Raw genomic sequence first — 144,179 nt, 5'->3', positions numbered from 1 at the left:
GTGATTTTCACTGGGGTACTTCCAGCACTGCCACCCGGCTCCCTCACATCTTCAGATTTTCTGTAAATGAGTCGAAAATCCAAGCTGTCCCTGAGAAGAAATTGGTGGTGGCAGGTGGAAGTCTCCTCTCCTAATTCTGATAAACTAAATTAAAGGGGTGGAAAATTGGTATTTCATGCAAAATGCTGGGAAGGTGAAACCAATTCCAGATGCTGTTTCAGAAAGCCTCCCTCTGACATGATCTGCTGCAGATAAACGCATGGAAGCTGCCAGGTGGTATTGTATTACAAGCTCAGGTCCAGTCTCCTGCCTTATTGCTGTTCTATAAATGGAGCAGATGGGCTCCAAAAGACAGCAGGGCTGCCACTGGCTCGAGCAGAGTGCCTACCTTTGCAGTTCTGGAGGCTGAAGCAGCCAGTGGTAACATGGGGGTTGGGATGGCTACAAAGCTCCATCCCAAGCATCAGGCAGAGCTATACCAAGTCTCACACAGGGAAGTTTGTTGCATTAAACAGATAGGGACAGGAACCCTGTGCTTCAGGGCATAAGCCAGTCTCTAGCTGAGGAGGGTTAGAAATAGCTTATTCCATAATGCACCACTCTGGGGTTTCTTACACCTTCTCCTGCAGCTTGTGCTGTCTGCTATTGGAGAGAAGATTCCAGCCTGGACAATGGGCTGCTGCGATCAGCTTTGGCTTATAGCACTGGGCAGCATGTTGCACGAAGCAATGGGTCGCACTAATTGGCAGCATTAGGCAGTGTGTTGCGTGGAACAGTGCGTTCCATTAGGTACATATTTAGGGCTTCATCTTTCAGGATTTATTTTTAGCAATTTTTGAGTTCTGTGTAGATGTCCAAGAACCAGGGCTGTGGGTGGGCTTGGGAGGTTGGTCTTTCTCTTTGTGTGTACACGTAGTACTGTTTCAAATGGCACTACATCAAAGCATGCTAGGGAACCTTTCATGCTCACCAGCAGGGTCTACAGGGACCAATTAATGTACTACACATTAGTGTGCTTTAGAAATCGCACCACATCGTCCACATTACTTCTCCATGTAGCCCTTATACACATGCCAGGGAGCAGTGACATTGCCTGTATAAATAAGCTGGACTGGGAAAGAGTTGAAGTCAGCACAAACTGGATCACCATTTCTGGTGTTTTTCCAGTGTTTATTGGATAAACACCTATTGTATTTGTTTTGCACTGGTGTGTTTATCAGTTAAAACCTAAACTCAGACACTCTAAGTCTGCTGCATTGGACAGCATGTCATATTAGCTAGTCCCAGACTTTGCTTCATATCATAGTTAACAAGCTGTGCTCCCACTTTGATTCAGCCCCTTTAATGAAATCCATATATAACCACTATAGCCAAAATCCCACTCCCAGCTGCTGTCAAACTAGGTCCAATCTCATAGCCCTGATGTCCACAGAGAGCACTTTAGCATCTGTGCACATGTGATTTTTTCATATCTACTTAGAAAGCATTTTAACCAATGAGAGTACAGCATGCAAATATACTACTGCCAGGTGTAAAATGATAGGCTGAGTTATTTCTGACTTCATACAGTTCCACCTCCTTCCTAAGCATGAAGTGTTCATAACTGTGGAAATTAATCTGTTAATTTAAACAAAAATCTTGACAGTTTTCCTCCTATTTCCGCTTTGTTTCTTTAACAGACTCTTACCTCACAATCAAAGTGCAGGAGGGAGGGAGTATTTTGAAGATAACATTAATAAAACTAGGTTTAGAAACAGACATCCTTCAAATACATGAAACATAATCCATGGAACCCCAACACGGCTCCATGTCTCAGACCTCAGAAACCACTCTCTCGGGGATGTGATGAGACCCCTTTGTGCAGAGGTGTATTTGTCTTGTCCTGTAGCTCATGTAGGGCTTGTCTGGACAAACTCTTTGTTCATGGCAAACTGGGGTGTAAATCAACTTTTCACAGCCTGCCACACACTAAGGCTACGTGTGCACTACGAGCCGGGGCGTGACCCCAGCTCCTGTCCTGTAGACATACTCATGCTAGCCTAGCTTGCACTGAGCTAGCATGCTATAAAAGTATTGCAGCCATAGCAGCACAGGCTAACTACCCTGAGTGTGCCCCCATGGGGTCAGGCGGGTTTGGACCAGGCACGGCTAGCCCATGCAGCTGCTTGCTGCTGCCAGTGCACTGCAGCTACACTGCTGTTTTTAGTGCACTAGTTCAGTTCAGCTAGCACTAGTGTGTCTGCAAGAGCGGAGAGTGTCACCCCTAGCCCCAAGTGTAGACGTAGCCTGTGTAATCCCTGATGCTGCACGCTACAGTTCCCTAGTGAACTTTAATCTCCTCCCTTTTCAAAGTGCACCAGGCACAATTGTGTAGTGTTCCCTGTCCAACATGGAGCAGAACGCTGTACAAGGGTGCATAGTGTCACTGTCTCCATTTTAAAGATGGGGAAACTGAGGCATTGATTGGCCAAGCCACATAACAAAGACGAGACTAGAACTCAGGTCACTTACCTCCCAAACAAGGGGTGTGGTGCTGTCTTAGGATCAGACCCACATGCCATTTAAGCTGGGTTTGGAGGTGTAGCTCACTGGCCTCTTTTGCGGGCTGGCCTGGGACAGCTCAGCTTTGTCTCCCTGATTCCTGGCCCTGTGGAGTTTGCTGCCCTTGCCGCATGCTCCCCATCTGGCTGCTGTTCGGTAAACCCAGCGTGTTGCTCTGCAGGCAGCAGCACACCTGCCCTGGAGCTGGGGACATTGCTGACATTCCTGGCTGCCCGAGCCCACTTCCTGCTCCCCCTTCTTTCTTTCGGCTGCAGACTGTTCTGCTCCCACCTCCCGCCGCCTCTCACCCTGAGTTTGTTTTCTTAGAAGGTGGGTCTGGCACTTGCAAAGCTGAACAATTTCCTGCCCCGGAGAACACAGTCCTTTCCCATTTTGTCTCCTTGCCTTTCTCCACCCTGGCGTGGGATTTTCTGTCCTATATGCTACAGCCTCTCCCACCTGTGACCCCACCTGACCTCACCAGCAACTCTGCTGTGCAGTGACCTTGGGCAGATCACGCCACCCCTCTGGGCCTCATTTTCCCCAGGATAATAAAGCTTCGAAATCTCTGGATGGAAAAGGTTGAGGCTTGTGCAAAGCAGCAGTGTTTAGAAGGGTCAGGCTGGGTCACTTGTTAGAGCAGTGATTCTCACTCCACAGCCTGCGGCCCAATCAGCACACAGCTGTGGCCCATGTGACATCTTCAGGGCCATACAGGTGGTGTATATATTGTGTGGATGCAGCCCACACACAGAGAGCTGCATATGTGGACCCACAATGTCAAAGAGGATGAGAATCACTGACTTAGAGGGAATCCTCCAAGGAGCACTGTGACGCTCTGTATCTCGGGGGAACACCCTGCACTCCCATGTTCATCCTTATAATGTGATTGTGTGGTATCCAATGCAAAGTTTGTCATGTCCGGTGCCTTCGGAAGGCTCATGATGCACTGAGCATCGTTGTCATAGTAATGTTATAGTAATTGTTGTTACAGTAATGTTATAGTAATGTTATAGGTTATAATTTCATTTATATAGAAAATGTCTTTTCATAGCTTAAAATAAGCCCAGGCAAAAACTCTCCAAGAGCAGGGGGGCAGTTCACACCTCATTACGGCATGTATGGGACAAACCCAGCCCAGCTCACAGGAACAAAGGACTCTGGCCTAGGCAGCAACAAAAGGATCTGTTGGACTCTGGAGTGAGTCATCCCCCCTTCCTTTGGTCAGTTTGGGACTACGATGAGGCAATGCTCACCGGACTCTGAAGCCGGGGGAGAGGTAAAGCCAAGAAAGAAGAAAGAACATGATAAAAGGGAGAGACTTTGCCATGCTCTTCCTATCTCTTCCATCTCCATCTACAGACATCACCACCAAGCAACTGAAGTGCTGATCAAAGGGGAGAGCCTGGCTGAAGAGTAATCAGCTAGCCTGTGGTGAGAAGCATCTAAGTTTGTAAGGGCATTGGAAGTGTTGAGATCAGCTTAGAATGCGTTTTGCTTTTATTTCATTTGACCAAAACTGACTTGTTGTGCTTTGACTTGTAATCACTTACCATCTACCTTTTGTAATTAATACATTTGTTTGTTTATTCTACCTGAAGCAGTATATTTGGTTTGAAGTGTGTCAGAGACTCCCCTTGGGATAACAAGCCTGGTACATATCAATTTCTTTGTTAAACTGACAAACTCATATAAGCTTGCAGCATCCAGAAGGCATAATAGGACCCTGCAATACGGAGGTTCCTAGGGTTATGTCTGGGACCGGAGATATTGGCTAGTGTCGTCTGGTTGCACAATCCAAGGAGCAGCTTACATGCCAGACGCTGTGCGTGAACAGCCCAAAAGTAGGGGTTCTCACAGCAGAGCAGGGTAAGGCTGGCTTCCAGAGTCAGGGAGTGGAGTGCCTAGCAGATCACCGGTCCAGATAACACCAGGGGAAAGTCACGAGCACTCACTGCTGCAGGAGAGTGCTTGTACAATCCAGTAGGTCAATCCCTCTGGATCAATATTGACCCAATGGCCTCGCGTAAGACTGGAGCTTCATGCTTCTAGAAAGCCTGCCTTTCAGATGAAATGTAAAACCAAGGAGCAGAAGGGGCCCAGGTGATGGTGCTCAGGAATGGTGATGGGACTGGGCAGTGGTGGAGCTAGGAAGTGGTCGGTGGGGCTAGGGAATGGGGCAGGGGTGGATGGGGAGGAGAAATGGGGCTGGGCAATGGGGGTGACCAGTGGCAGATGGGAGGAGGATGGACATGGGCAATGGGGTTGCACAGTAGCAGATGGGGTTGCACAGTGACAGATGGGAGGGGAAGGGGCCGGGCAATGTGGGTGGCCAGTGGGTGACCACATGTCCCAATTTTATAGGGACAGTCCTGATATTTTGGGCTTTGTCTTATATAAGTACCTATTACTCCCCATCCCCTGTCTCAGTTTTTCACACTTGGTGTTTGGTCACCCTACCAGTGGCATATGGGAGGAGGAGGAGACTGGGCAATAGGGTTGGACAGTGGCAGACAGGAGGGTGAGGGGGCTGGGCAAAGGGGTTGGGGAGTGTCAGATGGGAGGGGGTGGGGGCCAGGCAATGGGGTTGCACAGTGGCAGATGGGACGGGGATGGGGACGGGCAGATGGGAGGGGCCCTGGCAATGGGGTTGGACAGTGGCAGATGGGAGGGGGATAATGGGGTTGAGTAGCGACAGATGGGAGCGAGAGGGGACCGGGCAATGGGGTTGGGCAGTGGCAGATGGGAGTGGGACGGGACCGGGCAATGGGGTTGGGAAGTGGCAGATGCGTGGAGTGGGTCCACTGAACAATCTCTCTCTTCAGATGTGACCCACACAGGAAAACCTTTGAGCTCCCAGTGCTCTACAGCTGTCTCTCCTTCCACCCATCCCTCGCCCCCTACTCTCCATGCTCCATCTGCCTGTCTCTCCCTTCTCCCCATCTCCCGTCATCTTGCCCCTTTGCTGTTTGCAGCAAGCTTTGTTGGTTTAAGGGGCAGGTTCCCAGCCTGTGAGTGCCAGGCAGGCGTGGTGCTGCTCAACCATTTCCTCTCCTGACAGGGAATGGGACAGCCTGCCTGCTTTCCAGCTGGCGGCCTGGCTTCTCCAGGGCTGGAATGCTGGGGCCGAGGCTGGGCTGTGGGGATTTTTCCTTTGCTTGTCAGTGTGACGGTAGCCACAGATATTTGGAGGTAGAAAGAAAACGCCCATACGGTAGCAGATGGGAACGCCCTGCCTGAATCACTACAGATTCTGCCTGCCGGGAGAGGAGTGGAGCATGGAGCTGGCCAAGCGACACCCCTCCCTGAGCAAGGCAGCCCTCCTCCGTTTGGGGGCCCATGTGCAATGAGCCGTTGGTGGGGCTCAACCCCTGGTGGATGGATGGTGCCATCACAAACACAGTGCCAGGGCTTGGAGCTTTGGCTTGGCCTTAGCTTCTACATGATAAGTGCCTGGTGCAGAACCTCACTGTCCTGAACCCCAGGCTGGGGCCTGGCTGGTTCTGAAATGAGCCCAGGCAATAAATGGTGTGTGCCTTGGGGGTCGTTATCAGTGCTGTGGGACCCAGCAAGGAGAGGGAGCACACTTCACATGGGTGCACAAACGGCCTGCTTCGGAAAGGGGCCACACAGAGGTCGTAGGAGGCATCTGGGGCCTCAGTGTACAGGAGACTCATGTGCCCATATGAAGCACGGTCCATCTCCCTCCCATCTCTGCAACTGGGAGTCGCCTAGTTCCCATCCCCCATGCTGCCTCCCTGAGCCCCACACCTGTCCCTCTCCCGCTGCAGACTCCCCAACTCTAGTGCCTACCTGATACGCTTCTACACTCACACCAGAGCATCCTGCTGTGGGCCCCACTGCTGACTCAGCGAGCCTGGCACTAGCTGCTCCTGGCACCAGGCAGGGAATCTAGGTCCATCCCCCTGGGTCTCATGACTGACGAAGCTACTGAAATAGCGCTGGTGAAATAGGGAGCTCTGTGCCTGCTTCCCTGGCCCCTGGCCACTCCTCCGAATGGTGACGGGGCAACAAGGCTCCTGACTCCCCCTGTGACTGGTAGATCCAGCTGTGTTTCTCTGTGGTGGGGGCATGTTTTACTGACAGTGATGTCATTCCTGGGAAACGCCCTCCTCCCTAGCTCGAGCTGCATACCCTCCTGAGCCAGAGGGCTGAGGTGAGGCTGGGGCTGCCGAGACACCGCAGCCAGCTCACCCCTGGCACTTGAACCCACCAACATACAGGACAGGCCAGGGGACCCGTTTATTCCTGGAGTGTGGCAGAAGCAGGCAGGCTCCAGGAGGATGTGGATCACAACCTGACAGCCACTGTAGAGCAAAGACATGTGAGAGGGGGCAGCTGCTCTGCTACTGTCAGTGCACAAAGCAGCATTTCTGCCACCATGGCTGATCTGCTCTCCTTGGCATGACACCAGGTGCCGCTAGGTCCTGTGGCCAAGAGGTGATGGGATCCCGCCTCTCAGGGCTGTGCCCTCTCCTGCCCCTGACTGGTATGTCCCAGTTGGCTGAGATCATGCAGACTGCAGTGCCCTGATGGCAGGTGCTGGGTCAAGAGCTCTCCCTCAAACTTGGTCTGGTCACCACTCCATCTGGACAAAGGGGTGCCCGGGCCACATTTCAGTGGTCGCGTCCCCATGTGCCAGGTCACAATGCCACTCACTGAAATGGCCTGGTCTCCTCTCTGTATGGAGGTGTGACTTGGACAAATGTCAGTGGCACTGTGATCATGCAGCCCAAGCAATGCTCCAGCCTGCTGCAGCTGCAGCTGTCCTGATTGAAAGCATTCGGGCCATGGCCCCCACAGCTCTGCAGCCTATGGAACTTTGAGCAAATGCAAAACCTTAGGGGGGCATCTGCTACCCCAGTTAGCAGCACTGCACTCACTCCCGGGGCCCTACAGACCTGCCAACAAACGGGTCCTGTCTGAACACAGGGGGCTGGTGCCAAGCTCCTGGCCACACTGGACTTTTCTCAATCATTGGCTGCTCAGCTATTTCCCTCTTTTTCTCCTGGGCTGTGTTTAATTCACACTTCTCCTACCCTCCAATCCCATTCCCAGATTTGCTGCCCTTTGGGACTCCAGTCCCCATCCCCAGGCCCAGTTCCTGCCTATCCACTGCTTCCTTCACTCCAATCAGGGGGCGTGTTTGGTTCTGGGCTTGCAAATCATCCCCAGAACATCTCCCCTTTGTAGCAGCTTAAGGCAGCTCCTTCCAGTGATGTCTATGGACCTTGGAAACATGAAATTAGCAATCACTCGGATCAGATCAGGCCAGGGGCACGGCCCGGGATTTGCCTATCACGGTATTTATCCGGCACCCATCGCTGGAGTGTTTAGCTGCTTGGGGCGTATGAATCCCATGGACACATTTTAATCCCTTGAGGGCAGCACTTCTTATCGTGGCTGGCAAGGCACAGTGATTTTCACAGGACCTTCCATTACCATGCTGTTTGGTATCTCTGTCTACTGGCACTTGCTGTGTCAGGGAAGATGTTGTGGGTGCTGGCAGGTTATCCCTGGGCTTCTTGGTGCCAGAAGGAGCTGGTTTCTACAGTCTATTTGTGTGGGACTGTTCTTATAATACCACATTTGAATTTATGATGGGAGAAAAGCAATCATGGAAGGGCAGTCCTCTAGTACTGCTTCTGCTCCCATTGGAAGAAGCATCCCAGCGCAACCCACAAACTGTGACTAAAGGAGCCAATCCAGCTGCAATCCAATTTGCTGGACATGAGAGTGGAGGATGCCTGTGGAAAGGGACCAGGCAGCTTGTGGTGGGGCTCAGTCCCGCAGGAGATTGCCTTGCTGCTGGGGTTGCTATCCTGAGGGCAATGTATGCCATGGTCAGAGATGCAGGCTTCACCCAGTATATCTTACTTCCTAATGCACGTGTTTCACCATGGGACCTTCCAGGTTAGTGCTGCAGCAAAGGGGGGGACATAGCCTGCAGAGTCCCTGTGACTACTCCCTTTTTCCACCCCCATTCTTTGTTGGAATTCAGATCCAATCTTTCCAGCGGGGCCTGTAGCTCAGAACCAGCCCCTGGATCAACTAGTCATTGGGCTCCCTACAAGTGATATTGGGCAAGATTTACTTGCCTGGGTTATGCAGGGCAGATCAGATGCTCTAATGGTCCCTGCTGGCCTTACAAATGGACATGTCCAGAATGGGCCCAGCCATTGAGGGCAGATTCCGAATCGGATCTGAACTTGGTGGCTCAGAAGATGGGGATGGAGGGACCCAGAAAAGGTAAGAAATGGACTGTGATCAGCTGGCAAAATGCAGAGCGAACAGGAGCAGAGACTCTTTCCTGCTCTGGCCTTCCTCTTGGCCTCTGCTAATATTCTCCCTAACCTGCTGCCAACAGAAACCCTGAAAAAAGACACGCCTGTTAGGAAACCTCCAACCTGGGCCAATGGGTTTTTACATATCTGCCAATATAATCTGACCTTATCCAAATAACTATAACCCGGACTCTCCAGCTTTGATCTGGTACTTCAGCTTTCTATTTACTTAATTGTCCCGTCCCCGCTCTGAACGGGCTCTGTGCCCACAGCTGCTGCCTTTGCATTCTTTGGGGCTTATTGAGGGTTGCTCACCTGTTTGCCATTACCGAGAGTGCCCCAGGAACACGGGGCTGTCTGAGTGCGCCTTGCCCCAGCCGAGCATTCGCCGCAGGGCGACCACCTGCTCCGGAGTTTAAACAATGGCCCTTATATGGTGCCTTGGTCTGCGTCGGATCGATGCTGCAATCCAGTCTGGACCAGGATTTCCTTATCCTGTGATGCAGAGGTATATGGATTTCTGCTGAGGGGGAACTTATGGGAGGTGATCCCTTCTGTCTGGTATTTTCCACATACTCAGCCTTCCTCACATCAGACAATGGCTGCTGATTACTAGCTCAGCCAAGGGTTGGCTAGGGCTGATGGCCACCACTTGAATATTGCCCAGGTCCTTTTCATGCTTTTCCTTCTTTTCATCATTAGCCATCCCTTTCCCTCCACACCAAAGGTGGCTGTGGACTCCACTTGGTCTCATACAGCCATGTTACCTGCAGCTGGGAAGCAACTTTCGACATGTCTACACAGCAGTTGAGGGTTATGACTGCAACATATATAGACCTACCCAACCTAGCTTGGAATAAGCTAGCTTGCTAAAAATAGCATAGCCACAGTGGCACAAGCTAGCCGGCTGAGTACAAGCCCTCCTGGGACCCTAGGTATGTACTCGAGTGGCTAGCCCATGCCACTACCATCTGTGCCACTTAAGCTACACTTTTATTTTTCATAAGTTAGCTTGGATATTCCTATGCATGCTGCCCTGACCCTTTGGGTCTGTCAATGACAGCATGGGTGAAGACGTGAATTGGGTGAGTGAAACTGCTGCAAAACAACACAATTCAGCATCCATTAGCAGCAGCCAGTAGAGACCATCATGGATCTAGTTCAATGCAAGACAGGTCATGCCCATCCATCCTGGCCTTGAAGAACCACCAGTGTTGCTTTATGGCCTAGTGGGTGGGAATTTCCCATAGGATGCATCCCACCCAGATTGGTGGTGGGAGTGAACTGAAATTTGATTTGCACGAGCACCCGATAACTAGAGATTGTGAGGAGGAGTTCAGGTTTCCACATACTTGGCATCTTACAGTATGAATATCCCTGCCTTCCTACGCATGGCAGTTTCACACAAGTCTGGCTGCTTGCTCCCACACCACATGTCCTTTGCGTTGACCTGTGCCTGCCCCAATGCTCAGTATAACTTGCCCTCTGCAGCTTGACTGCATCTTGGCAGCCTGTGTTCAAACTGTTGCTTCCTTGTCGCCTCTGTCCACATCACCAAACAGCTTGGTACAAGTGGCTCAGGCTGGGAATTCCAGGGAATGCTGCTAAACAGCAGTGAGGTATGTAAGCAAGGTCTGCATGAGCTCTCCCCTGACATCTAGTGATGACCTGGGGAAGAAGCCTTCATGAACTGACCTTGTTTGCATAGACATATCCACTCTGCCTAAGTGTACGGCATGATGGGTCTGCCCAAATGATCATGTGATGGGTTCAGTCACAGAGACCCCTTGGGACTGTCACGTAATGTGCTGAAACTACCTCTGAGCCCGTTTTCTCTGATGGCTTGGCACTCCAGAACCCTGTCTTGTTAAGCCAGACATGCTAGCCTACTGCAACGCAGACCCAGGGTCTGAACCACGTCCCCAAAACTGCAGACCTAACTGAACACAGCTCAGCAAGTACTCCTGTTTCCAGCACCCAGACACCCAGCTCCCGATGGGATCCAAACTCCAGATGAATTCATTTTACTCCGTATAAAGATGATTCAGGATAAACTCATAAATTCTCCACCCTCTATAACACTGATAGAGAGATATGCACAGCTGTTTGCTCCTCCAGCTGTTAATCACTTATTCTGGGTTAATTAATAAACAAAAGTGATTTTATTAAGTATAAAAAGTAGTACTTAAGTGATTCCAAGTAATAACAGACAGAACAAAGTAAGTTACCAAGCAAAATAAAACAAAATACGCAAGTCTAAGCCTAATACATTAAGAAACTGAATACAGGTAAATGTCACCCTCAGAGATGTTCCAATAAGTTTCTTTCACAGACTAGACTCCTTCCTAGTCTGGGCCCAATCCTTTACCCTGGTATAGACCTTATTAGTTCCAGCTCAGGTGGTAACTATGGCAGCCCCCTTTGTTCTGTCCCACCCTCTTTTATAGCTTTGGCACAAGGTGGGAATCTTTTGTATATCTTGGCCCCACCCCTCCTTCTAAACGGAAAAGCGCCAGGTTTAAAATGGATTCTAGTGCCAGGTGACATGTTCTCATGTCCTGTGAGACCCCAAGCCTCCATTCTTTCTGGCCTGACTCACAGGAACACAGGAAGGCTTACAAGTAAACAGAGCCATTTACAACCAATTGTTCTAGTTAATGGGAGCAATCAAGATCCTAAGCCACCATTAACAGCCCACACTTTGCATAATTACAATAGGACCTCAGAGTAATAATTCATATTTCTAATTTTAGATACAAGAATGATACATTCATACAAATAGGACAAACACACTCAGTAGATTATAAGCTCTGGAATGATACCTTACAAGAGACCTTTTGCATGAAGCATATTCCAGTTACATCATATTCACACTTATAAACATATTTCCATAAAACATATGGAGTGCAACATCACAGATCACTTTTGGCTGGTGTTGGATCCCAAGTCACTTTGTTATTGGGGCAGAGATAATAAAGGATTGCTATCCTTGTGTGAATCAAGGGCAGCAGAACTGTGCTTGGCATGCCCTGATTGAGGGACTCACTCTCAGCTAAACTTCACTCACTAGGCAGGGAATAGGAGTGCCAAAGCCTAGTGGAGTTGAAAGAGGGGGTGTGGCTGCTTGAGATGACATTTTGCTCTTTTTCACTATGTAATAACATAGCTGTTTAAGACTCAACAGAGAGTCTTTTGTTGCTGGCCAATAAAGCAGAAATTACTAATAATCAGGTGTAAATATTAGCCCTGCTTTAGTACCCTGTCTCAGTCTCTACTAGCAGTGAAGCTCCCCCACTAACAGCTAAAATCACTGAGGGTGCAGAGCAGCCTGTGGAGTGGTAAGTGCTTGGGCAGGGGAATGAGCAAGGTGCCTTTCTTTCCCCCCACCCTGGGGTGAGAGGTGAACTCATGTGGATACACCTCTGAGTCTTCCCTGATCAAGAACAACAGCTGTGAGTGGAATGCAGTGGAGGGAAAAGGGAGGGGCACATTAGAGGAACTTTTGGCTGCTGGATTTAAGAACCTGAGGCAAAAGGACATGGCCCAACTTACTCTGGGGTGGGTGTTTGGCTGGTTTTATGCATATAAATCCTGCTTGTGGCATTTTCCCAAGTTAATGCTGGGTGACTTTCATCCTTTTTATTAAAAGTTTCTTTTCAACAGTCATTGCTCGCGACAGGGGAAGTATTGCCTCTCCGAGGTGCTCAGGGGTGGTATGTAATTTCCCCACATTACTGGGTGGGGCTCGAACTGGCTTTGTGTGGTATTATTTAAAAGGAACCCCTAGACAGTGAAGCTGGCCCTTGTCCCTGCAGATGCCACCTGGCAGAATGATTACAGGTGCATTGGCCGGGTTCGAGGAGGGAGTCTGTGGGGGAGAAACAGAATAGAAATGGGGACTGTAATTCAGATGATAAATTCTCTGCGGCAGAGACTCTCTCTTGCTCCATGTCTGTTAAGTGAGGCCCCAACCTGATTACCAAGAACCACTGATGCATTTGTTCTTGCCTGAAGCTGTGACAGACCTGAGCCCCACCCAGGATGGCTGGGATAGCACATGACAGCTTGATTCTAACACACCTAGAACTGAGCTCCCTGAACAGGTGGACATGGTAGCACTTTCCACAAGAGCAGGAGTGTTAGCTTAGGCATGCTTCCCAACTCCTAGGCTGTGTAACTGTGTCCTACTGGCCTAGGTCTCTCTGCTCTGCTCTCAACCAGCAGCAGAATCATCAGCGCTTCCTGTCTCAAACTGTCGGGTAGTGTTGCTGTGTTTCAGGGGTGGCGTTTCACCCCAGTGGAGGCTGCATTTCTGTAGTGGGCACTAAAAAATTCTTGAAAACACTGGGCACCTATCTTGCTCTGTGGTGATGACAGTTTGAGATCATGACTGTTTGACCTGGTGTTACCTGATTTAAATCAGATGAACTTCCTGCTGATGAACGGTTCTATGGGGACTTTGCTGTCACATGATGGGGGTGCCCTTTTGTTCACCTGGTAGAGAAAAAAAGTTATCAGAAGATTGTAGTTGTAGTTCTATAGATACAGGTAGGCTCTGTGGCCTGAAACCCTGAGAGTAGGGACCTCACTGCTGGCATCTGTTGGTAGACAGAGAGCAGAGCAGCCCACAGCTGCTTGAGAACACCGGTGAACAGGGCTCCATTGGGAAGGGAGCTCTCTGCTGGCATCTGTTGGCAAGCAACTGGAAATGACTGCTTGGGATAGGCCTCATTTGCATGTCAGTGATGGGACAATTTCGGGCATTCTGGTTAAATGCAGATAAGTTTTGTGTTTGGGGCAACAAAATGCTGTTGTCTCTGTTGGGATATGAAGGGACAGGAGAGCTACACCAAATGTACCTGTGGTGAGGGGTCACTCTGACCAGAACCACAGTCGGCCATAGCTGGGTTTAGGAGCTTGGCCAGATGGAAAAATACTTAGAGAATTCTATAACGGGTGGGTCAAGAGTGTGGTCTTTTGGTCTCAAGATGTAAAACTTGTCTGTGTCTCTGGGACCTTGAGATAAAAATATTATCTAAATTATATCTGTTCTTATCAGTTTAATATACTAGAGAAGCTGAGCTGTGAGAGCTATAAAACAGCCTATGCTGTAGAAACCAGGTGATGTTGAAGCACTGGATGGTATAGAGGCAGTACTGATGCAAGTGATGATTGTGGGGTAGTTCAGGCTGAAGTTGCAGATAGCAGCAGCCTACCCAAGGACCTGTAGTGCAGGCCTCCCTACCCAGCAATCAAAGCTGAAATCACCTCAGCTGGGGCAAGTGGCAGAGCCTCCAGAGTGGGGCAGGGCCAGAATTCTTGGACTCCACCAACCCAGGACAACATACTATGAGTGGGGGAGCTGGGAAGGAAGGATGTGGCTAGAACACACCAGCCACTCTCAGTTGCAAGAGAGGGACTGAGGTTGGGACAATTGTTAAGGCATGAGCACCATGGGTGTGGTGGGGGGGGTCTGACCTAATATTATTAATAGATAATATTAATTGTTAATTGGTTAATATTATGGTTAATTAATTAATGGCTGGCTTTCCCAAGTTCATTTTGTTGTCTCTCTCCTCTCCCTTCCCTAAAGTTTTCTTTGTTTTAAATCCTTGGACTCAGTCTTGTGGATGGGGAAGTATTGCCTATCAGCAGTGTCCAGCATGGTAGAGAGAGTTTCCAAGGTTTCTGGGTGGAGGTTCAAGCCAGTGTTATCTTCATGTTCAGAAGGAACCTCTAGAAAACTGAGCCTGGCCCATTTGGCTGTCAGCATCTGGCACAAGGATGTCTCTCTCTCTCTCTCTCAGGTCAGATTAAAGTTTGATTTTAACTCCCCCCACCAACAGCCACCACATTTGAGCATCTTAAAGGGGATGATTTCCAAAAGCATCTAAGGGTTTTAGGAACATATGTCCCTTTGGATTTCAGTAGGATTTATGCTCCTAAATCCATTAAGCACTAGACATTCTCCCCTGGAATTAATTCTTAAAGTCCCACAAAAATGAGGGCCAGAATGGTTGCCCCCTGCTCACACTGTATAGTACCTCATGCCACCCAGTCCCACTGTACCTGTGGGAGGGAGAGCAGCAGCATTCCCGAGAGAGGCAGAGACAGCACAAGGGGCTGCAGTGGTGCCCACACCTGTATGCCCAGCATGCACCATGGGCAGGGCTGGCTCCAGCTTTTTTGCCGCCCCAAGTGGCAAAGAGGAAAAGAAATAAAGCCACAATTGGCGGCATTTTGGTGGCTGGTCCTTCCCTCCAAGGGGGAAAGGCCGCCGAATTGCCGCCGAAGACCCGGACATGCCGGCTGCCCCAAGCACCTGCTTCCTGCGCTGGTACCTGGAGCCAGCCCTGAGCAGGGTGCCAATTGGGGGACAGGGCTTCTGGGGGGGAGGGAGAGGGGGAATGAGGCAGTTTGCCCTGGGCCCCCTGTTTGAAAGAGCCCAGGAGTTGCAATGTCACCGAGGTATGGCCCAGCAGCCCCTCAAACTGAATGGCGCTGTGACCTGCTTTCCAGAACAGGAAGTTGGGCCCAGCACCATCGGACAGGATCCAAGCTGCAACAGCTGGAGGAGTGCTGGTGTGAATCAGGTGCTAAATATCTGCAGTTTGGGGGCTTTGGGGAATGTCGAAGAAGTGGTTTAGATGCATCACACAAAGAGTTATCACCCACATCCCAATTCACTGCCTAATTCCGCATGACAGACAGCTCAGCTCAGGAAGGCCTAGGGCTGGAATAATAATGGCGGGAAAGTTTAGAATTGAGGAGTATTCGCAGTGGCCATGGTTAGGGTCCCAGGCCTAAAATTACAGTACATTGGCAGAGATGTGATCATATGGCACTGGGAAGAAAGGCCCTGAACAGCAGGGAGGGTGCTATCCCAGAATTCCCTTTGCCCACCCTGGGAGGGTGCTATCCCAGAATTCCCCATGACGTATGCTGGGAAGGTGCTATCCCAGAATTCCCTTTGTCCAGGGAAGTCTTTCATTTCTCCAGCCATCCCTGGCAGTTCATTGGAATAGTCATCTGATTAACTCCTGGGTTCTGGTTTTTGACATTGCGGTTCATAATTTATAAGCAAGAGCCACTTGTGGAAAAAAGGAATATTTCACTCGCAGGCAGCCCTGGGTGACTCTCCTGGATGCCCCGGCTCGATGATTGATGGGCACCACATTGTGGGCTAGATGGACCGTGTCCAGAGTTCTGCAGAACAGCCTATTCAAGAGCACACAGCCCTCTGATACCATCCCAAACTGCTGACAGATGGAGCATGTCCAGTGTATGAAGGAAGACCCCTCCAGCCGCTGCGCCTGCTCCACCGCTCTTGCTGTTACCCTGGAGTGTCACGGTAGATGGAGCTTGTCCAGTTTATGAAGGACATCACCTCCTATGGCTATGCAGGGTTCTCACTGAGGGGCACTCCCTCTCTCGCTCTCTCCCTGCATCTGTTCCACTTGCTCCTGGCCAGATCCTCAGCTGGTGTAAATTACTGTAGCCCCACTGACGTCAATGGAGCTGTGCCCATTTACATCAGCTTAGGATCCGACCTTTTTTTCCCTTTAATTCTATTAAAAAAAAGATTAATCCAAGTTCCCTCTTTGTGGGAGTGGCTCAGAGCCCACTGGCTGCCTCTGCCCAAATGCCCAGTCTGCAATTTCTCATTGATGAATTGCTGATCTGTATCAACTCAACAGAGTTCGCCTGGGGAACAATAAAGAGCTTCTCTCCTGGCTGTCTGGGACTCTTGAAAGGGCCAGGTGCCCCTGGGCAGATGCTGGCATGGGGCAGACAAGACAGTAATAACATAGGACCTCAAACACAGGATGAATGCTTAGCCTTTCTGCAGCATGCAGCATTTCAAAGCACTGTGGAAACATGAAGTAATTAAAGAATTATGCTTCCCCCGACAACCTAGCCCACAGTCCTGACCCACAGCCCCCTGGCTATTCCAGTGCTGATCCCCCACCTAGCTCTGGCAACACATCAGTCCCAACCCCCAACCCCTCCTGTTAGTCCTCAGGGAGGCCTGATGCAACACCTTGCCATGCTCTCCAGAGCACAATCACTCTTGCACCCCGTCCACAGCCGGGCAGATCTGATGTCTGGTGCAATAAGGGGGTTGGGCCATACCCCCATCCCCTTCTCTCTACCTCTCTTGGGGTGTATTGCACCATCGCAGGCAACCCTGGTCTGTCTTTAATACAAGGGCTGCAATTGTGCTGGGACCCTACAGTTGTGCTGGGCCTTTGCAGTTGGGCTCAATCTCTATGCAGTCACTCCTTGCAACAAGCCCTGCTTCCCTCACTGCAACTCCACTGTCTGGCCTGTAGCCTGTGAGCTCTGTGGAGCAGAGCCCATCCTTTTGCCTTCCACAGTGCTGAGCATACTGACCATGTTCAACAAATAGCTGACAGACCAATGCTGTCTCCCCCACTCCCTTGCTGTTCGGTCACTTGTTCCCAACAGAACCACACTCAAAATCAATGCCATGTGTCAGGAAATATTTGCAGCCTAATTACAATGCACCAATGACTTTCTCATGCAGTTATAACTCAGCCAATGGGAATTTAGCCTGAGTAAGAACTGAGAAAGAACCCCAGGCTTTGGCCCGATAACAATGTTTAACTTTGACACAATGTTTTTCATGTGCAATGCAGTCTACAGACATGAACCTCGGGTAAGAGGTAAGCTGATAGCCAGGCAAGTGGAGGTGGGGAACCTGTTGAGTTGTCTGGACGCCAGCTCCTGTGGGCCACGAATGGTTTCTCCAGATGCAGTATGGATGGGTTATTGGGATCATGTTGTCCTCTAGACATGTGGCCGTCGCAACACCCTGACCCAAACACTTGGGTTGCAGTTAACAATAGATGATGCAATGATTATTATGACACCCTGGCACCCCCTTATTCACCATTGTCATATAATTAGGATCTGTTTTGTACAAAGTATGCCTGGTGAGGTATCATTTTAAAAGTCTTGATCTGCTAGACATTAATATCTTCTTGGATTGTGTGTGCTATCATCGTTTGTGAAGTTATGAAGTTTGGCTATGCATGTGTTACTGAAACGTGAGGTTGAAAACACCCACAAGCAGCCTTTCAGGTACAACAGTAAAAAGGCCAAACAATGTTAATGGCTTATTGGGGAAATGCACACAAGCATGAGGATTACCCCAGGAACCGGGTACAACAGCAACCTCTCAGAGATAGCACTACACAATGGGAACTGTTTGACCCAGGTCACAGCAAAAGAACTTTCCAGCTCCAGCAAGTGGGAAGAAGATAAAAAAGGGGACATGACGTACCTCACTCTCCCTACAGCATCACACATGGAAACACCTAAGGAGCAAAGACAGAACTGGGAGAATTGATGGTTCCAGGCTAAAGGGATTTCTAGCCTGTGTATGAAAACCTGGGAAACCCAAGATGCAAAGCAAAGACTGCTTGTGCCTTAAGAATCTGCTAGCTTGTTTATCACCAGGGTGAGAATTTGCTAATTCATATCCTACCTATGTAATATGTTAAGCTCAGTTTGTGGTTTTATTTATTTACTAGGTAATCTGCTTTGAACTGTTTGTTATCACTTCTAATCACTTAAGGATAGATTTTATTTTATGTTTTAATCTAAACCAGTGTGCGTTTGACTAAGGTATCTGGGGAAAAACTCATCTTGGTTACTGCAACTGCGCATGGTCCTCTTCATATTGAGGGAGAGGCAGACCAGTTGTTAAACCCATAAACTGGCCAGATTTGACCAGGGCAGGACAGTACTGCTCTGGGGTCCCAGGCTGGGAAGCTGATGGTTAGAGATCCTGCGTATAACTGCAGCTGGGTGTGTCCCTATCTGTATGAATGCTGGTGAAAGTGCAGGCTGGAGGGCTTTGCAATTTGTCACAGCAGCACAGTGCAAGAAGGAGCCAAGGCTGGTGGGTCAGAGGGGTCAGTGGTACCCCAGTTTCAAGTGGCACCCTGTAGGGAACCCGTCACAATTATAGCTGGTGGGACTGCAGGATGGAAATGAATTGAAGGAGGTAGCTGTGGAAAGAGCAGGAGGAGTGCTGGGGGAAGGTGAAGATTGTCTGGCTTAGCTCAGTGTCACAATCCCATCAACCACCATGAGCTTTTCAGAGGGCATCAGTGGAAGGGAAGAAGACAAGTGGTGTGAGTGAGAAAATGAAGGAGAAGAGGTCAGAACAAGACCACTTCTGGGACAGGCTACCAACTAGTTCAGCTCCATGATCCAAACATGCTCACTGCAGCCTTACTCTCTTCCCTTTGAAATCACGGGAGCGCATCTGCTCGCAATGCCTCAAGCTCACCTGTTCCTAACTGCAGCTGTATCAAGAGCTCCCAAGTTCTGCAACTCCCTCAAGTCAGATGAAGTTGGGATTTCCAAGGGTCAAAACTCCAAGCAAATTGTCCTCATAAAAGCTCAGAGCACCAGGACTTTCCCAGAAAGCTCAGCAGGGTACTATTCTGAACCAAGCCTTGTCATAATCTTAATCCCACCAGCAGGGGGGGCCCCAGGCAGCATCTCCGAAGGGAGCCAATCATGAGGCTGAGGAGGGAGAAGGACAGGAGGAGGGGAAAGAGTGGCAGTGTATGGAATTTAGAAGTTTGACATGTTGACATTTCCCAAGTAGCAGCCAGTCACCCAACATCTGGCTGGGTATATTGCATCTTGCCTCAGAGCAACTCCAGATGTTCGAGAGACCTATTTTCATTATTTTGTTTCTTTCTTTCATTCTTTTTTTCCCCTCCCAGCCACTATTGACTCACTAAATCAAGGGAGACAGGCTTTTAACTTGCTCAAAAGAAATAAACCACTCAATAGCGAGATGAAACAAATTCTCTGTAACTGAGTGAGCAGATGTGTGTTGTGTGGGGGCGGGAATGAGGTGTGAGAGAGAGAGAGACACTCACACGCACATGGACACCTCTTAACTTTGTGAGCTGCCCAAGGTAAATCAGAAACATGGTACAAGGACTGAATCCTTGGCGAGATTATATGACCAAGAGAAACAATGAGGGCAAAGTTAGGAAAGTTTTGGATTTGGAGGAAGAAAGAAAGTGACCAATACACGTCTTCCTGGGTCCAGTGGTGGTCCCCTCTCCAATATAATTGTGGCCAGTTCTTATCTACTAGCAGTGGCTCAGAGCTGAGGTCAAAGGAGGGATGAGTTAGGTGTGAGGAATATGTTTATCTCAATAAGTAATTTATCACTGATGGGGAGCATGTGGTGATCAGCCAAACAGCAAGAGACATAGAAAAAGTGAAAGGGGGAACAGAAAGTGGGGAGGCAAAGAAATGGACAGTAAGAGAGATGAGTGAGAGAAGGGGGTAGGGAGGATGTGACATAAAGATCCAGGGATACAGAGAATTTTAATATCAGAGGGGTAGCCATGATAGTCTGCATCCACAAAAACAATGAGGAGTCCGATGGCACCTTAAGGACTAACAGATTTATTTTATTTTAAAAAACCCCACTGAAGCACCTGAAGAAGTGAGGGGTTTTACCCACAAAAGCTTAAGCCCAAATAAATCAGTTAGTCTTTAAGGTGCCACTGGACTTCTCAATGTTTTTTAGAGAATTCTAGAAATGAGGCATTTTTGTGATGTTCCTTGACTCCTTCTGGCTTGCTGAAGATATCCCAGAATTCACAGTTTGGTGTCATCATAGAGGCACAAATTTCCATCACACACAAAGTGGTATATGACATGACCCAAAACTTCAGGTGTTTGTAATGTCCCATAGTGGTGCATTCTGGCATACCTTCAGGAGAAGAACTGTTAGCTCATCTAATCCTTCTCCATAGTCAATGCAGGATTGTTCCCTACAACACTGAGTGCTTGAGTTGGTCTAGTTTTAAGCATCCCAAGCAATGGAGCTCCCCATCATTTCCCTGTGGAAACTATTCCACGTTCTAACAGGTATAATTGTTAGAAAAATACCTCAGACTTAAATGTCCTCTTCATTCAGTTTCATCCTAGTTATGCCCTCTCCATGCTCAGTGTTTATACTTTGCATGTACCAGTAGATAGCTAGCATGTTCCCTTTCTTCATCATTTGGCCCAAGCACTGTTGGAACATGGAGTTTACAATAGCCCTGTATTTATTTTGTTAGTGCTTGCAGAGCTCTTTTCAGCCCACTCCTGCTCTACTTAAAATCTGATGTGCCAAGTGCACTCTGATGTGATGGCCCCAATGTATTGGCATGTTGAATGAAGGCTTCTGAACCTTGTGACAGATGCACAAAACTCTAGAAGGGGGCTTGAGTCTGTTGACATCCTACTAAATTGGCTTAATTGTGAAGAACTAGATTCTGCAACCCTTACTTATTATGTGTGGGACCTTAATCTGCAAGCAGACCTGTCTGAACCAGTGGAACAAGTCTCAGAGTAAGGAACTATTCAAAGTGTGTTAGGGTAGGAGAATCCAGCTCTAAGTTACTTGCCCTATATCAGTGACCAATAAGGTGACCTATAAGGACTATAAGGTGGATAGAAAGCTGGCTAGATTGTCTGGCTCAACAGGTAGTGATCAACGGCTCAATGTCTAGTTGGCAGCCGGTATCAAGCGGAGTGCCCCAGGGGTTGTCCTGGGGCCGGTTTTGTTCAACATCTTTATTAATGATCTGGATGATGGGATGGACTGCATCCTCAGCAAGTTTGAAGATGAAACTAAGATGGAGGGAGAGGTAGATACGCTGGAGGGTAGGGATAGGGTGCAGAGTGACCTAGACAAATTGGAGGACTGAGCCAAAAGAAATCTGATGAGTAGTTCAACAAGAACAAGTGCAGAGTCCTGCACTTAAGATGGAAGAATCCCATGCACTGCTACAGGCTGGGGACTGACTAGCTAAGCAGCAGTTCTGCAGAAAAGGACTTGGGGATTACAGTGGATGAGAAGCTGGATAAGAGAAAGCAGTGTGCCCTCATTGCCAAGAAGGCCAACAGCATATTGGGCTGTATTAGTAGGAGCACTGCCAGCAGATTGAGTGAAGTGATTATTCCCCTTTATTCAGCACTAGTGAGACCATATCTGGAGTATTGTGTCCAGTTTTGGGCCCTACACTACAGAAGGGATGTGGACAAATTGGAGAGAGTTCAGCAGAGGGCATAAAAAATGATTAGAGGGCTGGGGCACATGACTTACGAGGAGATGCTGAGGGAACTGGGGTTATTTAGTCTGGAGAAGAGAAGCATGAGGGAGGATTTGATAGCAGCCTTCCACTACCTGAAGGGAGGTTCCAAAGAGGATGGAGCTAGGTGGTGCTCACTGGTGGCAGATGACAGAACAAGGAACAATGGTCTCAAGTTGCAGTGGGGGAGGTCTAGGTTGATATTAGGAAACACTATTTCACTAGGAGGGTGGTGAAGCACTGGAATGGATTACCTAGGGAGGTGGTGGAATCTCCATCCTTAGAGGTTTTTAAGGCCCGGCCTGACTGGGATGATTTAGTTGGTGTTGGTCCTGCTTTGAGCAGGGGATTGGAGTAGATGACCTCCTGAGGTCTCTTCCAACCCTAATATTTTATGATTCTGTGACCTACCCAGCCTTCTGGAGCAATTCACCAAACAACTCCAGAAAGTGCTCACTGAATGCTGAGAACTTGGGCGTAATATCACATGTGCCAGATGGCCTCCCAAGAGACTTACATCTACTGGAAACATGCTGCAATCCTTCAGCTGTAGAGACCAATCTGGAAAAGACCAAGGTCCACATTTTCAAGTGAGTAGTGATTCTGGGGGGCTCGGTATTTAGAAACCCAACTTGAGACACTTTAAAGGGCCCTAATTTTCTGAAGGTGGGTGCTTAGTATCTTCTGAAAATCAGACCCTGTAAGGTCTTTCAACCTGGGCTCCCATAACTTAAGAGGTCCAAAATTAGGAAAAGGTTGAAAACAACTCAAACACGCCAAAACTGTGTTGCTGAGACACTGAAATTGAATGCAGCCTAAATTCTACAAACCTGAACCTCATAATACATGCCTCAGCGATCTTCAGACTCATTATAAAAGCATCCTGGGAGAAAGATGTGAGGGCCTTCTGTGCTATAACAAAACCACAAATACAGTTCACCAACAAAATACTGCTAAAATAATTACGCAGAATAATTTAACCCTTTCCATTCATGGGAGCGAAGTCGGGGGTTCTACTGTGCCAGGCCACTCTGGGCCAAACTCAACAGAAGCCCAGCATGTACTGTTCCGTAAGAAATACTTATGCAACTGGAACCCCAGCAACAATGGTTCCTCTTCCAAATCAACATAAATTGAAGAGTTTCTTGTGCCACCTCCACCAAGGCAAGGGACCAGAGAGAGACAGACCTTGAGCCAGTCGGAACATTCTTCCATTGGAAAATGCTGATTTGCCTAAATGGAACCAGCTCGCCCATTCAGACCCATCTCATTGCCTGGCGCCTCAGCAGTCCATCTACTGGACTACCTTCGTACCACGGCAGTGGTAAATAATGGGTTACTGACTGAGAGTGATTTGGATCCCTTGTAAGCTGGGCACAAGTAAACAAGATGTGTTTTAATATGGCTCAGTGTGAATGTGTACATCTAGAAGCAAAGAATTTAGGCCATGCTTACAGGATAGGGGACTCTATTCTGGGAAACAGTGATTCTGAAAAAAGATTTGGGGCTTGAGGTGGACAATCAGCTGAACATGAGCTCCCATAGCGGTGCTGTGGTCAAAAGAGCTAATATGGTCCTGGGATGCATAAATGCAAGAATCTTGAGTAGGAACAAAGAGGTTATTTTACCTCTGTATTTGGTGCTGGTGTGATAACAGCTGGAATACTGGGCCCATTTCTGGGGTCCACAATTCAAGAAGAAGGTTGGTAAATTGGAGATGGTTCAGAGAAGTGCCATGAAAATGAGTCAAGGATTAGAAAACCTGCTTTCTAGTGAGAGACTCAAGGAGCTCAGTCTATTTAGCATAACAAAGAGAAGGTGAAGGTGTGACTAGATCACAGTTTATAGGTACCTACGTGGGGAACAAACATTTGCTAATGTGCTCATCAATCCAGCGGACAAAGCTGTAGCACGATCCAGCTGGAAGCTGAAGCTTGACAAATTCAGCCTGGAAAGAAGGCATACATTTTTAAGGGGAGGGTAACTGGCCTTTGGGGCAACTGACCAAGACTGGTGGTGCAATCTCCATCACTGGCAATTTTAAGTCAAGATGGATGTTTTGCTAAAAGCTCTGCTCTAAGAATTGTTTTGGGGAAGTCCAGTGGCCTCTGTTATAAGGGAGGTCAAACTGGATGATCACAGTGGCCACTTCTGGCCTTGGAATCGATGCATGCAGCTCTAGGCACAGGAGGGTTTAAGACAGAAGAGATAGAAGAGGTCATGGGAGAAGGGCAATCAGAGGGCAAACAGAGGAGTGGTACTATGACGTTGCACTCCATATATTTATGGAAGTATCTTTATAAGTGTAAATGTGATGTAACTGGAATATGTTTTATGCAAAAGATCTCTTGTAAAGTATCATTACAAAGCATATAATCTACTGTGTGTGTTCATCCTTTTTGTATGAATTTATCATTCTTGTATCTGAAATTAGGAATATGAAATGTAATTCTGAGGTCCTATTGTAGTTATGCAAAGTGTGGGCCATTAATGGTGGTTTGGAATCTTGATGGCTCCCATTAACTAGGACAATTGGTTGCAGATGGTTCTGTTTACTTGTAAGCCTTTCTGAATATGTATGTGCCAGCAAGTGGGTAATGAAGTCTTACAGTGACATGTGATCATGTCACCTGAACTGGAATCCATCTTAAACCTGGTGTTTTTCCATTTAGAAGGAGGGGTGGAGATTCCCACCTTGTGCCAAAGCTATAGAAGGGGGTGGAAAAGAACAAAGGGGGCTGCAGTCATGAGAAATCCCCTAGTTACCACCTGAGCTGGAACAAGGACTGTACCAGGGGAAAGGATTGGGTCCAGACTAGGAAGGAGTCTAGTCTGTGAAAGAAGCTCATTGGAACATCTCTGAGATGAGATTTACCTGTATTCAGTTTCTTAAATGTATTAAGCTTAGACTTGCGTATTTTGTTTTATTTTGCTTGGTAACTTATTTTGTTCTGTCAGTTGTTACTTGAAACCACTTAAATCCTAGTTTTCATACTTAGTTAATAAACAAAAGTGATTTTATTAATAAGTGATTAATACCTGTGGGGAGCAAACAGCTGTGCATATCTCTCTATCAGTGTTCTAGAGGGCAGGCAATTTGAGTGTACCCTGTATCATTTTTATACAGACTAAAAAGGATTTATTTGGGGTTTGGATCCCATTGGGAGCTGGGTGTCTGGGTGCTGGAGATAGGTGACCTGCTGAGCGATTTTCAGTTAAAGCCTGCAGCTTTGGGGCATGGACTAGACCCTGGGTCTGTGTTGCAGCACAATAGCATGTCTGGCTCAACAAGGCAGGGTTCTAGAGTCCCAAGCTGGCAGGGAAAATGGGCTCAGAGGTAGTTTCAGGACATCAGGTGACAGTCCCAAGGGGGTCTCTGTGACCGAACCCATCACAGGTACAAGGAGATGGCTCTCTCTGGGAAGGGAGGGGATCAAGGTGGTGTGGCTATTGTCAGTAAAATGACTGATTTGAATGTAAATGAAAGTGGCATGTTGCTACATCTCAACAGGAGCAATTCCTTCTGACACTGGTGCTTGTTACAGTGTCACGGATAATGTTGGTGCAAGTCCACTGTATTAACCATGATACACAGCACACATAGTCCTAAACAAGAGTAACCAGGCCAGGTCTTTACACTGAAGCAGTACAAACATATAGGGCCTGATTCTACCCCCATTCCCATTGATTTTACTTTAGTCAGACAGATCACAATGAAGCTACTCCTGATGTACACCAGTTTAACAGAACAGAATTCTCTTCTTACACTGTATACTTTTGATGACTTGAGTGTGGGGCTAGTCATCCACCAATATGCCCCATCAACAGGTAGCTCATGAATGCCCAGTTCCCTACACCTCATGGTCTGGCCCAACTCAGTTGTGTTGCATTTCACTGGGCTAGGTGCCTGCGAATCCAGGGACAGACACTGGCGTTTCTGGTTCCTGTTGCTCTAGCCACCTAAAACGTCTGCAAAATGTGCGTGGCAGGCTAGTGGCCAGTCTGCTGCAGCATAACAGCCTTTTGGCCCAGTAGGAGACACTCTAGAGGATCTCAATGGAAGCTGGGTTCCAACTAGAGTATAGTGACTCAGTGTCGGAAGTCAGAATAGAAACCAGCAAGTCTGACTCCTAGACCATGTCTTGGTTCACTGGACCACACCAGGAAGCCTGACTCCCTCTGAGTACCAGACCAGACTTTCTCTGTTAACATCAGTCATACTCCTCCATCAGCTGATAGGAGCTTCAGTGTCTGAAGCTGTGCAGCTCTAATGCAAAAGACTTCCCAGTGGAACTCCTGCAGAAAGCATCATCCCCAGCCCTGGAGCGAGGCAGCAGAAGCAGAGCCACAGACTCAGAGCAGCAGATGCTGTAGCTGGGAGGGAGGAAGAACCTGCAACAAAAGTGCCTTGTTTGTTTCCCTGACGGTTGTCCAGCCAGCCCTGGGTGGCTCTAGCTAGCCTCTATTTGTGTTGGGGATTTAATCCTTGTTGAAGTTATTGCACTGTAGACAATATGAAGTGATGCAGCTGTGGGGTCAGCTATTTCACACTTAGCTGACATAGCAGGAAGGCTTGTGGGTAAGGCAATGTCCTATGAATCAAGAGCCATGCATTCATGTCTCCCAGAACCTCCCTCTATGACTTTGAGTCACGTAGGCCCAGATCCTCAAATGTATGGAGGCTCATATTCTTCATTAAAATCTTTGCCCTGGGCTGGGTCCTAGACCAGGATTTTCAAAAGAGATTAGTAATTTTGAGTGGCTCCATTTTTGGGTGTTCATCTTGAGGCACAGTGCGGTGCTCAGCATCCAGGTCTGCAACTGGGCCCCCAGAATCACTAGTCACTCAGAACATTGCGGCCTCTCTCTGTGCTCAGTTCCCATCCAGTATAACAAGACACAGCAAGGACTGTGCAGCGAGGATAAGGTCAGGCATATCGGTGATGCTCTCAGATATGCAGTGAGGGGGCTGGATAGTAACATAGATTGTAGCAAATGTTTTTCACCTGCCAGACGCTCCATGTTACAACTATTCCTAAACTACCTGTGCTGGGCAGAGGAGTTGTTCCCTGAAAGGCTCATGAGTGCCGGAAATACCAGGGCTTCACACAGATCGGCAGAGTACAGCGCCAAAGAAACTCAGCACCATTGGTAAGCATGGTGCATTTGTGCCTGGACTCTAGTGCGAGCTGAGGGCACCTCACAGGCCAGGGCACCAGCTTAGCAAGTTTAGGAACCTCTTTTGAAAGAAGCTTTGCTAGAGGAGATTCAAATGCTTGTGCCCCACATAGCAACTATTTCCTGTCTGCCTTCAGCAGCAGAATACAGTGAGCTGGGCCAGCACAAACCCACACCAGGGCTAGAACTGCTGGCTTTGCAGGGAATGTCCCAAATAATGTCCCACATTGCAGGGCCCTGGATTTCTGCCTCTGTCTCCTCCTAGACCCACTAACCAATGCCACAGACTGGGGAGAGGACTAGGGGTGGGGGCTCCAAAGGAGTTAATTGTACATGCTCTTGCAACTGAGCTGGGTGCTGGGCCAGCAGAGAAATAGAGCTTGGGCCCGTAAGGTCCATAACCTGGGTGGATGGAGCTTGGCTCTTTGTCTCCCTCTAATGGCTGGACCGCATACAGCAGTCGATGGGTCCGCTGCTGCTAAGAGCAGTGGCACTTGCTTCTTTAGCTCATGGATTGAGAGTATGAGGCTCCAGGTTCAGAGCCCACTAGTGATCTGTCCATGGACATCATAACACCGGTCCTTGTGAGCTGGGTGCATTAGGAGCAGCGAGGAAAGTTCGGCATCCTTCAAGGAGCTACCTGGGAACTACATTTACAATAGGGGCCAGAATGAATCAAGGGGGCCATTTGCTTTTCTCTCCCTCCTACGCTGTTGTGCCCCTCCTGGGTAACCTGTGGGGGTGGAGGGCTGGGAGCAGCTGTCCCTACCCACACTGAAGAGCAGGTGCAGGGGAGATCTGACTTGCCCGGCTTATCCAACTCCTCGCTGAGATGTGTAACATGCCAGTTAGCCCTTGCAGTGTCACTCTCCTCTGCTTGCAGCGAATGAGTGAGAGATGTCGTTTGTGTTACTGTGGGCAAGAGCTGGGGCTTTGCTCCTGATGAGGCAGACGGTGCCAGAGCTAGCCACCTCTGAGCATTCTTCACTTGGGCTGTCAGGGGGCTGGGTGGAGGGTGAAGAGGCAGGGGGTGGCTGAAGCTGGCCCTTTTCTGTCTTGAAGTGCCCCTTATCTGAGCTTTTGAGGCACCATTAGCAATGCAAACACTAAGCATCCAGGGCCTGCTGTGGCCTAGTGCGAAGAACACAGCACTGGAAGGGGCTGGTTTCTGCTCCTTACTCTGCCACTGATCTGTGGCATGGCTGTGGGCATGTCTCTTAGGCCTAGCCTGTGCTGTGTCAGCAGAGTGGGGCTCTGCTTGGCTCTGAGTCTGTTATGATTCCTCCCCTCCCCTCTGCAAGCAAATGGCCAGGCAGAGGTGGTGAGAGAGTGGAGCTTTCCTCTTCCCACCAGCTGGAGGTGCTGGCCTCACACCTGGGGGAGGGTAGTCGCACTGCTCCGAGTGCTGCAAAGCCTCTGAGGCATGGTGGCCCCTTGTGCCGGATGAAGTGCTAGAGCACGGCCCTGTTTGGTTCGGCCCCTGTGATGGGGTCCACCACACCCAGGACTGGAAGGGGTTAAGGGACCAGTTAGGCCTATTAACTCCACAGGCTGCACTTGGAGGGAAAGCCAGGGAGCAGGGAATTGATGGAAAGAAGGCTTAGCTGGGTAGGAACATGTGGCACCTATAAAGTCAGGAAGCTGGCACCAGACACAGGCAGCAGTTTCTCCCTCGACTGCAGGAAGAGGCGTTGACCTCGAGAGCTAATCCCAAGATTGACCAGTAGGAGGCGCCACACAAGTGGTTAGTGATGTGCTCTGTCCCAGCCTCCCAAAGTGGTGTAGCCTTGGTACGATTGCACCTCTTGTAGCTGCATCACTGCACCATTAAACTGGGGTAACCAGGCAGCTCTGAGATCTGGCAGTGAAAGTGTGTGCACTGTATTATTTAGTAGTCTGTTGGTTCTATGCACTGTCTATATAGCTGAAGTGGAGGCAATGTAAATTTCACCTCTCCTGAGAGGCCCTTTAATACTTGGATGGAAAATATGCATTTTCATACAGTTCTATTTCACAGAAGTCATTCATCTATTTAAAATGTAGAAGACAAGGTACAAAAGACATTTAGTATTGCAGAACCAGCCAAATCTTCATGAGATTTGAGATGTATGGTATGTGACCCAGTCCCAGTTTAAATCTACTCCATTATTGTAAATTCCAATTACATCATACCACCTATTTTAAATACCGTGAAAACTGGCTCATTCCTCAAGTATGTTTTATATATTGCTACATCCATTTAAAATAGCTGGGCAGTGAATTTTATGGCACATGTGAAAATCTCTCTCTATTTTTCCATCTGGGGGGGTTATAGAATCTTTCAGAATATTAATAATGGAGCTCAGAGGAAATGTTCGACTTGAAGGCAAGAGCAGAGATTTATGGCTGGTGCAGAGAATGCCAGTGAAAAGTCTGAAAGAGCCCTCAGAAGATAAAGACCTGGGATTTCATCTCATGCGCCCTGCAAGTTAATTTTGTGAAACAGACAAGACTGGAAATTTCCTAGTGTAAGCTGGGTAGGTTATTGAAAAGGGCTTTCTCTTAAAGGTGGTGGACTTTTGCACCAGAAGAAAGGAAAGACTGCTACACAAAGTAGAAAACCAGCCAGCAGCTGCATTCTTTTTGCCATTGTTTCAGATGTTTTGATGTCTGAACTGCACCAACTTCCACCTTAGATTGGTAGAATTGAACCATAGATGTTCATTACCAAGAGCACAAAGCCCTGCTGTGGGAGCTAATGGGGCCACTCTGCTGCTGGCTCACTTAGCCCCATTGTGTTACAGAAGCGTGATGCAGCAGCACTGGCTGTTGGTTAGAAAGGCTGTGCTGTCACACGTTCAGTGTTTTCACATCCCTGTAGGATGGAAGGAGAGGAGAAGGAGGCTGTGACAGAGTGGACCTTGCGTCACATTGTGTGTGCTAAAAACCCCATTAAAGTCGGCAGCAGTTTTGGGTGAGACATGGGACACCTGAGTCAAGGCATTGGTCCCCGTACCACCAGTACTGGTGAGTTTCACACCAAAGATCACCCTGGCGCAGGTCACCCTCACCCAGATGCTCTCCCAGATGTCAGTTCCCACTAGGGCAGGATCATTCCCTGTCGTGCTCCCGGTTTCCATTCCCACGTTACCGCTCATCGGGCAGGCAGCGATCCTCGCCTAGCCAGTTGCCGACTCAGACCAGTGTCAGTCGGCAGACTCAGACCATGATGGCTCCGCCCTGGTCTCTGGAAGGGCAATGGTCCAAGTCAGACAGGGAGTTCAGCCCTCACCAGGGAGTGGTGATTCACAGCCAACTCATGAAACTGGAATGGCATCTGCAGCAATGGCATGGCAGCAGGGACAGTGGCATGCTCAATGGTTGTACTGGAGCCCATGGGGAGTGCCCGTTATGCCAATCCCATATTCCCACCAGTCCTCCCTGGCCACCTTGGACAAACTGCCCCCAGCACTGCCGGCACTGGAGTCAGAACACAGTACTGAATCCTAGGCGGGGGCAGCGCATCAGACTCCAGCACCTAGGGAGCCTTCCCCAGAGACAGAAGGGGAACCTGTCACTCCCCAGGTGGTGCATTTGTCATTGTCATCTCCGGACAAAGCAGTGGCAGGTCCCTCCCAAATGGTCAGCCCCTCAGATGACTTCAAGGAACACCAGGCCCTCCTTAAAAGGGTGGCTACCAACTCAAACTTAAAAACAGAGGAGGTCATGGAGTAGTCCGACAACCCCTTTAATGTTATATCCTTCTCCACCCCGGCCCGAGTCGCACTGCCTGTGCACCAAGGGGTCATTTAGATTGCCAAATCCCTGTGGCAAACCCCATCTTCCATTCCACCTACTTCTAAGAAGGCAGAAAAGAATTACTACCTCCCTGCAAAAGGGTTCAAATATCTGCACTCTCCAGGGGCATCACTGGTTGTGTCCGCTGTTAATGAAAGGGACAGGTGTTGTTAGATGTTCGGCTGCATGTCTGTGTTCTCCCTGTGTGCTGCCCCAGCTCTGCACAGACAGCTGGCACAGCAGACCTCGAGCGAACCGCCCAATGACCACAGGATCTCTTAAGGTATGAAGGCACCAGGCCAGGTTTATTGTAGACAAAGCATGATAATAGCACCTGACAGACTCTACAAGGATATTAAGACATGTATGCTCATGACAATGGATGCAGCTCAGTGAATGGAAGGACTTTCCATTCCCCTCTCAGCTGGACAAAGATACTCCCTCTGAGATACATCTTTATACTCTGATACAAACAAGTTATGTATTGCCCCTCTGACATAGTTAGTTACTGCCCCCTGACATGGCTAGTTATTACCCATAACCTTGTACATGTTGGTTCAATCAAAACATCTTTATTCATCACACATCTTTTAGGAGGGGGTCAGTGTGTTCCTGTTATCCTTCTTTTTGTACCATCCTTGATATCGGGATGTTCTGGTACCATTCTTCTGGAATGTATTTGTGTGAGTACTCTGTTCCTAGCACTTCTTAGAAATGTGTGTTTCTGCAATATTAGCCCTGTTCTTGCCAGATTCTGTGAACTTGCAAGCAGGCAGAGCCTGACTTTTACTAACTTTTCTTTATATCAGCAAAGCTTGCCCACTACTTTAGCTCAGGCCTCATACTAGGCATCTGATACCAGGCCTCATACCAGGCTTGCACCTCAGGCTGTCTTCCTACTACAACAGTCAGGGCCAAGTCAGTGGCATGCCAGAAAAAAAAAAAAAGCACCAAGAGACTGGACTTATTTGGCAGAAAGATTTATTCAATGGCCAGCCTGCAATTCAGGGTGTCTAATCACTAGGCACTGTTAGGCAGGTACAATTTTAACTGTGGGACTCCCTTAACAAGTTCAAAGAGGCCCTCCCGCAGGACTGATCCCAGGAGTTTGCCGCTTTGACAACCAGGACAATTGGCTATAGATGGCTTTGTTTTACTTGTAAGTCTTCCTGTATACGTGTGTGCTGGCAAGTGGGTAATGAAGTCTTACAGTGACATGTGATCATGTCACCTGAACTGGAATCCATCTTTAACCTGGTGCTTTTCCATTGAGAAGAAGTGGGTGGGAACCCAGAGAGGGACAAAGGATTCCCGCCTTATGATAAAGATATATAAGTGGGTGGAACAGAACAAAGGGGGGCAGCCATCATGAGAAAGCCCCTAGCTACCACCTGAGCTGGAACAAGAGCTGTACCAGGGGAAAGGATTGTGCCCAGACTAGGAAGGTGTCCAGTCTGTGAAAGAAACTTATTGAAACATCTCCGAGGGTGAGATTTTATCTGTATTCAGTTTTATTACTGTACTAGGCTTAGACTTGCATGTTTTATTTTATTTTGCCTGGTGACTTACTTTGTTCTGTCTGTCACTACTTGGAACCATTTAAATCCTACTTTCTGTATTTAATAAAATCACTTTTTACTTATTAATTGACCCGGAGGATGTGTTAATACCTGGGGGGAGGGGCAAACAGCTGTGCATATCTCTCTATCAGTGTTATAGAGGTGAACAATTTATAAGCTTCATACAGAGTAAAACAGATTTATTTGAGGTTTGGACCCCATTGGGAATTGGGCATCTGAGTGTTAAAGACAGGAACACTTCTTAAGCTGCTTTTTGTTTAAGCCTACAGCTGTTAGGGGACATGGTTCAGACCTGGGTCTGGGTTTGCAGCAGGCTAGCGGGTCTGGCTCAAACCAGGTCGGGCACTGAATTCCCATCTAGGAGGGCAGAGAAAGCAGGGGCAGAAGTAGTGGCACATCAGTTGGCAGCCCAAGGGGGTTTCTGTGATGCAACCCATCACAGGTGCCACCTCTGGTGATTGTAACCACCCACTCGACCAGGGCACAAGGCCTCTTCAGCAGCCTTTCTGGCCCAAGTGCCTATCCAGGACATCTGTAGGGTGGCCACTTGGTTGTCTCTGCATATGTTCATGTTTGATTAGGCACCTATCCATCAGGCTCGGGATGATGCTAGCTTTGGTAGAGCAGTACTGCAAGCCACTAGACTGTGAACTTCGAGCCCACCTCCAGGGATACTGCTTGTGCGTCACCTAGAATGGAATCGATATGAGCAAGCACTCGAAGAAGAAAAAATGTTTACCTACCTTTATGTAACTGTTTTTCTTCAAGATGTGTTGCTCGTGTCCATTCTATGACCCGCCCTCCTAGAAGGAACTAAGGTCGGCAGTGCCTAATATACCAATGCATGAGCGTGGCCCTCAAGGGGGGCGCCACAGCCAACCCAACAGATACAGCTAAGGCAAAAATCTCTGACAAGTGTGCAGGTGGGCACACACACACCTAGCATGGAATGGACATGAGCAACACATCTCAAAGAACAACAATTACAAAAAGGTAGGTAACTGTTTTTTAGGATCGGCTATGTCTCATTTTTCCTAGATGACGTGTCTTTGTCCAAGTGCCGTGTCTATGAACCCTCTGCCCGATGTGCTGTACTCCTAATAAACCCAAGCCATCTCATTTCATATTACATGTGCTCTTGGGGCAGGAGAATGGAATGGGCAGTGTTTATATGACAACAGAAAATTCTGCTCTTTGGCGTTTCTGGGAAATGGGATTTGTCTGAGATGGAAGCACAAACCATTTATTTTAATTTCGTGTATGCACCATTTGCTGTATAAACAGAGGGCTTACTTTTACAAATGATTTGTGGTTTGTTATTCCATTAGGATCTGATCCTGCATAATGCTGAGGGCTTCAGAGAGAGATGCTAAGTGACTTTGCAGCTCTCCAAAGTGCTCAATAGCTTCCAGAATCAGATGGTTAAAAATCATTCCCTTGGGAGAAAATGAACATAAGGACTTGATTCCCCTCTTCCTCCAGTCAAGAATGGGCCATTGGTAGGGAAATTCAGGATGAAATATACAGGGAGATCACATCCACTCCACCCTCCATCGGTCCGTTTCCATCTAAAACTACCCAGTAACATCTCAATGTGTCTAACCTGGGTGCTAGACATTTTCTTGGGTTCTATTGCTAGCTTCTTTTATAATGTTAGGAACCTCAGTTTCCAAAATTGACTCCTGTCTCTCCACTTTAAACTGACAGTAATATATGTCATAACTAGTGCTATAAGGCTTAATGAATTAACACTTGTAAAGCACTTTGAGGTTCTTGGATCAAATGTTATCTGCAGTTCAGATGTCAGCTTATTCCACCAGTTTTACTCTTTGAACTCCTGTAGCACCTTGTCTGAGGTCAGGGCCTCATGGTGCTGGCTGCACATAGGCATAGGAGGAGACAGCCTCTGTCCCAAAGAGTTTACAGCCTGCCTGACAAGACAGAATTATTGACACCATTGTACAGATGGGAACTGAAGCACAGAGACACTAAGTAAGTTTACTTAGTTTGGGGAGGGATAGCTCAGTGGTTTGAGCATTGGCCTGCTAATCCCAGTATTGTGAGTTCAATCCTTGAGGGGGCCATTTAGGGATCTGGGGAAAAAATGTGTCTGGAGATTGGTCCTGTTTTGAGCAGGGGGTTGGACTAGATCTCCTGAGATCCCTTCCAACCCTGATATTCTATGATACAGAAGGGATCTTTGGCAGATTCAATAATTGAACCCAGTTCAATGTCTCAATCCCAGCTAGGGATTGGCTCTAGAGCAGGTTGGGATGAAATTTTTTGAGGAGAAAGAGGGAGAGTTGGCCCAAAAATGTTGATTCATCACATTTGAAACCATTCACAAAACAGGGTTGGGACTGACAAATTTCCTGACTTGAAAAAGTCAAGAAAAAAGTTTCCAAGATGTTGAAACATTTTGCTTTGACATTTTCACTAGGAAATATCCCAGTTTTCCAGTTCACAATGACTTGTCATTTTGAAATTTAAGCTAATTAGACTGAAAAACTGTTTAAAAATGTCAAAATAAAAAGGAAACATTTTGATGGCCCTGAAACAAAAGAAATAAATCAGCGTTTCAGCTCCTGGATATTTTCAAGATCTGGACTTTTCGTTCTGATTTGAGATGGAGAAAAAGTTGAATTCTTGAAAATATGTGCAGGATTCAAAAACCCATTTCCCAGCAAGCTCCAGGAGGATCCCAGCACCTACCACATTGGGGCTTGCCCATGACTGAGGCTCCTGGAAATACAGTAATACAAATAATAAACAACACACAGGGGGGTGGAGCAGGAGGAGAGTTTAGCATTGCTGAATCTATCCAAGTGAACTCCAAAAGCATGGTGCCCAACCTAATACATGCCACAGCCAATACCTCCTTTTCTGTAGCCATCACAGGAACTTCCTGGCTATGTCTGCACCCCCCCTGCAACCTCATTCCTGTCTCCCATAGCAGAGCGTCCCTGCACTGCCACCAGGGCCAGCTTTAGGAAGTGTGGGGCCCAACTGAAACACTTTTGGCGGGGTCAGGGGGCAGGGATAACTTTAAAAAAAATGTTAAAAAAGGGGGGTGCGGGGCTGGTGTTGGCTGCGGGCAGGGGGGTTCGGGTACAGGGGGTACAGCCCCCCCTGTACAGTAAGTGCCCCCTCCTCCTCCCTTCCCCTGAGCCCTGGGTAGCAGCAGCAGCCCGGGACTCAGGGGCTATTTAAAGGGCCCAGGGCTCCCCTGCTTCTACCGCCTCGGCCCTTTAAATAGCCGCCGGGGACGTGGCGGCTATTTAAAGGATCAGGGCGGCAGAGGCAGCTGTAGCCCCAGTCCTTTAAATAGCCCCCGGAGCCTCTCGCTACCCCAGGGCTCTGGGGGCTATTCAAAGGGTCTGGGGCTCCCCTGCTTCTACCGCCCCAGCCCTTTAAATAGCCAGAGGAGCCTGGGGAAGCGGCAGGGCTCCCGCAGATATTTAAAGGGCTGGGGTGGTAGAAGCAATGGGAGCCCTGGACCTTTTAAATAGTCCCCAGAGCTCTGCAGCCCTACTCCAGGGTTCCAGCAGTGGGGCTGTGGTGGCAATTTAAAGGGCCTGGGGCTCCAGCCCCTGCTGGGAGCCCCAGGCCCTTTAAATGGCCCCCTGGGGAAGCTGGACCACCCTAGTGCAGCCACCAGCTCTTGCCAGTACGCCGTACCGGGGCTTGGGAGCAGGGCCCAATTCAGGGGAATCAGCCTAAATCCGGCCTTGCCTGCCACCCTCAGAAAGTCAGCAGTGATATTTACAGGCAGATGTGCTCCCCAGGTCCTAGCCAAGAGTGGGGAGTAGCAGCTAGCCTGGGAGTGACCAGGATCAGAGCTGGGCTATGAGACAGAGTCCTAGCGTGGGATGGTGGAGGTTCCAACAACTCCATTTCTTCCTTTCTTTTAACTCATTCTCTGCATCATTACAACAGTGGGGAAACCTGCGCAGAAGGAAGCCAGTGGGTTTAACCAGACGGCCACTCCCTGGCCTCAGCCATTCCCTGCCTTTAACTCCTCCTTACAAAAACACAGGCAGGCCAGCCAATCAAAATGGTTTCCTCATGTTCCCTGTACACTTGGCCTGATGTAGGAAACCTCCCTCGTTTTGCCACCTGGCCTTCCCTTGCTGCATGTGATTTGACCAAGCCAAAGGGATCTGGAGTGGGAGGAGGGATGAGGTGGCCATACCACTGCCTGAAGAGAGTTGCACCTTCATTGGGAAGATGCAACATTAATTGCCAAACCTGACAAAACACCCCCCCCAGCAACGCCGCAAGCAAAGCAAACACATTGTCTTCAGCACACGTTATACAATTATATGCGTGTTTAACACACTTGCACTGTGCCTCTTGCATCGCCCTCTAATGGCTACTCCACAATTAGGATAACAGTCTTTCGTTGCTGCCAGTGCATGGAGGTCTAGAGCAGCCATTCTCAAACTTTTGTAGTGGTGACCCCTTTCACACAGAAAGCCTCTGAGTGCTCCCCCCCTTTATAAATTAAAAACACTTTTTAAAATATTAAACACTATTATAAATGCTGGAGATGAAGTGGGGTTTGGGGTGGAGGCTGACAGCTCATGAACCCCCAGGTAATAACCTTGTGACCCCCCAGTTTGAGAACCCTTGGTCTGGAGGGTGCCATGGTATAAGGTAAGTTTTATGGGCATAGACTGGGATTTCAAAGGAGTTAAGCACCCAGATCTCATTGAATTCCAATGGGAATTGGGTGCCTAACTCCGTTAGTCTCTTTTGGAAATCCTAGCCTTAGTTAACTAACTTCCTCCAAGATGTCAGGGAGGATCAGGCTGGCTCACTCTCCATCAGTGTCTCTGGCTTTCCTGTGCCTGGAGCTGTGGGGCACAGTGATCAGTGGGCAGCTAAGTAAGTGATGGGGGTGATGACAGTGGCAAGCCTGGATATACTATCTCATCCTGTGCACAGCAAGAGCAATGCTTCTCTGGGAACAGGACACAGTGTTCTTGGTCAGATGGCTCCAGATGTGGAACAAAACCCCAGAGGGAATAAGAGTAAGCCCTATGCCTGGTTATGGAGCAAAATGAGAGAGCTGCTTTCCCCTAGAAGGAACCATTGGTTTCACTCCCAGTGGGCAGGAGACAGTGAGGGTCAGGGAAAAGCAGAAGGAAGACCATAAATCAGTTCTAAGAGTTAAAGTCTGAAAGAGCACAGAGCCATTTATACAGGTCACTTTCTGAGATTATCTGGGTAAATCTGCCCTGCTGGGCCTCAGGCATTTGTGCACCTCAGTCCCTTCTGTTCTCTGCCTGTGTCACAGAACAGCCTCATCTCCTGAGGGCTGTAATACTTTGGTCTTATTGTTGGCTTTAGTGTGCAAGTGACTGGGTTGTGTTGGTGGCCTGTGACAAACAGGAGGTCAGACTGAATGAGCTGATGGGCCCTCTGGCTTTAAACTCTACACATTTCAGGGCAATCCTTAACTCTAGCTCTGGTGCCTAGACATTATGAAAGGCACATTAAAAATGCTGGTGAGGTTAGATCGACAGACAGATTAGATTAAAAGTATGTTTGCAGTGGTGTTGTAGCTGTGTTGGCCATGGCTATTAGAGCGGCAAGGTGGGAGAGGTGATATCTTTCACTGGACCAACTTCTGTTGGCGAGAGAGACAAGCTTTCCAGCTCCACAGAGTTCTGCTTCAGGGCTTAAAAGTAAGACACATCAATAGAAGAGATTCGATTTAGATTAACCAAAGAATATTCACTCATCAGGCTGCATGTAACAAACTAAGCCTGATTTCTCCCCAGCCTGCTGGGCCTTTAGAACCAGGAAGTGGATGGGGGCTGGTGGTGTGACGCACTTGGAATTTCAGGGTTGAATTTTTGAGGCTATTAAGGAAACCTGGTAACTCCAGAGTTAGAGGCAAAATCTGTCATGGATTAAAACCACCTTCAGCACTAGCAGTAAATGGCCGTTCTCAGCAGCCAGAGGCAAGGTGCGCCAGGGCTTTGTATGGAAGAAGTGGCATTTAATATGGACTGGAAGAAGGGTCAAGAAGTGACAAAAGTGAGAAAATTTGTTCAGGAAGCTTTTGAGGTTAATATGCTATTGAGGTTAATATGCCTGCTAGTCAGTGGCACCCACTATTTTCAGAGTCTGTTTCTAAATAGCTTATAAAGGGTTAATAAAATGTTAATAGGTGGTTTAATAAATAGTCCATCATTTATTACAGATTGTTATACAATCCAACGGGTCAACAGATTACATATAATCATCTGTAACACTGCCTCCTGATTTGTTTATAACTCACTGTCATACATACCGCTCATATCTGTCACATGCTTATAGCATCTGTTAATTATTTATCCACCTTTTATAAACTTTTTGTAAGTGGACCCTTAATGTAAGTGTGACCAGTAAGCGTGTGCATGCTCCATCCCCTACTCGTATCATCGACTCGCCTCAATGGCAGTTTTCTGTGTGGTTACTGACCAGCCTTTCTTTAAGCTTCACCAAGTGGAGAGAAATGGGCTCTTTGCTGTACCACTTTGAGGTCTGAGCCAGCTTCTCAGCTGTTGTATATTGTTGTAAGTCCATGCAGCCATGTTGATCTACACCAGCTGAGGAGCTGCCCAGGCATTTTTCATAATCAAAGGTGGCATTAGTAACAAAGCTATAGGCAATTTTAAAAATACAACAGCACATTTTCTACTGGTGCAAACTGCCCCAAGTCCAGTGATTGCCATGGAGCTGCACCAATCATTGCCAGCAGAGAGTTGGCCCCAGTGCCTGATTTTGGTTTCACTCATACAGCCATGTCCAGTTACTCAAGGAAATGGGGTTGCACCAGAGTAAAATGCGGGTAAGAATGACCTTCACTCCTCTGCAGAACACCAGCCCAAAGTCTAGGCACCACTCACAGCAGGTAGGATTTAATCAGTGTGCACAGGCCCAGGACTGCATGCACAGGGGTGAATTCCATTCTAAGTGAGCTCAGAATCAGGGCCCTTGGTTTTGATCTTGATGGGATCCCTTGAGCCTCCTCCTTTGGAATCCAGCCAGGGTCTCAGTGCCTCCCACCCCACAAACTCACAGATCTTCCACTGAGGTAAATAAGCACATTTACCCCAGCTGTGCTGAGCACCTGCCTTGTGCTCTGCGAGAGGCATTCTTCCAAGTGGGCCTTACTGGTGCAATTAAGAAGCAGCAGAACCCAAGTCCAGGGTAGGGGATGAGGTGTCATCAGCAGTTTAGCATCAAAAGCCAAATGCAAACTGCAGACTCAGGGAAAGAAAACACCAATTTAGGCAGGCAATACACATTAGATTCGTGTTATTAAAAACAATAATAATAAAAAAAGAAAAAGTACATATCTTATATATGTTACACTATGTTCCATAACATTGGTTGTTATTTTTTTACATATTCAACAGTCTTTCATGGAGATGGCCTGGTCCATAGCCTCCCTCCAATTCTTTTGCTCTGTTGCATTTTGGAAACTATTGACAAGACAGACATGTTATAACCTAGAGGTCCAAAGCTGGCCTGAGAAGAAGGACAGGGAGATGGTGTTTCTGGCAGCAGGCTCAGCCCACATCATACCATTCTGGGTGCCCAAACATTGCAACATTTAAGGGCAACTTGCCAGAACACCAAAAACTGTCCTGAATCTGCCCTTATATGGTTGTATGTTTAAATACAAAGTAAAGGCATACAGGCATAGACTGAGAGTCTCCAAGCAGCCTAGGGGCTGTAGATACACCTCTTCAATTAGAGCAGCATCTAACTCCCCTAGACAGCTTTGCAAATGGCAACCATAGCATTTACCTGCTCAGCAAAGGAATATGAGGAGAAATGGCTTGTGGTCTGAATTCACCAGCTGTCAAACCCTACAGTTTTGTCCTCACCTAGCACTGAGAGAGCAGCAGTGAGCTGTGTTTTAGGCTGGGCTGGATTTGACTCTCAGGCTGCAGTGTGGGCACCCAAGGTTCATAAGCTACAGCAGTGAAATCCACCCCTTGTATAGATGGTCAGCAGGCAGCTTCAGCACCCCTGCAGCCCCACTTAGGGTGTAGGTGCGATTTAAGATGGACTTGTGCCACAGCTCTATGTGGGATGAGTTCCCTCCCCCCAAAGATACAGCTCAAATGGCATTTAGTGCATGAGAAAGTGAGAACTTCTCTGCAGCACATTCACCCAGGAGCATCCATTCTCAGTGATCATGCAAAACCCACCAAAAAAAACCTCTTCTCTTGGTTTGTGCCTAGCAGCTTCAGAATTAAGCCATTACTGTAACAGTTGCACACTTTCCTGTTTGCTTTGAGAGGGTCTTTGCTGCAGAACAGGAACAGCAGCACACGTGCGCACACAAACAGACGCTGTTTCCCCTATCCCCAAGAAACAAGGGACAGCAAAAGTGACGGAGACTGTGCCCATAGAAGCCAGTAGAACAAGCCTCTTTAGGCTTCAGTGGGAGTTGACCGGGGTCCATCACGCCACTGCAGAGGTCTGTGGGCCTGATTCTCCACTAGCCTGCAACCTGTCTGCTGCAATGGGGTGTCAAGCACTCCCATTCCTGGGCCAGCTCCTCAGCTGGTGCGAAGTAGAAGTGCTTCTATTGCCCTCCATGGAGTTATGACAGGCTGCAGCAGCTGAGAGTCTGGCCCATTAGTTGGTTATGGGTTGCATGATCACGTTGCGCTAATGTAACTGACTGCACACAGGGTAAGGTGGGGTGGACAAGGTTCTGTGGCTCACAGACACTGGAGGGATGGGAAGGTAGAGTCACATTAGTCTAAAGCAAGGAACGGGTGCTCTGTGCATTTTCCCCATCAGCTGGCCCCTGAACAGATTGTGTGCCACCCTTGTGCTAGCCGGTGCCTTTTCCCCCCACCTGAGAGCACAGGGGCTGTATGTGGAGCGGGAGGGGACATGACGTTTGTTCTCACAATGTGGCTGTAACTCACAGGAACATTTTAAACAGAAAGTACCTGTAACATTTAACGCCAGGAGTGAGCGAGTTCGCTCAAAGCCCTGTCAAGCCGCTACATCAACGCAGGTGACTTGAGGGATGAGCAGTTTCTATGCTATGAATGGGCCAGCGTCACAACTGTGTTAGCGACACACTAGTCTGTTACTTGGCAAGGTGCATGTGGCCATTATGTCAGTTACTACATTCAGCGCCACTCTGGGAGCCCTACCCCCCATATCATCACCAGCTCACAGGTTAGTAACCAGGCGTTGGGCATTCATGCCGCTCCAGTATTCCCAGGAGCCACATTCTGGAAGACAGGTCTTGACCTCCCACTCCTCACTGCAGTAGGCTAGGCAGCCGTCACACTAGCTTATTCTGCAGTCACGCTTTCTGTGCCCCTTTGCACGTATCAGCAGTAGATGGGGGGATTGACACAGGATGGAGGGGGCATTGGTATGGCTCAGAGGCCAAAAATGAGCCCTGAAGGCTGCTAGAGTTTTGTTCTGCTAGAATACATTAGCAGGGCCATAAACAAAATGGGCTTTATTTGTAACCCCACAATAATAAACAACTGTATGGCTCCTTCCCTAAGCATAGTCAGAAATGGCATTGCAGCTGCTTACACCAGGCCTGAGTTGGCCCCATGGTGTAAACTGGTTAGGAAATGACAGGTCCTAGCACAGCAATGGCCTTTTTTTGGTGGGGGGGGGGAACTCCTGAGGTCAGTTACATCAGTGTAAATCCAGGGTACCTCAGGTGGCTTTAATGGTGTTGCTCTGGAATTACATGGGTGTAAATGAGATCAGAATCAGGGCTTTGGTGTTCAGTGGGTGTGCAAAGTATGTGTTATAGCACACTGTGGGTCTGGTCCTGATGACACTTACACCAGGTAAATGAGGAGTAACTGCACTCAAGTCAAGCAAGTTGCACTGGTGTAAAATTGGTATGAGAGTAGAATCAGGCTGCAGTGTGAACTCATAGGTCCCCCTGGAGAAAAGGGTGGGTTTTTTGCAATTGATTTCAACAATTGACCAGGTTATTGGCATTGTAAGTAAACATGGCCCAACATGTATGTCCCAAGTGACATGAACTGCTGGGGTGGGGAGAATAGAATGTGATTCAAAGACCATCCCATGATGGAGGCTGAATGTAAATAACATGAGTAGTGACTAAGTGTCAGGAATGTGCATTTCCACTCTGCTCCTTGTACTAATGCAAACACAAGGGTGCGCCTGCTAGTACTGTCTGCAGTGAGAACAGCAAAGGCAGGCACTGGGCAAACTAATCCAGCCAGCACACCTTGCATGAACATTTGCTTGTCCAGTGATTCTCAAACTTTTGTACTGATGACCCCTTTCACATAGCAAGCCCCTGTTATGACCCCCCCACCGTATAAATTAAAAACACTTTTTATATATTTAACACATTATGAATGCTGGAAGCAAAGCAGGGTTTTGGGTGCAGGCTGACAGTTCATGACCCCCCCCCCCCCCGGCATAACCTCACGACCTCTGCGGGGTCCTGACCCCGAGTTTGAGAACGCCTGTGCTAGCCTGTCTCTGGTCCTCCCACAGTTCTGCAGTTTTGATTTTCAGCAACCCCTTGTTCTGCCAGCTTTCATGGGCCTTCAGTGCATGACATTCCTGACCTCAAAGAGCTTTGCTAAGCCAATTCTGGGCCTTCAGCCAGCTCTGCTAATGTACCTTAATCATGCCCCAAAGCACCTCCTGGTGTTCAGTCCTGATCACCATACAGGTCACCTCAGTCTGGCCTCAAAACACTCTCTTCCATTCCTGAGCTCAAAAACAATTCTGCCAGTATCTTAACCTGCAATGGCCCCTGTGCCAGGCCTGGGCCCTCACATAGCTCTGCCAACAAGACTCGGTCTTGAACTGCTCTACAGCGTAACACCTCCCTGAGCCACAGGTGCCCATGGCAATTGGTTTACAAGGATCATCCCACCACACTCTGTTTCCAGGCTGCTCTGTTATCTTGCTGCACCACTTCCTGCCCTCTGAGTAGATCCAATCCAACAGTCACCCAGGCCCACTCTGTGCCCATTTGGAATGTGCCTGTGTCAAGGGACTACAATTCCCTTGCCCTGGTGAACTAGTACTTCTCACCACAACCACCAGTGCATTAGCTTTGCTTTATCAACCCTGCCCCCTTGAGACTCAGAGGGCTGGGGAAGCACAAAAACACTCCAAGGACTCGATCTTCCTGGGATTTCGCCTTCTGCCCCCATTTACACCTCTGCAAAACATTGTCCAAGTCCGAATGGCAGCTTTTCACAGTCCTCTGGCCCAGATGAAAATAACGACACTGGGTGAAAAGAAGGGCAGAATCAGGCCCACTGCTGAATTATGCATGTCGAGTCAGATCTTCAGCTGATGCAAATTGGCTGATTTTCACCAGCTGAGGCTCTGCCCCCACAAACATACACATTTTCTGAGAAGATATAAGAGGCCTTTGGTAGTGACCTTGGCTAAGACCAGTCTGCAGTTGGGGGCTGGTGCATGGCAGCAGTGGCTAAATAAACCCAAAGGGTCTGATTCTCACTGTGTCATGCCAGTGTCATACCAGTGAAATCAATGGTGATGTATCAGCATAAACATGATGTAACTGGCAAATCAGACCCTTTGTTTTTTCATGGAACTCCAGGGCTGGAATCTCCTCATACTGTATGCATATGGAAATCCATTAGCAAGCCACGCACTCACTCCTTACCTATACCAGTATATAGATTAGAAGATGGGAATGAGGAAGTTAAACCAGGGAAGTTCTCTGGCCTGTGCTATGCACGAGGGCAAACGAGATGATCACAGTGGTCTCTTTTGGCCTCATAATCCATGAACTGACACCAGGCCAGTCTCAGTTGCTATGGATGGGAAGGGGACTGAAGAGCTTAGACGAGTCCACACCCAGGTATACTGTGGCTGAGCGAAGAGCTGAGGACTTATGCTCAGACACTGGGAGCAGGCAGGGCATGGAGCTTACCACCGAAAGGTAAGAGAAATTAGAAACAATGAGATGCCCACAGAAGAGGGGCCGTGATGGACAGGCCTTTTGCTTATATCCTCTGAGCAACTTCAGACCTAGCAACACTGGGCTCATCCTCCACTTCACTCCTCTTTAAAGGCTCGTCTTTACTGTGTTACTTTTAATTAAGGACACACACACCCCCAGGCACACTCGGGCCTTCATGCACACAAAGGAAACCATCGCAAATATACACTATAGACAGGAGAGTCTGTTCACCCTATATATATATACAGAGTCTCTTGGGAACAGTCTGAAGAATGTGCATAGGGCGGGGACTTTAGTAAGGGACAGACACAAAACCCATCATGGTTTCAAACACTTCCCCTTCTTCTCCCGCCGCTGCAGTTTCCGCAGGCGCCGGGTCCAAGCATCCCGCCATTGGATGACCAGGCTGTTCTTGTCGGCCATAAGTCCTGGCCGGTCAGTGGGGTTTTCGCTGATCCCCATGACAAGGTATTTTCTGCTGATTTGGATCTTGGGGCACTTGCAGGCCAGGTCTTTCATGTGGATCCACAGGAAGTTATCACCACGCTTCACGCGCTCGTCGCGGCACTTGTAGACCGAGAGGACGTTGACAGTGAACTTAGCCCAGTTGGCCACTGTCTCCATGTCTAAGACATTCACTTGGACAACTGGGGAAGAGACAAAGAGAGACGCTGAGAGTGGAGCAAGAGTCAGTGATGATACTCTCCTCCCCGAACCCCTTGTTCTGGCAACAGGCAAATTTCCATAGCTCAGTCTTTGTGGGATTGTTTCTGCTCTGACAGGGGAACCATCCACCCTCTAAGAAAACACTCTGTCCTGTTTCATTGCAGCTTCTCGATGGACCAGTTCCACAAGATCTAATTATGTCTTTTCACCACAACACTCTGTGACTTGGCATTAGAGACGCTTGGAATTTTTCCATCAAAACAGTTTTTGGGGATGAGAAATGGCTTTATGATGAAAACAAAAATGCTCACAATAAATTTTTCAGTAAAAAAAATTCTAGTTTTGGAAAAATTTCCAACAAAAAATGAAAAAAATCACCAACTTTTTTTTTTTTAATGAAATACTGGAAAATTTACGTCCCCCCCACCACCTCAGACCAATTTTCCAAAATTGCCAGTGAAAAGTAATTAGCATTTTTTGACCAGCCTTATTCAGCATTGCTATCTCCATGCTTCTTAAAGCAACAGGCCCCCAGGGCACAGCTGTCTGTGGTCCAGAGGATGACTGGAACTGCTGAGTGCTCAGCAAAGGCAGCCTTCAGGAGCCTACTGAGGCTCCAAATTCCACCTGCACTGCAGGAGAACAAGATGTTGCTTAATTTTCCTTTTCAAACACACATTGCTAGTCAGTGACATTCACCCTGCTTTGGGACTGTGATATGGTTCTGATGTTTGCTGGCCAAACATGATTTCATCTCAGGCCAGGTGCATGAGGAAGGGGCAGCACAGTGGCAAAACCAAAGTGGAAAGGCAGTGATTTGGCCCTGGAAGACACAGGGCAGCAAAAAGAGCTGGAAGGCCTGATTCTCCCTTCACTGACATTGGAGTTAATTGGGGTTAATTTTGTTGAGGTCAATAGAGTTATGCTGGGGTAAAACCTGTGTCAAGTTACAGAACAAGGCCACATTAAAGCCTCCGACCTCCCCAACCACAACCCAGTGACGGGACTCCCAACAAGCAGTTTTAGCAGTCACAGATGCTTGGCTGGATGGACTGTGAGTGGTAGTGGATGTCTGTAGCCTGTGACTCAGGAGATGTGCACTCAGTTCCGAGCTATCACAGACTCCTTACGTGACCCAGAGCCAGTCACTTACAATCTCTCTGTGCCTCAGTTCTCCATGGGGAGAATGATGTTTCCCTGGCTCTCAGGAGTGTTGTGAGGATAAAGTCATGCCTATTTGTGAAGTACTCATATGGGGCCCATAGGTACAAATAGCAGTTCAGGGATTGAGGAGGAAAACCAGGGGTCACCCTAAAAGAAATAGCCGGAAAGTACCTGGAAATTCGAATTTTGTGACTCAATGGATATTAACTGGCCTGATAAGAGGGCTGAGGGCCAGAGGCTGAGAAAAAGAGACTTTCTCTAGCTCCTGAGAGAGAAGGATCGGGCTGCCTGGGAGCTGAGAAGGTACCTGAAGTGGAGCAGTGCTGGGGAAGGCCAGAGGAGCTGAGGAGCTCCAGCCTAGTAAAACCTCAGGCTGTAGGCCTTGCTAGAAGGCCAAAAATGGTACTAGGGCTGCAGAGGGGCAGCCCAGAGATAGGCCAAGGCAGCAGATGCTAACCCCCCTTGCTGCTGATGAATGATTTACAGACTGCAGTCTGCTGCAGTGAGAGGGGGCTAGATGATGACTGGCAGTAGCCACTGAGACAAGGTGGGTTTAGAGAGTTGGGAGGTTCCCCTGGGAGGGGAGACCCAGAGTGAGAGGGTACTGCGGTGGGCAGGACCCCTGGGCAAAGGGCACCGGGGTCTGGGAAGGACATAGGGCCAGCGGCAGGCGAGACACTGGCCTGCAGAGGGTGCTCTGGGCTGGAATGAGCTAATTCTCGAGACAACCAGCAGAGTCTTTGTCCTGCCACAGCTGGCTAAAACAATTTTGAATTTTTCAACACTGAAATGACCCACATTTAGAATTCCTTTTACAGGGGATCTACAAGCTCCCATGAGTCTATTATGGGCACATATGGCACAGGTGGCTAGCTGGAGCCCTTCCACTGCAAGTCATGAGAAACATAAATGGGTTAAAGTTGCAAGAAAGTCTAGCTGAATGGAAGGGCTGGTTCTGGTGAGCTCTTCTCTCTCAAAACTCACATTCACTCCTGCCTCTTCCCCCACTCCCTGACTCAGAGCCATCTGACAGCCATTTCTATTGCTCTCCACCTTGCCAAAACCATCTTTTCAGATGGAGCCAAGGGTTCCTGTGGAAGATCAATCAAACAGCTCTCTCCAGTGAACCTCCCTCCATGCCCGAGTGTGAATGGCCCCATGTCACAGTGATTAACAACGTGCAGTCAGCATCCGCCCAGCCTGGCCTCACAGTGGCGATTCACATCGGCTTTCTCCCAAGACCCCTCAGACAACAAGAGTATGGAGAAAATGTTCTTTGTAAGGTATCTGGCAGGCAGAAAGGGACAGAGGGGGAGAGGGCATGGAACAGTTTAAAAGGTTTATTTTAATGAATTTCATGCTGGTGGAAAGGGCCAGACTGATAGCTCCAGAGACCGAAGGTCTCACTTTGCCTCCACAGCAGGTACCAGGTGGGCAGTGACAGCACTAGCTTCCAGCATTCCCTCACTGGTGCACTTCAGCACTGTTCTAGATGGACGGCCTCAAGGAGTGAGGGGCTCACCTAGACTCCATGTGTATTTGGGGAAGGAAGGCTTCCCCTGAAGTGTCTGGAAAATTGGCTAAATTAACTTAACTCTGAGTAATTGTAGCCCTGACTTCAGGTGCAAATCAGATAATGAAAACACCAAATTCTCAGATTCCTGCCCACAAGTGCATATTCAAGCCATCGGATGGGACAGCCTTTAATTTTTAGAATCTCTAACAGCTAGGGTGCGGATTGCCATCTCTTACAGTGAGGGTGAGGGTCAGCTGAGGAAAGACGGGATGCGGACACCAGTCCGCCACTGGCCAGAGACCATCATCGGCCATCGAACTACCACCAGATGGCAATGACTTTTGGTCATTGCTGACTTTGGATGCCTCTCTGTGAACAGCTGGATCTCTGGCTAGATTGAGGCCTAATAGGAGAGGAACAGAGGGTGGTGGAAGCTTGGATGGAGTAAACACAGACTGCATTCCCCTCTCAAGCCAGAAGGGCACGACCCATGTAGGGTAGGGTGGGATATTCAGACAGAACAGGGTGGACAGTCTAATTCTGCTCCCATCCCAGGACTGGGCTCACCCAACTAAGGCCTGGCTGCAGGTGTCCACTGGCCCTTTTCCTCACTCTTCTTCCCTGCGAAGTTGACTTCAGGAAGGAAGAGCTGCTTACCATAATCCTTCTTGCAGTATTTTTTCATATTAATCTTGTAGTTGCCTTTGGCTGGCTTGCAGTACGAATCACAGTCTGCAGAGAAGGAACAGAGCAAACTAAGCACTGAGTAGTTTAAAACAAACCCCATACAAGCAAAACCATAACAACTAGGGGGAAGGAGAGGCTAGGGGAAGTTTGCATCTCTCACCTGCAGCACTGTATGCTGGCATTAACAATGAATCACCCACCTGCGGCAAAGACCAATAAACGGCAATATAATTTCATACAGCAGATTTCAGACAAACTGAATCCTCAAACTCTCTAGAGCTTTTGAGCCAGATCCTCAATTGATGAAGCTCCTCTGACTTCAGCTGAGCTCTGCTGATTTACAGCAGCTGTGGATAATAAAACTGTAGAGCTAATAATAAATAACAGCGGTGGCTGAGAGAAATCGAGAGGCACAGATTTTAAACTCTTCAGACAGGGACTGTCTTTGTATGTGTTTGCACAGCTTCTAGCATAATGGATTCTGATTGGGTCTCTTGGGATAATGTAATGAGAACATTAAATAATAATAAGGGAGAAAATGTGTCCTCAGCTTAGATTTGAGATGGACAGTGGAGTAATAGAGGCAAGGTGTCCCATGCGGTAGGAGCAGCAAAGGAGAAGGTTCTTGCACCATCAATAGCTAGACTGTGAGAATGAGGCTGATGCTAGCTAAATAAAGGAGCTGGAAGAGAGGCCCAGAATGGCCAGATCTTCAGCTGATGTAAATCAGCATAGCTCCATCAAAGCCAACAAAACTACACTGATTTACACCAGCTGAGGTTCTGGCCTCCATGTCCCTTAGGATGTGCTGGAGAAAGTCCTAAAGAAGGAGTTAGAATACATTGTGCCAAACTCATGTAATTCCACTGAAGTTAAGGGTGTTACTCCAGGCATGAACTTGGCCTATGTAGAATCCTTTTGACCTGTATTCCGATGCAGTCTGATGCAGGAAGTCAGTGGAACTGTCTGTGGCATGGGATGGGATCAAGCTTCCTCGTAGGTGTGAGGAGGCAGGAGCAATGCAGTTCTGCACATGCCAGGCTCTGGAGTGCTGGGAAACAGAGCTGCAGAGGAGGGAGTTGTAGGAGTTCAAGGAAGAGGAGATGCAAAGGGAGAGGTGGTGAAAGCAAGGCAGGCTCACACAGGAGGCGTGCTGCAGATCTGCAAATATGGGGGATGTGAGAGGAGGAGACTGGAGTTGAGGGTAACACCAAGGCTATGGGTATGGAAGCAACAGGAATGGCAGAGTCCAGCCACAGATAGGAACGCTGAAGACGTTCCATCTCCCCACCCCACAGCACACCAACAGTGTAGGAGGCTGCTCTGCTCCAGGAGGTGTTTCCCTGAATAACCTGAACACACTCCACCTCCTGCCCATGGGGGGCATTGTGCTGCTGGGATGTGGCCAGGGCGGTGTCCTTTGTGGACGTGCAGCATCATTCCAGGTCTTTGGCACAGCACAGGGCGTTGCACTCCCTGATCTGGCCACGTTCCATGAGGCTGGGCTCATGCCATAGGCCAGCCTTTTTTATGCCTATTGCTGGAAGCAACAGCTTTGTATGGAGAGCAGAGCAGTTCTGGAACCTTTCTCCCCAACGCCTTTGATCCCAAGGATTTCCCAAAGCAGCCCCCTCTTCATTCCCTTCTGCTGCCACCATCCTTTGAACAGCTCAATTTGTCTCTCTCCACACATTTTGCTTAGGTTGTGCTTTTCTGAGCCCATCTTTCTTCCTCTCTTGCAGATTCTCTGTCTAGCTTGGCTTCATTTCCCCTGGGACAGGGCAAGCAGTCAATGAAGTTCTCTTTGTTTGTGGGTTGCCAGAGGGATCGGAGAGAAAGAAACAAAACAAAACACCAACCTCCCCATGCCAACTTCCACCAGAAAAAAGGAAGAAAACCAGAAACACAAATGGACCCTGGATCCTGCTGCTCTCTCCCTTTCCACCCTGCTCCCTTTTATTCTGGCCTTTGTGCTGCCAGCTCCAAATTTGTCACTGATAAAAGCAGCTCAGCACGAAGCTAATTCCCCAGCAAAGGCGAGTGAGTGCTGTCCTCTACCCCAGTTTGCCCTGCCCACCTCGGTTGGGCTTTTCCTGCTTTGCTTTGGTCTCCTCTCCCTTTTTATGTAGGGAAGCACAGAGTCACACTCTGGCAGCTTTTATGACAAAGACATTTATGCTGGGTTTCTCCATTTCTCTCCCTTCCCTTTCGGAATGAATCTAGTGCTGACAGAGGATGGCTTGATTGCCCGTCCTGGGGCCTGAATCCCTTTCTTTATTAATAGAACAAATACAGTATGGGCAGCAGCAGTGCAAGCTTCCTGCACATCCACCGCCACCAGTGGCTCTGAACTGTGACTCTAAGGCACAGCTCTAGAGAGAGAATAGAGTTTGTTTTCAGTGGCCCATTCAGTCCTCGGCTTCTCTGCTGAGTGGGCAGGCCGAGAGCCCTTGGCAATGCTGGTTTTGGGACATGGACCTTTCTCCCCTGGGAAATGGCCTGAGATGGCCGGCTCATTCCACACAGGCCATGGAGCTGCTGCCAGATGAGGCTGACTTTCTGACAGGGGTGACCTGGGACAGAACTTTATGATGTTTATGCCTTATGGGCACAATTCACCCCTGCGCAGAGCCTATTTTCAGGGCTTTAGTGGACTTTTGAGACCTTGTGCAAGGAGTGAACTTCACGTTATTTTTAACTGTTTTTGGAGAACTGCTCAGTGCTGCTTCTGATCTCGCTGATACTGGCTTTACCCGTCCTGAATTATTCCAGTGGGCTGAAATCTGCTCTTGGCTAAACCAGTACAAATCTAATCCAACTCAGCTGGTTTACACAGCCATGCTGTAGATTTACATCAATGGAAATAGGAGAGAATTTGACTGATCTTACCTGAGTTACTCCTGATTTACACCAGAGTTTGAAAGACCAGAAGAAAGTCCATAATGTCATTGCTAATGATAGCAAAACTAAACACAACAACATAACTTGAAGTAACAAGTCTACCTAAAAATTTGAAGGCTAACTGTGAAAGGAACAATGGGCAGATTAAAAGCACAGGAACTTCTTTGTAGTAGTTTAAGAAATTCTGTGGGTCAGATCCTTAATTGGTGTAAATGACTATATTTGGACTCTTTCGTGAGCTAGTTATTCAAGCTAATCAGTTGGAAAGTCTTGGCTCCTGTATAGGAGTTACACCTCTACCCCGATATAACACGACACGATATAACACGCATTCGGATATAACACGGTAAAGCAGTGCTCTGGGGGGGCGGGGTTGTGCACTCTGATGAATCAAAGCAAGTTCAATATGACGCGGTTTCACCTATAACACGGTAAGATTTTTTGGCTCCTGAGGACAGCGTTATATCGACGTAGAGGTGTATTTCAGGCCCAAGTGCTCCAGACATGACAAGTAGATTTCATCCCAGCAGTTTGGTTGTGTTTATGACAGAGCCCCACCCCAGAAAATGATTTTCCATTTCACAAAATCTTTGGAGAGCTTGACATTTTTTTCCATCCCAAATGAACAGGAAAAGCCGAAATTTCACAAGTTTTCAAAAAACAAAATTCACATTTCCCCCCCAGCTAACCAAAACGTTTTGTTTTAATTTTGACCATTTATTATTTTTTAAAATGTTTTAATATAAAATAAAATAAATTTCAAAACAAAATGTCTGGAAGTTTTGACAGTTGGAAACGTTTCCCAAAATGAACTTTTATCAAAATCGATACAATTTTGTGAAAAAAATTATTTTCATCATGATGGCATTTCTCAATGGCAAATTGTTTTGATGAAAAGTTTTCACCAGCTCCAGTTTATAGGGCACATGTGAAATGCACCAATTTAAGCTACTGCGATTTAGCAACTGCCCGAGCTCTTCCGGTGTGTTAAGGCTGCTTTGTACCATTCTGCTTTAAAGTAGGTTAATTGAATCCTGGGAAGCTCACCCAGTGTAGGTATATAACACCCCCTCCCCCACGTCCCTCCTGCCATGGTGGGGAGCATGGCTGAGGCAAGGAGGGCAGCTCTGAGACATTACTGTGGGGATGCTCACATGTGGGCTAGGCTAACCTGGGTGCTCAGACTCAGGTACTGATCACCCAGGTTAACTGGGCAGTGAAGCCATAGCCTTGGTGTTCGACGTCTGTCCTTAGGCTTCAAATGCAGCATTCAAGGGATGCACAAAGTGCGAGTTTGTCCAGAACAGGATTTAGGGTGAGTCCAGAATCCCACTGCAAGACCCCATGCCAGTCTCTGCTCTCATTCCTTGATCAGGCCTGTATCACTAATGCAGTGGGGCACTAAGGGCCCTGTCAGACTAGCGCCTCACTGGGCCAAGTACTGGCTGTATCTGCAAGCAGACTAACTCTCCGTGGGAGAGAATTCACAACAGTAAGTATCAGAGAGCAGCACCAGTCTGAGGCAGACGGCACTGGGGCTGGTGGCAAGAGCATAGCACTGAATCACATCCAGCCATGGGACGGGAAGTTGTCCAGAAAGCTGAAAGGAGAGGAGATGCAAAAGAAGGAAGGGGCAGTGCTAGATGTTAGTCTGAATACAGAGACCTGGCGAGGTTCCGTCTACACTATAATCTTTATCGGTGTTGGAACGGGGTCAAGTGACAACTGTGTTGTAACCAATCCCCTAACTGGGTTGTAATTGTGGCACACATGGGGTCTACGAGAGACTGTGATGAGTGACAGTTTGCTAACACCTCTTCCTGCAGTGAGTCAGTAGTTTATAGCCCTGGGGCAAAGCCCTGGTTGGGGAGAAGAGGTTCATGAGATGTGCAGAGTGGATGGGAAGAGAAGGAGAGACAGAGCAGGCCTGGCAGCTGAAAGGGCTTTGTAGAAACAGAAGTTAAAGCCAACAAGCACTGCCAGGGAGATCTGGCCTGAGAAAGAGCCATAAATCTGAGCCCTTTTTTTTTTATTTATTTTTTGGCATAATAATAATGTTTTTAAGTGCCACAAGATGTAAACTAATCTACTAAGTTAGAAAAACATGTTTCTAGGGAATTGAGCGATTTCTATTGAAGAAACCGGGAGGGTTTCAGAGGAAAAAGCAAAGTGCTTTAAAAAGACTAGAAATTATTATTAGTACTATTATTTATAAAAGCTATTAAGATTTCCCAAAGATCATTCCCCCTTCACTGTGCCACCCCACCATTCTGTCCCAGTCTCCCCACATACAATGCTGCTAGAAGATCATCAGCTGAAGATTAAACAGGAACATAACACAGAGGGCTGGGGGCAGCATGAGATGCAGAGGTGGGGGAGAAAAGCTGGCAAGTGGGAGGAATGAGAAATGAGGGGGGAAGTGGATGGGGGAGACAGTGGATAAAGTTTTCGAAAGTGCCATGTTTTTAAAGGCATTTCAGTACTTAAAGATGTAGATAGTCACCTAATGGTATCTTCAAAAGCACCGAGGTGCCAAACTCCCTTGGAATCCCATTTGACTCCTACCTGCATCTTTAAGCACCAAAATACCTTTAAGAATCTGGCTCCAAGTGTTTTAGGATCCCATCTCCCATTATCAGAAGGGACACAGGCACTTGGAAGCCCAAGTTTATGGGCATTTTTGAAAATGGGACTTGCACTGTTGAAGATTTTCCCCAGTGTCCCAAGATAGAAGGAGGAGTGAGGGAACAGGAGGCTGGAGAGATGAGAGTGTCTCTGCTCTGGTGAAAACCCTGATTCAGCCACAAGCAGCCAGCATTCAGCCCTGCTGCCTTGGTGTTGCCAGTGCCCCCGAAGTGTAGGCAAGGGTGAGCTGCGCTTGAAACAGAGATGGAACCTGGTTAGCTCAATGAGAGCAAACCCCGCCTTGTCCTTGCCAACAAGTAAGAGGCAGCACCGCTGCATACACACTGACTGCTGATCTCCAAGAGCTGCCTTGGGCCTATTCCCAAGTGTAACAAGGCAGGAAGAATTGGGGATGAAATGCAGCCAGAGGAGTTGACAGATGGACCAGAGTGGGAAGGATGACTGAGGAGAGGGAGGCATGAAGCTGAGTTTGGGGGGCAGCCAGAGACCTGGTGTGACAGGTGGGAGATAAAAACAAGAGAATACACCAGACTCAAAGCACACAGGTGACATCTTCACTCTCCCTGCAGCCTTCCCACTCAGCCCTGGGTTTTGAAGAAAAAAATAAAAGAAAGAAAGAAAACTGCTCTGGATTTATGGTCCTGATTAATTTAATAAAAATGTGATTATGAAAGAACGGAAATTGTGTTTGGAATTAATAATTTAGGCTTTTTTCAACCTCTGTTTTGTGCCGAGGCACATTCCTAGAATATAAAATTAATTTCTACTTCAATTTATGTAAGAAACTTAAAAAACCCAAGAAGCCCTCATTATTTATCTCTCCTCCTCTCCTCCCCCTTCTACCACATGGCCTGGAGTCTCAGCTGTATTCAAACTATTTGATACTGTTCTAGTCATGGAATGTGGCCTTGAAGTGGGGGTACATATACTTTCCTGTCCCTTTGCACTACCAGAGCAGTGTAACTGAGCCGCAGTAAGACACAGGCCCCATGTGGGAGGGTAGAGCTGGGTGTGACTGCAGTCCAAGATGACATACTGGAGCTAGCTTTTACCAACTCGGATGGAGCTGGAATAAGCACTGTTGGCAAAGGGGCAATTTTGCTAGAGCTTGCGTTGTGGCAGCTTCACTTTTCCAGGCCCCAGGATTTTGCCAGTACAGTACAGTGATGTCAGGCACAAATCCTACCCCTACTGATACAGCTACGTCGGCAAAAGGTTGTAACATAGATCTGACCAGCAACATGGGCGCATAGTACAGACAAGACAAGGAAGAGGTTTTCCTCTCATGGGCACTGCTGTAAATCAGGAGTGACACCACTGAGTTAACTGGAGTTACACTGACAGGAGAGTCAGGGCCTGGGCTTGTCTCTTTCTGGGGTTACTCGTTGTGCTGGGCATGGTGGAGACACCGCTCTGGGACACTGTGGTGCTGACCCTGTGAGAGGAGCAAGAGAAACAAAGGGAAGGGACAGAAGGGTAGAGGAAAGCATGCAGGGTGCAGCAAATCTGTTCCAAAGGCAAGACAAAGAAAGGCCTCAAATCAAGTGGATTTCTGGCCCCAGGAGCCAGGGCTGTGCTACACCCTTTATATCACTCTTGAAGGGTAACCCTATAAAAGTGTCAAGAGAAGTTGGACGGCCATCAGAGGAAATATTTCACAAGCATATCTCTCAGTTGCCAGCTCTCAGAGCACTTTTTCCTCTTCCCAGCTCCCTTGAAACTTCCTGGACATGGTGTCATACATGCTAAGGGAATTTGGAAGGAGGATCAATTTAAGTCTGACTGGCTCCCCAGATAACATCCAGGTAAAACAGGAACCCACCCATCTGCCTCCCCCCATAATAACTACCAGGGCTGCCCAGAGGATTCTGGGGGTCTGGGGCCATCCGTGGCAGGCGGCTCCGGTGGACCTCCCGCAGGCATGCCTGCGGAGGGTCCGCTGGTCCCGCGGCTCCGGTGGAGCATCCGCAGGCATGCCTGCAAGAGGTCCACCAGAGCCGTGGGACCAGCAAGCGGCAGGGGGCCCCCCGCGCGGCAAAATGTCTTGAGCCGGCCCTGTTCGGCAGCAGGGGGCCCTTCCGTTCTGGGACCTGCCGCTGACGTGCCCCGAAGACCCGCGGCGGGGGCCCCCCGCTGGCGAATTACCACCGAAGCGGGACCCGCCGCCGAATTACCGCCGAAGACCGGGTTGCACTTCAGCGGCAGGTCCCACTTCAGCGGTAATGTGATGGCAGGGGGTCCTTCTGCCCCGGAGCAGAATGACTCCTCCACCAGCAAAGACCGGGAGCGGAAGACGCTCCAGGACCCGGCCCCGCAAGAGTTTTCTGGGGCCCCCGAGCGAGTGAAGGACCCCGCTCCAGGGGCCCCGAAAAACTCTCGTGGAGGCCCCTGCAGAGCCCGGGGCTTGGGGCAAATTGCCCCTCTTGCCCCCCACTCTGGGCGGCCCTGATAACCACTCTCCCCACCAGAAAAAGAACATGTAGCTCTGAGCTCGGCATTCCCTCCAGGATGAAGAGGACGTCTGGGAGCGGGGAGACCATCCATGGAGTCAACTGTTGCCAGAGCTGAAGAACAGGTGTACACGATTGTGTGATGGGGGGAGAGTTGACATTTGGGGAGGGGATGATATGAGGGAGTCCTGTGGGGAACAACCCTGTTGCCTACTGTGTAGGTGACACTAAGACCGAAAGAACGAACCCTTCCATGTGGAAAGGGAAAGCAAAGCAAAGGGACAGCAGCCAAATCCAATCCACAGCTGATGTTCCCTCTTTCTCCACTGGGTGAGGTATAAATGGGCCCAGTGTAAATCCATCTACATTTCCAGAGTACAGCATGCAGCCCCGCTCCAGTGTAGCTAAGCCACTGCACTGGCTGGGACAGAACTGCCAGGGCAGCTGTGGTGGAAGTGAGGGTGAATGGAGGGAATCCTGGCTGTAGGTGAGGGTGTGGCTGTGGGTGAAGGTAAATGGAGGGGATCCTGGCTGTGGCTGTGGGTGAGGGTGTGGGTAAATGGAGGGGATCCTGGCTGTGTGGGTGGTTGTAGCTGTGGGTCAGGGTGAATGGAGGGGATCCCGGCTGTGGCTGTGGGTGAAAGTGAATGGAGGGGATCCTGGCTGTGGCTGAAGCTGAGGGTGAATGGAGGGGATCCTGGCTGTGGCTGTGGGTGAATGGAGGGGATCCCGGCTATGGCTGGGGTGAAGGTGAATGGAGGGGATCCCGGCTGTGGCTGTGTGTAAGTGTGAATGGAGGGGATCCCGGCTGTGGCTGTGGGTGAGGGTGTGTCTTTGCATGCATAAGAGGGAATGCTGTTTCCATGGCGTGCTTCCTGCTAGATCCCAACCACTCATGGACCCAGGTCTGGTGGCTGGTAGGGTATATGGGGCCAGCTGGTCTCTAGTGGATACTTCCCCCTAATGCATAGGGCACTACAGTGTAAGTCACTGCAGACAGCCTAAAAGGTGTAAGCAGCCCCTGACCCAGTCATGAGGGATGCTTTTGGTAGCAAAACTCTTGCAGGACCATGTTGACCAGCAGAAGAAGGCAGCCAGGCCACAGGACAGAGACCAGAGGTCCCCACAAGGCTGTCCCATGGATTCCCTGAACCTTCAACCTCATCCATGGGAGCAAATGCTTTCACACCCAAGGAAACTCCAAGACATGCTGCTCTGCAAGGGAAGCAGCAGCATAGGGCAGAAATTGCCCGACTGTTAATAATAAATAACATGATATTCACATAGAACCATCCATCTCTGGGCACATGACTTACAAGGAGAGGCTGAGGGAACTGGGGTTATTTAGTCTGCAGAAGAGAAGAGTGAGGAGGGATTTGACAGCAGCCTTCAAGGACCGGAAAGGCGGTTCCAAAGAGGATGGAGCTAGGCTGTTCTCAGTGATGGCAGATGATAGAACAAGAAGCAATGGTCTCAAGTTGCAGTGGGGGAGGTCTAGGTTGGATATTAGGAAACACTATTTCACTAGGAGGGTGGTGAAGCACTGGAATGGGCTACCTAGGGAGGTGGTGGAATCTCCATCCTTAGAGATTTTTAAGGCCCGGCTTGACAAAGCCCTGGCTGGGATGATTTAGTTGGTGTTGGTCCTGCTTAAAGCAGGGGATTGGACTATGTGACCTCCTGAGGTCTCTTCCAACCCTAATGTTCTATGATTTTACAGCACAACACCTAGAAACTTTCTTTGCTGAGACATGTGCGTCATCAGCCTTGTATTACAGCCTAGCACTTGGGGACTTTGCACATTAACACACTACTGGAACCGCTCCCCCATAGGATAGCACCCAGCTGTCACTGGCAATAAGACATGCCACACATTGAACTATAGCATGGCCTGCAGGAAACCTCCAGCACTAAGACCTGACAGCACTACAGCACTACAGAAGCTCTAGCACTAAGACACTTGGATCACTTCTGTTATATGTCAGGCTCTGGAATTCCCACCACTGAGACACAGCCACAGCCCCTCGGAGGCCCAAGCCCCAGGACACAGTTTGATTCTTGCCACTATCTTACAAGTACAGCAGCTGGACACATCACTCGCTACTGAAAATCTCCAGAATCCTGTGCCAAAATTCTGTGCCTTTGATATGGGGATAAGCGCTCATTGGGTTGTGCTTAAAGTTTCTGTCTGTTCTGTTTGCAAAGAGTGAGCTTTTTCTTTACAGGTCCATGGAAATGAGAGAATCCCAATGCTGGGGAGAACCAGGCACAAGGCAGGCAGATCACATGACAATGCCGGGACTGGCAAAAGCTGGGCAGTGGTGCCACAAGTGCATTGGCAGGGTGGGGATGTCCCAAGCAGCTGTGGAGCCTGAGTTGATGCCAGTGGAGACCTGGGGATGCTTTGCACCCACTCACCCACCCAACAGTGCGGAGTTTTCTTACATGTTCTAGAATTTAAGGCCAGAAGGGACTCATGGAGTCTGACCTCCCACGAAGCCCAGACCACTAAACAAAATCACTGCTGAGGTACATCCAATAACCTGGATTAGATTAAAGTATTCCAGTCTCTGGAAACTAAACTATCTTGTGCCATAGGCAGAGATCAGGAGGGAATGAGGTTGCACCAATGCCCAAGGCCCTTGCATGGCAGGGAATACATTTTGTGAGATATCCCCAGATGATCATATCACTAGACCACTAACACTCGCTGTGACGTTCTGTACCTTGGAGGGACATCCTACACTGCCATGTTCATCTTTATAAAATAAATTGTGTGGTATCCAATGCAAGGTTTGTCATGTTGGGTGTCTTCAGAAGGCTCATGATGCCCTGAGCATTGCGGTTACTGTAATATAATAGTAAGGTTATAGGTTATAATTTCATGTATGTAGTTATGAGGCTGAAAATGTATCCTCATGGTTTAAAATAAGCCCAGGCAAAAACTCTCCAAGAGCAGAGATGCAGTTCACACCTCATCAGGGCAGGTATGGGACAAACCCAGCCCGGTCTCACAAGAACAAAGTACGCTGGCTAGGCAGCAACAAAAGAATCTGTTAGACTCTCGAGTGAGTCATCCCCCTTCCTTTGGTTAGTTTGGAACTACGATGAGGTAATGCTCACCTGACTCTGAAGGAGGAGTGCAAAGCCAAGGGGGAAGAAAGAACATGATAAAAGGGAGTGACATTTGCCATGCTCTCTCTCTCTCTTCCACCTACATCTACAGACACCACACCAAGCGACTGAAGCACTGATCAAAAGGGAGAGCCTGGATGAACCACAACCAGCCAGGCTGTGGTGAGAAGCATCTAAGTTTGTAAAGGCACTGAAAATGTTAAGATCAGCTTAGAATGCATTTTGCTTTTATTTCATTTGACCAAATCTGACTTGTTGTGCTTTGACTTATAATCACTTAAAATCTATCTTTAAAGTTAATAAATGTGTTTATTCTATCTGAAGCAGTAAGTTTGGTCTGAAGCATGTCAGAGACTCCCCTTGGGATAACAAGCCTGGTACATATCAATTTCTTTGTTAAATTGATGAACTCATATAAGTTTGCAGCGTCCAGTGGGCATAACTGGGCACTGCAAGATGGAAGTTCCTAGGGTTGTGTCTGGGACCGGGGGTATTGGCTAGAGTCATTCGGCTGCACAGTCCAAGGAGCAGCTTACATGTTAGAGGCTGTGCATGAACAGCCCAGGAGTGGGGGTTCTCACAGCAGAGCAGAGTAAGGCTGGCTCCCAGAGTCAAGGATTGGAGTGACCCAGCAGATCACTGGTCCAGACAACACTAGAGGGGAACATCACACTCGCTCATCCCCAAATCCTGCCACCACTTCCCCTGGGACCTGGCCATGGTGCTTGGTAAAGTAGGCCACGTGTGGTGAAAGCATGAGAACAGGGTGAGAGCTGGAAAGTCCCAAATTCTAATTCTGGCCATGCCATTCACTCGATGTGAGATCCCAGGGCACCGGACTTCACTTCACTTTCCATGCCTCATTTTCCTTCTCTGTACAGCAGGGATAACAACAGCAGCCTACCTTGCAGGCGTGCTGTGATGGTGAGTCACTGACTACAGTGTTTTGAGGCCACTGAGCCAGACTCTGCTTTCACTGCACTCATGTACATATGGAGAGATGTCACTGAAATGACTGCAGATGGAGGCTGGAGTGACTGAGAAGAATCTGGCCCGTACAGCGCTATGTAAGTGCTAAGTGGCATTGTGAAGGAATCCCTGCATTGGCAGTGAGGTACTAGACTCTGCTTAGGTTTCTCTAACACTTAGCTAACACCCCCACTGAATGGTTAATTTCTCCCCTACAGGAAGAACGAGTTGGGTGGAGCTCTATAACTTTCAGTCGCGCTGTTAGTCTGGGGCGCTCACCTGTATCACAACAAAAAGCTTTACTGAAACACAAGGGGAAAATCAGATTAAAAACAGATGCCAATAAACTGCCTTTTCTCTTTCCTCCCCCACCCCCATAGACACATTCCCCAGGTCAGCCTCTCTAATCCCCTTTCGCTTCTTCCAAAGCACATACCTCCCCCCGTCCCTCCTCCATCGCCCCGAAACTTCTTTTTCCACTTAACCAAGTCTCCGTAGCTCAGCTTGGAACTTTCACCACCACCAGGAATGATCTGAATGCATCATGCTCAGCAGGGGGACCCAGTTTTGTGGCACGCATCCAGGTGGGCACTAAAAGGAAATAGCTGCCATTTGTGTGAGCGTGGACAGGAGAGAGCAAGAGTGCAGGGCTGTGTGCGTGACAGAGATTATAGATGAGTTTGTGTGTGTGAGACAGAGACAGAGTGAATGTATGTGAGTGTGTATTGGGTGTGTCTGTATACGTCCTGTGTGTATGAGACTGTATGGCTACATGGTGTGCATAGGTGGCGAGTTATATGGGCTCATGGTGCCTGGGCTCCAGCAATATTCAGGGCTCAAGAACCAGTTCCATCAATGTTTGAGGCCAAGTCTCTTCCCCGGCTCTGCCTGCTGCCCCCACGCACCTCCCCCGAGTGTCCCCCGGAATCCACTTGCTGCCCCCGTTCGCCTTTCTGGGTCCCTGAAGCAGGGCGTCTCTGTCTCTCCTCTGCAACTCCATGCTGCTTCCTTGCATCAACTGTGGCGCAGGGTCCTACTGCCCCCCATGCCCTACTGCCAGGGAAGGCTGACCCTGAGCCTGCCCTTCCCCCTCAGACCCTGTCATTTTCCAGCGGGACCCTCTACCAGCACAGCTCTCCCCCCTCCCCGCACGCAGTCACTGCTCCTGACCCACGTTGGACAAGGGGAAGCCCCACACCCCACCTCCAGTGAGGCTACAGTGAGGGGCAGCAGCAGGGGAGGAGGCAGACATGTGATGCCAGCCCCCACCCCCGGTGCCTACCGCAGGGGAGACAAGGGGGCTTCCTGTACCTAGGAGCACATGCAGTGACAGTGGTGTGAGCTGAATGGGGTGCAGGGGGGAAGTGGGGGAGACCCTACCCCGGAGTTCGTGGCTGCCTGTGGGGAGAGGGCTGGGGGGAATCCTTCTCTCTGGCCCTTGTTCCGGGGCAGCCTGTCTGCACCCCATCCCCAGCCCTGTCCCACCCCAGAGCCCTTACCCCCTGCATCTCAACCCTCTGCCCCAGCCCTGAGCCCCCCCCAAACCCCTCATCCCCTCATCCCCAGCCCCACCCCACAGCCGTCACCCCTGCACCTCAACCCTCTGCCCTAGCCCCCTACAAAACCCCAACCCCTCATCCACAGCTCTCACCCCTGCACACCAGCCCTCTGTCTGAGCCACTTCCACACCCCCAAACCCCTCATTACGAGCCCCATCCCAGAGCCCTCACATTTTTACATTATTTTAAAAAATATAAAGTAACTCACTTAATGTTGTACTTATGTTCCTGAAAAATGCTACTTTAAGTGAAACAATGTTAAGCAAATCCAATTTCCCCATAAGAATTTATGCAAATGGGGAGGATTAGGTTCCAGGGATTTTTTTTCCAGACAAAAGACTTTATTTTATATATATGCACAGTATAAGCTTTAAACAAACAATTTAATACTTTACAGAGCAATGATAACTGTGAAGCTGGGCTGAGGTGGTGGAGTCACAGGGTGGGGTATTTCCCAGGGAATGCCTTACTGCTAATTGATGAACTAGCACTTGGCTGAGCCCTCAAGGGTTAACACATTGTTGTTAATGCAGCCTCACACTCTATAAGGCAGCAGGAATGGAAGGGGGAGGGAGGAAGACAGCATGGCAGAGAGAGACAGAGACACACACCCTGTGTGTGAGAGAGACTTCGAAACATCAGCTGCTGCCAGCCAGCTCCCTCCATTCTGAGCCCTGTCGTGTCCCCCCCCGCTCTGTGAGATGGGGGGATCAGGAACAGGGGAGGGGGACACCCTGACAACAGCACCCCTATTCCCTCTACCCCACCTGCACATAGGGTGACCAGACAGCAAGTGTGAAAAATCAGGATGGGGGTGGAGGGTAATAGGAGCCTATATATGAAAAAGACCCTAAAATCAGGATTATCCCTATAAAATTGGGACATCTGGTCACCCTACCTGCACTGCAAGCAGGAGCAGCTCCAAGGCAGAGGGCAAGAACAGCACACAGCAGTGCGTGGGAGGGACACCTGAACTGCCAAGCAATTGATAGCCCACTGGGCGGCAGCCGCACAGAGAACTTAGGGGAGCTGATAGGGGGGCTGTTGGCCCACCCTGGTTCCAAGCCCCCCACCAGCTAGCTCCAATGGGCTGCTCTTTCTGCAAGCTGCGGACAAAGCAGGCGGCTGCCAAACAAGACTATGAAGGAGCATAGCACAATTTTAAACGAGCATGTTCTCTAATTCAGAGGTTCTCAAACTGTGGTCTATGGACCACCACTGGTCTGCAAGCTCCACTCAGGTGGTCCGCAGATAGTTCCCTCTAAGGTGCACTCCTGGGTGGCTGCACATGAGAGAATGAAGGGCCACCCACCTAATTAGTAGAGCTGCGCAGGCGTGGCTCCTCTAATTAGGTGCCTGGACCCTGGAGAAGATGCACACGTCAGGTGAGGTGGTGGCCTTGTGGGGAATAGAGAGTAGGTAGGAGGGGGCAGTGGTGTGAGAAGAGGGAGTTGGGGGAATTTAGGACGTGCAGGGCTATAGCGGCCAGAGAAAGAGGCTCAGGGCTGCAGCTGCTGGGGAGAGACCCCCTTCCTTCCCAGCTTCAGCTCTGTGGCTGCTGTGGCAGGGGAGAGACCCCCCTCCTTTCCACCCAGAGCTCAGAGGCTGCTGCGGTGGGGGAGAGAGGGAGAGAAAGCCCCACCCTCTTCTTCCCAGTCCCAGCTTGGAGGCTGCTGCGGCAGGGGAGAGAGGGCACATCCATCGCATTAGAAAGGTTAAACTGATATTAAAATATGAGTTGTGTGCTTTTATGTGTAGAACAAAAAAAGTTAATTATTATTTAGGGGTTTTTTTATATAGCACTTTTATCAAAAGCGCTTTACAATAGTTAGCTAACGGTACATACAACATTTGGAAAGATCATTAAGTGGTCTGCCAAGACCCTCAGCAATTTTCAAGTGATCCATGGAAAAAAAAGTTTGAGAGCCACTGCTCTAATTGATCAGCAACGTAGCAACAAAACAACGTTAACCGGGATGACTTTACGTGAGGAGTTACTGTATACTGGCTTACAAGGCAGGTGTGGGAGAGACTTGGACTTGTTCTGGGCACCACCAAAAGTTATACAAACCTGTCACCACTGATTGTGTGTGTGTGTGTGTGTGCGCGCGCGTATGTATTGTGGGCCTTAAACTAGAGTAATTCCACTCATGTCAGTGCATCGACCCTGGATATACATCAAGGTAAATGAGAGAAGAAACAGGCTCTGTGTATGGGAAAATGTATGGGTGTGTATGAGGGTACACCATGCATGTACTCTGTGTGTGAGTGACAGAGAAAGAGAGGCCATTAGCCAGCCAGCCAGAATTTTTGTGTCTGTGTATTGCATGTATTTCTGTGAGTGACAGTAGTATGCGAATATGAAGGAGTGCATGAGACAATGAGTGAGTATACATAAGACAGAAAGTGTGTGTGTGTGTGTGTGTGTGTGTGTGTGTGTGTGTGTGTGTGTGTGTGTGTGTGTGTGTGTGTGTGTGTGAGAGAAAGAGAGCGAGAAAGGGGACCAAACCCAGCCCTGGCACAACTGGGTGTTATTCCCGTTAATTTGGAGGGCAGTTGCACAAGCTGCATTTGGCCATGTGCATCTGTGAGTGTGTGAGTGAGTTTGCACATCTGGTTTACTTCTCCCTGGTTTAAAAAAAAGACGGCATATTTTGTTTTAAGAGAGATGTAACTTAATTAGGTGTTACGGCTGCAAATCTTTTACTGCTGACTTTGAATTCCTTTAAAGCCCTAGGACGCACTCTGCCAGTTTTTTCCCAATTCTAATGGGGAACAAGCACTGAGCAGAAATTTTTTAAAAATAATAATAATAAAAAGAGGGCCCAGAACATTTTGTTCCAGAGCTAGCCTGACACTAAGGTGGAATCAGGGCTCAGGGGCGAAAGCCTGGGTTGCTGGAAAAATTTGGGGACTAGGAGAAGCCAGATGGGCAAATGGAGATCTTAGAGAAAAGCCAGGGCTCAGTCAGGGACGGGAGTGGGGGAGGAAAGGGAGGGGAGCCAAACACCTGAAAAGCAGGAGGTTTGAAACAATGAAACACTGTTAACAGATGCCTCAAAGAATGTGACACACCTGCTGTGAACTCTGCAAGACTTTGGAGATGAAATGAATGGGGGAGGGAGGGTGCATGTGGGGTATTTGGGGACTCACCAATGTTGTGTGTAAATCATCACTGCTCTGAGGTGGGGTGAGTGGTTGTGGGGTCCCTGCACATGCTTCTTGGGTTGTATTGTAGCGGGACACTGGCCCCAAGCAGTGGGTCTGCGGTGTGAAAGTAGATGAATGGGTGGCCTTGGGTGAATGGCTGCAGAGGGGAAACACTGTGGGTTTGCTGGCACTGGCTCAGGGAGAGGACAAAGGGGCATTTGAGGGGAATCAGAAGAACCAGTGGAAAAGTGGTAAAAATGAGTGGTGAATCAGGACACCAAGGGCCTGCCAAAGTGCTCAGCTACATGAGTGTTTGCAAGGTGAACCTGTACAATGGGGAAAAAAACAAGGCGACTTTGTGGCACCTTAGAGATTAACAAATTTATTTGGGCATAACCTTTCGTGGACTAGAACCTGCATCATCAGATGTATGAAGTAAAAAATACAGGAGCAGCTATAAATACATGAAAGGATGGGGGTTGCTTTACCAAGTGTTAGGTCAGTCTAACAAGATAAATCAATTAACAGCAGGATACCAAGGGAGGAAAAATAACTTTTGAAGTGGTAAGAGAAAGGCCCATTACAGTTGACAAGAAGGTGTGAGTAACAGAGCCAGAATGGTACCAAGCAGTCAGTCTCTAAGGTGCAACAAGTACTCCTGTTCTTTTTGCGGATACAAACAAACATGGCTGCTACTCTGAAAGAAGTCACCTATTACAAGACAGGCTCAACAAAGAAAGTAACAGAACACCACTAGCCGTCACCTACAGTCCCCAACTAAAACCTCTCCAGTGCATCATCAAGGATCTACCACCTATCCTGAAGGACGATCCCTCATTCTCACAGACCTTGGGAGACAGGCCAGTCCTCACCTACAGACAGCCCCCCAACCTGAAGCAAATACTCACCAGCAACTACACACCACACAACAAAACCACCAACCGAGGAACCAAACCCTGCTACAAACCCCGGTGCCAACTCTGTCTATATATCTATTCAAGGGACGCCATCATAGGACCTAATCACATCAGCCACACCATCAGAGGCTCATTCACCTGCACATCTAGCAATGTAATATATGCCATCATGTGCCAGCAACGTCCCTCTGCCATGTACACTGGCCAAACCGGACAGTCTCTGTGCAAAAGAATAAATGGACACAAATCTGACATCAGGAATCATAACATTCAAAAACCAGTAGGAGAGCACTTCAATCTCTCTGGTCACTCAATAAACAGACCTAAACGTGGCAATTCTTCAACAAAAAAAACTTCAAAACCAGACTCCAATGTTAAGCTGCAGAACTGGAAATAATTTGCAAACTGGATACCATCAGATTAGGCCTGAATAAAGACTGGAAGTGCTTAGGTCATTACAAAACTTAAACCTAATTTCCCCAGTACTAATTTCTCCCTACTGTTATTCACACCTTCTTGTCAACTGTCTGTAATAGGCCTCTCTCTAACCACTTCAAAAGTTATTTTTCCTCCCTTGGTATCCTGCTGTTAATTGATTTATCTTATTAGACTGACCTCACACTTGGTAAAGCAACCCTCATCCTTTCATGTATTTATACCTGCTCCTATATTTTTTACTTCATATGTCTGATGAAGTGGGTTCTAGCCCATGAAAGCTTATGCCCAAATAAATTTGTTAGTCTCTAAGGTGCCACGAGGACTCCTCGGGTTTTTTTTTGCTGATACAGACTGACACGGCTACTACTGAAACCTGTCACCATACAATGGGGGCAGAGTTGGGCCTGCCGGGCATGGAAGGGGAAAGGTGTGGCAGAGAGGTAACAGGAAAAGTAACAGGAAGGTGTAAGATAAAGGAAGGGTACACTGCCCACCCATTGAATGCACATGGGTGTCAGGTACTCTGCTCTACCACTTTCAGTCACTGACACCTGCTGTCTGACTAAATTCAACCTTATTCTCCTCCCACAGAGACAGGCTCTGGACCTGTCCCTCCTCTCACCTAAACGCTGTTAAACCAGGGAACCTCCACTGACTTCAGTGGTACTACGACTTATTTACATCAGTGTACCTTAGGGAAGAATTACTCTTCCCCAACCCCCACATCACCTGTATACCTTGCATCATTGCGCCTGCAATGTCATGGCAGCTACTCCATTGGACGGCAGGCATTTACAGAGTCCAAGGCCAGACAGGACCATTGTGATCAGCTAGGCTGACTTCCTGTATTATGCAGGCCAGAGACGTGCCCCAAACAATTCCTGGAGCAGAGCTTTTAGCAAAATGGCCAGTCTCAATTTACAAATTGCCACTGATGGAGGCTTCTCCATGATCCTCAATAAGTCGTTCCCATGGTCAGTTACTCTCACCATTAAAAATTTTCACCTTATCCCCAGTCTGAATTTGTCTAGTTTCAAATTCCACCCACTGGATCTTGTTAGACCTTTGTCTGCTAGACTGATTAGCAAATGTTTGATCCTCACATAGGCACTTACAGCCTGGAATCTCATCCCTCCTTAACCTTCTCGTTGTTAGGCTAAATCAATCAAGCTCCTTAAGTGACTGGGATGAATATGGCCCAGTGAGTGTTGTAGTTTCAGTCCTGGCAGAGATCATAAAATCACTGCTGTGTTCAGCATGAATGTCAGCCTCTGCTTGAGCTCGGGGGTGGGGCATGGCGAGGGCCAAGTCTGCCCAACACCTGCCCAGCTCTCAGCCATGGCAGGGTCTGTCCCTTTTCACCAGGGCAAAATTCTCCCAATGACAACAGCAATAAAAATCAGAGACAGGCTTAGATTCGAGTCTGCATTTCCCACCATCAGGAAGGGATGAAGTAATGGAAGGCAACAGGAAGAGGCTTTGCCAGATTGCCCTAGGAACAGGACCAGCTGGCAGGGTTGCCAGGTGTCCGGTTTTTAACCAGAATGTCTGGTTGAAAAGGGACCTTGGCGGCTCTGGTCAGCACTGCCAACCGAGCTGTTAAAAGCTACGGCCTGTCCTGGCATTGTGCTGCGCCCTGGAAGTGGCCAGCAGGCCCAGCTCCTAGGTGGGGGGGCATGAGGCTCTACATACTGCCCCCGCTTCAAGCACCAGCTCTGCACTCCCATTGGCCAGGAACCGCAGCCAATGGGAACTGGGGGGCCAGTGTCTGCAGGCAAGAGCACAGCACCTCGAGCCTCCTGCCCTCCCTCTCCACCCCCCCGCCTAGGAGTGAGACCTGCTGGTCGCTTCTGGAGAACAGCGTGAAGCCAGGACAGACAGGGAGCCTGCCTTAGTACCATTGTGCCACTGACTGGGAGCCGCCAAAGGTAAGCCCGTGCTCCAACCCCAAGCCCCAACTCCATGCACCAGCCTTGAGCCCCCCCCAAACCCAGACCCTCCTCCTGAACCCCAAACCCCTCATTCCTGGCCCCAGGCCAGACCTCACACCCCCATCCTGCACCCCAACCCCCTCCCCCAGCCCTGATCCCCCTCCAGCCCTCTGAACCCCTAATCCCAGCCTGGAGTACACACCTGTATCCCAAGCCCCACATCCTCAGACCCACCCCAGATCCCACACCCCCAGGCCAGAGCCCATACCTCTTCCTGCACCCCAACCTCTGCATCAACACGCAGTCCCCTCCCTCACTCCAAATCCCTCAGCCCCATCCCCCAGCCTGGAGCCCCTTCCTGCCCCCAAACCCCTCATCCCCAGCCCCACCCCAGAGCCCACTCCCAAAGCTGGAGCTCTCACCCCCTCCCACACCCCAACTCCATGCTCCAGCCCAGTGAAAGTGAGTGAGGGTGGGGGAGAACGAGCCATCGATGGAGGGGGCATATAGTGGGGCGGGCAGGACCTCAGTGAAGGGGTGGGGCTAGGAATCAGGCTCCCCAGTGACCAGGTCTGCCAATCTGGTCCTGTAGCTTCTGCACCTGCCTCCCACTCTCCCTCCTTTCAGCAGCGGTTGGGAGGATCCAGGATTGACAACCTGCATAAGAGTTCCCTCTGAGGCCCAGCCTCGGAAAAAGAAGCCTGAGGTGGACACAGCATGCCAGCCTGGAGGGGTTGCAAAGAGACAACCCCAAGGGGATGGATGCATACAGACTTGAGAGACACTGCCACTGGGGGAAGAGGAACCTGAGCAGAGCAGGGCAGGACAAGAATGGCACTGGATTTTTACTTATTTCATCAAAACTGCATTGCAGTGAAAATTTTCTGACCACTTATGAACCTGAACTGGATTTCTGTGCCCTCCTGGAATGGCCCATAGGTACAGCTCCAGGGAGAAGCAGACCCCAAACCCAATTCCTGGACTGTCCTGTACTCTAGCTCCACCAGATGTCATGGCCTTGATGTAGCTGGGTTCTCTGGTCTGTTACATAGGAGGTTCACAAAATATTACAGGGGGTTCTTGGGGAAAAATTCCCTAATGGCGGACAGAGCTGTCCCTAGGGACCCCGAGCAGGATGGGACACTGAGAAGATTTAACCTTCAAGACTCCTTATAAGAAATGGAAAGAGAAGTAGATATTTTTTGCTGTTTTTTAAATTAACTAGTATTGTTTTTAAAATTATTATGAAGAACAAGTTTAAGCTTTGTTGTAACGTGTGTTGTTTGCCTGGAGTGCTCAAGACCTGAATGCTTGTGTAGGAGGCACTCTTTGAGTTGGCTTCTTAAATACCTTCCTGCTGTTTCACATCTGATACTCCTTGATGAAACACAGGAGCTTTGTCTTATAACAGGCTTATTCGAAGTGATACAAGCTACGAAAGTGAGATCTTGGAAGAGTGTTGCCATTTTCATAATGTAAAAAAATACTGTAATGATAAATAATAATGAATATATGGTGTGTAATAAACATGTCACAAAAACCAATTTTATATTTCCAAGATCACTGCTTTTATAATTTATACTCAGGTAAAGGAGAAAATCCCTGGAAATACTCATTTTTAAGAGGGGGTTCATGAGACTTGACATTTTAGTGAAAGGGGTTCACAGGTTGTTAAAGTTTGGGAACCACTGGTCTATTGTCAGCCTCCCCAGCCAGGAAACACTGTCAAGAATGCATCACAGCCCTTATTATTTGTCTAGTTATACTACACAAGTCACTTGATTTACAGAGAACTGTCCCTGTGCCATACTTGTTGCATGAAATGAAGTGTATTTTATAGACACTATAGGCTAGGCTACAAAAATATAAATGTCACTCCAGTTTGACATTATGCTGATATACTCTGAGCCAGCTCTTTATCCAGGGTAAATCACTGCAGCTTCATTGGAGACAGTGGGTCAAAGCCCCAGCTATCAGCGTAGCTCCATTACAGTCAACGGAGCCAGGCCAGTTCACACCAGCTGGGAGTCTGGCCCGGGGAGGTATCTTCACTAGTCCCTAAAACATGCAGCCAACTCCAGCTCACACTGAAGTGACTTTCCTTGGAAAAATAAAGCAACCAACACAGTCAATTTCTGAATATTAAAAATAAAGTGGGCCAGGTGGGGGCCCCACAGATCTGTGGGACTCAGAAAATGCTCCAAAACATTGACAGATTGTTGTTGAAAGGTCCACCCTTGATCCAGGCTGGGAGAAGGGCTTGCAAATACTCCAACAGCCACGAGCCCATGTCAGAGGGAGATGTGCAACAACATTCCAACAGAACTCCCAGCACTAAAAAGCGACTTCACAGATGTGCTTGGGGGTGGGGGGCAGAGATTACTAACTCCACAAAGGGCTGGGGGGAATCTGCTGGGGAGGGATCACTGTGTGACCAGTTTGGGTAAGGCAGGAGGGGTTGAGGAGGCTGGGAGAGATCACTAAGGATCCCCTTTGTTCTACACCTCCAGACTTCATGCTGTTGAGCTACATCCTCCATATCTACTTGGGGGCCATGACCTGTGCATAGGAGCTCAGGTCATGGAAAGCAGAACTGCTTCCATAGGAAAGCAGAAGTGGCATGAGATAACCTGGCATCTTAACAGCACGGAGGTGCTGTGATGCAGAAAGCCCATGCTACCCCACCCTGTCAGGGACTCGTCCAAACACGTGATCATTACAAGGAGACTCCTGATCTCTGCCAGCTATAGGGGAAGCTCTCGAGAAGGTGGCTGGCTGACCCTGAGAAGGTGCTGAGAGCAGGAACAAGCATTTGGTGTCGTTTTAGCACCATAATCCCCATGTGTGCTATCGACAGGAGTGGTAGCCAGGTAGGATGTCTGCTATTTTTATGCTGAGGTGTATGAGAAGACCAAGGCCTTGAGGAGAATAATATGATGGGAAGAAGAAAAAAGTGTCAGAGACCCTTACACTCTCTTCTTCCTCTGCTCTTTGACTAGCCAATAAGGAACACTACAGACGGATACAGAGTGGTTTCGAGGTTGCTTTGGAGACTATTACTATGGCAATAAACACCTCAGAAATACAGGCGACAGACAGATTAGATGGAAGGATTACATGGGGATGGGGAGGAAAATGTGACCTAAAAACAGTATCTCCTCTACCACAGTGATGAGGGAAGCAAAGAGATTGCTTTACTTTTCCACCATCGCATGCGTCAGGTCACAGCCAGCAGTAGAGCTAGTCAGAAGACTGTCAGTTGGCTGCTATATCAGTCTGGACTTTTTATCCAGACTCAGGCACAAACATGGAAGCACTGCAAGGAGATAGCAGCATGCTTTGTGTAAAAGATTCACCACATCTATCTATCTATCTAGGAGCCTGGCCTGACTGAGTACTGGCCCATCTCAGAGGCACAGTTTCTGAAATTGTTTGAGGAGTCCAAGCCACCACCTGGAAATCAAACCTGTGCCTCTCTGGGGTAGTGCAAAGCAGTGGAATTGTCTGGATGTCTAATGAGAAAGACTGTCAACACTTCCCTTTGAGAGACAATTTACCAGGTCAGGCCTTTGCTCAGGCCATCATCCCTCCATGCTAGCAATGCTGTCAATGTCATCCTATCTCTAATCTCTCTCCTTCGATGCAGATGGGTCCCCTGCAGCAGCATCTCCTCTGCTGCAATATCTGAGACCCTATCCAGGCCTAGATTTCAGATCAAGAATAATAGAATCATAGACTTTAAGGTCAGAAGGGACCATTATGATCATCTAGTCTGACCTCTTGCACAATGCAGGCCACAGAATCTCACCCACCCACTCCTGCATCAAACCTGTGTCTGAGCCACTGAAGTCCTCAACTCATGGTTTAAAGACTTCAAGGTGCAGAGAGTCTTCCAGCAAGTGACCCGTGGACCTTCGATGGAGATAAGAGTCCATCATATTGAAGGATGATGTTGTGAGGCCTGAAAACAGAAGGTCTTGCTCTTGCTATTATCAGCCTTTGGCTTGTGGACCATGAAGTGCCACTAACCTGCCCGCAGGATCTAGCAGGGGTGGATGGAGTTCCATTAAAACAGTCCTGCTCCTTCCTCTTAGATAGCTCCTGGAACTGTGATGGATAGCTGTTTCTCCTTGTCAAAGCACTCTCCTAGGTTTCCCATAGGTATCAATCCTGTTACGTCTCCTGCTTAACTCAGAGCCGAGCCTCCTGTAGAGGCTGAGAGACATTATGGGTTTACCATGCCATCGCTCTGCAGTTGACACTTGGCTTCTCTCTCCCCTTCCCATCAAGTGTGCACCATCACCCCGTTGTCCGAGCCTCTCAGAAAACAGTGAGGCAGCTAGCTCAAGCCCAGTCCAGGAAGAAAGGAGGCTATGCAGATAGGTGGAGGGAAGCCATCGGAGGAGCTAGCAACAGGAGGCCAGTCCTCCATTTGGAACCATGGCTGTTCATGGATGCTCAGAAATCAGCTGTAGCCAGCAATGCTTTCTGTCTGCTTGGGCAGGCCAGGAGCTCCCCGCTCTCAGGAGAATGCCAGGACAGCAACTATGCCAGGCCCTTGTGTGGGAGTGCAGGGATGTGGGGAGGTACCCACCCGAGGGCCAGGCCCCACCTGGTTCTGAAAAGAGAACTCAACATGTGTCCCAGTGGTGCAAGCTGATCCATTTCTCAACCTGCCACTGGACGGCACAGCTGTGGGACAGATGCCATGGCCTGAGAGCCTTGGAACAAGAACAGCAGACTTGGAAACCACATGTTCCCCAAAGGCGGCTGATGCTGAGGCAAAGAGCACTCAGGGGAAATCTCTTGTGTTTGGAGAGGATTAAAGAAACAAACCTCCCTGAATCCCTACGTGAGAAAGCACTAGGTCCCCTCCCTCGAGGGGGTGGGCTGCTCCTGGCCAGAGTGCAGGCAAGCTGATAGGACTTCTGCCAAGTTTCTTTGGTTGGGTTCCAAAAATAAATATGATTTAAAACCTCATTTGCACATTTTATTTTTCACTGGAGAAGACCTAGCTGCTTGCTCTCCACAACCAAGCTGGGCATGAGGAGACTATTTGGTGTTCAATGCCAGTGCACACTTAAATAAGGGGAGAGTGGGGAGTCTTCTGGGAATGGTAAGGGGAAAATACAATTAGACAGGAATAGCTGCAAGGTGCCCAGATAGTGTTCTTTTTATGCCTTTTGAATCCTGGGATTTAGAGCACTCACCTGCCGGCTCTTCTGTGCTGGTGACCACGGAGGTTGGGTTGATGGCAGGAATCTCTGGAAAAGAAGGGGTGAGATTCTTAAGGAAGGGTGCTTGCTTTCCAACAGCAGGGTTGGTCAAAACCTATACCCCTCCCCCGCTTCTGCTGGTGGAGAGTCTATTGCTAGCAGCAAGAAAGGACAAAGCAGCGTCCCCTGTTGGTTTCCTTTGTTTCTGCCATGGGGACATGCCAGGCACTAAGAGGGAGTGCATCATAGTACATCCCCCTTGTTGTCCCTGCCAGTGAGGCTAGAGGGAGCCCTGGGAGTCATAGGGTTCTCCAGGGGATAAGCCCAGGAAAAACACCCCCCAAAGGATTTGTATAGAGGATTAACAAGCTTCATTCATAGTGGGCGCTGGTTCTGTTTTTAGGGTGAATCTAAAATAACTCTACTGAAGTCAATGAGCCAAGACTGGCATAACTCTGATGATTTCAATGGAGTTAACACCAGGAGGGAATTTCACCCGCTATAATTAGGACTGAATCTTGGCACCATTGAAGAAAATGAGAGTTTTACATTGACTTCAGTGCAGCCCTTCTCCAGACTTGCACTGATACAACCAGAGACAGAATTTGGCCCGGTATCCAGTGAAACAGAGCAAGACACTCTTTTGTAATCAGCTGGGCAGTGTGAATGTGTTACTACTGCCTGTATGGGGGTACAGTTGGAACTCTTCAACCAGGATTCCTGGCCCTGTGCTGGACGCAGATTCTCCATTAGCTCATGTGGTTGGAAAGGGGGCATTCTGTGTTTCGGGAGCATGAGGCTCTAAGTTCTGTCTCCACAGTTGCCATGAAGTTCCAAGTATCCAAGCTGGCAGCACAGCCACAACCCTGAAGTCCTATGTGGTAACGGATTTATTACAATAGACGTTCTGAGAACAAGAGCAGGACTCACCCATTTCCCCCCACTCCATATGGTGGTGTAGGGCACTCAGCACTGTGCACCAGCCTAATCCTACAAATACCATTGCCATGGTCACTCGTGTTCAGACAGCACCGTCTAGCTCCAGGTTGACTAGCCTAGACCATGCAGAGCAGTGACATGCTGGGAGCCCTGGCAGATAAGTGGCAGCGAGGGACAAGGCCACTGTGTGCTGTGTCATGTTCTCTATTGGCCTGTGCAGCAGCACTGTCTCCCTGCCTCCACCCTGGCACCAGCCAACCTCTGGAAGAGATGTTCTCTGCTCACGTATCAACTCCTCTTCCTAGCCAGTGCTGCTCTCTGGACAAGAGAGCCAGGCCAGGCATCCACTGATCCTGCTGGGAGAGCTCTGCTGTTGCTGATGCAAGATAAAGAGGAACTGGAGGCTTCCAGGAGACCTTTAGAGAAACCAACAGAGCTGCCCATCTCAGCCCCGAGAGCCATTGCTGTGCTCCCTGCAACACTGAGATCAGCAGGTGGAGAGAGATGCCAGCTAGCTGACTCTGTGCACTACGGTCCCCATTCTGCCCCGTTGTGCTCCTGCAAGGGAGCCGAACGAGGAGAATCCTATTCCCATCAGCATAACGTAGCTGCCACCTTTAATCTCTTCCCACTGCTGGCCTCCCTGGGGCACGGAGCATGGAAAGAATCTTACAGCCTCCCCAAGGCTTCCAGTTCAGCTTCAGTCCAGCACAGCTGTGGGAGCTGGGACACTGGCTTGGCTTCCAGTGCAGAGAGCAGCCATGGGGGAGCTAGATGGAAGAGAAGGAAGTGAGTAGAGAAAACCTCTTGTGCAGAGCTCCCACATAGCTGTGGGGTCATTCAAAAGATGTTCTCCAGCAGTACAGAGCCCCTGAGGGTATGGATCCACTATCATGTGGTGCTCCCTGAAGGGCTCCTACCCAACTGCTGCCCCACGCCAGCCCTGCTTAGCTTCTAAGAGCCAATGATCTCACAGTCCCTGGCAGCAGGAAAGCACTTCACAGCCTCAGATAACAAAATAGCTATGAGATCTTGCACTTGTAAAGATGGCAAAGGAGGAACTGGGGCTCTAGAACACACAAACATTGGAACTAGGCATTGTTGACAGCATTACTCACTGATGCAGGGAGCCACAGGTGACCGGCTCTGCTGGTAGCCCTTGGCACAGCGATTGCAGGTGAGCCCTGTCACACCATCTTTGCATGGGCACTGCCCGGTGGTCTGGTTGCAGGTTTTACCGGCAGCACCAACAGGGTGGCAGTCACAAGCTGAGAAAATGAGAGAGAAATAGAAACGCTGCTAAAAGAAAAACAATAGATGTATTTCACACACAACCCTCTGTGCTAAACAGGGCATGTCTCTGATAACAGCCATTGCATACAGACTGAAAATGAACAAAATATCGTTAAAACACCATAAATCCACTGGGGGTATTACTCAGCTCATTTAGACCTTCTTTTCTGTTCATTAACCAAGCCTGATTTTCTATGTATGGGTCTGATGTATTCACTGAAACTTTCAGATAAACAATTTTAAACCGAAGGACTGCTCACAACTAGCTATTCATAATCTGGTATTTGTGGTATGTAACTGGTCACCTGAATCAAATAGTATTGCTGCTATTCCCTGATTGGACGACTGAAGTTTTTACACAGAAGAATAATGAATGGTGACCAGCGATTAATGAAAAGTGGCAGGGATTGTCTCTACAGGTGTTTGTACAAAGAACAGCCCCCCTCCAAACACTTTGGTATGCAGGAGCAGGAGCTCATTTGTGTAAGTGAGGGCATGTGTGTGATGTAAGTACTGCACAGGCTGTTTGCACACACACTAATTTACTGCATAATGAATACAAACAGGGCCGCCAAGAGCCGGTTTGGGCCACAGTGAAAACACTTTTTCAAGCCGCCCAGCAAGGGCGGACCAGCTAAATAGGGCCGACGAAACTGCGGAAGCTGGGCCCTTGGCCCCCTTCCGGACCACCGGGACCCGGTCATTTGTACCGGCTTCCCCCCCAGCCCCATCTCGTCAGCCCTAAATACAAAGGTAGGACTACAGGGCATTGGCAAAGCTGGGTGGGGCATGGAACTGAAATAGCAGGGGCTGGTGCCAGTCAAGGCTAAAGTGCCTTGACAAAACTAGATAGGAGCAGTTTGCAGAACACACGCCTTCACTACATCTAACACCAACTACAGCTAACAGCCTATCACTTGGATAAACACATTAGCTCCAGTGACAAAATATAAAGGAGACTGCGTTTTGAAACTCCCCAGAGGATTCTCCTGAGAAGAAAGAGCCTTGAGCAATTCATATGGCGTCATGGGAATCTCAAGGCAGGGTGAAACAGATAAGAGTGGGATGGGCCAGGACCGAAATCTGAAGAATGAATTCTCTTCTCACCCCCTCAGTCAGGTATGGGGATCCACTGGAGAAGCAGCCTCCAGGATCAGAGAAGCACAGAGCTGGAACTCGCATCTCATTCCAAGCACAGGGATCTGGCCAGAGGACGCTCCTACTGTGTGTTTCTTTTCATCAAGGGCTTGGAACAGAGCATGACCTCTTTTCAGTTAAGTCTCCTCAGGTTCAGTCCCTAGAGCTCAGAATGTTTGAATAGGCACTTACAGCTGTCTGCCATCATGTGAGCTTCGGACATCAGAACAGCCAATTTCTCCCACCCCCTTCCCTACCTTAGGGCCAACTTAGCTGCAGCTGCTTCAGAGGACCTTGTGGAACCTGGGAAGAATTTCCACAGGCTCTCCAGCCAGCTGGCCCCATCAATTAGCCAATCGAGAGCTGGGGGGGGGGGAGGCAGGGTGAAAGAGAGAGTGTTAAGGCTCATTAAAGGTAACTAATTGCAGCCTTGTGAAAGAGGGGAGGGAGTGAAAAAGGAAGAGGAGAGAGAAAGAAATAAAAGGGTTGGGTTTCAGCAGGGAATTTTTAACTTTGGAAAAAATGTGTAAAAAGCGACCCTGGTTTGTGTCAGAAAAAGGGAAAACCATTTATGATACTCTGCTTGTTTTTATTGTTGGCAAGATGAGTGTATGTGCCAGAGCCGGTGAGCCCAGCATACTGGCAAAGGGGAAGCAAGCTGGAGATCTGCAGGATGCAGTGCCATGGCCAGTGCAGAGCGGGAGAGAGGAGAGGCAATGCCTGTGTCATCACTGGAGATCCATCCATAACAGTTGCTCAGTGTCTTGTAAGCAACCACAGCTGTGCTGCTACTTGGCTCAATGGTCTGGACTTCTCCTTCCTGCCTTCCAGCTACTCCTGGCCTCTATGCTATCTCCCTCTCTCTGTCTACAGATGCAAGAGAGGAGGTCTTGGAGCCTTGAGCAGTGGGTCAGTCTCAGAGGATGAAAGGTACTACAATGAATGGAACACCTGTGAGGTTGCAACACTTTTGCTGATGCAGCAGGAATTTGCTGAACCAAACCACTGACATCCTCAAGGAGGAAGCTGAGGGACTGGGCTGAAAGCTTCAGTCCAGTAATGCTGCTTGTATCATAGCCATGCTTAGCAACAAGACCCATCTTCTCATTCTTCCATAGTGACGGGGTGATTCTCTCTCAGAGGGGATGAGTGCTAGAACCAGGACTGGAATACAGTTTCCACTTTATACACACACACACACACACACTTCCATAGTCCAATCTCCCCTCATCAGAGGACACAGATAAGCTAGAGTCGGGTAGGGGGTGGGGGGTGGGTCTCCTGTCTTCATTGGAAGGACCCAGAGTGCGTCTTTCCCTTTCACTCCCTCATCCCAGGAGCTATACCCAGGGGATGGAAGTGAAGTTATTCCTTCATGGTTCTTGTTTTCACATCTTCCTCTCTGGCTCTAGAGCCATGGGATGAATCTGAAGTGGGTCTTCTTGGTGCTTCCCAGCACATCTGATCTCCAACTCCATGGGGAGGACCAAAACTGGCTCATTCCCCTATCCCAGCCCTACAGCCACAGGGTTTACTCATTCTGTAGTGAGTGCTTGATGGGAGAGTTGCAGGAGGGAGAGAAGCTGCTAAACCTAGAGATGACTGTCCCATCAGCCAGCTTAGGACTCGGGCTGTTTAAGAACTGGGAAAGGTATCTAGGTTTCCATCAGTGTAATAGTCAAACGTGACTCCAAAGACAAACAAAAACAACTCCCCTTGTGCCCCCCCAAAAGATGTTATCATTTCCCTAATTTTCACCAGATGGGATCTCGTCGGAGCACAGCATCCCTGCTCACCAGGCCTTCTCATGCTCAGCAAGAAACAAGAGCATGCAGTGCCTAATGTGGAACAGACGCCTTGGTCCTTATCAGATCTTGGCTGGGATTGGAAATGGATGTGTTTCTGGCAAGGGTATTTGGAGGGCTCAGCTGTGATAACAAATGGCAGCAGATGAGGGAGTCCTGGCATGGCATGGGGCCTTCAGAAACACAGGGCCTTTCTTCAACCCTAGCATGTTTTGGTGCCAGGACTGTGGGGGCCTGTAATGCCTCACTTAGCAATCTATGGCTTCACTAGCTCTCCCGGAAACATGAGGGAGTCAGCAGAGACCCTGAGAAGACCCCTGGGGCCATGTCCTAGGGGGATTCTGTGTGGGCCCCTGGAGCTGATCTGCAATGTGACACTGACCAGGTCACTGGGCTGGACTATGGGGTAACCCAGAGCCAGGCGCACTCTGGAGCCAGTCACACACTAGCTCTCACCTTGATCTATGGCTCTGACTAGCCCCTGCCCACACAGCTTCTTTATCATGAGGCTTCAGTCTGCAGTGAACCCAACCCAGCACCTTCCCCTAAACCTCACTGGACATGTCTGAGTCCATCCCTCTCACTGCTTCATCCCGTCTCCCTTTCCATGGCCTCAGCTCTACTCCAGACTTCCCATGGGGCAGCCACAGCAGCGACACACACGCTCTCGAAGGCAGAGCTCTGGAAACTCCCACTGAGACTCAGCCACCCTCCACGCCAACAGAGCACCGGAAAATTCCCTTCCACGTGAGCAGAGGGGTCTTACGCAGGAAGATTGAGATGCAGGGATGTTAACATCTCATAGACGTGATGCAGGTGGTTAGTTATCAGCTATTTCTCAATCTAGGGGCTTGACTGATGCCAACAACTACAGAGAGCAACAAACTGAATAACTCATCATGCCAACCCTATGGCTATTGACTCTTAATAGCAATACTACTTTGCCTTTCTCTGTACTAGAGCAATGGGCACTTTCATCTCCTCTCTCAACAGATGCCTGGAATGGCTCAGGCATTTTAAACAACTTTGATGATTCCTCTGGCATCTCTGCCTGTTGGTACAATACATGACTGTGACTATGCTGCAGGAGTATCATAGAAGATTAGGGTTGGAAGAGACTCCAGGCGGTCATCTAGTCCAATCCTCTGCTCAGAGCAGGACCAACCCCAATTAAATCATCCCAGCCAGGGCTTTGTCTTAAAAACCTCTAAGGATGGAAATTCCACCACATCCTTAGGTAACCCATTCCGGTGTTTCACCACTCTCCTAATGAAATAGTTTTTCCTAATATCCAACCTAGACCTCCCCCACTGCAACTTGAGACCATTGTTCCTTGTTCTGTCATCTGCCATCACTGAGAACAGCCTAGATCCTTCCTCTTTGGAATCCCCCTTCAGGTATTTGAAGGCTGCTATCAAATCCCCCCTCACACTTCTGTTCTCTAGACTAAATAAGCCCAATTCTCTCAGCCTCTCCTCGAAGTCATGTGCCACAGCCCCCAATCATTTTCATTGCCCTCCATTGGACTCTCTCCAATTTGTCCACATTGTTTCTGTAGTGAGGGGCCCAAAACTGGACGCAATACTCCAGATGTGTCCTCACCAGTGCTGAACAGAGGGGAATAATCACTTCCCTCAATCTGCTGGCAGAGCTCCTACTAATGCAGCCCAACATGCCGTGGGCCTTCTTGGCAACGAGGGCACACTGCTGACTCATATCCAGCTTCTCATCCATTGTAATCCCCAGGTCCTTTTCTGCAGAACTGCTGCTTAGCCAGTCAGTCCCCAGCCTGTAGGGGTGCATGGGATTCTTCTGTCCTAAGTGTAGGACTCTGCACTTGTCCTTGTTGAACCTCATCAGATTTCTTTTGGCCCAATCCTCTAATTTTCATAGGTCACTCTGGACCCTATCCCTACAGTCCAGCATATCTACCTCTCCCCCCAGGTTAGCGTCATCCACGAACTTGCTGAGGGTGCAATTCATCCCAACATCCAGATAATTAATGAAGTTGTTGAACAAAACCAGCCCCAGGACCAACCCCTGGGGCACTCCGCTTGATACCGCTTGATACCGACTGTCAACTAGACATCGAGCTGTTGATCACTACCCATTGAGCCCAACGATCTAGCCAGCTTTCTATCTACCTTATCCAATCCATAGTTCTTTAACTTGCTGGTAAGTATCAAGTGTTGCTGGGGCACTGGCTGCTTAGCCGTCGGTCTAGAAAGCAGTTCTCTATGTCTGTTTCTATGTCTTTCTTCAAGTTGTGTTTGTATGTCTGGTAACTGCTTAGGTTTATGTAACTGAGGTTTTGTTGGAAGTGATGTCCTTAATCACCTGTCCATTGGCATCCATGCTGGAGAAACCAGTCCTTCTATGCGGTCTTGCTACATCCCCCAGGACTACCTCTTTTTCAGTCTGGGTGTCATGGCTCCTATGGCATCTCTTCTCTTTATTGCTGCAGCTGGCACAAGAGAACGTGGTCAGCAGAAAGGGGGACTCGCCAAGATGCACCTGAGCCAGTCTCTAGCCCCACTTTCTGCCCTTTGGTACTGTAAGCATCTGGCATATGTTGGAGCAGCTCTCAGTGTGGGGAACCTGCCCTAAACATGGTGGTGCCATGACCAAAGGAGAGCAGAGAGGTGCACCTGAGCTGTGCTGCCTGCAGTTTGGCTGGATGTCAGGATCTGGCCCAGAACACTGTATGAAGTCACTCACTTAGAACTAACTAATCTAGCTTCACTTGCCAAGAAACAAATCTTTGCACCTAATGCTGAGCATTTTTTGTGTTTGAGAACTTAGTTGCTACTCCTCAACGGTTTTCACTGGAGAACACTCACCTTTTATGGCTTTATTTAAATTACAGGGATTAATGCATAGCCACAGTTTGTTTGGCTTTTCACATACAATCACTGACTTAATCCTGTAATTGTTCTGTGTTTTCCAGGCTCTTCTATACTACCAAATTCAGTTTTTACATTGTCTTATGGTGGATGGATTACTAGAGTTACTAGTTTATCTGTCTTAATTCTCCTTCCAAACATCCTAGACACTGTAATACACTTGGGAATTCTGCTGAGATCCTGTCTGTGCTCTGTGTATGTGGTAATTAAAGATCTTCAAAGTTTGGCAGGCATTAAGTCCTAACACAGGTAGTGCAGCCCCATTTCATATTTGGACAGTTATTAATAGTAATGGTTTTTAAAACCAATTGTGATGGCTACTTGCCTTTACACTGGACTATCCTGTCCTGAATAAGAAACAAGCTTTGCTTCAGATATCGGTACAGTTTCCTTAGTGAGCTTGTTCTATATTTTCCCTGGAATGACACTAATTGTGCTCCAGTATCCCAACTAAAAAGCTACTGTTCTGCCATTGCCATTTGACTGCATTTACCAGTCTGAAGCAGTTTGCTCTGCAGATGTTGTACCTACAAGGAGATTGCCTTGCTTTTCTGCAAGCGTTTGAGCACTCCGGGCTTTAGCTATTTGACAAGCCTTTGAAAAATCATCTTCCTGTGGCTTTTATGGACCATTTCTTGGATCATGTTCTCATCCACAGCTAGCATAGTTAGCTTTGCCTGCTAGAATAGCTCGTAGTCCTATTCTGATTATTATTTTGGGCTTTCTTTATTGCTAGTTGTTGAAATGCTGCCATATAAACTCCTCTCGCAGTGCATCAAGTTGATTCATTTCACTCATACCTAAAGCTTGGCTTGCAAATGGAAATGGCAGCGAATCAGGAATTCTAGCCCCGTGGTCACTCCTGCCTCCTGACACCTGGAAGCCTTCCCCTGGCCATGTACAGGGTGTAATTTATAAACAGCCTTGCTAGTGCACTAAGCTACACACAGCCCATAGGATCTTGGGTACTCCTGCTCTCGTGTCCACTTCAGCACAAGGCTGAGCTGGAGCGGCTCATTAACTGTGCTGCTCTGTATGAGAATTAGCAGGCAGCTGGTGTGGCAGAGATGTTACAGTTCCTATATGGTGGAAATATTGCTCCATATTATATGTATTAAGATCATACTTCCAGGGCCCTTTCACTGTGCTGAGCACTATATAACCACATAGATCATTCTGGTTACAGAGAACTTACCATTCAAATTGACAAGATAAGAACACAGTGGGAGAAAGGAAATAGGATGATCCCTATTTTATAAATGCAGAAAGATGAAGTGACTTGCCCATGGTGCCTGTGGTAGAGCCAGGAACAGGACCAAGCTCACCTGGGTCACAGCAGAGCGCCTTTACCACAAGACCAGCCTCCCACTTGACACAGACAATGCAGCAGAGGATGACCCGGTGCAAGTGTCCCCTGGCTTTGTCTAACTTTGTGACATTCCAGGGGTGTTTGCAAATTCTGCTAGCACTCCAGGAAATGTAGCTGGCAAAACACCTGCCTTTTGCATGCAGCACATACCGGGAGTGCGCACAGGTGGCAAGTTATATGGGCTCATGGTGTCCGGGTTCCAGCAATATTCAGGGCTCAGGAGCCCAGCTCCACCAGTGTTTGGGACCAGGTCTCTCCCCCGGCCTCACCTACTGCCCCCATGCACCTCCTCCAAGTGTCCCCCGGAATCCACTTGCTGCCCCTGCTCACCTTCCCGGGTCCCCAGAGCAGAACGTTCCTGTCTCTCCCCTGCAGCTCCATGCTGCCTCCCTGCATCCACTGCTGCTGCAGGGTCCTAGTGCCCCCTTATCCCTACTGCAAAGGCAGGCTGACCTTGAGCCTGCCCTTCCCCCTCAGACCCTGTCATTTTCCAGTGGGACCCTCCACCAGCACAGGCCCCCCCCAGTCTGCAGTCACTGCTCCTACCCAACACTGGACAAGGGGAAGCCCCACCCCTCACCCCCAGTGAGGCTACAGTGAGGGGCAGCAGCAGGGGAGGAGGCACACGTGATGCCAGCCCCCACCCCCGGCGCCCACCCCAGGGGAGACGAGGGGGCTTCCTGTACCTGAGAGGGGCCCTAGGAGCACATGCAGTGACAGTGGTGTGAGCTGAGTGGGGTGCAGGAGGGAAGTGGGGGAGCCTCCCCCGGAACTCATGCTGCCTGTGGGGGGGGGGGGGGCTGGGGGAATCCTCCTCTCTCCAAACTCCTCATCCCCAGCCCTGTCCCACCCCAGAGCCCTCAGCCCCTGCACCTCAACCCTCTGCCGTAGCCCTGAGCCCCCTCCAAAACCCCAACCCCTCATCCACAGCCCTTACCCCTGCACCCCAGCCTTCTGTCTGAGCCCTTCCCACACCCAAACCCCTCAATACGAGTCTCACTCCAGAGCCCTCACATTTTTACATTATTTTAAAAATATACAGTAACTCCTCATTTAATTTGTAGTTATGTTCCTGAAAAATGCTACTTTAAGTGAAGCAATGTTAAGCAAATCCAATTTCCCCATAAGAATTAATGTAAATGGAGAGATTAGGTTCCAGGGAATTATTATTACTTTTTTTGCCAGACAAAAGACTATATTATATATATACATACACAGTATAAGTTTTAAACAAACAATTTAATACTGTACACAGCAATGATGATTATGAAGCTTGGTTGAGGCGGTGGAGTCGCAGGGTGGGGTATTTCCCAGGGAATGCCTTACTGCTAATTGATGAACTAGCACTTGGCTGAGCCCTCAAGGGTTAACACGTTATTGTTAATGCAGCCTCGCACTCTATAAGGCAGCAGGAATGGAGAGGGGAGGGAGGAAGACAGCATGGCATTGAGAGAGACAGAGACACACACCCTATGTGTGAGAGAGACTTCGAGACATCAGCTGCTGCCAGCCAGTTCCCTACATTCTGAGCCCTGTCGTGTCCCCCTCGCTCTGTGAGATGGGGGGATCAGGAACAGGGGAGGGGGACACCCTGACAACAGCACCCCTATTCCCTCTACCCCACCTGCACATAGGGTGACCAGACAGCAAGTGTGAAAAATCAGGATGGGGGTGGAGGGTAATAGGAGCCTATATATGAAAAAGACCCTAAAATCAGGATTGTCCCTATAAAATTGGGACATCTGGTCACCCTACCTGCACAGCAAGCAGGAGGCTCCTGGAGCAGCTCCAAGGCAGACGGCAGGAACAGCACATGGCAGTGGGTGGGAGGGACACCTGAACTGCCAAGCAATTGATAGCCTGCTGGGCAGCAGCAGAACAGAGAACTTAGGGGAGCTGATAGGGGGGCTGTTGGCCCACCCTGGTTCCAAACCCCCCACCAGCTAGCTCCAATGGGCTGCTCTTTCTGCAAGCTGTGGACAAAGCAGACGGCTGCCAAACAACACTATGAGGGAACATAGCACAACTTTAAACGAGCATGTTCTCTAATTCAGAGGTTCTCAAACTGTGGTCTATGGACCACCACTGGTCCACGAGCTCCATTTAGGTAGTCCATGGTATGACAGACCCAGGCCAGTGTGGTACAGGAGTCTGGTAGAGGGCAAATATACTAGTCACTGGCTGAGTAGTTTTCTGTTCCCTGAGTGACTAGAGCAGGGGCTGCACTGGAGTAATCAGGAACCTGCTAGAACCAATTAAGGCAGACAGGCTGATTAGAACACCTGCAGCCAATCAAGGCAGGCTAATCAGGGCACCTGGGTTTAAAAAGGAGCTCACTCCAGTCAGGCAGGGAGGAGCCAGAGGAGAAGGAGCATGTGTGAGGAGCTGGGAGCAAGAGGGCAAGGAGCTGAGACTGAGAGACTGTACTGCTGGAGGATTGAGGAGGACAAGTATTATCAGACACCAGGAGGAAGGTCCTGTGGTGAGGATAAAGAAGATGTTTGGAGGAGGCCATGGGGAAGTAGCCCAGGGAGTTGTAGCTGTCATGCAGCTGTTACAGGAGCCACTATAGACAGCTGCGATCCACAGGGCCCTGGGCTTGAACCCAGAGTAGAGGGCGGGCCCGGGTTCCCCCGTAAACCTCCCAACTCCTGATCAGACACAGGAGGAGCTGACCCAGACTGTGGGTTCCACAAGAGGGGAAGATCACTGAGGTGAGCAAATCTGCCAATAAGCGCAGGACCCACCAAGGTAGAGGAGGAACTTTGTCACAGCGGATAGTTCCCTCTAAGATGCACTCCTGGGTGGCCACACATGAGAGAATGAAGGGCCACCCACCTAATTAGTGGAGCCGCGCAGGCATGACTCCTCTAATTAGGTGCCTGGACCCTGGAGAAGAGGTACATGTAAGGTGAGGTGGTGGCCTTGGGGGGAATAGGGAGTAGGTAGGAGGGAGCAGTGGTGTGAGAAGAGGGGGTTGGGAGAATTTGGGACATGCAGGGCTATGGCAGACAGAGAAAGAGGCTCAGGGCTGTGGATGCTGGGGGGAGACCCCCTTCCTTTCCAGCTTCAACTCTGTGTCTGCTGTGGCAGGGAAGAGACACACCCGCCTTTTCCAGCCTGAGCTCAGGGGCTGCTGCGGCAGGGGAGAGAGGGCACATCCATTGCATTAGAAAGGTTAAACTGATATTAAAATATGAGTTGTGTGCTTTTATGTCTAGAACAAAAAAAGTTAATTATTATTTAGGGGTTTTTTTATATAGCACTTTTATCGAAAGCGCTTTACAATAGTTAGCTAACGGTACATACAACATTTGGAAAGATCATTAAGTCGTCCACCAAGACCCTCAGCAATTTTCAAGTGATCCATGGAAAAAAAAAGTTTGAGAGCCACTGCTCTAATTGATCAGCAACGTAGCAACAAAACAGTGTTAACCAGGACAACTTTACGTGAGGAGTTACTGTATACTGGCTTACAAGGCAGGTGTGTGGGAGGGATGGGGGAGGAGACTTGGACCTGTTCTGGGCACCACCAAAAATTATACAAACCTGCTGCCCCTGGGAGTGCTTGCCTCCCAGGGGACAGCTGTTAAAGATTCAGCTGAGTGTGCAGAGTCATTGAGCAGAGCTCTCCTGGTGAATTGCATGCTGGAGCTCTTCCCTCTCAATCCCCTTCCTCTTCCTAGAACAATGTAGCCTTCCTTGCCATAGAACAGCAGCAGCAGCCAAGCTGTTTCGAGATTCCTATTACTTCCTCACCTAGCAAGGAATCCTGGTGTTTCCAATAGGTCTGAATTAGCGAGCAGAATCCCTGTCTGGGATCTAGGAACATGGGAATGTCAAAAGCCACTGGGAAGAAGGCCACCTCTGCTCTTTTTGTGCCTGGCTTGTAGGCCCTCAGCACCAGCACACTGAGCCCTGCAGGATCTGTCCCTAGGAGCAACAGGGTAAGCGAGCAGGCTTCCTTTGTGCATCATGAGCTGCAGCTTGGCCGTAAAATAACAGCAGAATTGCCTCTGAATGGAGACACTTTCCATCAGCTTAATACTCTGCAGTTACGCTCTGTGAGGATAACAGAAGGGACTGTCCCGACAGACTTCAAGTTGTTGCTTTTGCCATGTGGATTAGGCAGACAAAGCTGTGGCACACTTAATTGGAGGGGACTAGGGCCTCTCATGCTACTCCGCCCTCAGCTCCAAATACAAAGATGCCCGAAAGAGGGCCACCGGAGAAAATGCTCAGAGTCCCTCCCACGACTCAGTGTGTGGAAATAAATTGCCTGATCCTTTGAATACTCATACTCACGCACACACACACACTGTCTAGAGTCTTCCTGTCTGTCTGACGGGCTCCCACAGCAGCTTGTTTGTGTGTGCACATGTATGGTGCATAGGATAAATAGGACATCTGCAAGGAAGGCACCTAAAAATCCCCAGCAAAGAACATAGGCAGGGTAACAACAGTTCCTGCTTCCACAGTGCCAGATTATGATGACTCCAAGCCACCTCCAGCAGGGCTGGGCAAACTGGTTCAGAGAAGATCAGAGCTCCCCCAACTCTCTGTGCAAGACTCAGACGGAACCATGGAGATTGGAAATAGTTGGCTAACTCGCTTCTACCTTTTCCAATTTAGTGTTCCGTCTGCTCTTGCTGGTTTGGGCTGGGATCAGCCACAGAAGTGACAGAGGGCTTTTGGAGGACCTCAATGGCTCAGCTGGAGCTGGAACTAAACTCCAAAGACTTCAAGCCTAGCTTGTAGCAAAAAAGTTGGGAGAAGCCTCTGACCATAAGAAAAGAAGAGCTATTTATAAAAGACATCCTGTAATTAAGGCAAGAGAAGGCCTGATTCTTCTCCTAGTGGATTCATAACAGTGCAAATCTGGAGTAAGAGAGATCAGAATCTGGCCCAGTATCTGTGGTGCTGAGCTAACATTGTCCAAGTCTGCAGTGTCAGCAGTGGACAGCATCCAGGACAGCACTGGGCAGGGAGTTCTACAGAGGGAGCTCCAAGTGGCTGATACAATGGCTCCTCCGTGCATGGGGAGCTGCTGTACTGGCAAGAGAAGCCTGAGGAAGCCAGGCAGAGAGAGAGCTTGAAGTCACATTCTGGAGGGCTTGGCAGGCTAAGGGCATCGCTTTCTAGCCTCTGCAGAACTGAACAGCCAACCGGCAAAACGTGGGCCACCGTGGGAGGCAGACACAGCGGTATCTGGAGCTGGTCAGAAGCATAGCAGCAGTGGCCTGGGTAGTGACTGAGCAGATCAAGGGCAGGTGTGCAAAGGGATGAAACAAAGGCAGGAATAAAGCACTGCCTCAGCAAACTGCCACCACCAAAACTTTCACAGGGCTGGAGTGAGAGAGAGAGAGGAGTGGGAGAGAATAGTGGAGCTGGGGAGATTGTGTTGCAGCAACGGTTCCTACAGATCCCCTCCCTACCCCCCAGAGGAAATGACTCAGGGCTTTTTCCAGAAACCACAGGCTGACAAGTCTGCTGCCTGCCCTTCTGCATTTGTGCTGGGTTGCAATATTTAGGGAATACTTTGCACTCAGAGCTGTTTCCTGGGAAACCATATGGCCTGACCAATACGGCAGCAAGCCCAGAGGCAAGATGAGCAGTGTCTAGAGATGGCAGGAACACTCCCACAGAGACAATGCAACCTGGGTTTAGATCCCAAAACTGGAGACACTGGAATGAAAATCTATGAGGAAGAGACACTGGGTCCCTTTCATACTAGCTCTCATGCAGCAAGATCCAGACACGGGCGTCACCACTCTCAGTACCAGCCTGAATCCTGCACCATTGCCCTGGCATGTATATCCTATGCACACACCCACCACAAGTGGGAGACCTCTGGCAGCAGGGCCCTTGCGAGTGACACTGGCTGTATGTAGAGGCTGGAAATGTGCATCTTCCAGATAGTCCACATTGCCCTCCTCCCTTACTACTCCTCCTCTTTCTTTTCTGCTGATAACATTTTCCTCCTTTGCCTCCCTCACTGCTCCATCCCAAGTCTCTCCATCAGTTGCAACTGCCGTTAGCATGTTCCAAGCCAAGACTGACCCTTGCCCCACCCCTATGAAGAGGGGTTGGCAGAAGGGGAGCAGCAGGGAGCCAAGGCCCCTAAAGCAGAGATCTAACCACCCTCTCTTCCGTAAGCCCCTCAGATGGAGGAGGGAAATGAAGAATGGCGCAACAGAAGGGGATATATCCCATCCCCCACAAAGCAGACATAGGGGTTCCCCTCTTAACGAAAAGTGTCACCCAAGTGGGTCCTGAGATCCACCCCAAAGAGTGACAAGTCTCCTGCACCTTCAGCCCCATGTTTGGATTCAGAGCTACAGCCTGATTCTGCAGCCAGCTTGGGCAACACCACATCTCTTTGGATTGCAGGGCACTGATGGTCCAGGAGCATCAGACCAGGGTTAGCTACTCAGCTGTTATGCAGAGCTCTCTCAGGCCCTTGCTGTACTCCCAGAGGAAGAAAATTGCCCCTTGGCAGCATCATGGAATGGGGGTGCACCACAAGCCACTGGGGCACTGCTCCTGCTCCGATGAGCCACGTTCCCTCCCATCACTGCAGCAGGACACTCAGCTTCCTTCTGGCACAAGGTGCTCAACATAAACCATACCCCACTTGGCTCCCACACAGAGCATTTCCAAGCCAAGTCACCAAAAGGTCAATGGTGTCTGGAGCAACCGTGAAATCCCCCAGCCACAGGACAGCTGATTGCCGAGGTGAGGCACACATGCATGGGGGTCCACACCGCGCGGGATCGATGTTCGCGGCTCTCCCTGTCGATTCCGGAACTCCGTTGGGGTTGATGGAGTTCCGGAATCGATATAAGCGCGCTCGGGGATCGATATATCACGTCTAGATTAGACGCGATATATCGATCCCCAAGCAATCGATTTTAACCCGCCGATACGGCGGGTAGTCTGGACGTGGCCTCAGTGGTGCTTTCTGCCACTGCTGCTTTTCACTTTATGAGGTGCTTGTTAAAATGGGGACTTTTCTCTTCATGTTGCGTCTGCATTCACACCACTTCCCGAGGACAGGGTGGGATTTTTGTACGTCATGCTCTAGGGATGATGAAGAGGCTACCAATTTGCCCAGCACAAAGCGACATGCTCAGCTACCTACCTTCAAATTGTTCTAATCTGCCAAAGAACAGGGGCCAAACGTCTATGTTCTAAACCTATTCTATTGCTGCAAAACTGCCCCCTCCTCCCCAAAATCTTTAGCAGTCACTGTTTATATGTAGGTCCTACATAAAAACAACGTTTTGTGGTCTGGCACTCCTTTGACTCTACAACACCCATAAGAAAAATGTTCCACTGCATCCCCTCTCCAAGCCTGCCTGGCCCATCAGCATGTTCCCATCATAAGACCGGGTCAGGAGTGAAGTCCTTCCCAATATGGATGGTCACCTGCCATGATCTGGCACAGGCATCAAGGTTGGAGAAGAAGAGAAGATCCCAACCTCCCAGGCTAGAGTTCTTTGAGGTGGTGAACTGGCTTTCCCCAGCTACCTCTCGTCAGCTTGGGAACTACTAGTTTGTGTAGGGTGAACCTCAGAGCATTGGAACCATGCTGGCTTGGATGTCTATCCAAAGCTTTTTCTAAATATGCTGCATCTCTCACATATGGGAAACAACACTTGAGATCCTAAGTGACCAGCCTGGTTTGTGGCTCTGTATCTGGGCGTGTTTGCTTCCAGAACCCATAAGAAAGGTGGCAGAGGACTAATATGAACCATAATGAGGGGCCTGTTTTCTCAGACCTCAAAAAGGATCTGTTTTTGTTGGGGGGAAGGAGGAAGTTGGTTCTAGATTGGTGCACAAACTTGCTGGGGGCTGGGATGGGGAGACTTATTTTAACCACCCATTCCCTGGGCCCAACCCAGCCCCAAACAAGCCAATGGAAAGGCTCCCACCGGCATGACTGGAAGCTGAGAGAACCCTAAAGCCAGCTGCGAAGTGCGTAATGGCCACTGTCTCGCACTGTGGTGAGTGGAAGAGCGTTCCACAGCAGAAAAGAAAGACAAGACAAGGCCTGTGTGCTCCCAGCAGCCTCTCCAACTTGTGCAGAGATGTCTTCTTGATGCCAGCAAGGCAGCCCCACTCCCTTCTTGAAAAAGCTTACAGTCTCCATTAGACACAGTCCAGGGGAGAAATCCTGGCTCCATTGAAGTCAATGGCCAAACTCACCTTAACATCAGAGGGGGCAGGATTTCATCCCAGGTAAATAGTGTTCTCAGCAATGGCCCAGGTGATGACAACTGTCACTTGCTCTGTTATATGAAGCACTCCTTTCCTTGGGAGGACTGTGGTCATGCTGCGTCACAGAGGAAGTGTGCTGTGAGGCAGGTTTGAATGACAACAGCTGGCTGTAGGGCTCTGCCAGAGCGAAAACCAGGGGGAGGATAGGTCCAACAGTGGGCAGAATCCAGTGCAGATCTGATCCAATTTTCAGTGGTGCTGAGCAGTCCAATGTCAGTTAACAGGAATCATAGAATATCAGGGTTGGAAGGGACCTCAGGAGGTCATCTAGTCCAACCCCTGCTCAAAGCAGGACCAATTCCCAACTAAATCATCCCAGCCAGGGCTTTGTCAAGCCTGACCTTAAAAACCTTTAAGGAAGGAGATTCCACCACCTCCCTAGGTAACCCATTCCAGTGTTTCACCACTCTCTGAGTGAAAAAGTTTTGCCTAATATCCAACCTAAACCTCCCCCACTGCAACTTGAGACCATTACTCCTTGTTCTGTCATCTGCTACCACTGAGAACAGTCTAGATCCATCCTCTTTGGAACCTCCTTTCAGGTAGTTGAAAGCAGCTATCAAATCCCTCCTCACTCTTCTTTTCTGCAGACTAAACAATCCCAGTTCCCTCAGCCTCTCCTCATAAGTCATGTGCTCCAGCCCCCTAATCATTTTTGTTGCCCTCCGCTGGACTCTTTCCAATTTTTCCACATCCTTCTTGTAATGTGGGGCCCAAAACTGGACACAGTACTCCAGATGAGGCCTCAGCAATGTCGAATAGAGGGGAATGATCACATCCTTCAATCTGCTGGCAATGCCCCTACTTATACAGCCCAAAATGCCATTAGCCTTCTTGGCAACAAGGGCACACTGTTGACTCATATCCAACTTCTTGTTCACTATAACCCCTAGGTCCTTTTCTGTAGAGCTTCTTCCTAGCCATTCAGTCCCTAGTCTGTAACAGTGAATGGGATTCTTCTGTCCTAAGTGCAGAACTCTGCACTTGTCCTTGTTGAACTTCATCAGGTTTCTTTTGGCCCAGTCCTCTAATTTGTCTAGGTCCCTCTGTATCGTATCCCTACCCTCCAGCGTATCTACCACTCCTCCAAGTTTAGTGTCATCTGCAAACTTGCTGAGAGTGCAGTCCATGCCATCCTCCAGATCATTAATGAAGATATTGAACAAAACCGGACCCAGGACCGACCCTTGGGGCACTCCACTTGAAACCGGCTGCCAACTAGACATGGAGCCGTTGATCACTACCTATTGAGCCCGACGATCTAGCCAGCTTTCTATCCACCTTATAGTCTAATCGTCCAGCCCATACTTCTTTAACTTGCTGGCCAGAATACTGTGGGAGACCGTATCAAAAGCTTTGCTAAAGTCAAGGAATAACACATCCACACAGCCCCCTCAAGCACCAGGTCCTAGAATCAATCTACATTAGAAAACTTGCAACAGGGGAACTAAAATGGATCTAGTTATACCAGTGCAACCCCCTACAATAGACAAACCCAAATCAGTTCCAGTTGCACTCAAACCAATGTGATAATTGACTGTATTAATCTAAATCAGGTCAAAAGTAATTTCCACCCTTTTAAGTGCATCTACATTAACAGTTTGCCCTGGTGTAACTAGATCAATATTAAATGAATTTAGTTACTTTGGTGCAAGTTTTCTAATATAGACAAGGCTTTAGATATCTATGTGTTTCTATGCATGGACCCTTCAAGATGAAGGATGGGTGCATTAGACATCAGAAAGACAGACTAAACGGATGGACAGATGGATTCCATCCTTATTGCCTGGGCAGCTGAGACTCACACGCAGCCATCATTGAAATCCTGGGAGGAAGACAAGCCCAACCTGTTATTTGTCTCCCTTTTGCTCTCCTTTGTACTCCATCAGCTTATTGGGAAAACAGCAGAGACCTCAGCCTGCAGCCAGAGGGAGATGACTGTCCTGGTGAATGGAGATTAGAACCAGGCAGGGGCAGCAGGATTTATGGGGCTATATAGGACAAATAGCTGCATTCAGAAGGAATTAAGTAGAGAAAAGGTATGCTCCCTTAGACAGGGCAATGGTGCAGCCAACAGAGGAGGAAAGAGCTGGGAGAGGAGGGCTGAGGGGGGCAGGTCCCCCATGCTGACAGCTCCCTTTACCTTTGCAGGCCTTGCGGTCCGTGATGGATTTGCTCATGTCCCGGTAGAACCCCTCTTTGCAGTAATGGCAGTGCCGGCCGGCCGTGTTGTGGCGACAGTTGAGGCAGACACCTCCACTCTTCCTGCCTGAGAGTTTGTACAGCTCCATGTTGAAGCGGCAGCGCCGGGCATGCAGGTTACAGTTGCAGGCTGCAAGAGGAGAGGGGAGAAGAGGATGAGCAGGTGAAAAAAGGGCTCAGGAGCCAGAGAAGAGTCCACTCACCCAGCCTCCAACCCCAGGGCCAGATCCAGTCAGAAGATTGCCTCAGCCAGGCTGCAGACTCAGAGCCACTGGCAAAATTTCAACTCAAGGCACTAAGCCAGAGGACGCCGGAGTGAACCATCTAACACAGAATGTCAGCAGATGCCTCAAAAGGAAGGCCCAATTCAAGCTCTTGTACTCAGGTGGTGCAATCCCCTGGCAAGGTAAGTGGGGTCAGTCTTAGCTGAGAGGCCAAGGACTGAATGGGCCAAGGAGCCGAAAGCACGGCGCCTGCATCTCCTAGGCATCCTGTGTGTGCAATGCAGGCAGGAGCAGAATGAAAGTAGGTTGATTGGCTACAGATCAGTGAGTAAGGTTGGGACAACTGGTTCAGATCAAATCAATCTGAGCCTTCACCCTTAGCTTGGAAACAAACATTCGGAAACTTCTGCTACATCACTCACACTCACGCACTATTTTTCCTTTTGCTCTTATCTGTGCCCTTTCAGGTCACAGCTGTGAACAGAATCTGGAGAAGCCAGAAATCCCATGAGAAAACCTGTTCTCATGAGACCACCCTCCCATTTTGCAAACCAGAGGGAGGTGCTGAACCTTTGGCTTTCCCCCTTCACTGCAGAGAACAGACGCACACTCAGAGGGGATTGCAGGTAAGGTGTTGTAGGTCACACGCTGACTCCCCTGGATGTATTGTACACCCATTCACCACAGTGCCAGGGAGTCTAAATCAATGTAATTTACACACCAAGAAATCAGGGGGTGTAAGTTACAGCCAGGAGTACCCAGATATTCATCTACCCTCCTGTTAGTTATTTTTGTTGCTCCAGATCTTCCATCCAGTGTATCTGAGCTCCGTCAGCTGAGACCTGCTTAGGCGCAGTGGACCAACCGCAGAAGTGACGGGAAAAGAGGAGGAAAGGAGGAGTGACACACTGGGCGGTACAGAGGGAGGGGGCATCTCTCTGTGCACCACAAATGTCAATGGGAGCTGTGCCATGGACTTCAGCCGGAGCAGGATGGAGATTTGAGGCTAAGGGCAGATGAGGTCTCAGGGAGCCGGGAGGGCATCTAGGTTGGTACAACAATGCCCATGCTGAGAGGCAGGAGGCACTGCAGACTACACCAGTCTAGACTGCCTTAGACTTTCCTCTGACAGTTTGGTGTATTCTTATACAAGGCAGGGACTGTCTTTGTGTCCTGTGTTCGTTCAGTGCCTAGCACAAGGGGGCCTAGTCCAAACTAGGGTTCCTGGGTGTTATCACAATACAAATAACCACCACCACCATAGAGATCCAGCCAAAATCTTAAAATCTCTGGTGCCCCATATCAAGTTAACCCTTCCCAGCCTCCCTTCACCCTTCACCCCCATCCCGCCCACCTTTCTCCAATGAACCTTGGCTAATGGAGCTTGAATCCAGAGAGAAGAGAAAGGGAGGAACCCCTCTCCGGCGGCTGCTAGATCTCGCCCAAGTCCCCTCCATGGGGTGGAAGGAACAGGTGCCAGCCCTCATCACACCCCCATAAACAGGCTCCCCACAGGAACTTGTCTCCACTTGTGTGGGGGTGAGGGGAGGAGGAAGAGGTGAACAATCAACCCAGAAGGCCTCTGAGGAGCTAGGGGAGGGCAGGGCAGTGCTGGCAGACAAAGGACTATGCAGCAGGCAGAAGGGAGGAGGGTTCAGAAGAAGACAGCTGCCCAGCGCCTGTTGTCTAGTATAGTTCCCTCCAAGGAGCCGTGATCATTGTCTCACTGCCCATTGACTGGCTCATGGCTTTGCTGCTGACGGGATGGCTGAGGAGATGGGGGAGGGGAACAAGCAGCTTGCCTCCATGTGTTCTCCAGATGTGTAATATTCTCTGTGCCCTGCTGGGCTGGGTGCTGGGGAGGTCGCTGCTGAGGAGCTGGGGCATGTGGAAGAGTGGGGCGGGAGGCCAGTTCTGCCATAAATCACAGACAAGTGCAAAGTGGATGGTTAGAAGAGACAGCCAGCGGAAAGGCCAGCTGGGCACCTGCCATCCTGCTGCCAAAGCCTCTCCCCCCTTGCTGCCAACAGATGGCAGTTGCCCCTGGCACACAGCTACCCCAGAACAGAAGGCTGACTCTGCTTTGCACCCAGCATCTCAGTGGCAGCACGCAGTGTGCTTCTGGGACAGATTGGGAGAACCGGGCCCCAGCACTGAGCCACTTGCCATCCCACCTGTGCGCCCCCTGCTCACATGGCTTGTGGCTCTGACCTGCCTGTTACAGAGGGCTACACACAGGCCTGTATTGCTGATTACTTGAGACTCATAACCCCCCAGGAAGTCATTATTATTATCCCCATTGTAGAGATGGGGAAACCGTGGCATGGAGAGGCTAAAGTCCAGCGCCTCAAAGGCATTTAGGCTCCTAACTCCCATTGGAATTGGTGGAGTTAGGCACTTTGTGGTTCTGGGTATAAGTGACTTACCCAAGGCCACCCAGTGAGTCAGTGTCAGAGAATGGAGACCAGATTTTACTGCCTAACTGCAGCCTTCCTTGGCAGCTTTCACTTTGAGAGGCATGTCCCACCTTTCTGACCAGCCTATCTGCCCCATGGCCATGAGCTGTAAGCCTTCCCCCTGCCCCTCCTGGGGGCACAGGCAGAGTGGGATTCATTCTGGGCTGCACACACCATACTTGCCACGTCACCAGATCTATGTCACCATAAGTCCAGAAGAGCCTTTTCTGTGAAAAAAAGCCACGGAAGCACCCCACTCCCTTAGGCTCTGCCCTATTAAAGGCAATAGGGGGTTTGCTACTGCTGTTATGGGGGCAGGATTGGGCACCTGAAGTGTAAGGGGAGTTAGGTCTCTATGTTTGTTGCTTCCTGGCCTGTCCCCACAGCCCCTTTCCCCAACACCCCCCAGTCTGGCCCTTTAAAAGGACCACCCACCTTGCACTGAGTTGTGGGTGTGGGGGTGGAACAGCAAAGCTCCGTCTGTTGTTGTGCAGTGCCAGGCCCATTAGGGAGTATGACCAATGCCAGCTGTGGCCAAGGTGCTGTGGTGGAGAGGAAGGGCCTGGTCTCCAATCTGCTAGCCAGACTGCAGCAGAGGAGAGAGCTGCTAAACTCGTTTTATTTTAGATCTCGCCCCCCACACCACACACATACCCTTTATTTTTTATTAGCCGCAGTAACCCAAAAGGGGGGAGGGGGGAATTTCAAATCCACGTGTGTGAGATAAAAAGGAAAAAGTGCTGCCAGTTCCTGTTTAACACTCTCGCAAAAAGATAATGGGAACAAGATTTCCTTCGCGAAACCCAGCGCCCTCGCCCTCTCCCTCCCCCGCTTCTCTGGGAAATTGAGGCTGGGTGAGAGTTTTTCCAGGCATACTGTGAAATTCATTAACATGTCAGCCCAAGATTTAACTGCTGGGCCTGCTTGTCATTGTGTGAAATTTCCTCTCCTATCCCCCTCCCCACCAGCTTGCAGAAGCTGACAGAAGAGAGCTGGGGAGAGTTAACCCCTCAAGGTCAAACAGCTGCCTGCTGCCTATTGTCAAGGCCCCTGTCCCTTGTCTGCTGCTTTCAGGCCCAGCCTCAGAGGTGGGGAGACACTGTTGAATGGTAGGGGTGGGAAACGAGGTTCTGAACCACCCTGTGCCTCCTCCCCAAACCAGACCTCAGTACACTGAGAGCCTTTCTGGAAATGGGAAAAATCTCAGTGACATTTTTCTGCCCCCGGTTGCAGTATTTGCCAGTCCCAAAGTTTCAAAAATCACAAGTCAGCACCCCCAAAAATCACGAGATTGGTTTAAAAATCATAGCTTTTGGGTTGACTCTTGCGTTTTGAGCCATTAGAGCTCATATTTGCTCCACAACCGTGAGGGACAGAAACTTACTTTTGTTTTAAACCAAAGGCAAGAGTCTCACATAAGCACATGATTTCAGGAGCTGGGGCTTTAAGAAAAGCATGTGATGACACCACACAAGTGGGGGACACTGTTGTGATTTTTCCTTTGTGCATCTGCTGGGCTTTTGCATTTCCACCTTCTGGGCCAGGACCAGGAGAGAAGTGGCAGAAGAGGGAACAAAGCCATTCTTACAGCATTCCAGCCTAATGGCACTCTCAAGAGAAAGCAGTTCTCAAGGGCTTAGTCCCATGTGAGGGCTCCTTCCTGCAGCGCTTCCACACTGGTCTTGATTCTGCAGGGCACTGAGTGCTCCAACTCACCCGGAGGCAGCAGGCAGGGCACTGCAGTGGGGCTCAGCAAACCTTGCTTCTTTTCTGGTTCAGCTGGTGGGTGAGTCCCAGCATCTTGTCTGTGAAATAGGGACACTGATTCTTGCCTCCTTTGCCAAGTGCTCTGAGCTCTGTGGCTGGACAGAGCTAGTTAAGCAATAGGTGTTAGGAGGGCGCACAGCACCTCCCAGTTTCTGGCAAGTGGGAAGGAAGCCCATTAACATCAATGAGACTGCACCCAGGGGCTACAGGTGCAGGTCCTGATTCTTCAGCTTCAGAATGGCCTGATTCTTCCCTCCCTCCCTCTCACCGTTGTCCAGGCCTGATCCAAAACCCGCTGCAGTCAGCACGAGGCCTCTCACCGACTGCAAGGAGTTTTGGGTCAAGCCAATAAATGAGAGGGATGCTGTGGAAGTCAGCAGAGTTGCAGTGGTGGCAAATCAGTATGAAAGGAGAACGGGGCTCCGAAGGCTCTGGGGGCTGCTCCAAACTGAACATCTGACTCGGGCTGAGGTCCAGCATTGCTGTTGAAGAAGCAACCTGTCCTCTCGCGCATGGTCAGCTTTAGGCCAATTTGCCCGATTCCCCAGAATAGGGCCCCGCGCCGGCACCTTTCTAATTTTTACTCACCCAGCGGCGCTCTGGGTCTTCGGTGGCATTTCAGTGGTGGGCCCTTGAGTGCCGCAGAAGACTTGGAGCGAGTGAAGGACCTGCTGCCGAAGTGCCCCCGAAGACCCGGAGCACCACCGGGTGAGCACGAATCAGGCCCCACACTTGCTAAAGTCAGCCCTGCCTCGCGCCATCCACATGTCCCCAGAACAGGGTTTGTGACCGTAACAAACCAGGCAGGAATGCTCCAGGAGGAGGCTCCTGCCAACCAAAATCAGGGAGCAGCTGCAATGCTGCCCCCCTAGCTTCAGCCTATCTGGGAGACAGCATAGCCCAGCATTGCTTCCCCATGCGGCACCGTCTACACTGACACTTTGCCACCACTGGCCAAGCAGGGTTTCAGGGTTTGTATTACCCTGCAGGGACAGGACATCACAACCACCCCACCCAGGCAGTGATGGAGGACCAGAGACGCTGCTCACCATTACAGCTACGAACCAGGGGCAGCTCCAGTGAGACACCCACCGCACTGCCAGTTGCTCACACTATAAATCTGAGCTGTGGTGGGGCTGCAGTTGGTTCAGCAATGCCAAGTGCAAGTGCCCCGCTTCCACCTTGCTCCTCGCAAAAGGAAGCCCCATTGCAGTATTCCCCTGGAGGTGGATGGGGCTGGGCTGGGGTGGGAGTGTGGAACAGAGGAGGGGAAAGGTCAGGTAAATAATTGGCCAGTCTTGTCCCATTTCCCTCTCTGCCTCCAGTTTAATGAGTGAGAAAGTATGTGCCTGCGGGCCTGTTGCAATGAAGGGAGAAAGAAGTGACTGGGAGCAGCCTAGGAGACCCAGCAAGTTATTGGATCATCACCCCAACTGCATCCCATTGGCCACATCCTGGCCCTGCAGGAGTTCCTGAGCCCATTTCTGACACTGCCTCAAACCTGAGAGGTCCCACGCAGAGTGCTGGACACCAGGGGACTTAAAAGCAACGGAAAGTATCATCGACTTTACTGAACTCAACCACCAGTGCTCAGGACCAACAGACTCCCACAGATCTGTCCTGCTAGCTTGCACTGGATCTCCTGTGGCACCTGGGATGGGTTCTCTGGGGAATGCTGCTCCCTGGGCTGTGCCATAGGCCAGGAATCGGTCCAGGGTGCTCCTCCCCCAGGAAATGACTAGCTTGTACTTTTAGAACAAAGAGAAGATAACGTTCTACTTCCATCCCTTAGTCCTCCACAATTTCACCACTGGTGCAGCTTCACTGGTAGCAATCCCAGGAGAGCGAGTGGAGTCAGGGCAGGAGTATTTGAACCATGCAGGACTAGATGACATGAAGTGGGGTTACAGTGCTGGCCTGGAGCTCTTCCCACAGGCATCACTGGGAAAATGCCCATAGTGTCAGTGGGAGCTGAGTTAGGCCAATGAGGAGCTCCTGATAATCTCACCCATGGGGAGCACCTGCCAGCCCAGCGCCTTGGCTACTCTATTCCCACCACCTCTGCCGCTGCTGGTGGAGTTGCACAGCTGTTGGCCACAATGGGAAATTCTAGGGAAGAGAGCCTGGCATGGATAAGGCGCACAGGGCCACACTCAAAACGGTATTTAGGTGCCTAAAGCTACAGATAGGCACCTAAACAACGTTATCAATCTGGCCCCTAGAGACCAGTGGAAATCCAGCTTGGGAGGCCAGGTTTGAAGGTGGCATGTGGTCCATCTGGGGAACTCAAGTTCCGCAAGACGGTGGCTGTGCTAAGAGAAAGGAATGCCTCATTAGCCGGGGTGCACGGATCCAACTGGGGAAAAGAGGAGCGGGCAAAGCTTGCAAAGCACGCTCCTGCCATTCTCAGGCCCAGCCATCCACAGCTTCTAGCGCTAAGCAAACAACCTTCCCTGGGCTGTGTGCTGTGACTGAGAGCTGGGCTGGTGCAGCTCACTGTCTGTCTCACATTAATCACTAATTAAAGGCTTGAGCCTTCCCTGCTGTTTGGGTATTAATAAGAATTTAATTGCACAGTTTGGGGCTAATTACATGGTGCCTTGCTTCCTTCCTTAGACGGTACGCCCCATTGAACAATCACATGATAAATTAAACAATCTCATGATCAATTCATTTGCAATAATAGCCTAATTCAACTTAAACCCCCTCTGTCCCCCTTTCAAGTGTCTTTGGGACACTTTAGCCTTCCCTGATCTAGCTGGAAGCTCCTTTGCACCAGCGCTCTGCTGCTCCCTGTGCCATGGCAGGGAGAGTAGCCCTGGCAGTCCCAGGAAGACAATCACTAACCTCCTGCTCTCCCCCAGACGATGCCGTCTCCTTCCAGTACAGATTGGCAACACATGAGCACAAACAAAAAGGGTGGGAAGCGAAGTGTGTCTGGTCATGCAGCCGACACTGGGGACAACTGCGCAAGAAGAGAGGATCCCTTGTTCAGGAGATGATGGAGCCCAGGCTGGCGAGGGAGGGTGGAGCAATCCCTCACTCAGGGAATGATGGAGCCTAGGCTGGCAAAGGATGGGTAGAGGGATCCCTTATTCAGGAGATGACAGAGCCCAGGGCTGGTGAGGGGTGGGTAGAGGGATCCCTTGCTCAAGGGAAGATGGAGCCTGGGCCGGTGAGGGATGGGTAGAGCAATCCCTTGCTTAGGGAATGATGGAGCCTAGGCTGGCAAGGGATGGGTAGAGGGATACTTCACTCAGGGGACGATGGAGCCCGGGCTGGCAAGCAGAGGGGAGAGAGCTCCCTGCGTCTGGGAATTCACTGGGAATAATTATTTAACGGAACAGTCTCAGTGAAACTCTAGAATGGCCAGTCCTGCCAAACCCACAATGGATTCGAACTACGCCCCTGCTTTTGCTGGAGGAGTGCCCAGCCAAGATGCTTGCAAGGCACAGTTGCTACTTCTAGCCTGTGGGAGGGGGAATCTAGACCCAAACACCCCCTTCACCTCCCACCCTAAAGAAATACATTGTGCCTTATGAAGAAAAGTCAACAGCCATGGTTGAGAGCACAATGCAGCTTACCATGGTCTCATGTGAGTGCTTCGGCCATTCCCGCAGTCCCCTGCAGGTCTTTATACACTCACGCCAGAAGAACTGGCACAAACCTCTCTAAACTCACACAGAACCTCGCTGAGGTTCGGCAAAGCCTGGCTCATTTTTCCCTGCTCTTCCAATTTTGTGTGACTCTGAGAACGACGGGGACCAAGTCCACTGTCAGAATCCCCTGAGGAAAGCAGCTTCTCTGACATTTTTCAACCCCATTTGGCAGGAGCAAGAGGTTGGAAAAGCAGGTGAGCTTGTGGATGCTCAATGCCAACAGTCTGAGATTCAGCCATCGTTAGCCAGTGCCCAGTTGGCTAGTAACCATCTCCCTCTGCTGAGCTCTACCTGAGCAGCTCTTGGTGGTGCTACACGCTCCATCACAGTCATTAGCATCTGGCCTGTTCTGGTGGCTACTGTCCATTCCAAAACACCATGGCCCCTCCTTCCTGTCAGAAGGGGTGGGGCCACCCCTGCTCCACAGGTAAACTCAGCCTCCCCTTGCATTCAGTCCTGCTTCCCTGCTGCCACCTGGATCCCACATCTCCAGTCACATGGACGGGCCCAGCACAGACCTCAAAGGGGCCCTTTTAACTGATCTGAACCTTTTCCAGAGTATCCCCCTCAGAGCCATCAGCAGCAGTCATTACCTAGGCTGGACAGCAGAGAGACATGGCACCTAGCATTTAAGGCCGGACACTACAGCTAGAAGCTCTTGGCATTTCTCCCTCATCCCACTCTCCACCCTGGCCTCCAGGAAGCTTGTTCTCTGTGCAACAGCAGCTCTGGAGTTGGAGTAGGCAGCAGCCACCTCTGCCTTCTCCCAGGTTTCCTGAGACCTCTTGCTACTGCTAACCCTCTGGGAGAGCTGCATACAATACAGGCAGCCCCCTGACTTGGGTCCTCCGCCATTGTCTAGCTGTGCTCCCTCCTCTGGCCAGGTAAGATTTATCTTCCAGGACAGAAGAGAGGAGGCAACAGCTTCAGGCTACGAGCCAGGCCTTGTTGTGCTACCCCCTTGACACGGCCAGCAATATTCAGCATGGCCTAGGGCTGGAACAATGGTCTCAGGCCATCTACAATCGCAGTAAGTGCAGCCCTGTGAAATAAAACCCCCAATAACATTTTGCTAGAGCATTTGTGCCACAGAGCTCCAAGCACTTTACAAAGGAGGGTAGTCTCATGATCCCCACTGTACAGATAAGTAAACCGAGGCACACAGGGAGGTGTTGCGACTGTGCCCAAAGTCAGTGGCAGAGGTTGGAAGAGAAGCCAGGTCCAATTGACACCCAGTGCAGCATCTTATCCGGACCTGGGGAAGGATGCGCAGACAGGGATCCATCAAGAATTTGGGAGGAGGGCAGTTCTCATGCTCTCAGACCTGCGATAACTTATTCTGTGAAGATGTGGAGGGACCAGAGAGTGAGACTGCGGGCTTTCCCCAACTCTGGGAAGAGCCTGTTTGCACCAGGGAAGTCTGACTCAACTGAAGGAGCCCCAGACACAAAGCTCCTTTTGGCACACCAGACTAGAGTCAAATCCCCACTATGCTGATCGTGTTTCCTTGCCCCACCTGGGGCAACCATCTTGCATCCTCTGAAAGAAGGCTTGCAAAGGGGCAGAAAGAATGGCTGAGGGGCTCGTTAACTTTCCGAGGCTGTAAGGATGTTTTGGCCCAGCCCCAGTCACAGGCCGAGTCCCTCATGCCTCCAGCACGCTCAGTGCCTAAATCTCCTAGGGACGAGAGAGACACTCCCGGTCAGAGAGGAACCGACCCGAGCCCTTGCTCACCGATGTCATTCCATTGCCCTGCATTCCTGGGGTCCAGGTGGGACAGGAGCCCCAGAACCCTGCAGGAAAGGCAGTTCCTCAGCTGGCTGCAGGCTGGTTCAGCCAGAGCTAGGGAAGAAATCCCGCTCACATCCAGCTTGCCTGCTATTTGGATAAGCTGCTGACCCAGCTCTCATAATGCCTGTCTGCTTATGTGCTTGGCTGAATGCTGCTCTCTCGTGGTGGGTCTCCAACAGCTTCGCTGCTGTGGTGATGGAGGCAGCTCTGAGCCTCCACAGTGGGAAAATTGCTTCAAAAATTCCAATTGGCTTTAAAGCCAGTTCTTCTGTTCAAAGGACCTACAGACAATATAGAGCAGGCTCCAGCCAGCCTGGCCTGTTTTTTCTGAAGGGGAACAAAGCCACTGTAAAGGCTCCAGGCCACCTGGAACCAGGTTTACATTATGTCTCCAACCAGTTTTAAAACCAGTTTGAATTTCTGAGATAGTTTCCCACCTATAGACAGGTGCCCTGAGATGACAGAAAAAGAAATGAGCACAGGATGGAGCTGAGAGAGCTGATGGCTAAGGCAAAGGGTTGTGACTCCAGGAGTTGTTCACAGATACTGGTGTTAGAAATTCATTAGGCCTTCGGCTTCCCAGCTCAGCCCAGCCAGCTTGGCTCTTCCAGGAGAATTTACCATTTCACTGGCAAGTGCTGGGATCAAAGCTCCCCTCAGCTATTATTTCCCTCTTGCTCCTCTACAAACGGAATGGATTCCAATCACCGGAGCAAGGTTTCCCTTCTGTGCTCCATTCAGAAAAGTGCTCCAGCCGTGGGGGCGACAATGGGAACAAGAGCTCCAGAATTACCAGAGAGTGGATCAATTACTTCCAGTGGCTGCATCCCACTAATCCCCCCCACGCAGCCCTTGGTGTCTGCAGAAGCCCTAATGACAGATCTAATTCCAAGAGCAGAAGCCTGAGGAATGCAGCATCTCATACACGCGCGCTAACAATTAAACGTGGGGTGGGCAGGGAAAGCCCAGCAAGAATAATTTGCACTTATTATAACATGATCACTCGGAGGAGCCTGCACACACATTCATACCCCTCTGACTGCCCCCCTCATGGGCTATTATAAAGAAAACAAAGGCCCCAAGCCTATGAAAATGAAGCCAGCGGATCACCACAGGAGTCTCTTGCGCCTGGAGACCTGACTGCAATCTTTCAGCCTCCAAGGTTATTGGAGGGGCTTCCTTCTCTCTTGGCAATTCTGCCCCATCTGGGATCCACCCAGGTGGGCGGCTGGCAGGTGATGCCCATCAGGAAGTGGGAGGGATCTCTCCCACCTCCCTGCAGCAGAGAGAGTTTTAATCTGCAAGACAGTTCTTTGAATCATGCCAAAGCAGTGTCCTGGGCCCAGCCCCCGTCTCACAGCTTCTCTTTCCAACTCTCACAAGAAACTAGCAAACCTTACTGCTGAGCAAGCTCCACACTTGCAGGAAAGAGGGGCGGTTGTCAGCAGGTAGGATTGAATCAGGGGCCTCTGGATTTTAGTGTATGAGCCTCTACTGAGTGAGCGAAAAGCCATGGGGCTGTTAGCTAAGGCTATAGAGCAGACTCAATCTCTCTCTAAGTGGTGTCGGGACAGAGCACCACACCCAGGAAGTGTGTGGATTACATCTGCACAAAGGGGCTGGGCGGGGATGCATGTGCTGGAAAGATGCCAGGGTGTTGGAGGATGGATTGAGCTGGCATACAGGGGTGGCAGAGATGAACAGGGTGGCTTGAGCGGGAGTGGACTGACCTGCTGCCTGGTGGGAATGGTTCTCTGCAGCTTCCTTAGGCTTTGGCAGAACTTGAGCTTTTGCTTTTATATTTTCAAAATCAATTCTCTAGCCCTGCTCACTGCAAATTAAAATCCTCTGAACGTGACCTTTCTGATGGAGTCTGCAGACAGCCTGAAACAGCAGTACTGAAAGGGGGTGTGATCTGCCTCCATTCATCACAAGGGTGCTTGATTCTGAAGCCTAATGATGGTTAGCTAAATATCAATATTGTTCACTATTTCCCTGTTGATCATTTTAACATAAGCATCCTCCCTTTGGGAGCAGGGGATGATGATTGGGCAAGGTACCACCATGACTGTTTGTCCCCCAAGGGACCTGCTGCTCAGGGCATTGGCAATCACATATGGAGCCTTCCCAGCTGACTCCGACCAATACGGGCAAACTTGTTACCAGCGGATGGCTGTTTAATAGCATGAAATAAGCTGGTGGCTTTCATTCCAATATCCTCAGATCAAAAGCAGGCACCACTGCACCATGGCCCATCCCCCACTGGGCCTCCCAACAGAAGTCAAGGAGCCTTGGAGAGTAAAATACCCAGATATACTGGCACTAGAAAAGGTTCATAAAAGGGCAACTAAAATGATTAGGGGTTTGGAGAGGGACCCATATGAGGAAAGATTAAAGAGGCTAGGACTCTTCAGCTTGGAAAAGAGGAGACTAAGGGGGGATATGATAGAGGTATATAAAATCATGAGTGATGTGGGGAAAGTGGACAAGGAAAAGTTATTTACTTATTCCCATAATAGAAGAACTAAGGGTTACCAGATGAAATTAATAGGCAGCAGGTTTAAAACAAATACAAGGAAGTTCTTCTTCACGCAGCGCACAGTCAACTTGTGGAACTCCTTACCTGAGGAGGTTGGGAAGGCTGGGACTATAACAGTGTTTAAAAGAACACTGGATAAATTCATGATGTTTAAGTCCATAAATGGCTATTAGCCAGGATGGGTAAGGAATGGTGTCCCTAGCCTCTGTTTGTCAGAGGATGGAGATGGATGGCAGGAGAGAGATCACTTGATCATTGCCTGTTAGGTTCACTCCCTCTGGTGCACCTGGCATTGGCCACTGTCAGTAGACAGATACTGGGCTTGATGGACCTTTGGTCTGACACGGTACGGCCGTTCTTATGTTCTCATGTTCTCATGTTCTCTCAACTTCCTTCCAATTAGGAGAGAGGCAAAATGGTGAGCGCAAAGGGAAGGCCTGAATGTGACAGTGTGCTCTCACTTCCTGCCAGCCAGGACTTGCAGCACATCAAAACCACCTGGAACTATCCCTGGGGCTAATGCTGCAGCATCCCATATAACCTTTCATGTTCCTCCAGGGGGCTGTGTTGTATACTGGGGCGATTTGTGCCCCAGTGGCATGATGTGACATCACAAGTTCCCAATCTTTATGCCATGGTTTACATTACCTGTGCTGGGCCACTCTCCCTCCCCGGCATGCCAGGGGTGGCAGCGCCAGCACCGCAAACTCTGAGAGGCGATGTGAAACCCCCTGTCCAACAACGGGCAGACCAGTTCGCAGTGCTATCAACCCTGGAGGCCTACACAGCTGCAAAGGGCTTAATGACTCTGACGGTACTTGCCTTGTCACCATGTTACACTGGCTAAGCAGCAGTTCCGCAGAAAAGGACTTGGGGATTACAGTGGACGAGAAGCTGGATATGAGTCAGCTGTGTGTCCTTGCTGCCAAGAAGGCTAAAGACATATTGGGCTGCATTAGTAGGAGCATTGCCAGCAGATTGGGGGAAGTGATTATTCCCCTCTATTCAGCCCTGGTCTGGCCACATCTGGAGTATTGTGTCCAGTTTTGGGCCCCCCACTACAGAAAGGAGGTAGACAAATTGGAGAGTCCAGTGAAGGGCAATGAAAATGATCAGGGGATTGGGGCACATGACTAGCAAGGAGAGGCTGAGGGGACTGGGTTTGTTTAGTCTGCAGAGAGAAGAGTGGGGGGGCGGATTTGATAGCAGCCTTCAACTACCTGAAGGGGGGTTCCAAAGAGGATGGAGCTAGGCTGTTCTCAGTGGTGGTAGATGACAGAACAAGAAGCAAGGGTCTCAAGTTGCAGTGGGGGAGGTCTAGGTTGGATATTAGGAAACACTATTTCTCTAGGAGGGTGGTGAAGCACTGGAATGGGTTACCTAGGGAGGTGGTGGAATCTCCTTCCTTAGAGGTTTTCAAGGTCAGACTTGACAAAGCCCTGGCTTAGATGATTTAGTTGGGTAGGTCCTGCTTTGAGCAGGGGGTTGGACCAGATGACCTCCTGAGGTCTCTTCCAACCCTAATCTTCTATGAAATCACATTTGGCCTGGAGCATTGCACTGGTACCTTGCTATGTTACAACCCAGCAATACACGGCATCAGGTGACTCTTTGGTTCCAGGAGCTAACATTGCTAAGCAGGCACCTTACACCAGCGCTTTGAAACAGACAGCAGCAGGCAGTTCCAAAAGAAGAACCGACCCAGGCTTCCTCCTGAAACTCAAACCCACGTCTTGTTTGAGGTCCACAAAAACAACGTTCAATTCACATTTCTTTGTGGGTTTGTTTCCACCACTGCATTCCTATGATTCAGCTGGGATGGAAACACCCAAATCATCATAACAAAAATCCATCTCTGAGCCGAGACCAGGTTGTTTTGGGAATCTACCGGGATCTCCTCTTTGCCAGGACTCAAATCACAGAACTTCAGCAAAGTTAGTGGAGCCCAAAGAATCCCTCAATGCTTTCCCCATTTTCTGTGGGCCAAATGAACTCTTAGTCTCACTCCAGCACCTCCCATAAAGTCACAGCCTGAGATGCAGGCCTGAGAGGAGATGGGAGTGGGGGTGCCCAGGTTTAAGGGTTGCCTCCAGAATCTCAGGACTTTTGAGTGTGGAGGCCACAGGAGACACGGCTACAGTTCCACTGCCATGCAAGTGATGCTACAGAAGGAGGAAAGAACCTCTCCAGGCAGCCACAAAGACAGTTTCTGAGCCCCACTTGTGCCTGGCTTCACTTAGTCAGAAATGTGTAATTGTCCGTTACAAATCATTTCATGTCATCTTTCTCCCACGTGGTGTCAGCCAAGGAGATCATCATGGACATGGACATTCCAGTCTCCCACCAAAGGCAGGTTCTGAGCTACCCCAGGGTTGGATCTGGCCCTTTGGCAATGACAGCAAGCTGAGACAAGCGGTGACAGCCCCAATGGGAACATTAAGAAAAATGTATTTGTAAACCACCGGCTTGTCTGCTGTGTCTGCAGCAGGTCTTGGAATAAGGCACTCTGCAGATCATCCCTGGTCCTGCCTGCCTGGCTCAGGATTGGAGTCCAGTTGCCAAGACTCATGCCCTCTGCGTTGGCTTCATCCAACCTTCCATCATGACGGCACCTTTTATTTAGGCTGCCTTTGCCCTGCTACCGAGGCTCAGGCTGGGCCTAGCCACCCGCTAAGGGGTGGCCAGCTAAGCCTCCAGAGGTGTAGGACCCCTAGAACTGGGCTGCAGGAGGATTCGCAGGGATGGCAGCAAGGGAGTGCCAAGGCTGTGCAAAGTGAACGGCCAGGTGAGCCCTCTCCCTTTAATTGGTGCTAATTGCTTCATTTGTTCGGGTTGGCTGGCAAGATGTCATTGTTGAAAGGCACAGAGGGGAAGGTTTGAGGAGCTAATCCGGCTTTCAGCCGCTAAGCCCTTTGGAGGCGTGTGATGGAGGAGCTCTTTCAGGGCCCTTCACAGAGGGCACAAAGCCTGAGAGGGGAAAGGGAGGCAAAGGGGATGAAGTCGACAGGAAAAACTTTCACACGGCAGCTCTGCTAAGCCGCCTTTGTGTGTGTGGCGGGCTTGTCAGGGACATCTTAAAGGGCCAGCGCTTCTCTCCCTCCTCCTCCTGGCTTTTCTTTTCTCTATCTTTTCAGTTCCATCTGCCAAAGGACTGACCCCAATGGTGGCGGGGGGCGGGAAGAAGGAGCAATCTCCTCGGATATTTCTGGAAGGGATGGCGAACATTACCTGCCTGTGAGGAACCTCTTCAGCCTCCTCTCTCCTGGGGAGGTCAGGGGATACTCTGCTGTCTCAAGCATGGACATGGATGGTCAAGGACCAGCCAAGGAGCTCAATGATGCAATCAGAACCCAGAGGTGAAGGTGGGGGTGGGGTAGGGGGTGTACCTCAGGGGGTTCAGAGTTTGGGTTTGGAAAACATCCTCAAAACCCAGATCCTGATCTGAATCCCTCAGCCCCCGAGTCTCTTCTAACTTAACAATCCGCTTTACACTGGCTCCAGTGGAGTTACTCTGGACATATACTAGATAGAATAGATTGCTAGAGCCAGGGTGACTAGCAGAAGCTATTCTTAAGCTTGCATAGTTATTCTCATTTTATTATTCTCTTTTCAGGTCATGATTTTCCTAAAGTTTCACTGTTCAGTCCAGAATTGACCAGATTTGGCTTCGTTTGCTTGCTTGTTTGAGCAAAACTGATTCAACCAGCTTTGAGGCTGAGGGGTGGGGGGGGGAACACACTAGCCTACACATTTTCAAAACAGCAACTAACTCTGTTCTTGGGAGCCCAGCTTTAGCCACTGACCCACAAACCATAATAAAAGTACTCTTGCAATATTGTTTTGAACAGGAAGTGGGGCTCTGGCACATATAAACAATAAATTAAATATAAAAAAACCTAACAAGCTTCTCCAATGTCCTCTAGACACATTCATTAGCCTCCCAAGTGGCTGCAAATTATATGTTTTCTCCTCCTCCTTTCCCTCTGGTTCCCCTATGAGACTGAGACTTCAATTCTGATTTCACTTACACCAGAGTTACACTGAAGTAATCCAATTTATTACACTTGAGTAACTCCTCATTTATACCTAGTGTAAGTGAGAGCAGCATCAGGCCCTGATCAATTTTTAATTGTGTTGTAAAGTGCTGTGCTTGACATTTATGGCATCATTCGAGTAATAAATCGTAACAATAACTTCCCAGGGTACTTTGGTGCTTTTGCATCTGGCTGATTCATGGAAGATGCAAAGACACCTACGAGAATGAAGCATAATAAAGGAGGGGGGAATGAGTTACTTAAGCTTTTCCAAACCTCTAAAAAAGTTGAGGTTTGTTATGAATTTTAGGTGCAGCTCTAGTAGGTGTGATGGCGGAGGGGATTTTTAATCTATCCAGCCCAAAGCAGCTGCTCTCTAGGAGAACCCAAGCGCTGTGCTCAGTAAGAGAGTACTTGCTCTCAGAAGCAGAACTCTGGGCCAAAGTTATCCCTGGTGTAACTCCACTGGCCACTCTGGAGAGGCACTGTTGATGAGTGTGAGCTAGGGGATGGCTACAGTGCAATCGCGTGGCTTTGATCAAGCTGGCTCAAATAACAATAGCAGTGAAGCCCTGGGCAATAAAGCGGCAGCGTGAGTACATACCCAGAGTCCCAGCCAGCCTTGTGCAGCCCTCGCTGCCTCAGCTTCCCTGCTATTAGTACCCACACTAGCTAGATCAATGCTAGCTCAGGTCTATCTGTATGTGCTGCAGTGTAGACATACCCATAGACAGACAGACATTCATCCCTGGCATTGCTCCATTGATCATTCTGGAGATACCACGTTGATGAGCGTGATTTAGACAGACAGAATGCTGTCTGAGTACATCTGCCCCTGCTTCTCTGCACATGCTCCCAGATCTGATTGTGGTGGGCGAGGAAGAGGAGCAATCTCTTACCTAGACACTCGTTGGCCTCCCTGGCGTTGGCCCTCTGCCACGGGCGGTCATAATGGAAGGGTTTGCAGCGGTCGCATTCGGGGCCCTCGGTGTTGTGCTTGCAGTCACACACCAGCTTGCCCTCCTTGTCCTTCATGCAGCGGGAGGCGTGCCCATTGCACTTGCACCGCCCCCCGACCTGGAACTCACCCACGGCATAGTAGTATGAAGACGAGCCGGTCCCGCCATCGTCCTCCTCATTGTCCCGGCCCCCCAACTCCCGGAACAAATGGGGGCGGCTGAAAACGACCCGGATGTCAGTAGCTGTCACCCAGTCCTGGAGCACTGGGCTGTTGTCGAAGTCTTGGGCGGAGGGCCGTCCGTCCAGCGTGCTGAAGGCAATGAGGCCCCCAGTGAGCAGGTACAGATCTGTGTGGCCATCGGTGCACAGTGCCTCCTGCTCATTTTGCTTGGTGACGGTGGCTTTGTTGGGCTTGCCGTAGATCTTCCGGCACTGGGAGGAGTAGTACTGGTAAGGCACCCAGGTCTTGCCATAATCCATAGATTTTAAAATGGCCGCTGACTCAGGTCGGGCCGAGCAGAACTGCAGGCTGACATAAATCACCTCAAACTTCTTGGCCAGGGAGAGGGTGAGCGTGATGTTCTGAGGGGAAAGGTGCAGGCTCTCGGAGCGCCAGCATGTCATGTTGGAGGCAGTGTTGAGGTCCGTGAGGTAAGATGCCGGGTGGGCTTTGCGGGGGTCTGAGGCGTCGCAGTGGCGAGTGGGAGGCTTCCCACACGTGCTGGAGGCCTGCACTTCCTTCCCAAAGGCAGCATTGACAAACTCGGGGATGCAGCGCCGGGGGGCGCTGTTCTCATCGTAGCAAGGGTCAGATGCAGTTTGCTGCACTACAAAGGGGTTGATTGTCTGGGACAGGCCGAACACACAGGCGGTAAGCAGCAGCCGTAAGAGGTGCAAGAGATCCATCCTCGCCGGACAAGCTCTTTCCAAGACACACAAGCCAAATCCTCCCTAAACATAAAGCAAAGGAGCAGTGAATCACACATTCCAACCCCCAAGGTCTGAGCTCCCTTTTGGCAGGTAGAAACGCAGAGGCCAAACCAGTGTTTGGAGGCTGGCTGGGGGTTATGCCGGTGTCAGATGGCAGAGAACAGCCAGAGTTGATTGATTGGCTATTGCCAGAGCTGGCGAGCATGCAAAGGTCTGAGTCTGATGACATCTCTCCTCTGGGTGCCTTTCTCCCACATTGTAACCACGGAAAGCGGCCAGATCTCGTTTAGATGGCAAGGGGGCAGGGTTCTCAGTAACACTTCATTTATGATTATTTCCCTGCTCCATAAAATAGCTTGACAGACAGCTGGACAGATAGCATATGGGCCTGTGGGTTAAGGGAGGAAGGGTGGCCTTATAGTGCAGACAATGGGCTGGGAGTCAGACAGCTTTGGTTCTTTTCCTGGCGCTGTTACAAACTAGCTCTCTGACCTCGGCCAAGTCACATAATCTGTCTGTGCCTAGGCTCCCATTAGTAAAGTGGAAGTCAGAATATTCCCCTCCTTTCCGGTGGCACAGTGAGACTGGTGTTTCTAAGGCACTCGGAGAGCCTCCTCTAGAAGGTGCAAAAAAATTGCAAAGTATCAGTAAGAGAAGAAAACAGTGAGTAACTGCCAGCACTACCCAATATATTAACTTTGGTGACACTTGTGCACTTTGTCATACCAGTAAAGTCATTAACACTGAAGCTAATCATACATTCAGAGCTGCTAAAGGTAGGATCACAGGCCCAGGTCTTCAAAGATCAATGGGAATTAGGTGCTTATATACTTTCAAGACTCTTGGCCATTGTGCTCTAGGAAAGGGCTCTCACTAACTGGGCACTGGGCACCTGGAAACCTGGATTCTATTCCCAACTCTGCCATTGACCTGCTTTCAGACCTTGGCCAATCACTTACCCCTCTCCTGGCCTCAGTTTCTCCATCTGTAAAATGGGGATAAGGATACTGCCTTCCTTTAAGGCACTTTGAGAGCTATGTGTGAAAAGCTGTGCATAAGAGCTAAGCCTGATTATTATTAATCACTCTGTTGTTACCTTCACCACTGTAGTGTCTGAGCACCTGCAATCTATGCTAAGCGCCTCTGACAACATGCAGGGATTCTGTCGTTCTGTGTTTTGGCCACACTTGTACAGCTAGCCAACAAAACCAGTTTGCATTGCACTGAGAGTCAGTGAAAGCCTAAGAATTCCCAGTGAGGAAGCAGCTCATGCTACACTGGAGTGTCCAGATTCCGGTGGGGTGCATCAGCCCAGGTTGCTTTCCTGACCCCAATTCAATGCTCCCCTAGCATTTCCTCACTGTCCATTCACGCTGCTCTGCTCCCATTCCCTTCTGTGCCAGTGTCAATCTTTCAATTACTCCAGAACCTCTGATGTCCTTCTCCCCCCTGCCCCCACCCTGCCCCCCTGGACAATGTGCTCCTGCCAGAGGCAGGGTGAGAATGCAGGGATTTAATTAGCTCCTAATGCCCCCAGGAGGGGAGCCAGCCAGCTTCCAAACTCTGTGTCCCACATCAAAGTCAGAGGGGGAGGTGTGAACACACCAGGGCTAAGTAGAGCCTACTGGGCAGCCATTCTCTGAGAGAACAGGGCCTGTCCCACCCATTGCAAAGCCAGGGCCAGAGTTTATTCTCTGAATGGGAGGTTAATCAAGCAATTTCCTTTCCTCTTCCCTCATCCTGCTGTTGGCTCTCCTGATAGTCACCCATCCTGGGGGTTCGGGGGGAGATGTCTTCATGAGAAACCTTTGTGAATATAATGGAATGTCAATTGGGGGTGATATTGTGTCGCATTTTTACACTAGTAAAAGCTTTTTCTGCAAGACCTACATGCAGTGAGTCCAGAAAAGAGTGAGTTTGCTGGGTTAGCTTATTTCACTGGGGACCTAGTAGAATAGAGTGACCAGACAGCAAGTGTGAAAAATCAGGACAGGGGGTGGAGAGTAATAGGAGCCTATATAAGAAAAAGACTCAAAAATTGGGACTGTCCCTATAAAATCAGGACATCTGGTCACCCTATAGAGCTGTGCTGGCAAAAGCACAATTGTGCCAGTAGAAGTTATGCCTCCATTAGGAGGGTTTGCTGGTGTAGCTACCCTGGCAATCTTTTTCTGTCTGGCTTTGGTTCTTCTGTGCCCTCCATATCTATCTACCGGTACTTATCTAGTCACATCACTGCAGTGATCTGAGTGCCTCAGCATCATAACGTATTTCTCCTCACAGCCCCCCGAAGAGGTAGGGACTATAGATGAGGCCTTAGTGAAGCAGCGATTGTGGAGTGCACAGACTGGGGAGAACCCACTACAGCAGGGGCAGCCCAGCTTCTGATGCACGACTCCTCGCACCACGTGACGCTAATGCCAGGATCCCTTTCTCTATCACAGTCAAGCTTAGCCACGTGCTGGGCTTGTTTTTAGTGTGGCAGGTTGACTCTAGGCTTGGAAACTTCAGCTAAAATCTCCCATTGGTGCTAACCCTGGGGCAGTTCCATGTTAGCAATGGTGGGAGCCCTACTGTAGACAGGCTACAAGCCTCTGTCTGTGTTTTAAGCCCTATGGATATACCTATACTGCAAAGAAAAATGCCCAGTGCTGAGTCTCAGAGCCTAGATCAATTGACTTGGGCTTCCAGGCTCAGGCTGTGGGGTTAAAAACAGCTGTGCAGGTATTCCGGGTTTGAGGGAGCATGAAGGGGAGGAAAATATCAGTGAACGTGGCAGGGTGGGGACAGAAGAGTCATGCAAATTGTGACATGGATGAACATGCTTGACATATAGCAACCGTTATGTGTGAGTCTGCCTGTGAGCATGTAGAAAATTAAATCCCATGCTTGGGTGAGCAGGATAGTGAAAATGTCTTATGTGATGTCACAGAAATGACACGCATGCTCATCTAGCTCTCACCTTTGCCATCAGTGGCCAAACTGAGCCACGGGAAGCAATGGTGGGAAATTTAAGCAGAAACTTTCTATTGTACAGGAGGCCTGTGAAAGAGAAACTTTCAACACATATAAAGGGTGAGCTTGCCCACTCTAAGATCTACAGGAAACCATGGATGGCTAGATTGGCCGGCAGTTCAGGACAGGTGATTTGGTTTATTTTACATTTCAGACAAGTGGGAATGACCAGGAACCATGGAGTTATGCATGTAGCTAATCTGTGTAACCACTGGATCTTACCTTCATCCTAAATCTCCCTCCCCACTCCCCAACTTTTGTTTAGTATGTTCATCTTGTTTCACTCTAGGTTTAATTTCTTCCATGCTGGAGCCATGTCTGCCTGTGTACAAACATACAGCACCTAGCACTATGGGACCCTGAGCCTGATGGAGGCTTTTGGGACCTACCTCAATACAGGCAATATATAATAGTGCTAACAGTGACCTGACAAAACAGTGCAACAGGGCATGAAAAATAGGGCTGTGGTGCAGTGATACTTCATAGACTTTATGCTCAGTGCATATCAACCAATGCTCTGTCATTCCTGCTGCTGTGGCTGCCTAGGATCCCCACTGCATTCTCTGTTACTTCAAGGTCACTGGGGCTGCTGTCCAGAACCAACAGAACATTTTCTGTTACCCTGAGGTTCCTGGACAGGGTCAGAGGTGGCAGATGAAACTGGGAGGGGAGACTGGATGAAAAGAAAGCCAACAAAAGCATCTGCCAAGTTGAAAAGGACAAAAATCCATTGGAATCAAATGTTCCAGCTTCTAAAAGACGAGTATGAACAACGGGCCAACTTCTACTCTTGGTTATACCAGTGCAGATGTACAGTAACTCCACTAGCTTAATGGAGTTATTCTGGATTTACATCCACACAGCTGAGATCAGCATCTGGTATAAGTAGAAATGAAATGGGAGAGAGAGAAATCTCAGTCCTCAGAGATAGATTCTTCCACCCCACATCCTAGAATAACCATGTAACAAGACATCTTGACTTTGTATCATTCCACTAGGACATTGCAACATCCCCCTGTTATGGCTTGAAGATGTGCTATTGGCTTTGAAGATGCAGCAAGAAGCGTTTAAACTCTCAGTGGCCCTGTCAAAACTGTGACTGTCTTAAGAAATAGCAGGACAAGCAACCATGCCACATCCTCAGTTCTGGAAAGACAGCCCTGCCCCAGGGAGCTGATGTTTGCTTCTGCCAAACTTAGGCTCTTTCCTCTTAAAAGGAGTTTCAGGAAAACAGAGATGCCAGTTGTGATAAATGAGATGGGGGATTTTGTGGACACCCAGCCAGCCAGTTGGCTATGGAATCCCTCTTGGTGGTGGTTCTCTGCTTGCTTTATCTGTAAAGAGTTAACAAAGTCCCCCAGGTAAAGGAAAGTGACTTGGTACCTGACCAGAAGAGCCAGTGGGAAGGCTGGAACTTTTTAAAATGGGGGGGGAAATTTTTCTTTTGTCTCTCTTGTGGTTCTCTGGGAAGGAGGAGCAGTTATGCTATGAGAAGCTTTAAGCCAGGTATGACCATAAATCATCAGATCATACCTAGAACTACTTATTTGGAACCACCAAATGGGTAAGTAGATCAGAAATGTTTAGAAAGATGCGATTAGGTTTATTTCTGTTTATTTCTTATGGCTGGTGGACTCCTCTGTACTAACCCCAGATGTTTTTTGTTTTGCTTGTAACCTTTAAGGTGGACCTCAAGAAGGTTATTCTTGATGTTTAAATTTTGTAAGTGTTTTTTTTAAATCTAGCAAAAGCCTAAGTTCCAGATGTATTTTCTTTCTTTCTGTTTTTAATAAAATTTACCATTTTTAAAAACAGGATTAGGATTTTTGGTGTCCTAAGAGGTTTGTGCACATGTTAAATTAGCTGGTGGCAACAGCTAATTTCCTTTGTTTTTCTTTCTCAGCTCTTCCTTGGAGGGAGGGTAAAACAGTTTGAGGGTACTCCACACCAAGGAATTCCCAAGTGCGCCTTTCTGGTTTCAATGGGGTTTTTTGCATTTGGGTGGTGGCAGCATCTACCCATCCAAGGTCAGAAAGAAACTGTAACCTTGAGAGTTTAATACAAGCCTGGAGTAGCCAGTATTAATTTTTTAAATCCTTGCGATCCCCCACCTTCTGCCCTACAAAATGCCAGAATGGGGAAACAGTGCTGCTCTCACCCTGCAAGCCAGGTCAGAGTATTTATTCAGAACAGTAGGAACTGCTACTTTGCAGAATTTTTCTTTCTGCAGATACACCAAGCACAGGTCAGGACAGTCTTCCCAGCAGGCACTTGGCTGGATGGGTCGCACTCTCCACTGACCAATCCTGGAGCATGCATGTAGGGGAAGCAAAATCACTTTCTTCCATATTTTGTGTTTTTTGTAGTTTTTAAATATTGTAATTTTATTAGCGATGTAGAAAAGATTTCCCTATATCCTTCCCCCATCCCTGTGTAAACCACTGCACAGCCGGTCCAGGCTTGTCACTTCCTTCTGAAGAATCAAGTATTGGAGGCATCATACTCGATGCTCAAACTCTGATCCAATACGGCAAACCTTACATTGCTAAGGCTCAGACTTCACCTCCTTTCACCTTCTCCTGGACACCACTCCTGACACTCACTCCCACTGAAGAAGGGAGCGAGGCTGAGGACCAAGTTAACATGATCTGGGAGTTTTGCCTTTAAAGAACGGAGCCGGCCCTTTGGAAGGAAGCTTGCTCTTTTCCTAATGCCAAAACCACTAACGGGTTGGGAAGCTCCTCCCGTCCCAGCCAAGACACAGCCATGCATCTGACTACTTTGGAACAGCAGAGCTGGCACTGGACTCCTCACAACTCCAGCCAACAGGAGGAGAGAGGCAGGGAAAGGGGGTTCCAATACGTCACTCGGGATCCCCTCAGACTAATCCCTGGACTTGCCACCTATGTGGTATCTATTTTCAGCAGAAATCCATGTCGGAAGAGAAGGAGCAATTTGCTATGTAAACACTGGGGCCTTCCCATACAATAAGACTCGGCACTTCTATGGGACCTTCCCTGTGAGGATCTCACAGCACTTCAAACATTACTGAATGTAGCCTGAGACAGCTAAGTGTTGTTACCCCGATCTACAGGTTTGGAAGCTGAGGCACCGAAAGATCAAGAATCTGGTTGGCCTCTTCTTGGCATGCAACTCTGCACCCAAATTAACCGAAGGTACCAGTGTCAGTGTGCGTCGGACAGATGGATGCCTAATTGCTTGAATCTGTGCATTCAAAACTGGGGAATCTTTTAAAACACTGACCGATGAGCTATTATGCTATTACCGATGTGCCTGAGGTTACCCACAAAATCTGGCGCAGAGCCTGAGCTAGAGGCCAGATCTCCTGACTCCCAACCTGTTCCTTTACCACAACTGTCCTCCTTCGATAGCCCCCTAGGGGAATGAGAGGGGATCTGTCTCCATAATATCCAGCCATAGAGGGACGGAGAGACCTGCCTCCATAACCCAGGCTTGCAGGGGAAAATTTCCTCCCCTGATATCCCATCATGGGAGAGAGAACCAGCTTCTCCTCTATCTAGCTAGAGTATTCAGATGACCCCCTAGTATCAGAGCACCGCACAATCTGTAGTGTATTTATCCTCACAGCCCCCCTGGCAGATAGCACACAGCTATTATCACCATTGGGAAGCTGAGGCACTAAGCAGGTAAGGGACTTGCCCAGGGCCACACAGGCAGCCTATAGCAGAGCAAGAAATTGAACCCAGGTCTCTTATGCCCAAGGGTAGTGCCCTAGCCACCGAACCATCCTACTCAGCATAACCCATCTTGGGGAGGGCAGAGAGGGGCTGGTGGGTATGTGCCACAAATCCCATCCCCAGTCTGATGGCAGGGAAAGGCAGAGGCCTCTTCTCACCCTTGCTGTGATTTCGAGGCAGGGATGTGGATGGGAGGAGGCCAATAAACCAGGAAGTTTCTGTCTAGTGTCATCCCCCCTCCTCCAACTTCACGTCAGGGAGACTGCAATAGGCTTCTGCAGATGATAGAATCAACCCATTTCACAACACAGAATAGACCAGTCATGGCACCACTAGGCATGGAAAGGCCTGTAGCTGTGAAGGCCAGAGGGACCATTTATGGTCATCTAGTCTGACCTCCCGCAGAACACAGATTTGTTGACTCCAGCATCACATGGCATTGTGAGAAAACTGATTAAACTCTGACTAAGCTAATGGGCCATGAGACCAAATTCCTTTGGAAATCTTTCCTGCACCATTAACAAACAATCCATAATGCAACAGCGTCCATCCAACAGCACATCTTCATTACAGAGCAAAAGAAGGCAAAGACGTAACATCTGGGCGTAAGCCAAGCAGCAATGATAGATGGATAATGGGGGAGATGACCGGAGCCCTTGTCTATTCATTGCCAGATTTTTTAACATTTGCTCTTTGGTTATTTTGGTTTTTATTCTGTAATGTTTTTGTAGAGCAAGTGTCATTTTGGGGCAGTGGCAGCTGGACTCCCCTGGAAAACACTTCCAACCTTAACTCTTTCTAAATGAAGTTTTTGTTTGAATGTATGACTTTCTTTCCTCTGCAAATGCTTTGCTTCGTTACCGCCCCATTGCAATGTTGGAGACCTTTAACATGCCAGAAAAATGCTGGGTATAACTGGAGGCGGGGAGGGGTAACACCTCAAAACCCAAAACATTACCAGCCTGCTAAATCTCCTAGTGTCAGGCACCCTGAACCAAGATGCCTGTCTCACTGTGTCCTTCTGTGTCCTGCCCGCACAATGCACTAGTGTAACTATCCTGGTGCAAACCCCTAATGCAGACAACTGCTCCATCACTACAAAACAAGGTTTGCAGCACTGTGATTTCCCTCGGTAAATTGCTTACTAGCAGTAGATTGGGTGATCGTTTCAGTGCAATAAGGCTGATGTAGTTATAACACCCTTGCAAATTTTCCTAATGTAGACAAGCCACCAGCCTCTCTAACTCCTTCTCTCCAAATTCACTGGGCCCTTTGTCAGGTTCTCCCTGGTGCTGCTGCTCTAACTGAAATGTGCAGGTGGTCACTGGCTTCTCTGTCAAGAGCATTAGTTTAGGCTGTCTGGTGGCTTCCTTCCCTTTACGGGCACAGTCCGGACTTGCAGTGCTGCTGGGATCAAACAGCAAAAACACAGTGGAAGAGAAAGAACAGGATAATGCTGACTGTAGGAAATACTCCTGGCAGGGCCAGCAGACACAGCAAAGCAGCTAGCTGGTCTGCGACTGAACCCTTGATTTATAGCAGGGTGGCTGCTTCGTCAACGCCTCCCAAGGGACAATGGCTGATCTGAGCAAGAGATGAATTATTGTGACCGTGTGCAATCCACACCTGCTCAGCAGCTCCCCCCTCACACACACACACCTCTAGTCAACACAGTCTCCCCCACTCGAGGCCAAGCACTCATTTCCCCAGCCTACAAATTCCCTTTAATCACCCCCACTTAATAAGTCTTAAACACCCTGCTGAGTGTTGTGGCCAGCACACACTGGATCGTCTGGCACCTTGGGCAGGGACTTCAATCCGCTTGGGGCTAATCCAGCAGCAGCCCAGACTCAGTACTCCCCAGCCCAATGCCAGCGTCTGCTATTTCAGAGCTCATCTCAGGCCCAGACAGAATGAGGAAAGGAAAGCTGCAGGGAGAGAGAGAGAGAGAGAGAGAGAGAAGCCCTGCTGATCTCCCATCCCAAGCTCTGCCAGGAGGGGCAGGATGCTGCAGCTGCTCCTCTTCTGTCCAGTGTGCACTGGGAACTGTCCAGCAAAAGAGCACATGAGATCAGTGCTGAATCCTGATCTGAGGACACTGGAAAGCACCACCAGCTGCTCTTCCTCTCCTTCCAAGCTGCTAGGAGAGCTAGATCCTCTTGGCAGGGGACAATGCACGGACAACCCAGCTCACTACATCTCCTACCCAGCAGCAGAGAACCCCAGTGGTAACTCAGTGCTGGCCTGGCGGAGGGCAGTGCAAAGAGGACTCTTGGTGTTTACAGACTCCTTGCTCTCCGTGCAATAGGCTGTCATTCATTTCTTCCCTTCCTACAAACTAACAAGGCTGCTGCCATTGCACACCTTGCTCGGCTGTGTGCGTATGCCACTCCGTCTGGTCTGCCTGCAAGGTGAGTTACACCATACCAGCTGTCCTGGGATGGGGGAGCTCTCTGGGGAAAGGAGCCATAGCACAGGAAGGAAGCTCCTGTTTCTTCTATACCTGTCATTGTCTCTGAGGTCTTATGTCTTGCCCTCCTCTGATGTTGGACACTCCTTGGCCCCGATTCCAGGCACAGTTCAACCTATTCCCAGGCTAAGGGGAACTTACTTTAAAAATAACAAAGAATCAACCTTTCCAAATGTGCCTGGCCCTGTCTCATGGAGATACTCCCTTTCCAGCACACCCAGTTATCCCAAAGATAGAGAACTCACCCTGTTATCCTATGGAGACTCCAGAATATATACACTTAGCCCATCCTGTTCTCCAATGCAGAGAGACCCTAACACACACAGCTCCCCCATTATGCCATGGGGAGAGAATCCAACCCAGATATATAGCACACCCTGTTATCCTATGTGCAGAGAGTCCAAAGAACACACCCAGCTCCCGTTTTCTCAATGGAGAGAGACTACCACACATGACTTGTCTGTTTATGACACACCAGCATTCCTCCACTACACCACCAAAAGACCCCAATGCAGACAGGTCACCCTACAAGGCCCTGGAGAGCCTCCCTACATCTCACCCTATTATGCTTCAGTTATTTATTACATTCGGAATAGCTTCTAATAGCAAATTCCTGTACAGGATTCATTTGTTCCCAGATGAGATTATCAACATTTAAATTTAACTCTCCCAATGTATCTTACGTGAGCACGTAAGGTAAACAGAACCTTCAAAACAACAAGGGTAGGAGATCAACCCAGGAACATGAGCATCCAGGAGGAGACTGCTTTAAATCAATGAGTGAATGGAGAGGAAGGACAGTCTTGTGTGTAAGGCACTGGCTGGCAACTCAAGAACTATGGCTTCAAATCCTTGAGTGACTTTGAGCAAGTTACTTAACCTCTCAGTACTTCAGCTCCCCCTCTGTAAAACAGAGATGACAATCTTTCCTTTCTCCCAGCAGGAGCTGTCCCGTCTCTTTAATTTGTAAGCTTTTGGGGACAGGGCTGTCTCTTGCTCTTTGTTTGCATAGTATCTAGCACTATGAGGCCCCAGTCTCAGTGAGGATCTACCATAATAATACTTCAAAAAACCCAACCTTGCTAATATTTGCTAGCCAGAACCCACCAGCAAACACATCAGTGTGTCTTCTACTGCAAAGACACCTTCATGATTCCACAACTGCATCACCTGCTGGCAGCGTGCTTTGATTTAAATCAAGGCAATTTAAGTCAGCCATTTAAATCACCAAGTGGAAAGCCTCAATTTAAGTCATTAATCAACTTCTTCATTTGTGCCTCAGGTAATTTTCTAAAGAAAGGTATTTTCTCACTGGTCGATATAACCATTAAACTATGTTGATTTGCAGCTAAATAGAATAGAACCTTTACATGAGATTTTGTACATCTTTTTGCAACATATGAGGGTACACAATAACTATATGCATTTAAGCAATTATATGGCATAATATTTTCAGATTCTTATTAATTGTACATTGTTGGTGTGTTAGAAAATGGTGAATGATATATTACTTATTTACCGGCTAGTTAACTTTTTGCTCAAGATTAGTATCAGGCTGCATTAGGATAGTAATTGGAATTTAATTAAACACACAAAACAGCATATCAGATGTAGTTGTGATAACCAAAACAAGCCGTTAATACATTACAAGATCTATTGTGCTGTGTTTATAAAGCTTGAGCTCAAAAGTTAGAATCAGGGGCGAAAATCTCTCTTTATAATGAAAAGCAGCCTTTAATGCAAAGTTTTTGATAGCGGTTCATGGATTCAGCATATTTATTTTAATGTTTTAAGGTATTTTAAAATGTGTAGGCTTTAACATATTTTGTATTAAATTCAGATTTAATTTTAATCAGGTTTATTATTTAAAGGAAAAATATTATAATTTAAATAACAAAATAAAAAAAATTGAAATTAAAAAATATTTTTTAAAAATCAGATTTTTTAAAAAAAATCTCTGTTTTTCAACACCACTACCCCTGCCTGCTGTCACACAATATTAGTGCAAAACCAGCCCATAGGTGCAAACAGCATAATCCCTGAGCCACATATCTATGGCTCTGCATCACAATGTAGATTGGGTCCACATGTTCACAAAGCAGCCTAACGTGGTGATATAATCCAGGAGTGTGACACACTTGGAAAAATCTCTGCCAAGGAGAAAGAGAGGCAAGAAGGAGGAATCCATAGTGAACAGTCGAAACTCTGATATGATGCTGCATCTGGGAGGAGCTGAGCACCCTCATCTCCCATTAACTCTGATGGGAACTGGCCCCACTTACACCAGGCTAAACTCAGCCTATAGAGAGTAAAATCAGAGGCCTGTTAAACCTCGTGTCTATGATAAAAATGTATCCTCTAATTCTGCTCGCAGTTACTCCAGTGTAAATCAACCTCTACTCTACTGAAGTCACCCTGCTGTCAGACAGGAGTGAGACCAGGATCAGGTCCCTGGCTTGTAATGGGTTTTGGCGGCCTTTGGGATGGAATTAGCTCCTACCAGTGTTTCTCCATCTGCAGCACACCATCCTGGAGCGTCTGGGCCATTTTCAGTCATTCCCGGAGCAATAGGCAGACACGCCACTCGTATTATGACAAACCCTTTTGGCAGTAACCCCGGGAGATTCCACTCCCAAGGCTCAGTTTCCACAGCACTCCAAAATAAAGAGGCACATCAAAGAGTCCAACTTAAAAAAACAGATCCGCTAGTGAAAGCTGAAAGAATAAACACAAGCACTAGGAACCAACAACAATTAATAATGGGCCCCAGCGGGTGCGACACAGCCCCACTGATTTCAATGGAGCTGTGCCCATCTACCCCAGCTGAGGGTCTGGCCTGAACTCTCACTATTAGTGACAGAAATGTAAAAGCCCAGACTGTGGCTGATCCTTATGCTGGCATGTAAGGGGGGTCACAATGAGCCATACAGCCCCCATTCTGTCCTCAATCCAGCAGCCAGCTACAATTGCACTGTGCCAAGGTTCCCGTTAGTAGCAACAGGCTGTGGCCAGGGCCTGACCTTGGACCGATAAATGTTTCTTGCCCATCTCTCTCATTTTATTGGCTTTCTGAGTCACGCTGAGTAAATATTTTCTCTCCCCTACAGAGGAGCACATGCTTCTGCAACTCATTCAGTGGAAGGGCTGAGGGAGAGAGGCAGGACTGGGGCTGGAAGGCTTGGTGCCAAAACATTTGCTTCAGTTTTGGTTGCTGCTTCTGCCTCTCACTTGTGTCAAGCAATGAGCCAATGCTTGCAGACTAATGTATCAATGTTGCAGAGGCCCCACATGAATGGAAATCATTATCACGATCCCACAGACAGAGACCACACGCACATCATCCAAAACTCACCCCAGGACGTCAATGAAAGAGATCTGGGGATTGTGGTATCTGCAGGCCTCACCTGCCTATTGCAGACCATGGCAGCTACAATCTGCTCCATTTGATACCTATTCAGCGTGACCCACAGACTGCTGGCAAGTTACCAGGGAGGCCCATGGTGGGGAGAAAATTTAGGGCAGCCCCTCCCCCAGTTAACATGTCCAATGGAGACTCTGGAGGTTATGCACAGTAGAAAGGACCTGAATGTGATCTCACTCATACCAATATACACTGTGAGTAATACCACCAGCTCCAGCAAGTGCTTTTACTCCACCAGCGGACAGGCTCTGCAGCCACCTCAGTGAGAGCTGAGTCAGCACTTCTGCGGGCTGTGAGAGCCCATCATTAACTCTTTACCAGGAACAAGCCACCAGTGGATGTCTCGAAAGTGCCCTTTGGAGGCCTGAATTCCCACTACAGTTCCAGCTGGATATTTTCCTTGACTTGCTGTCCTAAACTGCCATGTGGTGTTGCTGCACACTGTTAAACAGGTGCCACAATCCACCCTAGAGGTGGCTGCATTTTAGTGGTAAGTGACGTGATTTCCCCTGCTAGTTTATTTTTTAGAGCTTTGATAGGATTTAAGGTTTAAAAGGAGGTATTACATTTTTACATTAGAAATTAGTGTGATTTTAATAATCAAGTAACTATTCCATTAACACCTAAACACACTGCCTCTTAAAACATTTTATAAACACTAGCTGTGGATATCCTTAATCTGCATGTCTTAAGGGAGAGAATTTATGGGGCCAGATTTTCAGCTTGACCTTAAATGGAACTTCTGTTTTACAGCCACAGTTATGGGGATATAAATAACTGCAAGATCAATGTGTGGCATTTAGATGTCTAACTGTATGTCCACACTAGAGCTGGAAGGTATAAAATTCCCACTTAAGGAGGTATATCTGCACTAGCTCAGTCCAAGTTAGCATGCTAAAAATAAAAGTGTAGCCATAGAGGTGTGAGTGGCCCAAGTGGCTAGCTTCCCTGAGTTCCTCTGATCTCGGACAGGACTGTACTCGGTGCAGCTAGCCCCATCCTGCTGCTCGTGCCGCCGCAGCTATGCTCTATGGGTTTGTCTACACTGCAGTTGGAAGCCAGTGTGCTAAAAATAACAGAGTAGCCGAGGGGAGCTGGGGGGCGGCTCATGGTAGCCAGCTGAGTATGTACCCAGGGGGTCTAAGGCTGGTACTCAGGTAGCTAGCCTGAGCCACCGCCCATGCTATCCCAGCTACACTGGTCTTTTTAGCATACTAGCTCAAGCAACTGGGGTACACATGGTGCTTAGTTGTCTGAATGGACAGCACGGTGCCCACAGGCTGCAGGTGCAGACAAAGAACTTGGTTTTAAAGCTCTTTCCCTGTGGGTCATATTTTCAAAGACAGGTGCAATGGATGAGCCAGTAAAAAAAAAACAAAATAAGCTAAGCCACATTGGTATCTGCAAAGGACCTTATGAGGGCACACAACGGGTTAGTGCAAAAGAGACCCTTTGTACACAATCCCTATTGTGGGTCAACAGAAGATTTTGAGCCCAGGACCTACAGCACCAGCCTAGTTGAGCAAAAAGAGCAACTAAATTAGCAGACAGCAGTACTAGATGGTTATCCTCTAGGTGGACCCACCACTAGAGCGGGGCATAATGTACAACAGGCCAGTCTGTTACATGGCAGGTTTGGGGCTCATTGTGCCATCCATGGAAAATGAGGCCATATCAGATTTACTTTATAGGTAATGGGTGATTGTTAATCAAGACTAACTGAATTAGTGATATCAGCCCAGACTCTCTGAACTCCGAGATGGAAAAGGACTGTTAGATCACCATCCATTCTACGCACCAGGATTGTTCCCCACAGGGCAGTTTCTACTGTTTTTATATATTGACAAGAATGAGAGTACAGTGCAGATAAAATGGATCTTTTTTCTCTTGGGGCAATGGGAAAATAAAGCTTCATTCCAGGGGATTTTCACAAGCCCCCTTTTCCAGCAGCTCTCCAGGGAAACACTTTCCCTTATTTGGAATTAGTTTGGAAATGGAAAGTCTGGTCTCCCCTTCTGTAGCACTCTTTTGCTTGCCTGGCACACCCCCGGGGATTAGTTCCAAGGATCAGTGAAGGATGAGCTCGTCTGCAAGCTTCCCTTTGCTCCAGCAGAGAGCTAAGATTGTCTGGAGAGGAGGGAACATGTACGTGCTCTGTTACAGCGTGGCCAGGCCCAGTGCCCTCCAACATGAAGATGCTCAATGACAATCAGCAAGAACGTATCCAGTGGCATTGGCGAGGAGCAGAGGGCCTTTCCAGAAACCTCAGTCACAAGGATGTGGGAATCAGAGCAAGGTGGTGGTGGGGAATTCAGATTAAACAAGAAATTGCAGATTAACAGATAGATTCAGAAAGAGCCCATCTCCCAAAGTCCAACTGTACTTGACAGGTGTGGGCACCATCCTGTCACCAGCAAACCCTAGTGCCAGGCAACCCCTTTCCCTGGCACCCAGTCACAGGCCTCGGTGCCACACAGCCCTTCACCCCAGCACCCCGTCATGGGCCACGTGGCACCTGACCCCAGCAACCCATTAGAAAAAGAAACACTTTATAGGCGCCACTAGATCTGATTAAACTATTCATTTAAAATAATATTATTATTTCAACCCAGAGTTCAGTTACAGAGCCCTGCCAAAGGAATCCCAACTCTGGGGGCGGTCTATATTATTCACAAGCATTCAACAACTGACTTTCAACCTCTGTGTTGTTTACCAGCTGTTCACTTTGACCATTCAGGATTAATTATCCACTATTTAGAAGAGATGATTGGTTCTGATGTTGAAGGGAGAGGGAAGGGGGGTACCCTGGGGAGTGGGCTAGCAGCAGGTGAGGGACAGAGAAGGGATATTGGGGTCTGTAAGGCAAGGGATAGGCAGTGTCCTTGTGTGGAAATGATTTAGATGTGAGAGCCTGAATGGAGGGGCAGCAGCGTTAGAAAGATAATTAAAAAATAAGGAACGACATATAAATCATCCAAGCCTTCATATGACGACTGCTGAGCTTATGCTCCTTCTGCTTGGTTTAGACTGGAGACCTACAGTGAATGTTGCACTTGTTCATTAGGCTTAATCTGGCTCATTATTCAGTGCTGACAAGATCAATGTATGGAGTCTGTCACAGTACGCACCCGTTTTCTGCTTGGAAACAGCAGCTGGGGGAGGTGGTTACATTAGAAGCACAGAGGGGGAAGTAGGGACTGTGAAGAAGGTAAGACTGGCTCCAGCTAAAAGTCCCATCCTGCCCTGCCATGCTCCTCTAGCAGTCCATTGCTTATCCCTGGCACAGCGCCCCCCAGTGGCTCCACAAATCTTCTGGAAAAATTCCAGTTCCCAAGTGAGATGCAGCTGGGAATCAGAAAACAGTTGAGGGTAAAGGTAAAACCATAGATGAGTGTCAACTACTGGAGTATGCCCCATTAATAGGATATGTCTGGTACCAGAACATGCAGGGTGCTGTCTAGTGACTAGTCCATATAATGAGAGAGTCCTTTCTCTCTTGCTCCCACCCTGCTCCATTGAAACACATGGTGAGAAATCTGCAGATTCTGAACTCTTCTTTGTAACAGGGGCTCCCCTTAAGTGGTGATCCCTCTAACACGGGGGACCAGCCTATTTCACCCACAAGTGCTTTTCACTGCAGAACCGGCCCCTCTGCCCTCCCAACCCCTTTTTGGCTCTGCTTCCTGTGCATGTTTAGCCCAGCGTCAGCTGTGGAATGTTTCTGTCCCCAACCTACAAGCAGAATGTGCCAAGACCAAACTCAGCTCCGGCCACGGATAAATCATTCCATGTGTTGCCAGGATAAAAACACAACTGAGAAAAATGTAAAATGAAAGGAAAAACTCCACACAAGCCAGCGGTGGGGTTTGACATAAGGTGGCAATGCAGATAACAGTTAAACCAAACAAATGGACACTGGCCAAGGAGCTATATGCCTGGGACATCACCAACAGCATGGCTAGAAGAAAAGCTGGTGAGGTGCTCCAACAGTACCCCGAGGAGGACCAGAAAGAGACAGAGCTAATGGCATTTCCAGCACACCCATGGGAGAGGGTTAATGGAATGATCAGTGTGCACAGGGGAGGTTGCTAATGGCACATGAACAGTGGTGCTAATGAGGTTACTGGTGTTTCCTTATGTGCTCTGTCCCTCTGGCCAATTTTTAATTTAAATATCAGAAATCAATACTATATATATATATATATATATATATATATATATATATATATATATATATATATATATATATATATATACACACCCCTCAATTTTTTTGCTCTTGATTTGGTCACATTCTGCTGATTCTCAGAGTAGAATGGGTCTGGGGGCATCTGCTGTTCACTCCACAAAGCATACATGTATGGACACAAACACTATAATACAGGGAGAACATCCAAGAGACCCTTCCCTGGAACAGGCATTCACAGCATTGGACACTACAGTGCATTGTTGCAGACTAACGAGACAGTATTACACAAGCTGTGTGAAACCACAGTGGCACTACTAAGATATAAGTACAGGTAACACTAAACAGAACTTTATGGTTTAAACTACATAGGCTAGATCCTGATCTCAGTTACACCACAATAAGACATAAGCAATTGCATGTAAATGAGCAGAATTACTCCCAATTTACATTTGTGTCCTTCAGAATCTGGCCTAATTTCTCAGAACTTGGCTTACATAAATTTCAGTCTTGACATGGCGGTGGGAGGAGGGGAGAAAGTCTTCCATAAAGAGACCAGATTTCCTATGTTATCAAAAACAATGGAGAGAAATCCGTAGAGGCCCAAACCTGAACAAAGACAGTCACATATGCAGGGAGAGCTGCCAATGAATGGTTGCTTAAAAGCATTCCTATTATCATTAGGAAGCTGTTTTGCAGAGTTTTTAGTACCACACGGAGAGAAAAGAACTGAAACTAGCAAGATCACAATGGCCATCATGATTTTAACCCTGAAATTCTGCCAACTCAAGCTTTGCTCACTGGACTCCCGGAGTAAAGACACCACACAGAGGGGGCAAGTTGAGATGACTTAGATGCACATACTGAAAAATTTATTCTGTTTCAGGGAGTGACCTAGTCTGTTGTATTCACTGACTAGCTCTTCATTCCAGTGCTTACTTATGTGATTTCTCCCACTAACAACAGTCCAAGCCCAGCAGTAGCTATAGAAGACACCTGGAGCCACTGTTCTTCCAGGAGCGGAAAGCCGGGATAGCGCGGCTGTCCCGACACTAAACCATTTAGTAACATCTAATGGTGCCCGACTTGTTGCTTTACACGACCTTAATCCTGGCCCAGCCGTCCTAAACCCCTTCACACATTCCTGCCGCATTGTTCCACTCTGTCACGTGCTCGCAGGACTATCACTTGGTATGCAGAGGGCTTTATTACTGCTGATCCAATCCCCACTGCTGGGGCTGTGGGATTCTCACAGTTCTGCTGCACAATTCCTATTGTTTTTGCCCCCATCGCGTCCCGTCCAGGAACAAAGTAATCTGGTTTCCATAACGTTCCTTGTTGCCTTTTCATAACATGCCGGGCACAGATGTTTAAAATAGACTGGATGAATATTTAATATGTTATTAATAGATGACAGCTCTTGGCTGGCTTTGAAAGATAGCTCACGTATGGTATGGGGCGGCATATGACAACGGGTCCAGAAATCTATTTCACTCTGACATGAAGCTGATCTAATGTTTCTCCTTGGTTAATGGTAAGACATTTAACTCTCCTTGTGTCACATGGCTGCGTATTGTGCTTGAGTGCAGGCCAAGTCTGTGAGACTTAGAATAGATTTGATAGATGGACTCACATTTTTACCGTCGTGGGCAAGACAGAATATGAAAAACGCTCTAGCGCCCTGTGCAGAACTTGGGGAAAGGTGAGAAGAGAATGAGGTGCTGAATGAACTCTGAGTACTACCAGCTGCTTGGCGAATGTAGTAATACTAAGCTTCCCTAGGATGCAGAACACAGGCCCTGCTCCAAAAGCTGCACTGCTCTCAGGCCCTGGTATCAACACTCCAAGAGCTGTACTCACTCAAAGCCTGGATTCCCTGATGCCTGTGAACCCCTGCCCTGAGACCCGTGTCCCCTTGGGTCCCAGAACCTGAGCCCCCTGCCCTGACACCTGTTTCCCCTCAGGTCCCAGAACCTGAGCCCCCTGCCCTGACATGTGTGTCCCCTCAGGTCCCAGAATCCCTGCCTGGAAGCCTGTATCGCCATAAGCTATGAAACCTGCATCCCCCTGGGGCCCCAGTATTCCCTGCATGAAAGCCTGTGTCCTCTCAGGCCTGGCTCTGGGACTCACACATCTCTTAGGCCCTGGACCTACTTCATGCCTTGTAAAACCCAGCTCTGTGCCCAGCACTAAACCTGGACTCCTCTCAGTATGTGGGGCTCACATCCCCACCCTCCCTTGGGCTCATGCTCAGAAACCTCCCCCTCCCCCCCTAAGTTGTGCTTGGGAATCTATATTCCTCTCAGGCCATAGTACCCTGCTCCAACCCTCAACCAAACCTTGGTCTCTGGGACCTCCACACATAGCTGGGCTGTTCAACAGAAGCATAAAAGCACATCAGCTCCCTCTGTTTTATAAACGGAATATTGCAGAAAAAAGGCAGTCCTTAAAGTTACCTTTGTGCTTGCATTCAACACTTACGTGGAGCCCCTGTCCCTGTGTCCCAGGCCCCTCTTGCCTATCCCCAGAATGCAAACAGACATGCAGGCTGTGTGTGAAAGAGTGAGGCTAAAGCAACAACCCAGAGTCAGCCTCCATCCATTGCAGGTACACAGGCCTGGTCCCCCCAGAGTCAGATAAACCAAAGGTTGTGATTTTGGAATGATGTTGTTTGACTGGTGCAGCTTTGTGCTTGGACACTCAGGCCAGTTTAAACCCAGCTTACAGCAGTTTAGTTTGCATTGCTAAATTCAGACCTCAGCAACTGACACTGGCATAGCTACATCAGTCAGAGGTGTGAAAACACCCCCCCCCCAGCGACACAGCTACCCCAGGAAGTGTAGTTGCAGCTGTGCCAGCAGAAGAGTGCTTCTATTGGCAAAGCTAATGTCCTTCAGGGAGGTGGTGTTCCTTCCCTTGCAGAAGCACTCCTTCTGTTGGCATAGGCTGTGCCTACACAAGGGGGCTACGTGGCCATAGGCATGTAGGGCAGACAGAGCCCTTGTCCACACTAGAAAAGTATTACTGGCATAGCTATATCCACACAGCTAGATCACAACAAACCCTTTGAACAGCCCAGACTGGCATACAAGCACTTCTACCGGGCTAGCTTACAGGAGTACCCTGACAGACGGTGATTCCTGCCAAAGCACTTCTTGTGCTGTTAGAAGAGCATCTACACTAGAGTTTATACCAGCACAGCTACGTTGGTAAAATAAAAGTCACTCTCCCTGCGCCCAACCAACATAGTGATGCTGGTACAAGCTTAAGACAGGCCTTGCAGGCACAAGATAACCTGAGGCCATGTCCACACTACAATAGCACAGCTAGGGCGCCGGAGTTACAGTGCTGCAGCATGACACTTCCTACAGTGACAGAAGAAGCTGTTCTGTCACTGTGGGAACTCCACCTTCCTGAGCGATGGCAGCTGTGTTGGCAAAACCATTCTTCCGCTGAGCTAGCTGCATCTACACCCAGGTCATGTCAGCAGAGCTACAACACTATGGATTTTCTCACCCCGAGTGACATAGCTATGTCCACCTAACTTTTAGGTGTAGCCCAGGCCTGGTATAATGAGTTTTAAATGGCTGTAATAGAGTTCGCACATGGAAGCTGCACTAGCTTAACTGCTCTAATTTAGCTTAGCAGTGCAACTTCTGGGGCTAGACAAGCCTGAAGGGTTTCCTAACAAAACCTGCCCTGGGAGGAGAGGGCCTCCTCTGTGTGTAACTTTACTTGGCATATTTCATTCGTTAGCAGCCACCCTGTGTCTCCCACTGGGACTTCCTCACTCAACCCATTCCACTTGGCACTGCTACAGGGCCAGAAGCTGCAGGTCCCGCTGGAATGGGTGGGCTCTGGCCACCCCACTCTGCCAGCTATCGCCCAAGGAGAAAGATGCCTGTGTCCCATCTCCCTGGGGTGCATGCCATGGGGACCTGGGAGCGGATATTGGATCAGGCAAACATATAAAGAAACAAGGGCTTCAATTGCCCCCCACCAAACGTTTCCTCCCAATTTACATCCCATCCCCTGATCAGCTGACTCTGAGTCTCTCTCACGTACACCTTCCTTCTTTACTCTGCCAACCCAAACGCCCAGCTCTGCCTTGCCGAGCCCCCCGGCCCAGCTGCAGCGGGCTCTGTCGGAGAAGCCACCTGCCCGAAGGCCTTTCCCTCGCCTACCCGGGGCCAAGGGGGAAGGCGCAGAGAGCAGCAGCAGGATAGGAGGGAGGAGCCCCCAGGTCGGAGGCCGAAGGGCCTCTCCCAGCACCTGCCTCCCGCAGCTAGGACCCCGCCGCCGGGCTCCGCACTTGCAAAGGAACCGAAAATAAAACAAGCAGCCGAGCGCTGGGGAGCCTGAGGCTCGCCACGGAGCTGGCCCAGGGGAGAGGCAGAGACCAGCGCCCCGCGCCCTTCCCCATCCCGGCTCAGGCCAGCTCCGATGCCGCAGCCCGGGAACTGCCAGGGGCTCCTGGAGCCGGGGCTCCCCGCCCTCACCCCGGGGCCGCTGGAAGTCCCGGTGCGGTGCGGTGCGGCTGCTGCTGGCAGGGGGCCGGGGCCGGGGCCGGCCAGCAGGAGCTGTGGCGGTCCCTCGCCAGGCAGGCTCTGCTCGGGGTCCCGCCCGGAACGCGGGGCTCTAGAGTAGCCCAGCTGGCAAGGTCCCGCCCGGGGTGCCCCGCGTCCAGCCCCTGGCGGCTCTCCAGCGGCTCTGCATCCGGCAGAGCCGGACACCGCCTCCGGCTGCGGCCCAGTTCTCCGGACCGGGCCCCGGAGCTCGCTGCCCCCCGCCTGGCGGAAAGCGGAGCCTGTCACACGATCCGCAGCGCCGGGGAGACAGCCGGCTGCTAGAGCCGCGGCGCGTTAGCGAAGGAGCGGGGCGGGCGGAGACTGGGGAAAAGTTCCATCTCTGCTGCGCTTGCGGAACGGGGCCGCGAACGGATCCCACAGGAAACCCAGGCAGGGGGAGCCCAGGAGAACAAGGGAGCAGAAAAGCATCGAGGCAAAGGAAAAGCGCATTGAGCGGGGGCTTAACTTGGAAAGGGCGGAATTAGCAGGGGGTGCGCGCCCCAGATCGCTAGTAAGCGAAAGAAAAGGGCCCCCTCCCCCAAACAAGCGTCGGAGCATTGGGAACGGACAGGAGACAGGACGCAACCTCGCCCCAGCCCCAGCGTAAGATCTCTCCCCGATCCTTAGAATGAGAAACGCTGTCAGAGACTCGTAGGGCTGGAAAGCAACTTACTGGGAGCCCGGCAGGTAGACGGTTCCTGGTAGCGCGCGGTTCCCAGCAGTGATGCAGCCGAAGGGGTGTAATTCCAGACGTCAAAGCCCTTTTACACAGACGCGGGGGTAAGATTTTTGTTTATTTATCTCGTGGGGGGGGGGAAGCCAAGCCAAGCCCCCGCACGGTGTGGTCTGCAGCAGCCCCTCGCCTGGTCCTCGAGTCCCTTGGCCGCTTCTCAAGGTTCTCCCAGCTGCTGCACTCCTCCTTTCTCCTGGATCTCACTGAACTGCTGCTGGGAGGGACGAGAGAAAAAGGGAAGAGAGGAAAAAACATAGGCAAGAGGGAAGAAACTGAGCCCCAGCTGCTGCCTTGAAGCGGAGTAAAAAGGTTTCAATAAATCCAGGGGTTGAAAAGAAGGGAAAAGTCAACTCCCCGAGGAAATCAGAAGCAGATTTCAAGACATTTAATCACATGCAGGGAGGTGTGTGTGTGTGTGTGATGTGGCTTGCCTCCTCCCTCCTACTCCAGCCCTCCCTCTGCTCTCTCTTTTCTGCTCTATTGAGAGCAGGGGCTGCCTAAGCCATCCCCATTGCAAGACAAGGCAGAGGGGAAATGCAGAGGAAATACAGGAGGAAAGCAATGTCAAACGTATTTGGAAAGGAACAGAACCAAGTCAGGCCAGCGAGCTGAAAGGGGAGGCGGATGGCAGAGGGGGAGCAGAGGAGAGTGGACCAAAATGTTTTAGGAGAGGGGGGATGCTAGCAGGAAAGCTCAGCAGAGAAAAGCGAGGGTATGGCAAAACAGAGCAGGGGCTAGGAGGGGTGGGAGAGTGCCTCATCTCCAGCTCCTTTGCAAAGGGTGAGAACAGGAAACTTTCCGCTTCACAGGCACTTGGATTCTTGGAGGTTCTAGGAAATTGAAAAAGGAGGGGCTGGCCTGGGGGAGGCTGGGCTCAAGCTAAACACTGGGTCTGGAGGGGACAGTGTCAGCAATGTCCAGTACTCAGCTCTCCTGTGTGGGGTGCATTTCCCAAAGGGGTGGGGGAGGGATGCTGTCACATAACCATCATGGTGCCAGAGGATGCTGCTGTGGCCTTTACGCTTTACACCGGTGACACTCACAGGGGAACCCCTGGCAGGTTCTAGGAGTCCCCAGCTCTGGATGCAGTCCCTGGGCATTGCAGTCATTTTAGGCTGTTTCGGGGCAGTGAACTGGCCTCAGAGACCTGGGTGATGTACACTGCTGGCCTAGGCCAGCGTCAGCAAAGGTGCATCCACAGACACCAGCAGCAAACTGGGGCCTTAGCTAGAGATTGTCTGATCTCATTTGCATATCCAAATAAGCTGCCTAGCTAAATGACACCCTTTATCTTCAAGCACATGACTGGTGCAGGGCTCGGACACAAGGGGAGAGGAAAAAGCTGCCATTAGACACTGGTTTCATAGATTCCAAGGCCAGAAGGGACCACCAGGATCAGCTAGTCTGACCTGCACAACACAGGCCAGAGAACTGCCCTGAAAACCACAGAGAGGATTTTTCTTTTTCAATCAGACACCATTTTGAAATATTGTAACCCCCTGTTCTGCCTTCCCAAGAAGCTGACAGGACTAAACCAATCTGTGCCTGGCCTCCCACTGGGACCAGCCACCCACCCTGATGGAGAAAGCCACCGCAACCACTCTGGAGAGCAGGGAGTGCACTAGTGAGCCAACAGCTCAGGAGGCTGTACGTCAAATGGTAATGTCATGCAGAAAGGGGAGCAGAACCATGCCTAGCATCCTGTCCACGTCCTAGATATGAAGAGATCCAGGATTATCTCCTGAAGCCAGATCTTTCCCTGAGCACTTCCAGTTCCCAGAACCTGAGGCTTCATCAGGTGACCTGGTCTACACACAGCCAGTATGGTTATGCCTGGAATGGACTTTACCTATTCTGTTTGATTGGCGTTTCCAGGATTTCAAGTCTAGGAATAAAATTCACAAATCAAATGGTCTCCCTGGCTGATCCACATCCGGGTTTTACCATGATCTCCCTATCCTTCAGCCAGTCCCTAGGTCACCTGTGAAATGAATCCAGGATTCCTGTGTAGGAAAAGGTGAAACTAATTTAATCATCATTTGTGTAAGTGAGGAAATAGAGACAAATGGAAAAGCTGGATCTGGATCATTCATTCACTGAACCTTTTGGTGCTAGTATTCATTTCAGTGGGAGAGCTCACAGCTATACCAAGTCACATTGCCAGTCCCTGCTTCTCCACACTCATTCTAGGGAATGGTTGCATCCCTGGAATCAGCATGCACACATGTGCGATGAGCCAGTATCTAGAAAGTCTGGGTGGGAGGTAAGGAATGCCACATGCCAAAGCACTGCTAGTCACCTGCTTCAAGGCCAGCTGGAGGACATAGGGCACAAATATTCTGCTCTAAAGTACAGAAGCCTCCAAGACCCCATTCTTCTCGTGGCACCAGTCATCACCTGTTGCTTACCCACCTCACAACTGTTCCAAACCCACCCCTCCCAACATGGTAAGAGATGTTTTCAGGAGCAACCATCCAGTGGACCCACAGTGGTCCAGCCACAGTAGTACTGACTGAGGATAGAGCCCCCAGCTGTGCTGAGACAGAAGTTCTCAGCAAGGGAAATGCTTGGAAATTGAATGGGCTATTGGAGGGCTGCATCCATAAGCACATTTCATCCATCTCATCAGTGAGGACTAGGGTGACCAGACAGCAAGTGTGAAAAATTGGGACTGGGGTGGGGGGTAATAGGAGCCTATGTAAGAAAAAGACCCAAAAATCGGGACTGTCCCTATAAAATAGGGACATCTGCTCACCCTAGTGAGGACACACCCATGGATATCTACAGGCAGAACTCTGAGTGGAAGAGGGCAGAGGAGTCCTGAGAGCTGGGAAAATTAGTTTCAAAGCCCTGGATGTCAGGTGCTTTGCTGGACTGTTTCAGGCCAGCCATTTCTCTAGTCCCACCTGGTCTATCCATGGTCCCAAGAGGTGGAAACCAGGGAGCCTTTCACCAGCACTGGGAATAAACCCCTAAAAATAGTGAGTGCTCGGCAGCCTGTCTAGCTCAGCCTTTCATCCAGCTAAGTGGGAACAGGCACCTCAGCCGTGCAGTGAAAAACAGGCTGTGAAGCCAAAAGCACTCAATATGCTCCAAATGCAGGAGCTAGACCATCACAGAGACACACAGGGCAGTGTTTGCCTTGCAGTCACACTCACAACCTTGCCAAAGGTGCAGAGATAAAGGACAGTACTCCCCTGGGGGCTGAGATCCCAATGGAGGTGTGTGTAGTGAGGAGCAGGGGAGGGAATGCTTTCAGTAGGGCTGGAACCCCAGTGGAGTCTCAGAAATATAGAGGTAGTCACAATGGGGCAAAGATCTCACTGAGAAAGCAGAGCCACACAGGGAGCATTCTCTCAGGAGCCAGATGGAGACAATTCTCCCCCCAGGACTAGGGTTGTAGCAATGTGCTCAAGTGTCAGAGTCAGCAGGGAGAATGTGGGGCCCACGAGGCATGGCTGTGATCAGATGTCAGGATCAGTACAGCGAATGTGGGGCCCATGGGGCTCAGCTACACTCAGGTGTCAATGTAAGCGCAGCAGGGAGAATGTGGTGCCCATGGAGAATGGATACACTCAGCTATCAGGGTCAGCAGGGAGAACCTGGGGCCCACGAGGCATGGCTGTGCTCATGTGCCAGGGTCAGCAGGAAGAATGTGCTGCCTTTTGGGCATGGCTGTGCTCAGGTCTTGGGGTCAGAAAGGGAACATGGGGCACACAGGGCAAGGCTGTGCTAAGATGTCAGGGTCAACAGGGGAACATGGGGCAAGTGCTGGAGGAACCAACTAGGGGCAGAGCTCTTCTAGAACTGCTGCTCACAAACAGGAAAGAATTAGTAGGGGAAGCAAAAGTGGATGGGAACCTGGGAGGCAGTGACCATGAGATGGTCGAGTTCAGGATCCTGACAGAAGGAAGAAAGGAGATTAGCAGAATACAGACCCTGGACTTCAGAAAAGCAGACTTTGACTCCCTCAGGGAACTGATGGGCAGGATCTCCTGGGAAAATAACATGAGGAGGGAAGGAAACCAAGAGAGCTGGCTGTATTTTAAAGAATCCTTACTGAGGTTGCAAGAACAAACCATCCTGATGTATAGAAAGAATAGTAAATATGGCAGGCAACCAGATTGGCTTAACAGTGAAATCCTTGCTGATCTTAAACACAAAAAAGAAGCTTACAAGAAGTGGAAGATTGGACAAATGACCAGGGAGGAAGATAAAAATATTGCTCAGGCATACAGGAGTGAAATCAGGAAGGCCAAATCACACTTGGAGTTGCAGCTAGCAAGGGATGTTAAGAGTAACAAGAAGGGTTTCTTCAGGTATGTTAGCAACAAGAAGAAGGTCAAGGAAAATGTGGGCCCCTTAATGAATGAGGGAGGCAACCTAATGACAGAGGATGTGGAAAAAGCTAAAGTACTCAATGCTTTTTTTGCCTCTGTCTTCACGAACAAGATCAGCTCCCAGACTGCTGCCCTGGGCAGCACAGTATGGGGAGGAGGTGACCACCCTCTGTGGAGAAAGAAGTGGTTTGGGACTATTTAGAACAGCTGGATAAGCACAAGTCCATGGTGCCGGATGTGCTGCATCCAAATGTGCCAAAGTAGCTGGTGGATGTGATTGCAAAGCCATTGGCCATTATCTTTGAAAACTCATGGTGATCGGGGGAGGTCCTGGATGACTGGAAAAAGGCTAATGTAGTGCCCATCTTTAAAAAAGGGAAGAAGGAGGATCTGGGGAACTACAGGCCAGTCAGCCTCATCTCAGTCCCTGGAAAGTCATGGAGCAGGTCCTCAAGGAATCAATTCTGAAGCACTTAGAGGAGAGGAAAGTGATCAGGAACAGTCAGCATGGATTCACCAAGGGCAAGTCATGCCTAATTAACCTAATTGCCTTCTGTGATGAGATAACTGGGTCTGTGGATGAGGGAAAAGCAATGGATGTGTTATTCCTTGACTTTAGCAAAGCTTTTGATGTGGTTTCCCATAGTATTCTTGCCAGCAAGTTAAAGAAGTATAGGATGGATGAATGGACTATAAGATAGATAGAAAGCTGGCTAGATTGTCAGGCTCAATGGGTAATGATCAACGACTCCATGTCTAGTTGGCAGCCAGTATCAAGCGGAGTGCCCCAGTGGTCAGTCCTGGAGCCGGTTTTGTTCAATATCTTCACTAATGATCTGGAGGATGGCATGGATTGCACTCTCAGCAAGTTTGCAGGTGACACTAAACTTGGAGGAGTGGTACATATGCTGGAGGGTAGGGATAGGATACAGAGGGATCTAGATAAATTAGAGGATTGGGCCAAAAGAAATCTGATGAGATTCAATAAGGTTAAGTATAGAGTCTTGCACTTAGGATAGAAGAATCCCATGCACTGCTACAGTCTAGGAACCGAGTGGCTAGGCAACAGTTCTGCAGAAAAGGACCTAGGGTTTACAGTGGACAAGAAGCTGGATATGAGTTGATAGTGTGCCCTTGTTGCCAAGAAGGCTAACGGTATTTTGGGCTGTATAAATAGGAGCATTGCCATCAGATCGAGAGACATGATCATTCCCCTCTATTTGGCATTGATGAGGCCTCATCTGGAGTACTGTGTCCAGTTTTGGGCCCCACACTACAAGAAGGATGTGGAAAAATTGGAAAGAGTCCAGCGGAGGGCAACAAAAATGATTAGGGGGCTGGAGTACATGACTTATGAAGAGAGACTGAGGGAACTGGGATTATTTAGTCTGCAGAAGAGAAGAATGAGGAGGGATTTGATAGCTGCTTTCAACTACCTGAAAGAGGGTTCCAAAGAGGATGGATCTAGACTGTTCTCAGTGGTAACAGATGACAGAACAAAGAGTAATGGTCTCAAGTTGCAGTGTGGGAGGTTTAGGTTGGATATTAGGAAAAACATTTTCACTAGGAGGGTGGTGAAGCACTGGAATGGGTTACCTAGGGAGGTGCTGGAATCTCCTTCATTAGATGTTTTTAAGGTCAGGCTTGACAAAGCCCTAGCTGGGATGATTTAGTTGGGGTTGGTCCTGCTTTGAGCAGGGGATTGGACTAGATGACCTCCTGAGGTCCCTTCCAACCCTGATATTCTATGATTCTATGATTCTCACAGGGCAAGGCTGTGCTCAGATGATAGGGTCAGCAGGGAGAACATGGGGTCCGTGGGGAATGGATACACTCAGATATCAGGGTCAGGACAGAGACCGTGGGGCCTATGGGCCACGGAAGCTCTCCGGTGTCAGGGTCAGCAGGGAGAACTGGGGACCCATGAGGCACAGCTACATTCAGGTGTCAGGGTCAGCAGGGACAACGTGGAGCCCACGGGGCATGGCTGTGCTCAGCTGTCAGGGTCAGCAGGGGCCCATGGGGCCCATGGGGTATGACTGCACTTAGGTGTCAGGGTCAGCAGAGCAGGGAGAATGTGGTGCCTGTGGGAACAGCTACACTAAGATATCAGGGTCAGCAGGGAGAATGTGCTCAGGTGTTAGGGTCAGCAGGGGACCGTGGGGCACACAAGGCAAGGCTGTGCTCAGATGACAGGGTCAGGAGGGAGAATGTAGGGCCCACAGGGCACAGCTGCGCTCAGGTGTCTGGGTCAGCAGGTTAAACACGGGGCCTACAAGGCATGGCTGCACTCAGGTGTCAAAGTCAGCACAGCAGGGAAAACATGGGGCTCACCTAGGTGTCTGGGTCAGCAGGGAAAACCAGGGCCCAATGGGGCATGACTACACTTAGGTGTAAGAGCACAGCAGGGAGAATGAGGGGCCCACGGGATACGGCTGTGCTCAGTTGCCAGGATCAGCAGAGAGGTCCTGGGCCCCATGGGGCACAGCTGCACTCCGTGTCAGGGTTATCAGGGAGAACATAGTGCCCACGTGACATGGCTGCACTCAGTTGTCAGGCTCAGCAAGGACAATGTTGTGTCCACAGGGAATGGCTGCGCTTAGGTGTCCAGGTCAGCAGGGGAAGGAGGGGCTCAAGGCACAAGCCTGTGCTCAGGTGTCAGGGTCAGCATGGATAATGTGAGGCTGATGGGGCACAGCTACACTCAGGTGTCAGGCTCAGCACAGCAGGGAGAACGTGGGGCCCACGGGGCATGGCTGCGCTCCGACATCAGGGTCAGCAGCAAGAATGTGGGGCTGTGCTCAGGTTTCAGGGAGAACGTGGGCCCATGGTGCACAGCTGCACTGATATGTAGGGTCATAGAAGATTAGGGTTGGAAGAGACCTCAGGAGGTGATCTAGTCCAATCCCGTGCTCAAAGCAGGACTAACACCAACTAAATCATCCAAGCCAGGGTTTTGTCAAGCCAGGTTTTAAAAACCTCTAAGGATGGAGATTCCACCACCTCCCTAGGGAACCCATTCCACTGCTTCATCACCCTCCTAGTGAAATAGTGTTTCCTAATATCCAACCTAGACCTCCCCCACTGCAACTTGAGACCATTGCTTCTTGTTCTGTTATCTGCTACCACGGAGGACAGCCGAGCTCCATCCTCTTTGGACCCCCCCCCTTCAGGTAGTTGAAGGTTGCTATCAAATCCCCCCTCACTCTTCTCTTCTGCAGACTAAATAACCCCAGTTCCCTCAGCCTCTCCTCGTAAGTCATGTGCCCCAGCTCCCTAATCATTTTTGTTGCCCTTCACTGGACTGTCTCCAATTTTTCCACATCCTTTCTGTAGTGGGAGGATGAAAACTGAATGCAATACTCCAGATGTGACCTACTCAGTGCTGAATAGAGGGGAATAATCACTTCCCTCAATCTGCTGGCAGTGCTCCTACTAATGCAGCCCAGTATGCCATTGGCCTTCTTGGCAACAAGGGCACACTGCTGACTCATATCTAGCTTCTCATCCATTGTAATCCCTAGGTCCTTTTTTGCAGAACTGCTGCTTGGCCAGTCGGTCCCCAGCCTATAGCAGTGCATGGGCTTCTTCCTTCCTAGGTGCAGGAATCTGCACTTGTCCTTGTTGAACTGCATCAGATTTCTTTTGGCCCAATCCTCCAATTTGTTTAAGTCACTCTGAAAGCTCACTAGATTGTCAGGCTCAATGGGTAGTGATCAACGGCTCAGTGTCGAGCTGGCAGCCGGTATCAAGCGGAGTGCCCCAGGGTCAGTCCTGAGGCCAGATTTGTGCAACACTTTTATTAATGATCTGGATGATGGAGTGAATTGCACCCTCAGCAAGTTCGCAGATGACACTAAGCTGGGGGAGAGGTAGATACACTGGGGTGTACGGATAAGGTCCAGAGGGACCTAGACAAATTGGAGGATCAGGCCAAAAGAAATCTGATGAGGTTCAGCAAGGACAAGTGCAGACTCCTGCACTTAGGAAGGAAGAATCCCATGCATTGTGTAGATGTGCAGACTCACCCCTGCGGCACCTCCTGCTGGTGACTCCTGGGAATTAGCTCATTCCAGATCTGGAGCACCCGCTGCAGGCCAGTGATCCACCTGTCCTCTGGCTCCATGTCCCTCCCTGGACCCAGTGCCCTTTTACATGGGGTGCTGCCCCCTGGCAGTAACCCTTTCTCTCAGGGTCTCCCCTCCCCAGGAAACCCCCACCCTCTATCCCCACCTCACCTCAGTATATGGCTACTGCCAGTCATTGTCTAGCCCCACACCCTGGGGCAGACTGCAGTATCAGCCTGCTCATCACTGGCAAGGTTGGGTTTGGACCTGCTGCCTTGGCCTATCCCTGGGCTGCCCTCTGCAACCCCCAGTACCTGTTAACTTTGTGCTAGGCCACAACCTGGGGCTTTCCAGGCTGGAACTCCTCAGCCTCTCCCCAGCCCGGCTTCACTCAGGTACCCTGCCTCTAGCTCCCTGCAGCCAGGCCCATCTCCCTCTACAGGCAGGGGGAGACTGCTGCCTCTGGCTTCCCTGGCCGCCTTGTAAGGCCCTGTTGTTCAGTTTGGGCGTGGCCCTAGCTGCAGCCACTTCTTCAATCAGCTTAGCTTTTCCCTGCCACAGCCCTCCTCCTGGCTGTTTGACGCCCTTCAGAGCAGGAGCAGGGTCCACCCTGCTTCAGGCTGGGGACCAATTGGCTAAGCAGTAGTTCTGCAGAAAAGGACCTGGGGATTACAGCACTGCCAGCAGATTGAGGGAAGTGATCATTCCCCTCTATTCAGCACTGGTGAGGCCATACCTGGAGTATTGCATCCAGTTTTGGGCTCTCCACTACAAGAGGGATGTGGATAAATTGCAGAGTCCAGCGGAGGGAAATAAAAATGATTAGGAAGCTGGGACACATGACTTACGAGGAGAGGCTGAGGGAACTGGGGTTATTTAACCTAGAGAAGAGAAGCGTGAGAGGGAATTTGATAGTTGCTGTCAACTACCAGAAGGGGGGTTCCAATGAGGAAGGAGCTCGGCTGTTCTCAGTGGTGGCAGATGACAGAACAAGAATCAATTGTCTCAAGTTGCAGTGGGAGGGATCTAGGTTGGATATTAGGAAACACTATTTCACTAGGAGGGTGGTGAAGCACTGGAATGGGTTACCTAGGGAGGTGGTGGAATCTCCATCCTTAGAGGTTTTTAAGGTCAGGCTTGACAAAGCCCTGGCTGGGATGATTTAGGTGGGAATTGGTCTTGCTTTGAGCAGGGGGTTGGACTAGATGACCACCTGAGGTCCCTACAGGGCAGGGGTCTGCTCAGGTGTCAGAGTCAGCAGGGAGAACGTGGGTCCCACGGTGCACGGCTACCCTCAGTTGTCAGGATCAGCAGGGAGAATGTGGGCTCATGGGGCATGGCTGAGCTCAGTTGTCAGGGTCAGCAGGGAGAATGTGGGGTCTAGAGGGCATGGCTGCACACAAGAATCAGGGTCAGCAGGAAGAACGTGGGTCCCACAGGGCACGGCTATCTTCACGTGTCAGGATGAGCAGGGAGAATGTGGGGCCCATGGGGCAGGGCTGAGCTCAGTTGTCAGGGTCA

The 144,179-nt window shown here is 49.4% G+C and overlaps 1 protein-coding gene across 1 annotated transcript; it reads right to left on the bottom strand.

Annotated features, from left to right (window-relative positions):
* Positions 1–38,705: 38,705 nt before the first annotated feature.
* NTN3 (netrin 3) lies at positions 38,706–134,672 on the bottom strand. Its single transcript, XM_050968237.1, has 7 exons — positions 134,192–134,672; positions 111,149–112,160; positions 93,721–93,909; positions 75,909–76,058; positions 73,846–73,899; positions 48,510–48,584; positions 38,706–45,153 (listed from the first exon to the last, which is right to left on the bottom strand). The coding sequence occupies exons 2-7, from the start codon at positions 112,113–112,115 to the stop codon at positions 44,825–44,827; spliced, it is 1,764 nt and encodes a 587-aa protein (XP_050824194.1). The 5' UTR covers positions 112,116–112,160; positions 134,192–134,672; the 3' UTR covers positions 38,706–44,824.
* Between the last annotated feature and the right edge of the window lie 9,507 nt (positions 134,673–144,179).

Source organism: Gopherus flavomarginatus, chromosome 9, assembly GCF_025201925.1.
Source record: "Gopherus flavomarginatus isolate rGopFla2 chromosome 9, rGopFla2.mat.asm, whole genome shotgun sequence".
In the NCBI taxonomy this organism is placed as follows: Eukaryota; Metazoa; Chordata; order Testudines; family Testudinidae; genus Gopherus; species Gopherus flavomarginatus.
The sequence above is the reverse complement of the archived record's forward strand: the minus strand, read 5'-3'. Positions and strand labels throughout refer to the sequence as shown.

What these genes read in the sequence shown, in the direction of transcription:
- NTN3 (XM_050968237.1), bottom strand. Translation starts at nt 112,115, where the DNA reads ATGGATCTCTTGCACCTCTTACGGCTGCTGCTTACCGCCTGTGTGTTC. An exon ending in GGACCGCAAGGCCTGCAAAG is followed by an intron (nt 76,059 to 93,720) that starts GTAAAGGGAGCT and finishes TCATTTTCTCAG; the next exon opens with CTTGTGACTGCCACCCTGTT. An exon ending in ACCTGTGGCTCCCTGCATCA is followed by an intron (nt 73,900 to 75,908) that starts GTGAGTAATGCT and finishes CTTCTTTTCCAG; the next exon opens with AGATTCCTGCCATCAACCCA.